The 144,179-nt window shown below is 44.6% G+C and overlaps 3 protein-coding genes across 4 annotated transcripts in view; 2 read left to right on the top strand and 1 right to left on the bottom strand.

Annotated features, from left to right (window-relative positions):
• samd10b (sterile alpha motif domain containing 10b) overlaps positions 1-6,085 on the bottom strand; it is a 138,510-nt gene extending 132,425 nt beyond the window's left edge. Inside the window, exon 1 of the mRNA XM_045693020.1 lies at positions 5,770-6,085. Within this exon, the coding sequence (XP_045548976.1) occupies positions 5,770-5,782 (13 nt within the window). The 5' untranslated portion in view covers positions 5,783-6,085. The remainder of the gene's footprint in view (positions 1-5,769) is intronic.
• A 29,573-nt stretch (positions 6,086-35,658) lies between these two features.
• prpf6 (PRP6 pre-mRNA processing factor 6 homolog (S. cerevisiae)) lies at positions 35,659-67,640 on the top strand. Its single transcript, XM_014134697.2, has 21 exons — positions 35,659-36,033; positions 36,779-36,941; positions 37,039-37,157; positions 37,279-37,357; positions 37,548-37,724; positions 46,995-47,132; positions 50,209-50,303; positions 50,401-50,557; positions 50,951-51,113; positions 55,820-55,938; positions 56,090-56,308; positions 57,333-57,455; positions 57,668-57,789; positions 58,429-58,567; positions 58,714-58,833; positions 61,625-61,801; positions 62,113-62,246; positions 62,350-62,441; positions 63,536-63,650; positions 66,709-66,835; positions 66,928-67,640. Exons 1-21 carry the CDS (start codon positions 35,744-35,746, stop codon positions 67,078-67,080), a joined length of 3,021 nt encoding a protein of 1,006 aa, XP_013990172.1. The 5' UTR covers positions 35,659-35,743; the 3' UTR covers positions 67,081-67,640.
• A 7,380-nt stretch (positions 67,641-75,020) lies between these two features.
• LOC106566581 (uncharacterized) lies at positions 75,021-78,017 on the top strand. Of its 2 annotated transcripts, XM_014134714.2 has the most exons (5): positions 75,043-75,500; positions 75,838-75,972; positions 76,310-76,366; positions 76,941-77,102; positions 77,279-78,017. In XM_014134714.2, exons 1-5 carry the CDS (start codon positions 75,498-75,500, stop codon positions 77,414-77,416), a joined length of 495 nt encoding a protein of 164 aa, XP_013990189.1. In that variant the 5' UTR covers positions 75,043-75,497; the 3' UTR covers positions 77,417-78,017. The 2 variants fall into 2 exon arrangements, with proteins under 2 accessions (XP_013990191.1, XP_013990189.1); XM_014134716.2 differs by lacking the exon at positions 76,310-76,366 and having other exon boundaries at positions 75,021-75,500.
• Positions 78,018-144,179: the final 66,162 nt, after the last annotated feature.

The raw sequence follows: 144,179 nt of genomic DNA, 5'->3' as shown, positions 1-144,179 counted from the left end.
GTCGCAGTGGTGGGTAGTATATGGGACTTCGGTGACAAAACGGATGGCACTGTGATATATTAGTGTAATGTATTTTCTTGCCTTTTGAAAATTAAAGATTCAGACTAGACAATACTCACTCAGTTTCAGGTTGGATGGTGTTTTCAGGTTTCTGTTTGTTTTCCAGAGCATTTGATGTATAGCTTGGGAATAATAGTCCAAAATCAGGTTGCAGGTTTGGAGTTTTGATTTGGAGTGAAGGTTATGTTGTAGAGGGTAGCATCCTGTATGTGTCCCTGCCACAAAATACAAGTTTATCTAACTCTAAATCTTTATATATACTGCTCAAAAAAATAAAGGGAACACTTAAACAACACAATCTAACTCCAAGTCAATCACACTTCTGTGAAATCAAACTGTCCAGTTAGGAAGCAACACTGATTGACAATAAATTTCACATGCTGTTGTGCAAATGAAATAGACAACAAGTGGAAATTATAGCCAATTAGCAAGACACCCCCAATAAAGGAGTGGTTCTGCAGGTGGTAGCCACAGACCACTTCTCAGTTCCTATGCTTCCTGGCTGATGTTTTGGTCATTTTTGAATGCTGGCGGTGCTTTCACTCTAGTGGTAACATGAGACGGAGTCTACAACCCACACAAGTGGCTCAGGTAGTGCAGCTCATCAAGGATGGCACATCAATGCGAGCTGTGGCAAGAAGGTTTGCTGTGTCTGTCAGCGTAGTGTTCAGAGCATGGAGGCGCTACCAGGAGACAGGCCAGTACATCAGGAGATGTGGAGGAGGCCGTAGGAGGGCAACAACCCAGCAGCAGGACCGCTACCTCCGCCTTTGTGCAAGGAGGAGCACTGCCAGAGCCCTGCAAAATGACCTCCAGCAGGCCACAAATGTGCATGTGTCTGCTCAAACGGTCAGAAACAGACTCCATGAGGGTGGTATGAGGGCCCGACGTCCACAGGTGGGGGTTGTGCTTACAGCCCAACACCGTGCAGAACGTTTGGCATTTGCCAGAGAACACCAAGATTGGCAAATTCGCCACTGGCGCCCTGTGCTCTTCACAGATTAAAGCAGGTTCACACTGAGCACATGGGACAGACGTGACAGTCTGGAGACGCCGTGGAGAACGTTCTGCTGTCTGCAACATCCTCCAGCATGAACGGTTTGGCGGTGGGTCAGTCATGGTGTGGGGTGGGATTTCTTTGGGGGGCCGCACAGCCCTCCATGTGCTCGCCAGAGGTAGCCTGACTGCCATTAGGTACCGAGATGAGATCCTCAGACCCCTTGTGAGACCATATGCTGGTGCGGTTGGCCCTGGGTTCCTTCTAATGCAAGACAATGCTAGACCTCATGTGGCTGGAGTGTGTCAGCAGTTCTTGCAAGAGGAAGGCATTGATGCTATGGACTGGCCCGCCCGTTCCCCAGACCTGAATCGAATTGAGCACATCTGGGACATCATGTCTCGCTCCATCCACCAACGCCACGTTGCACCACAGACTGTCCAGGAGTTGGCGGATGCTTTAGTCCAGGTCTGGGAGGAGATCCCTCAGGAGACCATCCGCCACCTCATCAGGAGCATGCCCAGGCATTGTAGGGAGGTCATACAGGCACGTGGAGGCCACACACACTACTGAGCCTCATTTTGACTTGTTTTAAGGACATTACATCAAAGTTGGATCAGCCTGTAGTGTGGTTTTCCACTTTAATTTTGAGTGTGACTCCAAATCCAGACCTCCATGGGTTGATAAATTGGATTTCCATTGATTATTTTTGTGTGATTTTGTTGTCAGCACATTCAACTATGTAAAGATAAAAGTATTTAATAAGATTATTTCATTCATTCAGATCTAGGATGTGTTATTTTAGTGTTCCCTTTATTTTTTTGAGCAGTGTATTTTTAAAACATGCTGAAACATCTGCTCATGACCTCTCTCTCTCTCTGTCCTCTGTCTCTACTAAAGGACACCAATAATAAGAAGAGACTTCCTTGAGCCAAGAAACACGAGCAATGGACATCAGACAGGTGGAAATCTTTCCTACCACAGCATTCTGCAGCGATACGCCATCCCATCTGGTTTGCGCTTAGTGGGACTATAATTTGTTTTTCAACAGGACAATGAACCAAAACACCCCCCCCCCCCCCCCCCAAAGGATTCCTGGTGTTACGGCTGGAAAATGCCAGTGCGCCAGCTTTTACATCATGAAAATGCAATTAATGTGCGTTTAACACTAGCACCACCTTACGCCAGCTGAAAATAGAACCCTATGTCTGGGAGGCTGTTTGAATAGATAAACCAGGCCCCCAGTGTCCGTTCTGGAGTGTGAAGTCATGAGCTCTGAGGGTTGGCTACTGCGTAGAAACCTAGCGGTGCCAAAAGCCCTGCTCTGCCCCAGAAAACCTATGTAAATTACGATAGCCAGAACAGCCAAATGTATTTATTTTTTTCTGGCCGTTTTGGCCTCTAAAATGTGTTTATTACGATCAAGTTCGACCCCCAGGGTGAATTCTTTTAAAGTTCGCTACAAATCTGGATATTTAATGAAATAGTGGTCCGTTCTAACTACTACATTTGTCGTCACACAGGACCACATGCTGACTAATCATGGCCCGACAGGCTACGAGGAGACGCTCTTTGCACGTGCACCTAAAGGGTTGTGGTGTGTCAGATGAGAGCACGCCTGTCAAGTGGAGATAAAGGGGATGACCAATGTCTATGGGGTTTCTAGTATTGACGCCGACGCCAAGTAGCAGCGTTGGGTTGACTCTTTCAGGCAGGATGAAAACAAGGACATCCTTTGCTAGTTCCTTTGCTAGTTACGGCCAATTTCACCATGATCCTTAGTGGTTTTTTTTGGTGCCATTCAGCCCCATTCAGCAATACGGCGTGCTTCAAAATCAAAAACTTCCAGCTTCATGCGTCATCGGGAATTTCCAAAGGAATATGTGGATGACATCAGTGCTATAACTATCTACAGGTTTTAATACCTATGAGATGAACACACACTTTCAGTCAGAGGCTAACAATACATGGGTTGGTTATTATAATAGCTAACTACTGAATGGCCACTGACTCTAGATCAAAACTACCAGCTCCGGTCAGAGAACTGTACAAGATTACAGTTGAACAACCAGTGTCAGTTGTAATAACTGTCAAATGAATCTCCTCTTTGACTGAATCGAAATGGAATTGACCACAACCCTGGACACAACCTCTCCAGGAGTGGGTCTTTCAGTCCACACACCCACAGACACAGATATGGAGGGAAGAGGTTGAGAGGAGTGTGTGTGTGTGTGTGTGTGTGTGTGTGTGTGTGTGTGTGTGTGTGTGTGTGTGTGTGTGTGTGTGTGTGTGTGTGTGTGTGTGTGTGTGTGTGCGCGTGTGAAAACACACACACACCCTCTTGCCTGCTGGGCTTACCCATGCCTGTTTGTGGTGTGAAATAGGGGAGAAGGGGGTTCTAAGCCCAGCCGTGCTGCTCTCTCTCTAATAAGGGCCTTCTTCATACACACCGTGTGCTGCTTTTCACACAGGGACAATCAGTTGGGAGAAATGTTCAATGGAGAAAATTGTGTCAAGATTTGTCCTCATTTGTATTGTTGCGCCTATGAGACGTGACGATACAATCCGATGTCTTTAGAGATTCAACCAGACATCTCACCAACCTGATAACTTCAACTCTCCTATGAGACGTGACGATACGGCCAGATGTCTTTAGAGATTCAACCAGACATCTCACCAACCTGATAACTTCAACTCTCCTATGAGACGTGACGATACGGCCAGATGTCTTTAGAGATTCAACCAGACATCTCACCAACCTGATAACTTCAACTCTCCTATGAGACGTGACGATACGGCCAGATGTCTTTAGAGATTCAACCAGACATCTCACCAACCTGATAACTTCAACTCTCCTATGAGACGTGACGATATGGCCAGATGTCTTTAGAGATTCAACCAGACATCTCACCAACCTGATAACTTCAACTCTCCTATGAGACGTGACGATACGGCCAGATGTCTTTAGAGATTCAACCAGACATCTCACCAACCTGATAACTTCAACTCTCCTATGAGACGTGACGATACGGCCAGATGTCTTTAGAGATTCAACCAGACATCTCACCAACCTGATAACTTCAACTCTCCTATGAGACGTGACGATATGGCCAGATGTCTTTGGAGATTCAACCATCTCTCAGGGCAGATATCAAATACATACACAAAAGGAAGACAACAGTGTTTAATTCAAATTCAGACATGGTAACTAGGTGAGCCTTCTCTGAGCAAATCAGTGGCACGGATCAATGAAGTGACTCCCAGAGACAACCAACAGACACTGTGGATACTGAGTCTGCAGGACGAGAGTTGCCAACCCCTGGTCTGGCAAAGCCTTCATATACCAAGACTACCCAAACTCATTAAAGATACAGTTGCACACACACAAACACACACACACACACACACACACACACACACACAGTAATGCAATCGTGCTAGGGTCAGCAGTGCAAAATTAATGATGCTTAAGTAAACTTCAGATTAATTATAGATAGGACAATATGTCTCTGTGCTGCAGCCTACCTCTACCTGCAGCCATGTTAATGAGGTGCTAACCTGCTCCAGCAGAGAAAGGGAGAGACTGACCTGACACTGCACTGGTCTGAAGGGAAGAAGGATCACTGACTAACTGATTATTCCTCTAATTACTCATTTAGCTAGTGGCTAGTATGATACTGTCCTACAGACAGTATAGTGAAGAGAGAAAAATCACAATCTCAACGTCTAATGTCGGCTAGAATTAAATCAAACCAAATGAAGAGTGCTAGATATGCTACTTATTTCAATGAATCCCAAAGAAACCTAAAGTTATAATCAAGTAATTATGTATTAGGATAGGCTATATGCTACCATTGGCTGTAAAATGAAGCAGAAAATATGCTGGCAAATTATTAACCAAAACTTTAGGAATGGAACAAATGAATTTATCCACTACGCAACCATCCCGTTTGAGGACCACTGTGAACAGTTCAACCGCTGCGAAATCCACTCTGCTTTCCTTTCAGAACCACAATGAAACCCGCCCGATGGACAAGGGTCATGCGCTTCTCATGAAGACGGATGGACGGACATGGAGTATCTTGAATGGGCTGTGGGCTAACGAATCAATTACTCAAACCATTAACAATGTGCTAAATAGAGAAATGCCACATCTCCTAAATACGAATCTGGATATGCTATTCCGGAACACCATGACAGCGATGTGAAGTTCACCCATGAAAACCCAATAGGACACAGTCAAGCTCCTTATGAAAGAGAACTTAATGGACTGAGGCTACTGACACAAACCTCACCAAGCAGACATACAGTGACCAACTACTGTTATACCAGTTCAAACTTCCTAGAAATGTTAACATGAGAAATCAGAACATTGCTCTGAGGGGAACTGTGAAATACAATGTATTACGTTATTTCTCCTGTATGGATGTTGACCTTTACGCAAAATTGACAAAGAACTGAGGATATCTCCCAAGTCCCCCAGTTTATTGACATCGTAATACCTCCACCCTAATAAACTGAGCAAACATGCTGTTATTGATGTTGAAAATATACCCCCCACAACCGATCTGTGAAAAAAAGAAGCCCTATTGATTTAACCTAACGCTTAATACAAAAATACACAGCCAATTACAAATATCATTATCTCTGTTTTATAAAAGGTAGACCAATGATTTAAATTAGTAGTTTCATGAATGAAACAGCGCTCTTACCGTCCACAGCCATAGTCGGTCTCAGTGTGTATCTATCTCTCCGTGGTTGCCTCAGTAATTGTCTCCCATTGCTTCTGTATCTGTCTGGCTAGCAGAGAGTATGTGCGTGAGAGACCGCACGATTTGGCAGTAGGCTACTGCGCGCGTTTGTGTGTGTAGCTGTGTGTGAGGACCGGTGAAGACTACACGGACAGATAGTCAGAGCACACCGTCTCATCACACCGTTTGTTTTCGGTAGTCCGCAGCCAACCGACTCCGTTGTTGTTAACTCCTCACCTTTTTCGTACATGACTGCGCCGAGAAACAAAAGGTCACCATTGAACACGCGCGTGTGCGCTGACATTGCGCACGCGCCCAGTCTAGGCTATGAGATGGTTTATGCAGGCTACAAGATGAAGCCTTAGATATTTTAATAATTTCTGTCAAATGAAACGTCCATTCAAATAGAAGAGAAAATATGTATCCATTGGGGTAAAGCCTAGAGTAGGCTAGACCATAATATTACACAACAGTATTTTATTAAACCCCCATATTCCTTTCGTGGGTAATCTTCCTCAATGGCTGCAATTACCAAGATAGCAATAGATAAAACAGTTATATAGCCTAGGCTATTGGGAGTTCATTAAAAATATATATATATTTAACGAGGCAAGTCAGTTAAGAATAAATTCTTATTTTACAATGACGGCCTACCCCTGCCAAACCGTACCTTATCCCGGACGACGCTGGGCCAATTGTGCGCCACCCTATGGGAAATTTGGTTAGATTCAAGAATAATCAAATGAATTGAACAAAGAAAATTCATTCCAGGCATTGTGTTGTTACAGTAAATAGATGGACCTAGTTGGACCTAGTTGTTCATCAACAGGATCCGTGTCCCCTGAACGAAAGAATCGGGATGAGAGGAGAGAAAAACATGAGTTGAGAACGCCGGATGGTCAAAGTAAGACCTGAAGCCCTCGCAGCTGCATTGACATTGGGAGACCTGCATTTCAACTACTTATCTAAATATAATAATAATAACAATAATAATAATAACAACAACAACAATAATATAATAATAACAATATATATTATATATATGCCAAGCACCATGCTTTACCAAATGAGCACCAGAAACCACTATCTTTGTCTCTGCATGACTAGAACGCTACTGGCAATCATTTCTGTTGGATGAAGAACAACAGGATACACTGCACTACAAAGGCCAAAGAAAGAAGAGAAAGAAAGTGGAGAAAGTGTCTGTTTAAATGTAATCTGTCAACTCAGTGTGCTAATTGAGGGTGTGGGTTTTCAGATGTAAGATGCCAGCTATGGAGGATTAGTGGTTTTTGTTGTACAGCACAGAGATCTAAGTTTTAAAGACTTCAAGGAATGTGAATGCCTGTAGAAGATAATCTCCTGGGTGAAGACAAACAACACAGGACAAGGTACTGGTTCTCCCATCAAGGCTTCATCACAATATATATGCCTAGAGTCGGTTCATGCACTGGTGTGTCAATCTAAGTAACATAATAAATAAATCCCAATTGAAATCCGTCATTTTAAGCTAGAGATATCTTTTTTTGTTGTTGCATTGGATGTGTCTCCATCCACTGCATCCTCTGATGTCGTACTTCCGCGTCTGCAGTGAAAGGTGGAAGAGCTAGATAGGTGTTTGTCAGACCACGAGACACCCCAGAAAATGGGTCTTCTCACGAAAACGTCTGTAGAGTCCGAATAGTTTGACCTACAAACTATTGACAACTCTATCGAAATGTGAGACTGTCACAAACACAATGGTATTCTCTGTTTTGCTCTTAGACCCCCACAAGTGTCACAGGACTAGTCTGGAGGTTATTGGTACCGGTTTAAAAAATGAATGGAAGTACGAGGGTACTGTTGTGCCTACCCAAAAAAGGGGTTAAGTATGTGTTACTCATTCCAGGGTTTTTCTTGATTTTTTACTATTTTGTACATTGCAGAATAATAGCGAAGACATACAAATATATATAAAAAAAAACACATGAAATCATGCAGTAACAAAAAAGGTGTTAACAAACGAAAATATACTTTAGATTTTAGATTCTTCAAAGTAGCCACCCTTTGCCTTGATGAAAGCTTTGCACACTCTTGGAATTCTCTCAACCAGCTTCATGAGGTAGTCACTTGGAATGCATTTCAATTAACAGGTGTACCTTGTTAAAAGTTAATTCGTGGAATTTACAGACACAGAGGAGACTGCGTGAATCAGGCCTTTATGGTTGACTTTCTGCAAAGAAACCATTACTAAAGAACACCAATAATAAGAAGAGACTTGCTTTGTTCAAGAAACACGAGCAATGGACATTAGACCGGTGGAAATCGGTCCTTTGGTCTGATGTGTCCAAATTTGAGATTTTTGGTTCCAACTGCCGTGTCTTTGTGAAATGCAGAATTGATGAATGTGTGGTTCCCACCATGAAGCATGGAGGAGGAGGTGTGATGGTGTGTGGGTGCTTTCCTGATGACACAGTCAGTGATTTATTTAAAATTCAAGGCACAATTAACCAGCATGGATATCACATCATTCTGCAGCGATATGCCATCCCATCTGGTTTGCACTTAGTGGGAGTATCATTTGTTTTTCAACAGGACAATGACCCAAAATACACCTCCAGGCTGTGTAAGTGCTTTTTGACCAATAAGGAGAGTGATGGAGTGCTGCATCAGATGACCTGGCCTCCACAATCACCCGACCTCAAACCAATTGAGATGGTTTGGGATGAGTTGGACCGCAGAGTGAAGGAAAAGCAGCCAACAAGTGCTCAGCATATGTGGGAACTCCTTCAAGCCTGTTGGAAAAACATTCATGAAGCTGATTGAGAGAATGCCAAGAGTGTGCAAAGTTGCCATCAAGGCAAAAGGTGGCTGCTTTGAAGAATCTCAAATATGAAATATATTTTGGTTTGTTTAACACTTTTTTGTTTATAGGACGAACACTTCAAAACCTTGTTTATTATGTCACGAACCGGCTCTTAGCCCATAATCAAAAGGGAGACAACACAGAGATAAAGGAATAACAAAACATTTGATATATTAATTAAAGTAAACTGTATATAATTAACAATGGTGTGTGTAGTCAGTAATCAGTAGTGTAAGTGAGTGGTTGTGTGTATAGATTGTGATAATGAGGGGTGTTGAGAGGTGCCAAAACAAACAAGCCACAAAATGCCACAACCAAAAACAACAGTGTGTCTGCGTGGAGAGAGTCTCCTCAATATATGGGGGAAAGGTGTATTTATCCTCGGGACACACCCAAGCCCAGGTGTGTCCCTTTTGGCTGACAACCCTCTCGGCTCCAGCGACATCCTATTAAGAAAAACAAGAGCAAAGAGAAAGAATTTGGCAGACAGAGTGGGAGGGTCGTTTTTGCCACCACTCATGCACTGGACTCGTGTGAACAAGAACACACATGAACGAACATGCATTACTGTAACGTGCACACACACACACACACACACACACACACACACACACACACACACACACACACACACACACACACACACACACACACACATACACACACACACACACTCACACTCACACTCACACACACACACACACACACACACACACACACACACACACACACACACACACTCACACTCACACTGGACCTGTTTCAAGAGGTGACAGCTAGTTTGGACATCCTGTCCTGTAAAGAGTTCAACCAATCTATCTTTAACGGTCCAGTAAATAATGAATCAGATGGAACATCATGTGCTGAGATCATCAGTGTCTGGTCCAAACTGTTATCCCAGTGTGTCTCTCCACAAGATGGTGAACTGCATACTGTAACTAGTAGCTTGTGAGCTAACTAACAGACGCCAGATTAAACTTTCATCATGTCATGTTCTATCATATGGCCGGCCATCGTCATGCCAACACATCTCTGCTCCGTTACCCTGACAATGTCAAACCCTACCAAGGGAGAGAGGGGGCTCACCCGCGGCGAGGACAGGCATAGTGAGGTTATTGATAAGACAGTTGTGTCTCTCTGCCAACGATGGTGGCAAGTAGCCTGGTCCCAGTTCTTTTTGTGCTTTAGCCAATTCCTCTGTTGTGCTTTTTTTCATACATATCTGGCGACCAGGCTAAGTGGAACGGTGAATTAGAGGAGAGGAGAGGAGAGGGGAGGAGGGTTGAGAAGAAGAGAGAGGAGAGAGAGGAGATACTTGTCTTGCCTGATCTCAGATTCAGGAAAGACTGTGTTTTCCTTAATTCCACACACAGAGCCCAAACCCTCTCCTTAAAGAGTTGTGTTCTCAGTCTCTATGTATTCAGGGAGTGCAGCGGAAGATGACAGAACACATTTGAGAAATATATTCCTATTCCCCACACTCTCCTACTGTGTGTGTGTGTGTGTGTGTGTGTGTGTGTGTGTGTGTGTGTGTGTGTGTGTGTGTGTGTGTGTGCGTGTACGTGCGTGTGTGTGTCATTCACATTCCACTCACACCCCGGTCCCAAGCCTTACTCTTATGCAAATTCTTAGGCTTAACAGGCGGCGAATTCGCTCTTTGCTCCACACACGCACGCACGCACACATGCACGCACACACACACCTACACACACCTACACACACACACACACACACACACACACACACACACACACACACACACACACACACACACACACACACACACACACACACACACACACACACACACACACACACACACACACACACACAATCTCTCTGTATCTGTCATGATTCATTTCAGTGGACAAAGCCGAGGCCTTTGTGCTCCCCCTACAGCGAAAGCTCTTCTCCTGCACGGTAAAGGCCTGTCTAGCCATGGAGAGAGAAGCCAAGGCATTCTGACAACACTACCTCTGATTCCTCTGATAACATGAAGAGTGACGCAATATTTCAGAGATAGTGTAGCAGGAATACCACATATCTCTCTCTGTAAGGTCGCAGTGATAATAAACAGTAACCCGTGCAGCAGAACAGAACAGTTCAAACACTAGATAAAGACTACAATAGATACGCACATATAGTGCAATCGCAAAGTATTCAAACCCCTTGACTTTTTCCACAATTTGTTACATTACAACCTTATTCTAAAATTTATTAAATCGTTTTTTCCCTCATCAATCTACGCACAATACCCCATGTTGACAAAGGAAACACCGGATTTTAGAAATGTTTGCCCCAAAATAAAAAATAAAAAATGAAATATCACATTTACATAAGTATTCTGACCCTTTACTCAGTACTTTGATAAAGCACCTTTGGCAGAGATTACAGTATTCTTGGATGGGGAGTGTTGCTGCACAGCTATTTTCTGGTCTTCCAGAGATGTTTGATTGGGTTCAAGTCCGGGCTCTGGCTGGACTCTGGCAGGACATTCAGAGACTTGTCCCGAGGCCACTCCTGCGTTGTCTTGGCTGTGTGCTTAGGGTTGCTGTCCTGTTGGAAGGTAAACCTTAGCCCCAGTCTGAGGTCCTGAGCACTCTAGAGCAGGTTTTCATCAAGGACGTCTCTGTACTTTGCTCTGTTCATCTTTCCCTTGATCCTGACTAGTCTCCCAGTCCCTGCAGCTGAAAAACATCTCCACAGCATGATACTGCCACCACCATGCTTCACCGTAAGGATGATGCCAGATTTCCTCCAGCTGTGACGCTTGGCATTCAGGCCAGAGAGTTCAATCTTGGTTTCATCAGACCAGAGAATCTTGTTTCTCATGGTATGAGAGTCTTTAGGTGTCTTTTGGCAAACTCCAAGTGGGCTGCCATGTGCCTTTTACTGAGGAGTGGCTTCCATCTGGCCCCTCTACCATAAAGTCCTGATTGGTGGAGTGCTGCAGAGATGGTTGTCCTTCTGGAAGGTTCTCCCATCTCCACAGAGGAACTCTGGAGCTCTGTCAGAGTGACCATCGGGTTATTGGTCCCCTGCCTGACCAAGGCCCATCTCCCCCGATTTCTCAGTTTGGCTCGGGCGGCCAGCACAAGGAAGAGTCTTGGTGGTTCCAAACTGCTTAGATTTAAGAATGATGAAGGCCACTGTGTTCTTGGGGACCTTCAATGCTGCAGACATTTTTTGGTACCCTTCCCAAGATCTGTGTCTCGACACAATCCTGTCTCGCTGTCACGACTTCCGCCGAAGTCGGTCCCTCTCCTGGTTCGGGCGGCGTTCGGCGGTCGACATCACCGGCCTTCTAGCCATCGCCGATCCACCTTTCATTTTCCATTGGTTTTGTCTTGTCTTCCCTCACACCTGGTTTCAATTCCATCAATTACATGTTGTGTATTTAACCCTCTGTTTCCCCCATGTCCTTGTCTGGAATTGTTTCTTGTAGTGATTGTGTACGTTATGCTGGTGGATACCGGGTTTTGTTTGACCCATTCATTGATTGTTCAGTTTACGGTGGTTTTAATGTTTATTAAACAACACCGTTGTAAATCAGTTTTCGCTCTCCTGCGCCCGACTTCTCTGCCACCAGTACGCACCCCGCTACACTCACAGCTCTACAGACAATTCCTTTGACCTTACGGCTTGGATGTTGCTCTGACATGCACTGTCAACTGTGTGCCTTTGCTAATCATGTCCAATCAATTGAATTTACCACAGGTGGACTTCAATCAAGTTGTAGAAACATCTCAAGGATGATCAATGGAAACAGGATGCACCTGAACTCAATTTCGAGTCTCATAGCAAACGGTCTCAATGCTTATGTAAATAAAATCTTTTCTGTTTCTTATTTTAAATATATGTGCAAAAATGTAGAAAAATCTGTTTTCGCTTTGTTGTTATGGGGTATTGTGTGTAGATTGATGAATATTTATTTTTATTCAATCAATTTATGGAATAAGGCTGTAACATAACAAAACATGGAAAAGGTCCATGGGCTTTAATACTTCCGAATGCACTGTATACTCTAAATACAATTTCATTGGATAATGCTGTTTCGTTGTTTTCGTCTGTTTTCTGTCTGTTTTCATGTTAATCTTATGGACACCAGAGCTAGCCATCCCATTCTGACATTCTGGTCTCTGTGATTCATTTCTGTTAAGTCCTCCAAGTCTCAATTCTCCCCATGACATCCAACAAAGATACGGCTGTAGATCAAATTCAAATCAAATTTATTTATATAGCCCTTCTTACATCAGCTGATATCTCAAAGTGCTGTACAGAAACCCAGCCTAAAACCCCAAACAGCAAGCAATGCAGGTGTAGAAGCACGGTGGCTAGGAAAAACTCCCTAGAAAGGCCAAAACCTAGGAAGAAACCTAGAGAGGAACCAGGCTATGAGGGGTGGCCAGTCCTCTTCTGGCTGTGCTGGGTGGAGATTATAACAGAACATGGCCAAGATGTTCAAATGTTCATAGATGACCAGCATGATCAAATAATAGTAATCACAGTGGTTGTCGAGGGTTTAACAGGTCAGCACGGCCAGGTGGACTGGGGACAGCAAGGAGTCATCATGCCAGGTAGTCCTGAGGCATGGTCCTAGGGCTCTGGTCCTCTAAGAGAGAGAAAGAAAGAAAGAAAGAAAGAAAGAAAGAAAGAGAGAAAGAGAGAATTAGAGGGAGCATAATTAAATTCACACAGGACACCGGATAAGACAGGAGAAATACTCCAGATATAACAGACTAACCCTACCCCCCCCCGACACATTAACAACTGCAGCATAAATGCTGGAGGCTGGGACAGGAGGGGTCAGGAGACACTGTGGCCCCATTTGATGATACCCCCAGACAGGGCCAAACAGGCAGGATATAACCCCACCCACATTGCCAAAGCACAGCCCCCACACCACTAGAGGGATATCTTCAACCACCAACTTACCATCCTGAGACAAGGCCGAGTATAGCCCACAAAGATCTCCGCCACGGCACAACCCAAGGGGGGGCGCCAACCCAGACAGGAAGACCACGTCAGTGACTCAACCCACTCAAGTGACGCACCCCTCCTAGGGACGGCATGGAAGAGCACCAATAAGCCAGTGACTCTGCCCCTGTAAAAGGGTTAGAGGCAGAGAATCACAGTGGAGAGAGGGGAACCGGCCAGGCAGAGACAGCAAGGGCGGATCGTTGCTCCAGTGCCTTTCCGTTCACCTTCACACTCCTGGGCCAGACTACACTCAATCATAGGACCTACTGAAGAGATGAGTCTTCAATAAAGACTTAAAGGTTGAGACCGAGTCTGCGTCTCTCACATGGGTAGGCAGACCATTCCATAAAAATGGAGCTCTATAGGAGAAAGCCCTGCCTCCAGCTGTTTGCTTATAAATTCTAGGGACAATTAGGAGGCCTGTGTCTTGTGACCGTAGCGCACGTGTAGGTATGTACGCACGTGTAGCCCATGTAATACTTTGTAGGTTAGCAGTAAAACCTTGAAATCAGCCCTTGCCTTAACAGGAAGCCAGTGTACATTTACATTTAAATTTATGTCATTTAGCAGACACTCTTATCCAGAGCGACTTACAAATTGGTGCATTCACCTTATGATATCCAATGGATCAACCACTTTACAATAGTACATCTATATCTTTTTTGTGGGGGGGGGGGGTTAGAAGGATTACTTTATCCTATCCCAGGTATTCCTTAAAGAGGTGGGGTTTCAGGTGTCTCCGGAAGGTGGTGATTGGCTCCGCTGTCCTGGCGTCGTGAGGGAGCTTGTTCCACCATTGGGGTGCCAGAGCAGCGAACAGTTTTGACTGTGCTGAGTGGGAGCTGTGCTTCCGCAGAGGTAGGGGGGCAGCAGGCCAGAGGTGGATGAACGCAGTGCCCTTGTTTGGGTGTAGGGACTGATCAGAGCCTGAAGGTACGGAGGTGCCGTTCCCCTCACAGCTCCGTAGGCAAGCACCATGGTCTTGTAGCAGATGCGAGCTTCAACTGGAAGCCAGTGGAGTGTGCGGAGTGACGTGAGAAAACTTGGGAAGATTGAACACCAGACGGGCTGCGGCGTTCTGGATGAGTTGTAGGGATTTAATGGCACAGCAGGGAGCCCAGCCAACAGCGAGTTGCAGTAATCCAGACAGGAGATGACAAGTGCCTGGATTAGTACCTGCGCCACTTCCTGTGTAAGGCAGGGTCGTACTCTGCGAATGTTGTAGAGCATGAACCTACAGGATCAGGTCACTGCCTTGATGTTAGCGGAGAACGACAGGGTGTTGTCCAGGGTCACACCAAGGCTCTTAGCACTCTGGGAGGAGGACACAATGGAGTTGTCAACCATGATGGTGAGATCATGGAACGGGCAGTCCTTCCCCGGGAAGAAGAGCAGCTCCATCTTGCCGAGGTTCAGCTTGAGGTGGTGATCCGTCATCCACACTGATATGTCTGCCAGACATGCAGTGATGTGATTCGCCACATGGTTATCAGAAGGGGGAAAGGAGAAGATTAATTGTGTGTCGTCTGTGTAGGAATGATAGGAGAGACCATTACATTTTTACATTTTAGTCATTTAGCAGACGCTCTTATCCAGAGTGACTTACAGTAGTGAATGCATACATTTCATTTTTCATTTCATACATGTTTTTTTTTTCGTACTTGCCCCCCCCGTGGGAATCGAACCCACAACCCTGGCGTTGCAAACACCATGCTCTACCAACTGAGCTACAGGGAAGGCTATATGAGGATATGACAGAGCCAAGTGACTTGGTGTATAGCGAGAATAGGAGAGGGCCTAGAACTGAGCCCTGGGGGACACCAGTGGTGAGAGCACGTGGTGCGGAGACGGATTCTCGCCACGCCACCTGGTAGGAGCGACCTGTCAGGTAGGACGCAATCCAAGAGTGAGCCGCGCTGGAGATGCTCAACTCGGAGAGGGTGGAGAGGAGGATCTGATGGTTCACAGTATCAAAGGCAGCAGATAGGTCTAGAAGGATGAGAGCAGAGGAGAGAGAGTTAGCTTTAGCAGTGTGGAGAGCCTCCGTGACACAGAGAAGAGCAGTCTCAGTTGAATGACCAGTCTTGAAACCTGACTGATTTGGATCGAGAAGGTCATTCTGAGAGAGATAGCAAGAGAGCTGGCCAAGGATGGCGCGCTCAAGAGTTTTGGAGAGAAAAGAAAGAAGGGATACTGGTCTGTAGTTGTTGACATCGGAGGGATCGAGTGTAGGTTTTTTGAGAAGGGGTGCAACTCTCGCTCTTTTGAAGACGGAAGGGATGTAGCCAGCGGTCAAGGATGAGTTAATGAGCGAGGTGAGGTAAGGGAGAACGTCTCCGGAGATGGTCTGGAGAAGAGAGGAGGGGATAGGGTCAAGCGGGCAGGTTGTTGGGCGGCCGGCCGTCACAAGTCGCAAGATTTCATCTGGAGAGAGAGGGGAGAAAGAGGTCAAAGCATAGGGTAGGGCAATGTGAGCAGGACCAGCGGTGTCGTTTGACTTAACAAACGAGGATCGGATGTCGTCAACCTTCTTTTCAAAATGATTGACGAAGTCATCTGCAGAGAGGGAGAGGGGGAGGAGGATTCAGGAGGGAGGAGAAGGTGGCAAAGAGCTTCCTAGGGTTAGAGGCAGATGCTTGGAATTTAGAGTGGTAGAAAGTTGCTTTAGCAGCAGATACAGAGGAAGAACATGTAGAGAGGAGGGAGTGAAAAGATGCCAGGTCCGCAGGGAGGCTAGTTTTTCTCCATTTCCGCTCGGCTGCCCAGAGCCCTGTTCTGTGAGATCGCAATGAGTCGTCAAGCCACGGAGCAGGAGGGGAGGACCAAGCCGGCCGGGAGGATAGGGGACATAAAGAGTCAAAGGATGCAGAAAGAGAGGAGAGGAGGGTTGAGGAGGCAGAATAAGGAGATTGGTTGGAGAAGGATTGAGCAGAGGGAAGAGATGATAGGATGGAAGAGGAGAGCATAGCGGGAGAGAGAGAGCGAAGGTTGCGACGGCGCAATACCATCTGAGTAGGGGCAGAGTGAGTAGTGTTGGAGGAGAGCGAGAGGGAAAAGGATACAAGGTAGGGGTCGGAGACTTGGAGGGGAGTTGCAGTGAGATTAGTAGAAGAACAGCAACTAGTAAAGATGAGGTCAAGCGTATTGCCTGCCTTGTGAATAGGGGGGGACGGTGAGAGGGTGAGGTTAAAAGAGGAGAGGAGTAGAAAGAAGGAGGCAGAGAGAAATGAGTCAAAGGTAGACGTAGGGAGGTTAAAGTCACCCAGAACTGTGAGGGGTGAGTCATCCTCAGGAAAGGAGCTTATCAAGGCGTCAAGCTCATTGATGAACTCTCCAAGGGAACCTGGAGGGCGATAAATGATAAGGAAGTTAACCTCCCTGGGCAAGGTGGGATTTAAAAATATTCCATTACCGTACTTCGAATCATGTCAAACGTTGTTTAAGCTTGAATGGGCTAGTGACTGTGACAGCATGGAGTTCAAAGGAGGAGATAGACAGATGGGTCAGGGGAGAAAGAGAGAATGTCCACTTGGGAGAGATGAGGATTCCAGTGCCACCACCCCGCTGACCAGATGCTCTCGGGGTATGCGAGAACACGTGGTCAGACGAGGAGAGAGCAGTATGAGTAGCAGTGTTTTCTGTGGTAATCCATGTTTCCGTCAGCGCCAAGAAGTCGAGGGACTGGAGGGTAGCATAGGCTGAGATGAACTCTGCCTTGTTGGCCGCAGACCGGCAGTTCCAGAAGCTGCCGGAGACCTGGGTCGTGCGCGCTGGGACCACCAGGTTAGAGTGGCAGCAGCCACGCGGTGTGAAGCGTTTGTATGGCCTGTGCAGAGGGGAGAGAACAGGGATAGACAGACACATAGTTGACAGGCTACAGAAGAGGCTACACTAATGCAAAGGAGATTGGAATGAAAATTAACTAAACAACAGGGGAAGCGAGGGAGCAGGGCCTCCCTCACTAACCTTTCACTGAAACACTCAGATCTAACTCTTCCAACTTCCACTTTAGAAATTATAATTGATGTAAACTACAGTGGTTCAATGTTTCAGGAATAGGCTCAAACTTAGTTTATTCAGCTAGATAACTTGGTACAGTATTCTTCTGTGAAACCCACCCAGTGCACCGTATCCTATGACACCGTAGCTAACTAGCATGCTAGCATCCAATAACACACGGTTAGCACCAATACTTGGTTACAACAAACTACCAATGGATCATACGTGTCCGTGTCTAGGTCCTTTCGTAACGCAGAACATTGGCTAGCTAACACAAAGTCAGTCCTGCTAGCTACACAAGTGGACTACACATCTCGAATGTTCAGAAAGTTAAGCTTAAATCTTATTGACTAAAATGATACAGTACTGCTAGCTGGTAACATTGGCCAGCTAGCAGTGGCTGCGTTGTTGACTTTGTTTGAAAATGTAGCTGGCTAGCTAACCTCGATAGTTTCTCTGTACTACACCTCTATCCTTGATACAAAGACAAAGACAACTATGATACAAAGACAACTATGTAGCTAGCTAACATTACACTAATCAAATCGTTCCGTTGTAATGTATTTAGTTAATACAGTACTGCTAGTTGGTAAAGTTGGCTAGCTAGCAGTGGCTGTGGTGTTGACTTTGTTTGGAAAACGGCGTTGCCGCGAATTAATATAGCTGGCTAGCTAACCTTGTTCGTTTCTCTAACTACACCCTTATCTTTGATACAAAGACAGCAAAGACAACTATGTAGCTAGCTAACATTACACTAATCAAATCGTTCCGTTGTGATGTATTAAGTTTCTACAGTACTGCTAGTGTAGGGAGGCTAGCACTATTCTACACATCTACAGTATAATTGAAACTGGGATGGGGAAACTAATCAGAGAGAGAGAGGGAGAGAGAAAATGAGAGAGCGAGAGAGAGAGAGAGAGAGAGAGAGAGAGAGAGAGAGAGAGAGAGAGAGAAAGAGAGGGATGGAGGGAGAGAGTGAGGGAGACAGATGGCAGACAACTGCAGTGTCTTGTTCATCCCTCTTTTAAAGTAGAAAATTATCTATTTCATTGTGTCCCGCTACTCCTCAGGGATGAAGTCTGCTTGCTCAGTACAGAAGGATGACATTTCTATCTTTCTATCTCTTTCACGGTCTCAGAATCTCTCCATCTTGCCAACTCTCACATCCTCAACCTCTCCCTCCCTTCCTCTCATTCTCCCTCCCTCTCATTCTCCCTCCCTGACATTCTCCCTCCCTCTCGCTATTTTTCCTCCTCTCTCCCTTTCGCCGCCTCTCTCTTATGCCCCTCTCTTCCTCCTTCTCTCTCCCGTCTGTCCAGTTAGGGCCAGTGTTGTGCCGTACCTGTCACAATTCATCAAAAGAAGGAAGTATTCTCCTCTTCACTCTCCACTTCTCCCCAGTGAGGAAAATAAGAATACAGACTCCATCTCAGCCAGATCCATCCCGTCAGAATAATTCTGGCCAGCACTGGGCTCCTGCAGACTGCTCAGTACAAGAGAACCACTTCCAGTCAATAAACTCACTTATCTGCTTGGTTGTCTCCCTGAATAAAAAGCAGAGGAGGAAAAATAAACTTAATCTGTGGAAGAAAATTAGCTTTGAAACTTAGAATCCATTATATAACCTTTATATAACCTTATATAAGTGTTACAAAGTCCAATGGTTGAATGTACTGAGGAGAGGCTGTGTAAATTATTACACATCTTACATTCCACCTCAGGTTAACAGTAAAGTATGTACAGTGTCATGATGTAGGAAGGTCATATTTATCCAAACAGTCAAGGTGACCTAGTACCCACAGAGACACAAAGAGAAAAAGAGAGAGAGACGGACAGAGAGAAGGAGAGAGAGACGGACAGAGAGGAGAGAGAGAGAAAGAGACGTGCTTGGAGTAAAGTCCTAGTGTAGGCAGGCACTGCAATTAGCAATATGAATGTTGTTCAATATTGACCCTTTTATATCCCTGTCATGTAAGATAACATATTGGCATTGAAAACAGAAGATCGATTACCCCTTTCTCCTCTGTCGTGTTTCAATGTCAAACAGACAAATTATTAGTGTGTCCTTACTGAAAGCTTTGTTATCTCACCAAGCTCAGTAGATCAATAAAGCTGCATTTCCCTGGCTATTTGTTACCTTAGTAGACTCTCCCTGACTATCCTAATTAGGAAGACGCTAACAGAAGAGAGAAGTGTTATGTCTTCCAAGGACACTGCTCTTTGTTTCAGAATTACACTCGCTAATCATTGCTAAATAAATCATTTATCCTCACAGGACCTCCTTTGTGTGTGTGTTTTCATGTGTGTGTGTGAGAGTGTGTGTGTGTGCACGTGTGCGTGTGAGCGTGCATGTGTGCATGAGTGCGTGTGTTTGTAATCTTTATGGAAAGGCAAGCACAGAGACCACGTTGAACTGAGAGACCATAATTGAGTTTAGCATGTGTGGATAAAATAAAAAAATGATGATGTCCATGGCCTATTTTGAGAGTTTTTCTTTCCTTGCACTGTTACGTCACTAACTTCAATCATTTATTTGTACATGAAATTAAATTGACAAAATGAGTTCACAATAAGGTTCACGCTGAAGCATGAAAACACACATCGAAGAAAGTATTAACTCTGTATATGTCTCTACAGTACATACTGTACCAATATGTTTATACAGTATGTTTGTGAATTCTTGTGTTTGAGTACAGATGTAGGATCTTAATTTGATCACCTTGTTTCAGGAGAACTTTCCCACAATGCAGGACCATTCTTACTTTTAGTGTATTTGAGGTTTAAAAAGGCTTCTGAAGTTTGTAATATCCACTTTGAAATGTCAGACTTGATTTTTCCTGATGAAAAATGTATCAACCCCTACAAAAATGACAATTAATTATACTCCACATTATAATTCATATTTCCTGATGCTGCAGGACTATTAAGACCCTACATCTGTATGTGGGTGTGCATTCATGTATGTACTTGTGAGGGTGCGTGTGTATATGTGTGTGTGCGTGCATGTGTGTGTTTGTGTGAACCATTTGTAATGCGGAACATTGCATTGACCGTTTCTCTCTCTCATGCCCTCTGCTTGTGTATAGACTATAGAGTGTACCGACAGCACTCTCAATCAATAAATCTTAAATTGAATACGTGATTGGTTTGAGACTGTGGCCATCTTTGTCCTTAACCTTCCACAGTGAGTCCCACTCACCACATTCACCCAACAACAGACACAGACTGCATCTCAAATGAAGCGAACCCTATTCCCTATCTAGTCTGACCAGGGCCCTATGTATCTGGAGCCCAAGACAGTCCATACTCCACCCACCTGGTAATAGGTTTTTACATTGTGATCTTCTCTGACCGTATGAAAAAGTTTCTAGTGCGGGTTTGATTGAATTGCACTCCTTAGTCCATTGTGACAGTAGAGAGGTCAGATTGTGTGATGAACCAGAGGACTGTGGGACTTTTCATTCCTGAACATACTGTACGTGTTGCTTGATAAATAGGTCAAAGGCACTCATGCACTGGACTCGTGTGAACAAGAACACACATGAACGAACATGCATTATTGTAACATGCAGACACACACTGTCACGCCCTGGCCATAGAGAGGGTTTTGTTCTCTATTTTGGTTAGGCCAGGGTGTGACTAGGGTGGGCATTCTATGTCCTTTTTTCTATGTTTTGTATTTCTTTGTTTTGGCCTGTTATGGCTCTCAATCAGGGACAGCTGTACATCGTTGTCACTGATTGGGAGCCATACTTAGGTAGCCTGTTTTCCTTTGGGTTTGGTGGGTAGTTTATTTCTGTTTAGTATATCTTACCTGACAGAACTGTTTGGCTGTTGTCTTTTGTTTCTCTGTTTATTGTGTTCTCAGTATAATAAATTAATGATGAGCACTAACCACGCTGCGCCTTGGTCTACTCCCTTCGACGGCCGTTACAGAACCACCCACCACAAACGGACCAAGCAGCATGGGAAGAAGGACTCCTGGACATGGGAGGATATCCTGGACGGAAAGGGATCCTACACATGGGAGGAGATCCTGGCTGGAAGGGATCGCCTCCCATAGGAACAGGTGGAGACAGCCAGGAGAGCGGATGCAGCAGGAGAGTGGAGCGAACGCTATGCTGGCACACGGCTGGCAAGGAAACCTGAGAGGCAGCCCCAGACATTTTTTTGGGGGGAGGGCACACGGGGAGTTGGGGTACGTCAGGCAATAGACCTGAGCTAACTCCTCGTGCTTATTATAAGGAGCGTTTGGCGTGGAGAGCACCGTGCTATGCGGAAGTGCCCATGGTCTCGCCCATCCGCACGCACAGTCCGGTGCGGTCGATACCAGCCCCCCGCAAATGCCGTGCTAGAGTGGGCATCCAGCCAGGGAGAAGTGCGCCGGCGCAGCACATCTGGCCACCAGTGCGTCTCCTAGGCCCAGGCTCTACGCCTGTTCTACGCACGGCAGCCATCATTCCTCAGCACAGCCCAGTTTGCCCTGTGTCAGCATTCTGCCCGTGCCGGGCTACAGTAACAACTCAGCAAGGACGGGTTGTGCAGGCTGTGCGCTCCAGACCTCCAGTGCGTCTTCAAGACCCAGTGTCTCCTGTGCCTGCTCCCAGAGCCAGGCCTCCCGCATGTCAGCCCAGCCTGGAGAGTCTTGTGCCTGCGCCCAGAGCCAGGCCTCCCGCATGTCTCCCCAGCCTGGTGAGTCCTGTGCCTGCTCCCAGAGCCAGGCCTCCCGCATGTCAGCCCAGCCTGGAGAGTCTTGTGCCTGCGCCCAGAGCCAGGCCTCCTGCATGCCTCCCCAGTCCGGAGCCGCCAGAGTCACCCGCCAGTCCGGAGCCGCCAGAGTCGCCCGCCAGTCCGGAGCCGCCAGAGTCGCCCGCCAGTCCGGCGCCTGTCCGGAGTCGCCCGCCAGTCCGGCGCCTGTCCGGAGTCGCCCGCCAGTCCGGCGCCTGTCCGGAGTCGCCCGCCAGTCCGGCGCCTGTCCGGAGTCGCCCGCCAGTCCGGCGCCTGTCCGGAGTCGCTCGCCAGTCCGGCGCCTGTCCGGAGTCGCCCGCCTGTCCGGCGCCTGTCCGGAGTCGCCCGCCTGTCCGGCGCCTGTCCGGAGTCGCCCGCCTGTCCGGCGCCTGTCTGGAGTCGCCCGCCAGTCCGGCGCCGCCAAAGTCGCCCACCTGTCCAGGGCCCGCTGCAAGGGTCCCCACTCCAGAGGCGCCACCTAAGTGGGCCAAGCCAAAGGTGGAGTGGGGTCCACGTCCCGCACCAGAGCCGCCGCCGTAAGTAAGGCCCACCCAGACCCTCCCCTTTAGAGTCAGGGTTTGCAGCCGGAGTCCGCACCTTTGGGGGGGGTACTGTCACGCCCTGGCCATAGAGAGGGTTTTGTTCTCTATTTTGGTTAGGCCAGGGTGTGACTAGGGTGGGCATTCTATGTCCTTTTTTCTATGTTTTGTATTTCTTTGTTTTGGCCTGTTATGGCTCTCAATCAGGGACAGTTGTACATCGTTGTCGCTGATTGGGAGCCATACTTAGGTAGCCTGTTTTCCTTTGGGTTTTGTGGGTGGTTTATTTCTGTTTAGTATATCTTACCAGACAGAACTGTTTGGCTGTCGTCTTTTGTTTCTCTGTTTATTGTGTTCTCAGTATAATATATTCATGATGAGCAATAACCACGCTGCGCCTTGGTCTACTCCCTTCGACAGCCGTTACACACACACACTAACACGCACGCACACACACACACATATTTACTCACACACACACACACTCACATACATACACTGTAATGCTGTCCGTTGTTATCATTCTTCATTTTTCTACACTATCATTTCCTACTATGTTTCGGAAACATTCAGCCAGATACTCCTGAAAATTATTGCAGGATTTGTTGTCATCTTTATTGAAATAAGTACAAATCAACATAATGCCTCATGAAGATTACCTAGAAGACCCACACTCCTCCTTGTCTGTGTTTACATATACTGCTTGATAAGTGTCAATCTCCTAACAGAAGATGCTTCTGGGTGATGACCTCACTGCTGTATGTTGCTAAATATAAAACATCACCCGGATAAGGTCCACTGATAATCAGTTTATGTGTGTGTGTGTGTGTGTGTGTGTGTGCCTTGTCTCGACTAAACTCTGCACCATCAAAACAACATCAGAGATCATCCCCTTGCCTAAACCTCTGTGTTTAGACGCTCAAGTCATTCCAGGTTAAAGGTTTACATAATCTATGAGACTACAAAGTACTGTCTCTCCCTCTCTCTCTTTTTCTCTCTCTGTATCTCTATCTCTCTCTCTCAATTCAATTCAAGTCAAGGAGATTTATTGGCATGGGAAACATGTTAACATTGCCAAAGCAAGTGAAGTAGATAATATACAGAAGTGAAATAAACAATAAAAATGAACAGTAAACATTACACTCACAGAAGTCTAAAAGAATAAAGTCATTGCAAATGTCATATCATGTAGTATATATACAGTGTTGAAACGATGTGCAAATAATTAAAGTACAAAAGGGAAAATAAATAAACATAAATATGGATTGTATTTACAATGGTGTTTGTTCTTCACTGGTTGCCCTTTTCTTGTGGCAACAGGTCACAAATCTTGCTGATGGCACACTGTGGTATTTCACCCAGTAGATATGGGAGTTTATCAAAATTGGGTTTGTTTTTGAATTCTTTGTGGATCTGTGTAATCTGAGGGAAATATGTGTCTCTAATATGGTCATACATTTGGCAGGAGGTTAGGAAGTGCAGCTCAGTTGCCACCTCATTTTGTGAGCAGTGCGCTCATATAACGGGAAGACAAAGTATGTGAACCCTTTAGAATTACCTGGATTTCTGCATAAATTGGTCATCAAATGTTATCTGATCTTCATCTAAGTCACAACAATAGACAAACACAGTTTTCTTAAACTAATAACACACAAACAACTATATGTTTTCATGTCTTTATTGAACACACCGTGTAAACATACACAGTGCAAGGTGGATAAAAGTATGTGAACCCTTAGATTTAATAACAGGTTGACCCTACTTTGGCAGCAATAACCTCAACCAAACATTTTCTGTAGTTTCTGTAGTTTCTGTAGTTTCTTCTCAGACCTGCACAACGGTTAGGAGGAATTTTGGACCATTCCTCTTTACAAAACTGTTTCAGTTCCACAACATTCTTGGGATGTCTGGTGTGAACTGCTCTCTGGAGGTCATGCTACAGCATCTCAATTGGGTTGAGATCAGGACTCTGACTGGGCCACTCCAGAAGGCATATTTTCTTCTGTTGAAGCCATTCTTTTGTTGGTATACTTCTGTGTTTTGGGTCGTTGTGCTGTTGCATCACCAAACTTCTGTTGCGCTTCAATTGGTGGACAGATAGCCTTACGTTCTCCTGAAAAATGTCTTGATACACTTGGGAATTCATTTTTTCGTTGATGATTGTAAGCTGTCCAGGCCCTGAGGCAGCAATGCAGCACCAAACCATGATGCTCCCTCCACCATACTTTACAGTTGGGATGAGGTTTTGATGTTGGTGTGCTGTGCCTTTTTTCTCCACATATAGTGTTGTGTGTTCCATTCAAACAACACAACTTTAGTTTCATCTGTCCACAGAATATTTTGCCAGTAGCGCTGTGAAACATTCAGGTGCTCTTTTGCGAACTTCAGATGTGCAGCATTGTTTGTGGACAGCAGTGGCTTCTTCCATGGTGTCCTCCCATGAACACCATTCTTGTTTAGTGTTTTACACATTGTAGACACGTCAACAGAGATGTTAGCCTCTTCCAGAGAGTTCTGTAAGTCTTTAGCTGACACTCTAGGATTCTTCTTAACCTCATTGAGCATTCTACACTGTGCACTTGCAGCCATCTTTGCAGGATGGCCACTGCTATGGAGAGTAGCAACAGCGCTGAACTTTCTCCATTTATAGACAATTTGTTTTACAATTTTGTAACCCTTTCCAGCATTATGCAAGGCAACAATTCTTCATCTTAGGTCTTTTGAGGCATGGTTGGTTTGAGGCATGGTTCACATCAGGAAATGCTTCTTGTGAATAGCAAACTTCCATTTTGTGAGTGTTTTTTATGGGGCAGTGCAGCTCTAACCAAAATCTCCAATCTCGACTCATTGATTCGACTCCAGGTTAGTTGACTCCTGACTCCAATTAGCTTTTGGTGAAGTCATTAGCCTAGGGGTTCACATACTTTTTCCAACCTACACTGTGAATGTTTAAGTGATGTATTCAATATAGACAAGAAAAATACAATAATGTGTGGTTTATTAGTTTAAACACACTGTGTTTGTCTATTGTTGTGACTTAGATGAAGATCAAATCAAATTGTATGTCAAATATATGCAGAAATCCAGGTAATTCGAAAGGGTTCGTATACTTTTTCTTGCCACTGTAGCCTGTCTTCTCTGAGAGACAGGTCTGCCTATGGCGGCCTTTGTCAATAGCAATGCTATGCTCACTGAGTCTGTACATAGTCAAAGCTTTCCTTAAATTTGGGTCAGTCACAGTGGTCAGGTATTCTGTGCTCTCTGTTTAGGGACAAATGGCATTCTAGTTTGTTCTGTTTTTTTGTTCATTCTTTCTAATGTGTCAAGTAATTATCTTTTTGTTTTCTCATGATTTGGTTGGGTCTAATTGTGTTGCTGTCCTGAGGCTCTGTAGGGTCTGTATGTGTTTGTGAACAGAGCCCCAGGACCAGTTTGCTTAGGGGACTCGTCTCCAGGTTCATCTCTCTGTAGGTGATGGCTTTGATATGGACGGTTTGGGAATCACTTCCTTTTAGTTTGCTGTAGAATTTAACGGCTCTTTTCTGGATTTTGATCATTAGCGGGTATCGGCCTAATTCTGCTCTGTGTGCATTATTTGGTGTTTTACGTTGTACACAGACGATATGTTGCAGAATTCTGCATGCATTTTCTCAATTTGGCGTTTGTCCATTTTGTGAATTCTTGGTTGGTGAGTGGGACCCCAGACCTCACAACCATAAAGGGTTGTGAGGTCTCTCTATCGATCTCCCTCATTCTATATCTGATTCAAGTATTTTTAGCCAGATCGTAATTGGAATGTCGAATTATATGTTTCTTTTGATGGCATAGAATGCACTTCTTGCCTTGTCGCTCTCTCTCTCTCTCTGTATCTCTCTCTCTCTGTCTCGCTGTCTCTATCTCTCTCTCTCTCTCTCTCTCCCTCTGTATCTCTCCCTCTCTGTCTCTCTTTCTCTGTCTCTCTGTCTCTCTCTATCTATCTCGCTCATTCTTTATCTTTTCTTCTCTCAAGGAAGTTTTGCTGCATTCAGAGGAAACGTTGCCAGCTGTTGCACGGCATTAGCAACACATCAAATCAAATCAAATGTTATTTGTCACATGCGCCGAATACAATGAGTGTAGACTTTACCGTGAAATGCTTGCTTACGAGCCCATCCCAGTGATAAAGAGTTAAAAATGAATAATAAAAATAAACATTTTAACACAAGAGGAATAAAATACACAAGAATGGAGCAAAATACAGCAAGTACCAGTACCAGATCAATGTGGAACTATATACAGGAAGTACCAGTACCAGATCAATGTGGAGCTATATACAGGGAGTACAAGTACCAGATCAATGTGGAACTATATACAGGAAGTACCAGTACCAGATCAATGTGGAGCTATATACAGGGAGTACCAGTATCAGATCAATGTGGAGCTATATACAGGAAGTACCAGTACCAGATCAATGTGGAGCTATATACAGGTAGTACCAGTACCAGATCAATGTGGAGCTATATACAGGAAGTACCAGTGCCGATCAATGTGGAGCTATATACAGGGAGTACAAGTCCCAGATGAATGTGGAGGTATATACAGGAAGTAACTGTACCAGATCAATGTGGAGCTATATACAGGGAGTACCAGTACCAGATCAATGTGGAGATATATACAGGAAGTACCAGTACCAGATCAATGTGGAGCTATATACAGGGAGTACCAGTACCAGATCAATGTGGAGCTATATACAGGGAGTACCAGTATCAGATCAATGTGGAGCTATATACAGGAAGTACCAGTACCAGATCAATGTGGAACTATATACAGGAAGTACCAGTACCAGATCAATGTGGAGCTATATACAGGAAGTACCAGTACCAGATCAATGTGGAACTATATACAGGAAGTACCAGTACCAGATCAATGTGGAGCAATATACAGGGAGTACCAGTACCAGATCAATGTGGAGCTATATACAGGGAGTACCAGTACCAGATCAATGTGGAGCTATACACAGGGAGTACCAGATCAATGTGGAGCTATATACAGGGAGTACCAGTACCAGATCAATGTGGAGCTATACACAGGGAGTATCAGATCAATGTGGAGCTATATACAGGGAGTACCAGTACCAGATCAATGTGGAACTATATACAGGAAGAACCAGTACCAGATCAATGTGGAGCTATATACAGAAAGTACCAGTACCAGATCAATGTGGAACTATATACAGGAAGTACCAGTACCAGATCAATGTGGAGCTATATACAGGAAGTACCAGTACCAGATCAATGTGGAGCAATATACAGGGAGTACCAGTACCAGATCAATGTGGAGCTATACACAGGGAGTACCAGTACCAGATCAATGTGGAGCTATATACAGGGAGTACCAGTACCAGATCATTGTGGAGCTATATACAGGGAGTACCAGCACCAGATCAATGTGGAACCATATACAGGGAGAACCAGTACCAGATCATTGTGGAACTATACACAGGGAGTACCAGTACCAGATCAATGTGGAGCTATATACAGGGAGTACCAGTGCCAGATCAATGTGGAGCTAAATACAGGGAGTACCAGTACCAGATCAATGTGGAGCTATATACAGGGAGTACCAGTACCAGATTAATGTGGAACTATATACAGGAAGTACCAGTACCAGATCAATGTGCAGAGGTACTATTTTATTTTACCTTTATTTACAAGGTATTTGAGGTAGATATTGGTTGTTTAGATTGATTATTTTTATTAGAACTGAGGTCGAACTGAGGTCGGGCGTTCGTATGCTTTAGTTTAACTTTACTCAGAAGTATGCTGGCATTACATACTTCACATGGCATACCCCTCCTGCTGTCTGGCTACGGTAAAACATGGAACTGGAATACTACAGTACCAATACACGGACTGTATTATGGCATAATGTTCACTTCATTACAGATATGTCCATAAAGGCAGGGTAAAGTGAATAGTCATCTGGATAGATAATAATAGGTAAAACATTTTTTTTTTAAAGCAGTATAGAAGCAGCATATGGGTGTTTATGTGTGTGTGTGTGTGTGTGTGCACGTGAGTGTATGTGGGTGCGTGTTGGTTTGCGTGTCTGTATGAAAAAAGGGTTCCAAAAGAGTTCTTCGGTTTTCCCAAAGGAGAACTCTTTTTGGTTACCGTTAGAACCATTTTTGTTCCAGGTAGAACTCTTTTGGGTTCCATGTAGAACCCTCAGCGGAAAGGGTTTTACATAGAACTCAAAAGGGTTTTACCTGGAACCAAAAAGGGTTCTTCAAAAGGTTCTCCATTGGTGACAGCAGAAGAACCGTTTAAGAATGTAGTGTATGTGAATGTGTGGGTATGTGAATGTGTGAATGTGTGGGTTTTGTATGAGAGTATCAGTGTAGTGTATGTGAGTGAGTGTGTATATGGTGTGCATACATAGTCTTGTGAGTGTGTATAGAGTTAGTGCAAGATAGTCTGGGGCAACATTGAATTAATTAACTATTTTGCGGTCTTATGACTATTTAGCAGTCTTATGGCTTGGGGATGAAGCTGTCTCGGAGCCTGTTAGTCCGAGAGCCAATGCTCTGGTACCGTTTGCCGGATGGTAGCAGAGTGAACAGTCTGTGGCTTGGTCGGCTGGAGACTTTGGCAATACTTTGGGCCTTCCTCTGACACTGCCTGATATAGAGGTCCTGGATGGCAGGGAGCTCGGCCCCAGTGATGTACTGGTCTGTCCGCACTACCCTCTGTAACGGTTTGCATTTTGCCATACCAAGCGATGATGCAGCCAGCCAAGATGCATTCGATGGTGCAACTGTAAAAAAAATTGAGGATTCAAGGGCCCATGTCAAATCCAAGGGCCCCCGCACATTGACTCGGTACCGGTACCCCCTGTATACAGCCTCCACATTGACTCTGTACCGGTACCCCCTGTATATAGCCTCCATATTGACTCGGTACCTGTACCCCCTGTATACAGCCTCCACATTGACTCTGTACCGGTACCCCCTGTATATAGCCTTCATATTGACTCGGTACCTGTACCCCCTGTATACAGCCTCCACATTGACTCGGTACCGGTACCCCCTGTATATAGCCTCCACATTGACTCTGTACCGGTACCCCCTGTATATAGCCTCCATATTGACTCGGTACCTGTACCCCCTGTATACAGCCTCCACATTGACTCTGTACCGGTACCCCCTGTATATAGCCTTCATATTGACTCGGTACCTGTACCCCCTGTATACAGCCTCCACATTGACTCTGTACCGGTACCCCCTGTATATAGCCTTCATATTGACTCGGTACCGGTACCCTCTGTATATAGACTCCACATTGACTCGGTACCGGTACCCCCTCTATATAGACTCCACATTGACTCGGTACCGGTACCCCCTGTATATAGCCTCCACATTTACTCTGTACCGGTACCCCCTGTATATAGCCTCCACATTGACTCGGTACCGGTACCACCTGTATATAGACTCCACGTTGACCCTGTACCGGTACCCCCTGTATATAGCCTCCACATTGACCCTGTACCGGTACCCCCTGTATATAGCCTCCACATTGACTCAGTACCGGTACCCCCTGTATATAGGCTCCACATTGACTCTGTACCGGTACCCCCTGTATATAGCCTCCACATTGACTCAGTACTGGTACCACCTGTATATAGCCTCCACATTGACTCGGTACCAGTACCCTCTGTATATAGCCTCCACATTGACTCTGTACCGGTACCCCCTGTATATAGCCTTCATATTGACTCGGTACCGGTACCCTCTGTATATAGACTCCACATTGACTCGGTACCGGTACCCCCTCTATACAGCCTCCACATTGACTCTGTACCGGTACCCCCTGTATATAGCCTCCATATTGACTCGGTACCTGTACCCCCTGTATACAGCCTCCACATTGACTCTGTACCGGTACCCCCTGTATATAGCCTTCATATTGACTCGGTACCTGTACCCCCTGTATACAGCCTCCACATTGACTCTGTACCGGTACCCCCTGTATATAGCCTTCATATTGACTCGGTACCGGTACCCTCTGTATATAGACTCCACATTGACTCGGTACCGGTACCCCCTCTATATAGACTCCACATTGACTCGGTACCGGTACCCCCTGTATATAGCCTCCACATTTACTCTGTACCGGTACCCCCTGTATATAGCCTCCACATTGACTCGGTACCGGTACCACCTGTATATAGACTCCACGTTGACCCTGTACCGGTACCCCCTGTATATAGCCTCCACATTGACCCTGTACCGGTACCCCCTGTATATAGCCTCCACATTGACTCAGTACCGGTACCCCCTGTATATAGGCTCCACATTGACTCTGTACCGGTACCCCTGTATATAGCCTCCACATTGACTCAGTACTGGTACCACCTGTATATAGCCTCCACATTGACTCGGTACCAGTACCCTCTGTATATAGCCTCCACATTGACTCTGTACCGGTACCCCCTGTATATAGCCTCCAAATTGACTCGGTACCGGTACCCCCTGTATATAGACTCCACGTTGACGCTGTACCGGTACCCCCTGTATATAGCCTCCACATTGACCCTGTACCGGTACCCCCTGTATATAGCCTCCACATTGACCCTGTACCGGTACCCCCTGTATATAGCATCCACATTGACTCGGTACCGGTAACCCCTGTATATAGCCTTCACATTTACTCTGTACCGGTACCCCCTGTATATAGCCTCCACATTGACTCAGTACCAGTACCCTCTGTATATAGCCTCCACATTGACTCTGTACCGGTACCCCCTGTATATAGCCTCCACATTGACTCGGCACCGGTACCCCCTGTATATAGCCTCCACATTGACTCAGTACCAGTACCCTCTGTATATAGCCTCCACATTGACTCGGCACCGGTACCCCCTGTATATAGCCTCCACATTGACTCGGCACCGGTACCCCCTGTATATAGCCTCCACATTGACTCGGCACCGGTACCCCCTGTATATGGCCTCGTTATTTATTGTGTTACTTTTTGATTGATTCGATTTTCTTCTTTTTAACTTTATTTTATTTCGTAAATATTTTATTAACTCTATTTCTTGAACTGCATTGTTGGTTAAGGACTTGTAAGTAAGCATTTCACCGTGCAAGTTGTATTTGGCGCATGTGACAAATAACATTTTATTTTATTTTATTATATTTGTAGGCTGTCTCATCGCTGTGGTGATCAGGCCGACCACCGTTGTGTCGTCAGCAAACTTGATGATGGTGTTGGAGTCCTGCGTGGCCACGCAGTCGTGGGTAAAGAAGGAGTACAGTCAGAGACTAACCCCTTTGGGGCCCCCGTGTTGATGGTCAGCAAGCAGGTGTTGTTGCTTACCCTCACCACCCAGGAAGTCGCAGAGGGAGGTGTTCAGTCCCAGGGTCCCCATCTTGGTGATGAGCTTGGAGGGGACTATTATGTTGAACTCTGAGCTGTAGTCTATGAACAGCATTCTCACACAGTTATCTCCCCTCCTGTCCAGGTGGGAGAGGGCAGTGTGAAGTGCAATTGAGATTACAGCATCTCTGGATCTGTTGGGATGGTATGTGAATTGGAGTGGGTCCAGAATGTCTGGGATGATGGTGTTGATGTGTGTCATGACCAGCCTTTCACTTAATAATTACAGATGTGAATGTTACAAGGCAATAGTCATTTAGTTCGAGTTCTTGGGAACCGGGACAATGGTGGTCAATTTGAAACATGTTGGGATTACAGACTGGGACAAGGAGAGATTGAAGATGTCCGTGAAGACACATGCCAGCTGGTCTAGTATATATTGCGAACGCATCCTGGTATTCCATCTGGCCAGGTGTCCTTGCGACTGTTAACCTGTGTGAGTGTTAAGACTGTGTGATCACTGAGATCACACAGTCATCTGGAACAAAGGGGCTTTCACGCAAGACTCAGTGTTGTATTCCTCGAAGCAAGCATAAAAGGCATTTAGTTCATTTGGAAGTTATGCATCACTGGGCATTTTATGACTAGGTTTCCCTCTGTAATCCATTATCGTCTGCAAGCCCTGCAACATGCGACAAGCGTCAGAGCCGTTGTAATAGGATTCCACCTTTCTCCTACACTGAGTGTACAAAACATTAGGAACACCTGCTCTTTCCATGACATAGACTGGCCAGGTGAATCCAGGTGAACTCTATGATCCCTTATTGATGTCACTTGTTAAATCCACTTCAATCAGTGCAGATGAAGGGGAGGAGCCAGGTTAAAGAAGGATTTTTAAGCCATGAGACAATTGAGACATGGATTGTGTATGTGTGCCATTCAGAGGGTGAACGGGCAAGACAAAAGATTTAAGTGCCTTTGAACGGGTATGGTAGCAGGTACCAGGCGCACCGGTTTGTGTCAAGAACTGCACCGCTGCTGGGTTTTTCATGCTGAACAGTTTCCTGTGTTTATCAAGAATGGTCCACCACCCAAACATTGTAGTCAACATGAGCCAGCATCCCTTTCGAACGCTTTCGACACGTTGAAGAGTCCGTGCCCCGGCAAATTGAGGCTGTTCTGAGGGCAAAAGGGGGTGCAACTCAATATTAGGATTAATATTTAATATTTTGTCCGGCCAGTGTATATTGTCATTTAGTATGTTTGATGTCTCATCGGAGGTCGTACGGGCTTTATTTTGTCCATGTCACTGTCTTGTTCCTTGTAAGCGGTAGCTTTACCATTTAGCCCAGTGTGAATATTGCCTGTAATCCATCAAAGGGAGACAACATCCATTATCTCTGCTGGCTACCAGGGCCACCGCCATGCTAGACTCTCTGTGTGTGTGTGTGTGTGCGTGCGTGCGTGCGTGCGTGCGTGTGTGTGTGCGTGTGTGTGTGACATGGTGTTCTCGTTTTCTCCTCCATGCATGTTTGTGTCTGTGCGTGTCAGCAGAGAGATGTAGCTTGTTTACCACAAATATCCTACAACACGATAGAAAAAATAAGATGATGGAAGTTCCAAAAATACCTTTTATTGTGACTCACTGCTCATCCACTGATTTCATCTGGCATTGACCCATATCTGCATCTGCCAAGGCTGACCTCAAACAAAGGTGATTGAATGCATTCAGAACAGTAACCAGGGGATTAGATGTGGACATGGGTTTGACATGCAGGGTTTTCTTGATAATTAACCTCAATCAGCATTACTGACGGGTGGTTTCCCTCTAATGACACGGACCTGGATCGCTGGATCACAGACAGACAGACAGACACAGACAGACAGACAGACAGATAGACAGACAGACAGACAGACAGACAGAGGAGCATATGAGGAGGAGAATATCTACTTCCAGTATTATACAACACTGTACGTTGGGGGATCCACATTGACTGCAAGGTTTTGGTCCAACCGAGTACTATCACACCTGATTCTAGTCAAGAACATGATGATCAGTTGAATCAGGTACGTTAATACTGGGCTGGAACAGTAGTCTACACACTCTGGGGATGATAGCGTTCTACTTTGGGGAAAAGTTAAACATATTCAGTTAGACAATCTATCATAATTTTGTATGAAGAATATACTATCAACTCAATATCAACTATCTCCGTACACATCGGCAATGGTTAACTGGGGCTCCCGGCTCTCAGCTCCTGGCTCCCGGCTTTCAGTAATGGGGCTCCCGAGTGGCACAGCGGTCTAAGGCACTGCATCTCAGTGCTAGAGGCGTACTACAGACACCCTGGTACGAATCCAGGCTGTATCACAACCGGCCATGATTGGGAGTACCAAAGGGCGGTGCACAATAGGCCCGGGTTTGGCTGGTTTAGGCTGTCATTGTAAATAGGAATTTGTTCTTAACTGACTTTTCTAGTTAAAACAAAGGTTAAATACAAAAATTAAACCAGGTCTGTGAAGTTTTGCGGCTCTTTGGATCTATAAAATGGTTCTGGGCTCTTGAATCCATACATCCTCTAATGCAGCTGACAGCCCATTTTCATCACAGAATCTTCTCCCAGAAGTGGAATAATGTCTGCCCTGGAGGCAAATTAAATGAAGAGAAATGAACATGCTGAGGCCTTGGCTGTAGATGGCTAAAGTTAAAGGTGATGGAATCAAATTGATGCATAGGCGGAGGTACTTCATCACAAGACAGACAGCACAGAAACGTCATATTAGGTTGTAATTACATTTATCGCAGTGAGCCCATCCTGTGATTGACAATGGACCGCCCAAGAAGGCTTTAGTGTCCATGTTAGACTGGTTTGATATATATTAGATAATGCATCTCTGTCAAAATGTATGCCAATTAATTTTAAAACACTGTTTAAAATGTGTCGGCCAATCAGCTGTGTTTTTAAATTGGTTCTCTCAAGAAATAGGACAGTGTCGACTTTCATTATGTCAATAATGGTGAAATGCAGACTCAAAATGACCTGGCTGTCAAACCAGATATGCTGAGGTAGCCTAATGAGCTTATGTTGATGAGGGCTAGCAGATTCACTCAACTATGTGCTGATCAAATACATGACCCGAAACCAATGCATATTTATTCCCTGTAGTTACAGGTAGACTTAATAAACCATTTAGACTACAAATTCCAGTTGCCATGTCTGGGATATGTGCAATGATTCTCCTAGCCTGCACATTTTCCTGTAGTCTGCTGCACTCTGCTGGTAGAGCCTGGCAGTAGTAGTTGTGGTGCGCCACAGGGGGCGCTGCTGCAGACCAATGCCATGATTGTAAAAGGAAGTGCGTATGTTATTATTTCCAAAAGTTCCAGTCTGCCGGGAGATCACACGAAGAAGATTATTCCGGAAGTGAACTCGTTCTTATTATACCTTAGTGAGTGAACCGCGTTGTCGGTATAACTAGCTACGATGGCTAGCAGAGATGGAAACTATAATAACAGAAATCAAAATGATGGTAGAGGCTCCAGGGGCGGTGGACAGAATTTCGGTAGAGGATCCGGTGGCCGCGGGCAGAATGATGGTAGAGGCTTTGGGGGCGGCGGGCAGAATTCTGGTAGAGGCTCTGGAGGTGGCCGGGGTGGCGGGCGTAATGCCGAGCCCCCGCCAATGCCCATGTCCTCGCCGCTCATGGGCAAGAAGAAAAAGCCCTTCCTTGGGATGGCTGCGCCGCTAGGCTATGTGCCTGGACTCGGCAGAGGGTAAGCAGGCATGATGTTAGTTAGCTTAGCCTCATAGCTAGCTAGCTACAGTAACTAAGCTACCTTTGACTGGAAAACAATCTTGAATTTGGCTGGCAATCAAGTACTTGTACCTAAATCTTGCTAATAGTGTTAAGATGCAATACGTCTAAAATTCCTTCCTTCTTGTTATTAAGTAACGTTAGTAACTACTTGTGCACCAATGCAATGTTTGGCTCGCTATCTACCTATGTAAACACTCCAGAACCAGACTGAAACAAAAACTACAGAGGCTGTTGTCTCCAGGAGCAGAAGATAGCCAGCAGATCCGACCAGCTTACTTACAACTGCAATAGGGTCAGACAGACTTCCATTGTAGTTTAAGACACAGCTGAGCCAACCCGAGATATGGCTCGGAAAATATCTCAATACAGGGATGAGAAATTAGTTATACTCTGAATTGCCCCATTATCCCAACTGAACTGTTACAACTGGTAGTTTTTTTTAGCAGTTGTTTAATCTTCTCAGTGTAACAGTTGGGATAATGGGACAATTTGATGAACATGACATTTCTCATCCCTGGATTGAGGTATGTTTTCCAAGCCATCTCTCACGCCAGCTCTGCTGTGTAATAATCTACACAGGAAGCCTGTCTGACCCTAGTGCAGCTGTAAGCAAGCGGGTCAGATCTGCTGGCTAGATTGAAGAATAATGTTCTAGTCTGTGGTTGAATCTCTCCATCTATCTCCACCTCTTCTGTCTCCAGAGCCACAGGTTTCACCACCCGGTCTGATATCGGTCCCGCTCGAGATGCCAACGACCCGGTGGATGACCGCCATGCTCCCCCGGGGCAGAGGACGGTGGGGGACAAGATGAAGAAGAACCAGGAAGACGACGAAGAGGATCTGAATGACACCAACTATGATGAGGTGCTTGTTTATACATGACACCCAAGAACAAGTTCAGGCAAAGCTCAGCTCAGCTCACAACGTATTGTAACATCTGCCTCTGTCCACTTTGTCTCAGTTTAACGGCTATGCTGGCAGTCTGTTCTCCAGTGGACCCTATGAGAAAGACGACGAGGAGGCAGACGCCATCTACGCAGCTCTGGACAAGAGGATGGACGAACGACGCAAGGAGAGGAGGTGAGAGAAGAGACTTCCATGTATTTATTAGTGTGGGTTACTGCTCTTGAGGGTGGGTGGGTGTGTGTGTGTGTGTTACTGCTCTGTTGTGTTAACCCAGTCTGTCCTGTGTGGTCCCCAGGGAGCTGAGGGAGAAGGATGAGATAGAGAAGTACCGTATGGAGCGCCCCAAGATCCAGCAGCAGTTCTCTGACCTCAAGGTTAGGCACTGTGTTCTCATGGCAACAGAGTCAACTCTCCTGTACTGTCTCCGAGCAGTCCTGCCTTTTAAATCTGCCAAAGACACATTTTCCGTCTCTTAATGGATAATGACATTGAAAGCAATACGTCTATTCTACTCTTCATTCTCTCTCCCTTTCTCTCTCTCTGGCTCTTGGTCTCTGTGTGTAGAGGAAGCTGTCAGGAATGTCAGATGAGGAGTGGCTGAGTATCCCGGAGGTTGGCGATGCCAGGAACAAGCGCCAGAGGAACCCGCGCTATGAGAAACTCACCCCTGTACCAGACAGCTTCTTCTCCAAACACTTGACCACAGGAGACAAGCACACCACTGTGGACCCACTGCAGGGGGTTAGTAACGTTACATGCACAGAAGCAGACACACACTCAAGCATACTCACCAACTTCTAAGGGTAATGCATCACCATACTCTCATACCACACTCTCTCTGTTTTGTCATATGTTGCAGTTTCATTATGTGCCTGTAGGAGTCAACTTCTGCCACTGAAACATTCTCCAAATCCTACCTAGGGCTGTTGGGGTGACTGTATTACTGCCACACCGGCAGTCATGAGTCATGACCGCAGTAAATTCCATGTGACTGTTGAGTTGCGGTAATCTTCTCATATGCACTCTTGACATGCTTCGGTAGTACCCAACTGGCTAACGATCATCGGGTCCTGATGGCCTGGTACTCAGGGCTCTATTGTCCCTCCATCAGGTCCTAATGGCCTGGTACTCAGGGCTCTATTTTCCCTCCATCAGGTCCTAATGGCCTGGTACTCAGGGCTCTATTGTCCCTCCACCAGGTCCTAATGGCCTGGTACTCAGGGCTCTATTGTCCCTCCATCAGGTCCTAATGGCCTGGTACTCAGGGCTCTATTGTCCCTCCATCAGGTCCTAATGGCCTGGTACTCAGGGCTCTATTGTCCCTCCGTCAGGTCCTAATGGCCTGGTGCTCAGGGCTCTATTGTCCCTCCATCAGGTCCTAATGACCTGGTGCTCAGGGCTCTATTGTCCCTCCATCAGGTCCTAATGGCCTGGTGCTCAGGGCTCTATTGTCCCTCCATCAGGTCCTAATGGCCTGGTGCTCAGGGCTCTATTGTCCCTCCATCAGGTCCTAATGGCCTGGTGCTCAAGGCTCTATTGTCCCTCCATCAGGTCCTAATGGCCTGGTGCTCAGGGCTCTATTGTCCCTCCATCAGGTCCTAATGGCCTGGTGCTCAGGGCTCTATTGTCCCTCCATCAGGTCCTAATGGCCTGGTGCTCAGGGCTCTATTGTCCCTCCATCAGGTCCTAATGGCCTGGTGCTCAGGGCTCTATTGTCCCTCCAGCAGGTCCTAATGGCCTGGTGCTCAGGGCTCTTGTCCCTCTAACCACTCTGACACCAACGTAAATGCTTTCTAAGGTGATGATTAATTCAAAACACCCATAGAGCTTATGCATGGTCTTATGTGTCCAAGCCCCCCCCACTACATTCAAATGATCGTGCCCTTATACAATATGTAGCCTTCCACATATTACACATGGCAAGAAAACATCAAACAAAACTGATTTAAGATGTCTTTGGTACATAATTGGTCTAGCCTTTGAGTGTGGACTGTATTATTATGCATACTGGATGGACTGGTTACCTTACACTCCAAAATGTCTATCCATGAGTCTGGGAGAGAAAGTATAGTCCTAGGCGATGCTGCTGGTTCATTGATTATGCAGGGCGGCTTACAGTTAGCCTACAATTAGGGAATTTGTATTTGAATAGCCTAGTAATAGGGCATTTTTTATATTTTCATAATTAAATGGTGACACATTACTTTTAGCTATACAGAATATCTCACCACCATGCGTTTCCATCTCCTCTCTCTCCCCTTGTATTCCTTTCTTGAGCGCGCAGACGGGCTCTCAACAGTTTAGTGAAATGTTTTGTTGTGAAAACATGTTACTATCGATGTTCCTGAACAGATTCCACTTAGTTTCCCAAATGAAGCACTTGCTAGCTGCAGGATCAGGGTTGGAGGGCCCATGGCATACAGAGTTTGGGTGGAATATCCCGTCTTTTCCCCCTGTCCGTTTGATAATGGGACATTCTAAATCGAAACAAATTTTACATATTAGTAAAGACTTGATTTTAATTGAGAATAGTCTTATGGGTGAAAATATGATCACTTGATGAGAGAACAGCTGTGCAGCCTGAGGCAAGAAACAGATCGCAAATCTTTTTTTGCTACTTTCTCAAATCATCAATAGCCTATAGTCTCTTCATGCAGCCCATATCTGTTCTGATTTGTAAGACATTCTAAGGTTTGTATCATTCACAACTAAGGTTGACAAATAACTAAATATAGCATATTTAGTTATTTCAAATGATCACTTTTACACTTACTATAAAATAATGGCACAGGACTTATAAGCATATCTTGCCAGCTAAATGAACAAGCCTACAGCCTATGACATGGAGCATAGCCATATAACTAACATACAGTATGCCAACTCATATTCTGTTCTTCTGAAATACATTTTCTTCATATCATAATGTTTCTTTAGAGCTGACTAAAATAAATCATGGATTTATTGTGAGGGTGTATATTGAGGGTTGGGTAGGTTACTTTACAAATATAATCCGTAACAGTTGTCTAAAATTGTAATCTGTAAAGTAACTTTTGGATTACCCAAACTCAGTAATGTAATCTGATTACATTCGTTTACCTTTAGATTACTTTCCCCTTAAGAGGCATTAGAAGAAGTCAAAAATGTATGTTACCAATTGAACGTCATCTATTGCAGGATAAATCAATGTTAAAGTTTACATTGCTGGCCATGTATGGATGTTTAATTTTACTTTATGGGTTGGTTATGTAGGCTTCTTCTAACCCATTGCTTTCTACTACATATAATAATACTATTAAATTATATCTTTACATTAAAAACCAAAGTGTATCGGAATTCCATATTTCCAAGTCCTATTCTTGAAGATCAAGGGGTATAACATTTATTGGACTGACTGGCCATATAGATTAGCCAAATTGTTTTACCTGCGCATGACCCCAAAACTAAGGACTTATTAGCCAGCCCTACTCCGTTGTTTATTATTTTGTTGTCACGGAGGACGGATTGGGGTCATTGATTCGAGTTGAAAAATAAATGCTGCGCTCATGGAATGGCATGCTTTGAGCACTACTGAAAAGTGCTATTTACATGTGGAAAAGAAATGCCATATGCTGCATTTGTTATAGGCCTATTGTTTACCTTTTTGTTGGGGACACTGATATCTTGATAATATGCCACTGTTTAAAGGGCAAATCCTATGCTCGCTTTGAGGCAAGCAACACTGAAGCATGCATGAGAGCACCAGCTGTTCTGGATGACTGTGTGATAACGCTCTAGGTAGCCCATGTGAACAAAACCTTTAAAGGGGTCAACATTCACAAAGCTGCTGGGCCAGACGGATTAACAGGACATGTACTCAAAGCATGTGCGGAAGCGAAGGTAACCTGTCTAAATGATTACCGCCCAGTGGCACTCAAGTTGGTAGACATGAAGTGCTTTGAAACGCTGGTCATGGCTCACATCAACAGCATCCTCCCGGACACCCTAGACCCACTCCAATTCCCATACCACCCCAACAGATCCACAGATGACGCAATCTCAATCGCACTCCACACTGCCCTTTCTTACCTGCACAAAAGGAACACCTATGTGAGAATGCTGTTCATTGACTCAGCTCAGCGTTCAACACCATAGTGCCCACAAAGCTCATCACTAAGCTAAGGACTCTGGGACTAAACACCACCCTCTGCAACTGGATCCTGGACTTCCTGACAGGCTGCCCCCAGGTGGTAAGCGTAGGCAACAACACGTCTGCCACGCTGATCCATAACACTGGGGCCCCTCAGGGGTGTGTACTTAGTCCCCTCATGTATTTCCTGTTTACCCACGACTGTGTGGCCAAACATGACTCCAACACCATCATTAAGTTTGCTGATGACACAGCAGTGGTAGGCCTGATCACTGACAGTGATGAGACGGCCTATAGGGAGGAGTTCAGAGAACTGGCAGTGTGGTGCCAGGACCACAACCTCTCCCTCAATGTGAGCAAGACAAAGGAGCTGATCATGGACTACAGGAAAAGGCGGGCCGAACAGGAGCCCTAGGACCATGCCTCAGGACTACCTGGCCTGATGACTCCTTGCTGTCCCCAGTCCACCTGGTCGTGCTGCTGCTCCAGTTTCAACTGTTCTGCCTGCGGCTATGGAACCCTGACCTGTTCATCGGATGTGCTACCTGTCCCAGACCTGCTGTTTTCAACTCTCTAGAGACAGCAGGAGCGGTAGAGATACTCTGAAGGATCGGCTATGAAAAGCCAGCTGACATTTACTCCTGAGGTGCTGACCTGTTGCACCCTCTACAACCACTGTGATTATTATTATTTGACCCTGCTGGTCATCTATGAACATTTGAACATCTTGGCCATGTTCTGTTATAATCTCTGGCCACCCCTCATAGCCTGGTTCCTCTCTAGGTTTCTTCCTAGGTTCTGGCCTTTCTAGGGAGATTTTCCTAGCCACCGTGCTTCTACACCTGCATTGCTTGCTGTTTGGGGTTTTAGGCTGGGTTTCTGTACAGCACTTTGTAACATCAGCTGATATAAGAAGGGCTTTATGAATACATTTGATTGATTGATTAACATCGACGGGGCTGTAGTGGAGTGGGTCGAGAGTTTCAAGTTCCTTGATGTCCACATCGCCAACTAACATACCAAGACAGTTGTGAAGAGGGCACGACAAAACCTTTTCCGCCTCAGGAGACCGAAAAGATTTGGCATGGGTCCCCAGATCCTCAAAAGGTTCTACAGCTGCACCATTGAAAGCATCCTGAAGGGTTACATCACCGCCTGGTATGGCAACTGTTCGGCATCTGACCGTAAGGCGCTACAGAGGGTAGTGTGAACGGCCCGGTACATCACTGGGGCCAAGCTTCCTGCCATCCAGGACCTATATAATAGGCTGTGTCAGAGGAAAGCCCATAAAATTGTCAGAGACTCCAGTCACCCAAGTTATAGACTGTTTTCTCTGCTACCGCACGGCAAGCGGTACCGGAGCGCCAAGTCTAGGACCAAAAGGCTCCTCAACAGCTTCAATTAATAAAATCGCCACCGGACAATTTACATTGTCCCCCCCACCACTTTGGAACACTGCTGCTACTCTCTGTTTATTATCTATGCATAGTCACTTCACCCCCCCTACATGTACAAATGACCTCAACTAACCTGTAGCCCCGCACACTGACTGTACTGGTGCCCCCTGTATATAGCCTCGTTATTCTTATTGTGTTACTTTTTATTATTACTTTTTATTTTAGTTTACTTGGTAAATATTTTCTTAACTCTTCTTGAACTGCGCTGTTGGTTAAGGGCTTATAAGTAAGCATTTCACGGTAAAGTCTACATGTGACAAATAAAGTTTGATTTGAAATCCACAGATGAAACAATAACAAAACGTTTGCCCTGCCTCTTCTTAGGTAAAAAGCTGAGGGATGGGCCTGTAGAAATGTAACCACTCTCAGATTAATAGACAGAGCTATGTATGCAAGGACTGACCATCCATGACATCACAATTTTATATATATATACTGCTCAAAAAAATAAAGGGAACACTAAAATAACACATCCTAGATCTGAATGAATGAAATAATCTTATTAAGTACTTTTATCTTTACATAGTTGAATGTGCTGACAACAAAATCACACAAAAGTAATCAATGGAAATCGAATTTATCAACCCATGGAGGTCATACAGGCCTCCACATGCCTGTATGACCTCCCTACAACACCTGGGCATGCTCCTGATGAGGTGGCGGATGGTCTCCTGAGGGATCTCCTCCCAGACCTGGACTAAAGCATCCGCCAACTCCTGGACAGTTTGTGGTGCAACGTAGCGTTGGTGGATGGAGCGAGACATGATGTCCCAGATGTGCTCAATTGGATTCAGGTCTGGGGAACGGGCGGGCCAGTCCATAGCATCAATGCCTTCCTCTTGCAGGAACTGCTGACACACTCCAGCCACATGAGGTCTAGCATTGTCTTGCATTAGGAGGAACCCAGGGCCAACCGCACCAGCATATGGTCTCACAAGGGGTCTGAGGATCTCATCTCGGTACCTAATGGCAGTCAGGCTACCTCTGGCGAGCACATGGAGGGCTGTGCGTCCCCCCAAAGAAATGCCACACCATGACTGACCCACCGCCAAACCGGTCATGCTGGAGGATGTTGCAGGCAGCAGAACGTTCTCCACAGCGTCTCCAGACTCTGTCACATGTGCTCAGTGTGAACCTGCTTTCATCTGTGAAGAGCACAGGGCGCCAGTGGCGAATTTGCCAATCTTGGTGTTCTCTGGCAAATGCCAAACGTCCTGCACGGTGTTGGGCTGTAAGCACAACCCCCACCTGTGGACGTCGGGCCCTCATACCACCCTCATGGAGTCTGTTTCTGACCGTTTGAGCAGACACATGCACATTTGTGGCCTGCTGGAGGTCATTTTGCAGGGCTCTGGCAGTGCTCCTCCTGCTCCTCCTTGCACAAAGGCGGAGGTAGCGGTCCTGCTGCTGGGTTGTTGCCCTCCTACGGCCTCCTCCACGTTTCCTGATGTACTGCCCTGTCTCCTGGTAGCGCCTCCATGCTCTGGACACTACGCTGACAGACACAGCAAACCTTCTTGCCACAGCTCGCATTGATGTGCCATCCTGGATGAGCTGCACTACCTGAGCCACTTGTGTGGGTTGTAGACTCCGTCTCATGCTACCACTAGAGTGAAAGCACCGGCAGTATTCAAAAGGGACCAAAACATCAGCCAGGAAGCATAGACCACTTCTCAGTTCCTGTGGTCACCACCTGCAGAACCACTCCTTTATTGGGGGTGTCTTGCTAATTGCCTATAATTTCCACCTGTTGTCGATTCCATTTGCACAACAGCATGTGAAATTTGTCAATCAGTGTTGCTTCCTAAGTGGACAGTTTGATTTCACAGAAGTGTGATTGACTTGGAGTTACATTGTTTAAGTGTTCCCTTTTATTTTTTTGAGCAGTGTGTATATATAAGTCCCAAAATTGATGTAGCAACTACAGATAGACTTAAAAGGGTCAATCAAAAGTGTGCAAGTTTGAGCATGTCCATAAGGCTTATGGACTTTTTATCAGCATGAATTAGATTGAGCAATAAAAGCCCCACACTTATTCCATAGGCTGGGATCCGCACTATGCAGCTCTTGCAGAAGGGCATTTTTCACTGGCTGTCCACTGGTTTAAAAAACAATGGTTGATAGGCAGCTTAAATTTCTTGAATTCAACCATTATTGGGTTCGAAAACACATTTAGATTTGTGAACATTCATCCACAACAACCACAATCCGTGAGGTGCAAATAGCTAAATGCGAGAGCAGCAGTGTGAATCACAGAGGCTTTCAACACTATCACTGCATTTTTATCGGCAGACTCAACACCCTTGGTTTCTCAAATGACTGCCTCGCCTGGTTCACCAACGACTTCTCAGATGGAGTTCAGTGTGTCAAATCGGAGGGCCTGTTGTCCGGACCTCTGGCAGTCTCTATGGGGGTGCCACAGGGTTCAATTCTCCGGCCGACTCTCTTCTCTGTATACAATCAATGATGTCGCTCTTGCTGCTGGTGAGTCTCTGATCCACCTCTACGCAGACGACATCATTCTGTATATTTCTGGCCCTTTAGAGCACTGTGTTAACTAACCTCCAGATGAGTTTCAATGCCATACAACTCTCCTTCCGTGGCCTTCAACTGCTCTTACATGCTAGTAAAACTAAATGCATGCTCTTCAACCGATCGCTGCCCGCACCCGCCCGCCTGACTAGCATCACTACTCTGGACAGTTCTGACTTAGAATATGTGGACAACTACAAATACCTAGGTGTCTGGTTAGACTGCAAACTCTCCTTCCAGACTCACATTAAGCATCTCTAATCCCAAATTAAATTTAGAATCGGCTTCCTATTTCGCAACAAAGCCTCTCACTCATGCTGCTAAACATACCTTCGTAAAACTGACTATCCTGCCGATCCTTGACTTCGGCGATGTCATTTACAAAATCGCCTCCAACACTCTACTCAGCAAATTAGATGAAGTCTATCACAGTGCCATCTGTTTTGTCACCAAAGCCCCATATACTACCCACCACTGTGACCTGTATGCTCTCGTTGGCTGGCCCTCGCTTCATATTCCTCTCCAAACCCACTGGCTCCAGGTTATCTAAAAGTTTTTGCTTGGTAATGCCCCGCTTTATCTCAGCTCACTGGTCACCATAGTAACACCCACCCGTAGCACGTGCTCCAGCAGGTATATTTCACTGGTCATCCCCCAAAGCCAACTCCTCTTTTGGCCGCCTTTCCTTTCAGTTCTCAGCTGCCAATGACTGGAACGAATTGCAAAAATCACTGGAGACTTATCTCCCTCACTAACTTTAAGCATCAGCTGTCAGAGCAGCTTACCGATTACTGCACCGGTACATAGCCCATCTGTAAATAGCCCACCCAACTACCTCATCCCCATATTGTTATTTATTTTTGCTCTTTTGCACCCAGTATCTCTACTTGCACGTCTATCACTCCAGTGTTAATGCTAAATTGTAATTATTTCGCCCCTATGGCCATTTTATTGCCTTACCTCCCTAATCTTACTACATTTGCACACACTGTACATACATTTTTCTATTGTGTTATTGACTACGTTTGTTTATTCCATGTGTAACTCTGTGTTGTTTGTGTCGCACTGCTTTGCTTTATCTTGGCCAGGTCGCAGTTGTAAATGAGAACTTGTTCTCAACTGGCCTACCTGGTTAAATAAAGGTGGGAAAAAAAATCTATGCGCTATGTAGATATCAATAAAAAGTGATATCCATATCGCCGTAGACTACACCACTACTGTCATCCTTACCTCCAAGTGTTTATTCAAGTTGGATAATCTTTGGATGCTGACAGTAGTCGCACCATTGGAAGACATAGCTTGGACTGTAGCCTACAAAAACCTATTCCTGCTCTTTTCCCGCGATCCATCAAACACATTTGGTGTGTCATCATAGTGGTCTCTGACTTCTGGTCAGACTCGCTCAGGTGGAACAAATTTAAATTTGATCCTTTTTTCAATGCTGATTTGAATGTCATTGAGAAAACAGAAGTGTCAAAGATTTTTTTCCCCACAAACTTCCTTTCTGAATTTAAAAGTAATCCTCAAAATAATCATCTGTTTTTTCTAAAATATCTGTAATCTGATTACAATAAAACATTCTGCTGGTAAAGTAACAGATTACAGTTACCGTTTTTGTAATCCCTTACTTGTAACCCAGTGTAAATTAAATGATTAGACTATTTTACATGTAGAGGTTCCAAAGGCGCGCATCAGAGGCTTGTATGCATGGAGGCCTGGAGATGCGAAACTTGTTTGTTAATTAACGGTCAACAATTACCTGGCAGTCTTCTGCATAACAATAGCCAGCTGACAAAATGTCATGACTGCCACAGCCCTAATCCTACCCATGCCAAAAAGTATTTCTAGTCTACTGGTTCTCATCCAGACACTTATTTGTGTTGGTTCCGTCTCCAGTTGAACCTCCCCGGTGGTCTGGAAAGCCCGTACCCTGGGGGGATGACCCCTGGCCTGATGACCCCTGGGACAGGAGAGCTGGACATGAGGAAAATCGGCCAGGCCAGGAACACACTGATGGACATGAGGCTCAGCCAGGTAATGCACCACTTTAGTCCTACTGACTTAGTCCTACTGACTTAAAAGCTTGTGTCTAGTTTGACTGTTATTCCCCAACCTACATGTGCTCCAAAAGTATTAGGACAGTTATTATAATACTTTTTCTCTTTGTCTCTGTACTCCAGCACTGTGGATTTGAAATGATACAATGATTATGAGGTTAAAGTGCAGACTGTCAGCTTTCATTTTAGGGTGTTTTCATCTTTATCAGGTTTCAGGTAGCCTAGTGGTTTAGAGCGTTGGGCCAGTAACCGGAAGGTCGCTGGTTCGAATACCTGAGCAGACTAGGTGTAAAATCAGTCTGTGCCCTTGAGGAAGATGCTTAACTCTAATTGCTCCTGTAAGTCTCTCTGGATAAGAGCTTCTGGTAAATGACTAAAATGTTAATGTGAAATATCATGTGAACATAGTACAAAAGTATTGGGTCAAATTCAAATGCGTAGTAAAAGTTTTTAGTATTTGGTGCCATTTTCCTAGCACGCAATGATTATAAAATTGGATGCATTTGCTGTTTGTTTTGGTTGTGTTTGAGATGATTTTGTGCCTAATAGAAATCAATGGTAAATAATGTATCATACCCCACCAAAAATTCTACCCTCCCATGTTATTGTAATAGGGAGAGGTTAACATGTTTTGAGGGTATGATATAAAATTCTACCCTCCCATGTTATTGTAATAGGGAGAGGTTAACATGTTTTGGGGGTATGATATAAAATTCTACCTTCCCATGTTATTGTAATGGTGAGTGGTTAACATGTTTTGGGGGTATGATATTTGTGCATCTAACATTCTCACTGATCATTATTCATGATTCATTCAGGACTACCTGTAATCATGGTAACATCCACATTAATGTAGAAGTGTTAAGAAGCATATTATAATTTTATTTACAATAAATGACTCCAAAATGTCACAATACATTATTTGCTATACATTTCTATTGTACACAATCATCTGAAACACAAACAGCAAATGCATCCAACAAATGTGTAGGAATATGGGACCAAATACAAAAATGTTAACTTCTTTAATACACATATCAGTGAATTTGTCAGAATACTTTTGATCCCACAAAATGGGGGGGGTATTTATTTATTTAACCTTTATTTAACTAGGCAAGTCAGTTAAGAACATATTCTTATTTACAATGATGGCCTAGGAACAGTGGGTTAACCTCTCTTGGGCAGGTGGAACGCTACCGTCCCACTCACGGTTCACACTATTCAACAGCCAGTGAAAAATCAGAGCGCCAAATTCAAAACCATAAAATGTCATAATTCAAAGTTCTCAAACATATGACTATTTTACACCATTTTAAAGGTACACGTCTCCTTAATGTAACCACATTGTCCGATTTCAAAAAGGCTTTACGGCGAAAGCATAAAGTTAGATTATGTTAGGACAGTTCCAACACAAGAAAAAGCACACAGCCATTTTCCTAGCAAGGACAGGCATCACAAAAACCAGAAAACCAGCTAAAATTATGCACTAACCTTTGATGATCTTCATCAGATGACACTCCTAGGACATCATGTTACACAATACATGCATTTTTTTGTTCGATCAAGTTCATATTTATATCCATAAACCCCATTTTACATTGGCGCGTGATGTTCAGAAAATATTTTGCCTCCAATACTGGCGGTGAATCAGCACAACAATTTACAAAAATACTCATCATAAACGTTGATAAAATATTAAACTGTTATTCAAAGAATTATAGATGAACATCTCCTTTATGCAAACGCTGTGACAGATTTCAAAAAAGCTTCACGAGGAAAGCACACTTTGCAATAATCTGAGTACTGCGCTCAGAAAAATACACTACACAATACAGATACCTGCCATTTTGGAGTCATCTAAAATCATAAATAGCATTAGAAATATTCACTTACCTTTGATGATCTTCATCAGAAGGCACTTCCAGGAATCCCAGGTCCACAATAAATGTTGTTTTGTTCGATAAAGTCCATAATTTATGTCCAAATAACTCCTTGTTGTTAGCGCGTTCAGTTAGCTACTCCAAGTGTAGGAAGCGCGCGGAAAATGTCACGACGAAAAGTAAAAAAAAGTTATATTTACGTTCGTTCAAACATGTCAAACGTTGTATAGCATCAATCTTTAGGGCCTTTTTCACTTAGAACTTCAATAATATTCCAACCGGACAATTGCAATGTCTTGAAAAACGTTTTGGAACACAGCTAACTCTCGCGTGAAAGCGCGCCAATGACCGCCAGTACTTTACTGAGTCAACAACTTCCAACTTCCTCTGTTCGCTCTCTGTTCATCATAGACGCCTCATCATAAACAACTTTTGACATCTAGTGGAAGCCTTAGGAAGTGCAAAATGAACCCTAAGTCACTGTGTGTTCGATAGGCAATGACTTGAAAGGACTACAAGCGCCAGAATTCCCACTTCCTGGTTAGATTTTTCTCAGGTTTTTGCCTGCCATATGAGTTCTGTTATACTCACAGACATCATTCAAACAGTTTTAGAAACTTCAGTGTGTTTTCTATCCAAATCTACTAATAATATGCATATTCTAGTTCCTGGGCCCGAGTAGTAGGCCGTTTAATTTGGGTACGTTTTTCATCCGGCCGTGAAAATACTGCCCCCTACCCTAGAGAAGTTAACTGCCTTGTTCAGGGGCAGAATGACAGATGTTTATCTTGTCAGCTCGGGGATTCGATCTAGCAAGCTTTCGGTTACTGACCCAACGCTCTAACCACTAGGCTACCTGCCGCCCCAAAACTATGTACATAAAGTGCTGTAATTTCTAAACGGTTCACCCGATATGGATGAAAATACCCTGAAATTAAAGCTGACAGTCTGCACTAACCTCATATTCATTGTATCATTTCAAATCTAATGTGCTGGAGTACAGAGCCAAAACAACAAAAAATGTGTCTCTGTCCCAATTAGTTTTTTGAGCTCACTGTATATGTTATGGAAGGGACTGGTCAGATGGTATCGAAAGTCTCCAGTAAGCATGTGATCCCCAGTATAACTTCCTGTTTTGTATATCTGTGCTGATCTCCAACTCTCTCCTCTCAGGTGTCTGACTCTGTGAGTGGACAGACGGTGGTGGACCCTAAAGGTTATCTCACTGACCTAAACTCTATGATCCCCACGCATGGAGGAGACATCAGGTGAGTGGCCCAGAGAATAAACTTAGCTACGAACACACATTTGTTGCTGATCTATATTTTTGGCTGTATTGTTGACTGTCTTCTTGTGAATGTGCAGTGACATTAAGAAGGCCCGTCTGCTGCTGAAGTCAGTGAGGGAGACCAACCCCCACCACCCACCTGCCTGGATTGCTTCGGCCAGGCTGGAGGAGGTCACAGGGAAACTACAGGTGGCCCGGAACCTCATCATGAAGGGCACTGAGATGTGTCCCAAGGTAACATATACAAACTGTAAAGTATCTTTTCAAAGTACACTTCTTGCTTCCCATGATGCTTATCTGTATATTTGTGTGCTCACTTTTTAGGTTTTAAATGAGGTATTCCATTTCTCCACCAGTCAGTGTCTGTGCTGGCCTGCTTAGAGTTCCAGACATTAAAAATGGTCTGGCCTAATTACCCTGTATTAGATGATAGATAGGTCTAGTCTAGAGGTGTCTCTGGCTGTAATCTGCACATTACTGCAGACTAATGATAGTGCTCCAAAACTTCACCTCATTGGTGATAATGATTGATGGATGTGACTGCTAGTCTACAGCCTGGTGACTCAGCCAAGGCAGTGGTGAAACCAGGCAATGTGTGTGAGATGAATGGGTATGTTTTGTCCCCAGAGTGAGGATGTGTGGCTGGAGGCCGCCAGGCTGCAGCCAGGGGACACTGCCAAGGCAGTGGTGGCCCAGGCGGTGCGTCACCTCCCCGGGTCTGTCCGCATCTACATCAGAGCAGCCGAGCTGGAGACTGACGTCAGGGCCAAGAAACGCGTCCTCAGGAAGGGTGAGATGTTTGTGTCCTGTCAAAGCTACAATGGTGCAAACCAGTTCTTGTTGAGACCTGTAAAGCCTTGTTCACATTGACAGTTTGAAGTGACTCAAATCTAGTTTTTTTGCATATCCAATTTGAATCTGTTATTTTTCTTGGAGTCTGAACAGCCAATGGTAGGCATTGTTGTCACCTTAGATTTCTACCTAACTTTTGAATGATAGGAAGTTATCTGCCTACACCACTGCGCCACACCCGTCATTACTATGACAATTAGTGTAGTATTGTCAGCAGATGACTTCTGCTTGAACACACACACATCCGATTTGTTCACTTGTAACCTGTTCTCTGGACAGTAGAGCCCGACCGATTTATCGGTTCACCAATATTATTGGCCGATATTTCGTTGTTTAATCCATTGAAAAGGACCAATATAAGATGCAAAGAAAACGCTCGTCATAAAAGCTGTTCTTGAAAGAAATTGACTTTTTGTACATTTCGTTATTTGTCCCTCATGGCTTTAAGCCTATCTTGCCTTGGCACGCTACAGTAAGACTGGACACTACCAATCGGGCCAACGCATCCACACCAGTCTGAGAGGAGAGTGAACTAACTCTTAGTCTTATTGCTTCTACCGTGAGTGCTGAGTGGATAGAAGCTTGCCAGCTCAATAAAATGCGCACAGGCCGTTTACTGTTACGTAAAGTGTCATGGTAGGGTGTCGTGACAAACAATGGATGCAATGCCCAAATGTAAAGTAAGTGCTGTGCTAAGTTCAAAGTTGTGGTAATGTTATAGCTTTTTAGTGAAGCCAGAGAAATCTGTTGTGTTATATTTGCTCTTTAGTAAGGGTATTCCTCAAGCTCTATCATTCAAATGTTTTCAGAGACACAAAAAAACATGTCACTGTCACTTGGTAGGGACTGGTCCTAATTCACATTTTGCCAATCGCCATTTCCATGACGAGTGCAAGGTATCCAGCTAACTAGCTGTGTGAGAGGACTTGACGATGTCCACTGAGGGATGGTGCTATCAGGGATCCTTGGGATGTCCCTACTCTAAACCCCAACCACAGATAGAACAATGAGCAAGATATTTCACCGGATGTATAAATGTGAAGCATCTGGTTGGCCTTTCCACGCACTACCAAATATGGTGATGAGAGGAAACCCAGTGGCTGGCAGTCGGAGAAGATGGAGCAAGATGAATTTTTGCCAATATTTTGCTAATTTTGTCATCGATTAAACATTTGGTCTCAATGCAGTTTCTGTTTCCAAAACTAGAATCTGTTACAAAAAGAGTACCGTAATTTCCGGACTATTAAGCGCACCTGAATATAAGTCGCACCCACTGAATTTAAAATAATATATTATTTTGAACATAAATAAGCCGCACATGTCTATAAGCCGCAGGTGCCTACCGGTACATTGAAACAAATTAACTTTACACAGGCTTTAACGAAACACGGCTTGTAACAAAAATAAATAGGCTTTAACGAAACACGGCTTGTAACAAAAAAAAAATGAGCTAGTTGTCTTTTTAGTTGTCTTTTTGCACTGAGTCAATTCCTCACGCTGCTGTTGCCAACGTCTTATCATCGACTCATTAAGACCAAGCTCCCGTGCAGCAGCTCTATTTCCTTTTCCAACAGCCAGATCAATCACCTTCGACTTGAAAGCTGCATCATATGCATTTCTGCTTGTCTTTGCCATGATGAGGGTGACAAAATGACTACCGTAATCAGAATGATGGGAAGTTTGAGAGCGCTCGATTTAATCTAAACAGTAAACAAAAAAGTTGTTTGACCTTAACCCGTTCTGCAATTTCATTGGTCTAATGAAAGCTTCATGCCGCCAAAAAACTGAGCACGTCACAGAATGTTTAAAAAAAATAAATAAATAATTGAAAGCGGGAAAAATCCATATATTAGCCGCATCATTGTTTAAGCCGCGAGGTTCAAATCCTGGGACAAAAGTTGCGGCTTATAGTCCGGAATTTACGGTAGACTAAGTTTGTAGACTTTGCCAAAGTAAAAAAAAAAAAAATGCATTCTTTAGGAGTGCAAGGGCGAATTGCGTTATTGCACACGCGCACTTCACCGGGTAGTGTTCCCTAACAGAAATATCCAAATACATGATACAATGCGGCAATACGACCTCGATTGCTCAGTTTAGCTGAGCGGCCGGCTCTAGGAAGAGTCTTGGTGGTTCCAAACTTCTTCCATTTAAGAATGATTGAGGCCACTGTGTTCTTAGGGACGTTCAATGCTGCAGATTTTTTTGGGTACCTTTCCCCAGATCTGTGCCTCGACACAATCCTGTCTCGGAGTTCTACGGTAAATTCCTTCGACATCATGGCTCTGTTATGCACTGACGGGTGTGCGCCTTTCCAAATCATGTCCGATAAATTGAATTTACCACTGTTGGGCTCCAGTCAAGTTGTAGAAACGTCGCAAGGGTGATCAATGGAAACAGGATGCACCTGAGCTCAATTTCAAGTCTCATAACAAAGGGTCTGAATACTTATGTAAATAAGGTATTTCTGTTTAAAAAAATATATATATTTGCTAAAAATTCAAAGAAATCTGTGTTCACTTTGTCTTTATGGGGTATTGTGTGTAGATTGATGAGTGTGTAGATTGTGTGTAGATTGATGAAGAAATCTATTTTAGAATGAGGCTGTAACGTAACAAAGTGGAAAAAGTCAAGGGGTCTGAATACTTTCCAAATGCACTGTATATCAGAAATCTGTGAATATTTCCATTCTAAAATTGGAATTGGATCCAAAAATCCCATATCGGCCGGGCTCTATTGGTCACTCAGTATTTAAAAACAGATTTGAAAAACAAAACTGATGTAATCATTAAGGCCTGCAGTGTGAACAAGGCTTAATTTTGAGCTTGGACTAGTGATGGAAGGAAAGGAAAGACTGAGAGAAGAGGGAAATAAAAATTCAACAGGCCATGGCTCCGTTTGAACCCAACCTTGAACCTTGTTTCTTATCCCAATTGACACATCTAGTCATGACACACCCTCTATTTACACTCTGTCATGGTGAGAGCACTGCTCTATTACACACATTGCTGTTCCCAGCAGCATACTTCTTTGAGAGACTGGATGTTTTGCTTCCTTTGAAAGTGTTCAGCCCCTTCATATCTGGGCTGCTCATGTCTGTATTTCACCATAGAAATAAAAAACCCTTATCTATTTATCCATCACAGTGTGCCTAGAAGATTGAGGCAATATGTTGATATTAAAATGATAATTGCCGTGATTACACTATGAAATGTTTTTGCAGAAATGTTTGTGTTTTAGGGTTGGACAATATCCAGATTTTCATATCGTCACGTCGTCGGGATTTACGGTATTAGTACACAAGGGGGCACTAAAAATGCAACAAAAGAAACATTGGGCGTCTATTACCAAATTAGAACAGGTAATGGCGTATAGTGGCTGCTAGCTAAATATGCTAACGAGCACAAATGAAAATAAACTAATTGCGAAGACGGGCAATCCAGCTCATAGTTATTCATGTATACGTTCTAGCTACCGAACATCATTTTGCGAGTTTGAAGTTTGGACATTTCTAAGTAAATGTTAATAAGAGAAAGCCGTTTTGACAGGCTTGTCTGAAGGAAGAAGGGCTCCGGAGCAGCAGGTGTACACGCTGTGTCTGTGGAATCGCTCGTAGAAGCCTCAGGAGCCGACAACGGAGGGGAGAAAAAACACAAGGAAATGGAGATGGCAGCAGTTACATCTGTGCAGATAATTCATCCAAAGAGCTTTGACTTCTCAAACACGTCAGAAAGCTAACATTATATGATGCCAAGTCTCCTTATTAATTCAGCCACTTCACTAACTACCAAGTGAAACCAAATGCACACCTGGACTCTTTCTCCCATTGTGCTATTTACAAAGAAACACGTGACTAGCTCAACTGTTCTGGGGAACTAAGGTGGTTCATAATGTAAAATCGTGACAGACCAAATGAAGAACTCAATCTGCTTCATCTCCTAACATTTTGCACTAGTTGACTACAGGTATTTACTTAAGTAACTACAAAAATTACAGTTTGTTGAAAAATGAAGGCTGTAACTTAACAGAAATCCCATGTGGGATCGCCGTATTTGAAAATGAGGGGGGAAGAACATAATCTGTAGTTAGGTTTCCATCCAACTGGCAACAAATTTTCATGCGAATCTTAAAAAATCTGCACAAAGAAAATGTTTATTTTCCCACCAGTGGTGTTTCCACCAAACGGACTTGTTGCAGATAAAAGTCACGTTATGACAATGCACACAAAATGTACTTTTTCACTTAAGTTTTCATGTACCAAATAAAAATCGAATGTTCAATGTGTATCCGTCGCATTTTCAACTACCGGTAGTTTTGTCACCAAAACTGTTGCGTCAAATGGCCTTTGTGCCTCCTCCGGTCATACCATGGGCTTTCACCACCCTGTGAAGTTTCCTGAGTCGCAGTGGGAGGACCAAATGCACCATGTCATCCCATGACTCCCAACTTTACTTCCATACGATGGTTATTATATCAATATTTGCACATAAAGGTATTGCCACTGCCATTTCACGCATAATTAATTTTACAGACAAAAAGATCCCACCATGTTGAATGAACAAACGATCAGTCATTTATACAATTCGTTCACGGACCAAAAAAGTTTGGGAACCCCAGGTGTAACTCCTCTCTCTGTGTGTCCCACAGCGCTGGAGAATGTGTCTAAGTCAGTTCGTCTGTGGAAAACTGCTGTGGAACTGGAGGAGCCAGAGGATGCCAGGATCATGCTGAGCAGAGCTGTGGAGTGCTGTCCCACTAGCGTGGAGGTACACACATTGATATTGTGCAGTGTTCTCATAAGGACCGAGTCTCATACAACTCTACCTTCTGCATTCTGACCCTGACTGCTCATCCCAAAATATCAACTTTTCTTTTGCACCCCCTTCCCTCACCTTCTTGCCCCCTCTACCTCTGTAGTTGTGGCTGGCACTGGCGCGGTTGGAGACCTATGAGAATGCCAGGCGTGTCCTGAACAAGGCCCGTGAGAACATCCCTACGGACCGTCACATCTGGATCACCGCCGCCAAGCTGGAGGAGGCCAATGGGAACACGCAAATGGTGGAGAAGATCGTTGACAGAGCCATCACATCACTCGGGGCCAATGGGGTCGAGATCAACAGAGAACAGTGGATACAGGTGAGAAGGAGAAAGTGTGTGAGAATTTAGAGCAGGAATCACCAGTGTGCTGCAAAGCACAAAGTGATGTGAACCACTTCCAGCTCCTGTTATTTTCCTGAATAAACAACAGTCTCCTGCAGCCATTATCCAAAAGCCTTCCGCTTCACCCCAGCATTTTCAAAACGTCTAATGTTGACAAGTCCCTTCACCCTTTACTCAAATCATGCCTGTGTTGCCCTTGACTCCACTCTGTAAAAGGATACTATAGTCACTTCCTCTCTTCAGAGGTGCTGGCATGCCAGAGTCATTTGGAACAACTGTCTCGTCCATCTTATTTAATCACTGCAGCACAAAACAAGTGGAGCACTCAAACACTTTGCACGGTGTGTGTGTGTCACTTCCTGCAGGTAGGTGACTGATGTCTTTCTGACCTCTGTGCATTTCACCTCTGTTCAACTTGCTCTTATTGTTGTGCAACCAAGCGTTGGATTGCAATTATCTGTCGGATTTATTTCTTTGTTTTCTTTTTCCTTGTTTTTACTATTTTCTTGGCTCTAAAGTGAAGTGGTCCATCAACAGTTCTCTGGAACAGGCATGGGAGGTATATTGGAGTACACAAGGATAATATTAAGCATATGGGTTTGGCACTGCAGAGCCAGATCAAACACTGGCTTGATTCAACTCAAAAGAAAGAGATCATGTCATGTTTTTTCCCCAGTACAGTTTTGAAGCCCTAGCCGCCCATAAATCCATCTATAAATGGTTGAGGATCCCTGGTTGTTTTTTTTTAAAGGACGTGGGGACGTTTTCACATAAATCACTCTGTAGTTGCTCCAGCATTCCACTGGCTTGCCTGTGGTTCTCTCTCGCTCTCTCTCCTCCCTCCTGTCCTTCCTTTCAACTCCCCCTCTCCCTTTCAAACTTTTCTCCCGATTCTTCTTCTCTTCCCTCCCTCGTCTTTTCATTTTCCCTCCTGTCCGTACCCCTCTCTGTCCTGTCCTCGCTCAACCCATTCTTTCTGCCTCTCCCCCCTCCTCTCCAGGATGCAGAGGAATGTGATAAAGCTGGCAGCGTGGCAACGTGCCAGGCGGTGATCCGGGCGGTTATTGGCATCGGCATTGAGGAGGAGGACTGTAAACACACCTGGATGGAGGATGCCGAGAGTGTAAGCATGATGACCTTTCACCCATTCCTTATCATCTAATATCACAATCCCCCTGGATCTATTATCGCGATCCCCCTGGATCTAATATCGCGATCCCCCTGGATCTAATATCGCGATCCCCCTGGATCTAATATCGAGATACTCAGTTTATATTAGACACATATGGCATGTCCATTGTTTGATACATTATCTCTAATGACTTTTTATTTCAGTGTGTGTCCCATGGGGCTCTGGAGTGTGCCCGTGCCATCTATGCCCACGCCCTGCAGATGTTCCCTAGCAAGAAGAGTGTGTGGCTCCGCGCTGCCTACTTCGAGAAGAACCACGGCACCAGGTGTGTGTTGAATTGAATGCCTGTACCTATTGATTGTAATTGTTTCTAAGTAGATATCGTCACTGTGGCACGTTGTCATTGGCAAATGATTCAATAGAAGCCAGTCAATTTCATTAGTTGCTTTGCATTCATTTAATGTATGTAAAATAGTAATTATTTATATAAGGAATCAACGAGGGGCTATGCGTTCTCTGGAAAATAATGAGGGACGTGGAACGCATTAGCGAAGTGGAACTAATCTTCCACGGTGTTGCAATATTTTCCAGAGAACGCATAGAGCCTCAAGTTGATTATCCAATTTATACCATGGCAGTAATTTAACAAATTTACTGCTAGAAATGTGTTCATTTGCAGGGAGAAATGTGTTTAACATCCACTGAAGTAGCTAGCAAGGTTACTAGATAACGACAATAGTTGCCTTGGTAACAAACAGACTTGCTAGCTTAGCTAACCAAACCCATACGGTTAGTTATGATCAATCACGATTTCAAAGCATGCCTGTCCTCACACTTTCTCACCATTACTTATTCAATCTCTCTTTCCTTTCTCCTCCCTCTGTCTTTACCCACATCTCTCTCCCTTTCTATCTCTCCATGATGCACCCTTTTACTTCACTGTCCACTATCCACCCCCCCTCAGGGAGTCTCTGGAGGCGCTGCTGCAGAGGGCAGTGGCTCACTGTCCCAAGGCTGAGGTGCTATGGCTGATGGGGGCCAAGTCTAAGTGGCTGGCTGAGGACGTGCCTGCTGCCCGCAGCATCCTGGCTCTGGCCTTCCAGGTGAGAGAGGAACAATGAGCTTGCTAGCTGGAGTAAACATGCTTATTCCAACAGTATCTTTCTTTATAACAACAGGGTACACAGCAGAGTGCAAACCAACATTTGGTGGAAGTAAAACACCCTTCCTCCTATCTGTCTGTGTCCAGGCTAACCCTAACAGTGAGGAGATCTGGCTGGCTGCTGTGAAGTTGGAGTCTGAGAATAATGAATATGAGAGAGCACGTCGACTACTGGCCAAGGCCCGCAGCAGTGCTCCTACTGCCAGGGTGAGTGTGTGTGTGTGTGTGTGTGTGGGGGGGGGGATGAAATTGGCCTTTTTTCGTTAGTCATTATGTATCTTATTCATCCAACACAACTATTATACGCGCCCAGCATACAGAGCCTATTTTGAGTGGGATTTCTCCTGATGGAGGAAAACATGCACTTTTATATAAGCCTGTTCATTGCGCAACAATTCTAAATGCAATCGCATGTTAAACCATTTGGTGCACTGTGTGCCAGGTAAGATTCTCATTATGTGCCTTTTCATGGAGCAGTTTCATTTCAATAATAACTTTTTAGTTTCTATGCGTGCTTAGATGTTTTTCACTGACAGCCGCAGCTCAGTAATCATCTAGGCCTATTGCCACTCGCACCGCAGGCTTCCCAAATAGACATAGGCCTACAAGCTTGTAATTTGAAACGATCAACAGTAATTCTTTTTAAAGAAACTAATGATCCTCGATTCCTCTGGCCAAGTCATGCTTTCTGGTGAAGTTTTTTCAATATTTTATTTTATGTATAATGTATAGGAGTAATTATATACATTTGGCACATTTATTTCCATTTACTTCTCTATTGGACCCACCACTATGTCATTTCTCTCCTGTTCTGTTGGACCCACCACTATGTCATTTCTCTCCTGTTCTATTAAACCCACCACTATGCCATTTCTCTCCTGTTCTATTGAACCCACCACTATGTAATTTCTCTCCTGTTCTATTGGACCCACCACTATGTCATTTCTCTCCTGTTCTATTGGACCCACCACTCTGTCATTTCTCTCCTGTTCTGTTGGACCCACCACTATGTCATTTCTCTCCTGTTCTATTGGACCCACCACTATGTCATTTCTCTCCTGTTCTGTTGGACCCACCACTATGTCATTTCTCTCCTGTTCTATTGGACCCACCACTATGTCATTTCTCTCCTGTTCTGTTGGACCCACCACTATGTCATTTCTCTCCTGTTCTGTTGGACCCACCACTATGTCATTTCTCTCCTGTTCTATTGGACCCACCACTATGTCATTTCTCTCCTGTTCTATTGAACCCACCACTATGTCATTTCTCTCCTGTTCTATTAAACCCACCACTATGTCATTTCTCTCCTGTTCTATTAAACCCACCACTATGTCATTTCTCTCCTGTTCTATTAGACCCACCACTATGTCATTTCTCTCCTGTTCTATTGGACCCACCACTATGTCATTTCTCTCCTGTTCTATTGGACCCACCACTATGTCATTTCTCTCCTGTTCTATTGGACCCACCACTATGTCATTTCTCTCCTGTTCTATTGGTTTTCATATCAATTTTCTTTAATTGTCCACAAGCCAAAGGCACAATCCTAGTCATATTAGCAACCCATCGTAGTTGTTGCATCTTTCGATTCCTCCTCTTTCTATATATTTTTTTAACAGATTTTCATCTCTGTCACACTGCTATCAGGTGCACTGGTTAGAATGCCATCTTCCCAGCGAATTGCATTTTGACAAATGTTTGAAAATTATGTTTTGTCTCCTTCATTACATGAGTTCCGCGGTCTGTTAAGATCTATTACCATAATCTAAAAGTGATTTCTGTCATGGCCGGTGAATTAAAATCTTCCCGGTCATGTTGTCCGGCGCCGCATTTTCCTAACGGAAACCCTGGGTTGTGTATGGGTAGGAATGAGCGGATGTGTGATAGAGGATATATAATATGATGCTTGAGTCTGGTTCACGTGTGAGCCTCGACCGGAACTTTAGTTGAGGAGGAGGGACAGAGGACAATATCCTGCTGCTCCACTGTACAGATGTCAAGTCTTAATTCGACCAGTTTCTCACCGCAGGAAAATAATCCTGCAGCTACAAGACACGTGGATTATAATTAATGGACATTTTTGTAGGGGTTAATACATTTTTTGTTAGGGAAAATCAAGTCGGGCAATTTAAGTGGAAATTACAAACTTTTGAAATTACACTACAAGTTTATATTTCCTGTGGCGCAAGACAATTCTCTGGGAAAACAAGTGTGATCAAATTTAGCCATAACCTTTAACTGTTAGCCTCAGCCAAGACTACTATGGATACAAAGAGCTGAATTAGAGCGAGTCCTACAGTCATCCATCTTCCAGTTTGCACAACCTCAACATCAGTGTCGGGTGAAAGAGAACGAAAGCCCCAGGGGGATATTTCCAAACTCATTTGTCTTGTCAGAATGGCCCAGTGGGTATATAGATAACATAGTGTACACACACACACACACACACACACACACACACACACACACGCACACAGTTTCCTCAGTCATTTACTATCAGGGGAAATGTGAATCTGGAAGCTGCTGGCTGTGCTAGGTGTGTAGGGGTTGCTTCTCGGTCAGGTAGAACAGCAGCAATTGGTGAGATGGACCTGACCTCAGACTTGGGAGGAAGTATTATGTGACGGTAATGGTGTGTTATCCATGCATCCATGCCCAGGCTTGCTAGATTCACAACTGGATGGGAAACTGCCAATGTGCTGTCTGTCTCCAGGAGATCATAGCATTGCCTTGCCAGATAAAGTAACAATGTGGTGTTGTTGAAGGTAGAAACACCCAGGCTAGGCTTCAGGATGTTGCACCTGGCAGCATTAACATGATATTAGTTACATTTCAAATGGTTCTCTGATGTCTTGCCACCAAAAATGTATTTGTTCAATGCTATTTCTTCTGCAAGATTTTATTCAGAATGGAATGTTGCTGAGAGTAAGAGTGTTCTAATGTAATGACTAAGATGAAAAATGTATTCACAGAGTGTGTGTTTGTCCCATTGCAGGTGTTTATGAAGTCAGTAAAGCTGGAGTGGGTTTTGGGGAACATCGAAGCGGCCCACGAGCTGTGTACCGAGGCTCTTAAACACTACGAGGACTTCCCCAAGCTCTGGATGATGAGGGGACAGATAGAGGAGCAGTCTGAGCACAACGAGAAGGCCAGGGAGGCCTACAACCAGGGGGTGAGGAATGGGAGAGAGGGAGAGAGAAGGCCAAGGAGGCCTATAACCAGGGGGTGAGAGAGGTGGAAGGGAGATTGGACGTGAAAACAGGAGCGGGCATTCTGGATGATGAGAGATATCTGAATACATTCATATAGCTAGAGAGACAGTAGGCTATCTGAAGTTCAATGTTGCCCAGTTATTGATCCGGTCTTAAAACAGATGTGTTTAACACTGATTCATCTTAACACTCTGTGTGTGTGTGTGTGTGTGTGTGTGTGTGTGTGTGTGTGTGTGTGTGTGTGTGTGTGTGTGTGTGTGTGTGTGTGCAGCTGAAGAAGTGTCCCCACTCCATGTCCCTGTGGCTGCTGCTGTCTCGTCTGGAGGAGAGGGTTGGCCAGCTGACCAGGGCCAGATCCATTCTGGAGAAATCACGCCTCAAGAACCCACAGAGCCCAGACCTATGGTGAGATATACAGACGCATTACGCTACACACACACACACACACACTCTTAAACACACAAACTGGTTGATGCATACACAGTACCTTGTGTGTATGTGTTGTCAGGTTGGAGTCGGTGAGATTGGAGTTCAGGGCAGGGCTGAAGAACATCGCCAACACACTGATGGCTAAAGCCCTACAAGAGTGCCCCAACTCAGGTAAGACAGTCAGTCACAATGTGTGTGTGATGGAAAGCAATTCTCAGTCTTTTTAGTCTGCTAGATCCAGGTGGTGATTGTCCCAGTTAGCTAGGTCTCACTGTCTGAGAATATGAGATGTATTTACTCACCTAAACCAGGTTTCCATCTAACATTTTTATGCGAGTAAAGTACACGTCGGATAGATAATATCATGACAGACCTGATGGAAACAGCAAATGTGTCGGGAAACTTTCCAAATGTCGACAAAACAATACTCTAGACAAGGTGGGATCTTTTTGTGAAATGGCGGCGGAAATGCCTTTATGCGCAAATATGGATATAATAACCATTTTGACGTGAACTTGGAGTCACGTGATGTTATGGTGTGTGGTCTTTCCACTCCGTTTCGTCTGGAAAACATACACTTTATTAGACTACAGATGAAATAAGTTACGATGAACTTCACAGGGTGGTGAAAGTGCAAGATGAGCTTGATGATCCTTTCCAATCCATTTTGAGGGTCTTTTTCTGGTGACGTGATGATCGATGCTTGACTGCCGTTTTGACAAAACAAAATAATAATGATCTCATCATGTAGTATGCTGTATCTTCGAGCTGCTGGGCACATTTGCTATTTAACGCAACAATATTTTTTTTACAAACCCATCAGTAGAGTTGAAAATGCGATGGAAACCCATTTACATTAGATTTATTTATTCAGTATATAGGAATTGAACTGCACAAGTAATTTGTATGTGCATTACGTCCTCATGCACAGCCTTTTATCCGCAACAAGTCAATTTGATGATGTAAACATCTCCAGTGAGAAATGTTGTATTTATGTGGATTTTAGAATATTCGCATGAAAACCTGTCGCCAACTGGTTGGAAACCTAGCTAGTGAAGTGTAAATAAAACCGAATTCGAATGTATTTACTCAGTTGACATGGTTTAGTCCTCAGACATCAGAAGGTTAAAGTTGTTTGTGTTTTAACTATGTCTATTTTAAGTATGTCTATATTTAGTCATGATCATCAGTTCAACATAAAACAGTTCAGGGTGGAGAAAATACTCTTACATATTCTATTTACATATATCTCTGTCTTTCTGTAGGTATCCTGTGGGCTGAGGCAGTGTTTCTGGAGGCACGGCCCCAGAGGAAGACTAAGAGTGTTGATGCTCTGAAGAAGTGTGAACACGACCCCCACGTCCTGCTAGCCGTGGCCAAGTACGACACACACTACCAAACTACAGAACATTAATCTGTCACTCTTTCTCTCACAAACTCCCCCCACCCCTCCTCTTATCTTCTCTATGACCACCTTCCACTTTGTACTGTCTCAGTAGGACAAACTCTCCCTCGCTCTGCTTTCATTCCTTCAGTAGGTTCAACTCTCCCTCTGCTCTCGAAACTGCAATGTTCTTTGATTTTCTGAAACATGGCTCTCGGACAAGACACCCCCCATGACTATCCAACTCAATGGATTCTCCATTCACCAGGCGGACAGGACAGTGGAGTCAGGGGAAATCAAGGGGGGGAGGGGTTTGCCTCTAACTCCAGCACGATGGAAGTGTCCACCCACTGTTCACCCGTCTTGGAATTCCTGATGGTCAAATGCTGACCCTTCTATCTCCTGAGGGAGTTTTCAGCTGTTGTCGTGAATGTTGTATACATTTCACCTCGGGATAAGAAAAATAACAAGCCGGCCCTTAACGAACTGTACAAGGCTGTAAACCAGCAAGGAAACCTATATCCAGAGGGTGCTTTTCTGGTTGTCGGCGATATTAATTCCTATCACGAAAACACGTGATGCCCAACTTCCATCAACACATCTCCAACGACACTAGGGGTGATAAAGTCCTAGACCACTATTATTCTACCCACAAGCAAGCATGTAAGGCCCTTCCTCATCCGCCATTCGACAAATCAGATCATGACTCCGTTCTCCTGCTTCCTGTTTACAAGCAGAAACTCAAACAGGAAGTACCCGTGACACGCTCAGTTAAGAAATGGTCACCAGAATCAAAGATTATGCTACAGGTCTGCTTTGCTAGTACTGATTGGAATATGTTTAGAGACTCCACCGACAACATTGACGACCTAACCACCTCCGGCACACTTCTTCATTAGAAAATGTATCGGCGACGTTGCCCCACGGTGAGGGTTCGCTGCTTCCCAATCAAAAGCCCTGGATTAACACTGAGATTGGTGCTAAACTAAAGGCCAAGGCTACCACACACAGCGCTATCGTAGACAACCCTGAGGCTACGGCCAAGGACCGGAACGACTAAGAAGTCCCGCTATGCCCTCCTCAGTCATCAAACGAGCCAAAGGACTATCATACTACACAGGCTCCGCCGCCCGCCGCATGTGACAGGGGCTACAGGCCATTACGGATTGCAAAGGATGACCTCACCGTGATCTGCCCAACGATGCCTTTCTACCAGACTAACTCAATGCATTTTATGCACGCTTTGACAACAACAACATTGTGTCGGGTGTGAGGGCCGTCACCAACCCAGAGGATTGGGTGATCTCGCACATTGACTACCGCCCTGTAGCACTCACTTCTGTAATCATGAAGTGCTTTGAGAGGCTGGTTACGGCACACGTTAACTCAACCATCCCAGAGACCCTAGACACACTCCAATTTGCATACCACCCCAACAGATCTATATATGACACAATCTACATTTCTCTCCACACTGCCCTAACCCACCTAGATAAGAGGAAAACGCATGTGAGTATTCTGTTCATTGACTAAAGCTCAGCGTTCAACACCATTGTCCCCTCCAAGCTCGTCACCAAGCTTAGGACTCTGGGTCTGAACGCCTCCCTCTGCAACTGGTTCCTGGACTTCCTGATGGGCCGAGCCCAGGTGGTGAGGGGAGGCAACATCACCTCTGCCAAGCTGACCCTCAACACAGGGGCCCCACATGGGTGTGTGCTTAGTCCCCTCCTGTACTCCCTGTTCACCCACGACTGCATGGCCAGGCACGACTCCAACACCATCATCAAGTTTGCTGACGACATGACGGTGGTAGGCCTGATCACCGGTGACGATGAGTCAGCCTACAGGGAGGAGCTCAGTAACCTGGCAGTGTGGTGCCAGAACAACAACCTCTCCCTCAACGTCAGTAAGACCAAGGAGCTGATTGGCTACAACGGGAAAGGCTGTAGGAGGTTGAAATAGTTTGGCATGGGCCCTCGTATCCTCAAATTTCTACAGCTGTACTATTGAGAGTATTTTAAGTGGCTGCATCAATGCCTGGTGTGCCAATCGCACCGCCCTCGATCGCATGGCGCTACAGAGGGTGGTGCGGACAGCTCAGTACGTCACTGGGGCCGAGATCCATGACATCTATATCAGGCTGTGTGTTAGAAATATCCTGAAAGTTGTTAGACTCCAACCACCCAAGCCGTAGACTATCCTCTATGCTTCCACACGGCAAGTGGTACCGGTGCAGTGTTCAAAGCTGTCATCAAGACAATGGGAGGCTACTTTGAAGAATCTCAAATATAAAATATATTTTCATTTGTTTAACACTTCGTTTTGGTTACTGCATGATTCAATATGTGTTATTTCATAGTTTTGATGTCTTCACTATTATTCTACACTTGAATTAGTAGGTGTGTCCAAACTCTTGACTGGTACTGTACATATTGACTGCCATCACTCCAGTATCCCAGCACATTGTAAATATGGTATTGGAACTGACCCTGTATATAGTATGCTTGCTTGCTTACTTATTGTGTTCTTCATGTTTTTTTTCTAGTATTACGTTGTTATTAATTATTGCATTGTTGGGTTTTGAGTTTGCAAGAAAGACTTGTGCATGTGACATTACAACTTGAAACTTAAAACTTTCATTCCTTCAGTAGGTTCAACTCTCCCTCGCTCTGCTTTCATTCCTTCAGTAGGTTCAACTCTCCCTCGCTCTGCTTTCATTCCTTCAGTAGGTTCAACTCTCCCTCGCTCTGCTTTCATTCCTTCAGTAGGTTCAACTCTCCCTCGCTCTGCTTTCATTCCTTCAGTAGGTTCAACTCTCCCTCGCTCTGCTTTCATTCCTTCAGTAGGTTCAACTCTCCCTCGCTCTGCTTTCATTCCTTCAGTAGGTTCAACTCTCCCTCGCTCTGCTTTCATTCCTTCAGTAGGTTAAACTCTCCCTCGCTCTCTCTTGCTTTCACTCTGTCAACATATTAGTCGTAATCTGGCAGTAACCAGCTCGTGTGTGTGTGTGTGTGTGTGTGTGTGTGTGTGTGTGTGTGTGTGTGTGTTTTGCAGGCTGTTCTGGAGCGAGCGTAAGATCACTAAGGCCAGAGAGTGGTTCCTGAGGACAGTGAAGATTGAGCCAGACCTGGGAGACGCCTGGGCCCTCTTCTACAAGTTTGAGATGCAACACGGCACTGAGGTCTGTGTGTGAATGAGCTTGTATGTGTGTGGGAGGCTCTGTGTTGTTCTATGGTGTCTCACATCCTCTCTCTCTCTCTGTGTCCCCTATAGGAACAGCAGGAAGAGGTGCGTAAGCGTTGTGAGAACGCTGAGCCGCGTCACGGGGAGCTGTGGTGTGCCGAGTCCAAACATGTCCTCTACTGGCAGAAGAAGATAGGAGAGATCCTCACACAGGTCGCCTCCAAGATAAAAAACACCTTCTAAAGTTGGACAGGCAGACACTGTGTGTGTTATGGATCTGTTTCTATGGCTCCATGCCCCTCTGTCCATTAACCAGTGACACACACCTCAAGTTCTCTCCTTTCAAAGTCTGTGGTAGGGAGTAACAGCATAATTGCAGTCTTTCGGACACACACTTGCCTGGGCTGAGGAGTGGACTATGGTTCACTATTAGTACAGAATATTTGCATATTTACAGTGTTATACAATGTATGCAGAGTTTTTTTTAAAGCACATTGCTGTTGGGAAAATGAAAACAGGATATTTTATTGAACTTCATTTTTTATGGAATTGTGAAATATAATGTCCTTCAATTGAATCTGCAAGGGTATTCTTGGAGCAGACGAAGTTACCTGATACCAGCTCTGTAAAGAAGTTAATGCGACCATTAATTTGACCATGGTATTGTTTTTTTACTCCTCTAATTTGCTTGATCGAGATATACACCGTAAATAGTTAGTTATGATTTACTGCTTGTGTATGTCTTACAACTGTTTAAAACCGCTCCGGAGGATTCCTCAATAAACAACAAACTGAGAAAACAAGCATCTTCCAAGATCTGTTTGTGGCATGACAATGATGGTGAGATGAGTCAGCTCAAAGATCACATACAGGTAACTGCCAAAGTAAAGGAAATCAAATCACATTTTTTGTCACATGCTTCATAAACAACCGGTGTAGACTAACAATGAAATGCTTACTTACGGGTCCTTTTCCAACAGTGCAAAGTTAATTTAAGAGTCTATTGACGCACCTGTGCGTCAATCTAAGTAACATTTAAAAAATCGCCATCAAAATCCATTAGTTTAAACTAGAGATATAAGTTTTTGCATGTGTTGTCTCAATCCACAGCATCCGAGTGTCAGCCTTTTACATCTGCAGTGGAATGTGGCCGAGCTACAGCAGTGTTTGTCAGACCACTAGACGTCCCAAAAATTGGTATTCTCACACAAACGTTTGGCTTATAAACTATTATGACCCCTCTGGAAAGAGGAGACACCCATGAACACAATGGCGTTCTCTGTTTTAGTCTACGACCCCCACAAGTGTCACAGGACTCGTGTGAAGGGAACCCATACAAACCACGAAGTATGGAGGTAGTTTTGTGGCAACAAAAGTAAGTGGTTAAATGTGTCATATTTCCTGAACTTTCTTATCTCCTAGATATGACACTCTTCAAACTCGTATTCCTTATGATACATTTTTGGCTGTCTTTTGCCATTTCTCAATGTGTTATTCAATATTTTATTTACAGTTATTTTGATACCTAAAGGGGTCCTAAACTTCAAAATCAAATAGCTAAATGATCCATGGTATGGCCATCTTAAAACAATTCCATGTGTTACCTTAGTAACTGCATCCCTCCAATATAAACATCCACATAAAGTCTGTAAATAGGGCGTTGGGACACCACGAGCCAGAACAGCTTCAATGCCCCTTGGCATAGATTCTACAACTGTCTGGAACTCTATTGGAGGGATGCGACACTATTCTTCCAAGAGAAATGATCCAGGCAAACACCTCCCTCAGACCACTTGGAGAACATAAAGCCCTCCCAAGTCACTTTATACACACAAGATCTCTGCTAAACATAGAATCAAATGGTGGTCCATCTCTCTGGGACCTCCAGTAACTTCAGAACAAAGTTGACAACAAATAGAAAATTGCCATTGTCTTTGAAATTGATACAAACAAGCGACATACCGAGATGACTGCATCAATCTAATTAACATAATACAAACATCCCCATCAAAATCCATCTGTTGAAGCTAGAGATATGTTTTTTGTATGGACTGCGTCTCAATCTACCGCGTTTGCCTATGTCGGCCTTTCGCATCTGCGGTGGAAAGTGGTAGAGCTACAGTAGTAATGTTTGTCAGAGAACGAGACGAAGACCTCTGTAGCGTCCCAACGGTTTGGGCTACAAACTAATATGACCCCAAACGGAAGGGGAGACTCTCACAAACACAATGATATTCTCCGTTTTACTCTATGATCCCACAAGTGTTACAGGACTCATACGAAGGTAACCCCGTACCGGTTAAAATATTTTATGGAAGTTCTGTGCCAACAAAAAAAGGGGTTAAATGTGTGTTTAAAAAATGTTTACTGACCTTTCTTATATCTCCTATAAGACAGACACTTCAAACACGTATGATTTCTTTTTTGACTGTCTGTTTTGACATTACTGAATAGAATCCTCCCAAAGGTTTAGACAGTTTAAAATATAAACAGTAGGCTCTAGGCCTATTTCAATCATATTGAAATACATTTCAAGTTCAATCAATCAAGTTCTATTTATCTACTTGTAGGCTACTGTCTGTCATTTGTCTCAATATATGGTTTGGAGATGACACAGCCTAATACAGACAGAAGCATGTCTGTTCTACGAAATATATTCACAAATATTTTCTTTTCTCTGTTACGCTGTGTGCACTGAAGTGACATGCATGATTGCTGCTGTCACTATGATGTTCAGATGAAGGGAATTAAATAGTCTATAATGTGCATCATTGCAGCTCTCAACAGCGGTGTGTAGCCTACTGTCGCTTCTGGCAAAGTCATTCAGAGCGTATACTTCATCACTCAGGATGGAACTTTCCAGTGCTACTATTTTTGCCATGTAATGTTGTTAGTATAACAAAATCAGACAACCCCACAGTAGAATAGTTTACCTATTTACCTATATGGCTTGTGGTTGTGTGTTTTATGCGAGATCAATATTCCTCTCAAGGCACATTCAAGTTGCTAGAGTCATAGAAGGGAAACGTATTCTGACCCTGCAGTCAAAGTCAACCACCCAAATGTAAAATGTATGCACACATGACTAAGTCCCTTTTGTCTGCTAAATGGCATTGAATTAGAGTTTGATGCCTCTGGAATTTATACACTGATTTGAGTAGGTGACGTTATGGAGATTGTGCTCCTATTAGAGAGACGGTGAGGGAGACAGTTCCTCAGTTTAGGGTTCTGTAATGTTGATTAAAGATTAACAATGTTTGCAATTCTGTGCCATGTCACTCAGCTGTGAATATCCAATTAACTCTCCATTTATCCATACAAGATGTGGTCTTACAGTTCTGGTATTCACCCACATTGATGAATCCATCTGGTTAGAATGTCGTGGCAGACATTTAGGCAGCTATGTAAGAAAGCCTGTCTCTTTAATAACTCAGTGACGTTGTCACATCTATCACAAGCAGGCAGAGTGTTTAGTTCATTACCAAGTGCAGCTCGCCACCTACAAATCTCAGTTTTGGACATTATTTACTTTCTGACCAATTTAAAGTTTGTTCTAGGTGACAGGTTCTTCTGCATCATCATCAAGGATGGCTGGGAGCTGCACCAGCTGGGCCACTGGTTGTAAGTAAGTCCGACACTTGACCTGGATAGCAGCAGTCCTAATACGTCCATCAGGTAAGTATGAGTTATCTTCCCAACAGGCCATGCAATGAAGCGTCTTAGAGACATCAGGAAGGCATTGGCATCCAGGCTCTCCTGGAGGTCCAGGTGGGTGCAGCGGCTGGTCATGCATTTGTAGACGATGCCCCATCTCATTTCGCTGCGACGTCCAATTTTTATGTTGAATAGTCCGAAATAATCCACTTCGGGAGAGTAGAAGGATGGCTTGTACAGATGCAGATGAGCAGGAGGTAGGTCTGCCATCTTTGGAACGTCAGGTTTGATGCGCCATCTTTGGGATTGCAAACAGGTGTGCTGAAGCTTCCGGATAGTTTCCCTTACCCGCAGAATTTAATATCTACGACCCTGTTCCGCCAGGACCCACTCTGAGCCGGGATGGAGGAGAGTCTAGTTGAAATCTTGAATCAGTCACTTGATCAGCGGATGATGTGGATCCAAGGCGATGGGGTGCATAGCATCCATCTCCAGGTGCTCTTCTCTTCGCAATCTACCGCCAACTCCAAGGAGTCCTGAATCCTTATCATACTCAGGAGACAAGGGACCCAGACGACTGTTAGAAGGAATAGACTGGTTTGACATGACGGCCTTGACCTCTTCACGAAATAATTCCATCTGAGCTTGCTTCAGGAGGAGGTTCTCTGCGGCTATGTAGTCTGCTGCTGGGTGAACTGGAGAGTGGATCGTCCTCCCTGTGTAGGGATCTAGTTGTTAGGAGCTGAAGACTGGAACTGACTGATACATGTCCACAGAAGGCTGATTTCTTCAATTCGCTGTCATCAGGTTCCGGGTCAGCAGAAGGCATTGAAGGCCACTGATCTTCTGAGTGCTGGAGGAACTCAGGGCCTTGGTGCATCAATGTGGTTGGGCCAGCTCTTTCAAGGTATTGCCCCAAGTGATGTCATCTGCAGTGTTGTTCGCGGTATCTACATGCCTCCAGTTGACTACATCTGTAAGGTTCTAAATCTCTGCAACACAAGTTCCTATGAAGACCTTGTATCTACAAGATTCTGACTTGAGCCAATGAAGGACTGTAGTTGAATCGGACCAGAGGATGACTTGTCCGATGGGCAGGGTGAGTTCTGCCTCGAGGACACTGGCCAGCTGAGCCCCAGTGAGTGCAGCACTCAGGTCCAAGCGTGGCATCGACAGCTGCTTCTTTGGTGCAAAGCGAGACCTGGCCAGAATGAAGGAAATGTGCATCTGCTTCTGGTCATCCACAGTCTGCATGTAGGCAACAGAGCCATATGCTCTCTATGATGCATCACAGAATATGTGGAGGTCTCTGGTTGACTTTGGATTGTCAGCATATGGTGGTGCGTAAGTTCTGGTGAGTTCCATCTGGACAAGGTCAGGAATCTCTTGTTCCCAGAAAAGCCATCTGTCCAGCAGGCTCTGAAGCTGAATGGGCTCGTCCCAAACTATCCTTTCTTTCAACTGGTCCTGGGCAAGTACCTTGGCTCGGGTTGTGAAAGGCACGATGTAGCCTAGTGGGTGGTATTGACGGGCAAGTATGCTGTAGATATTCCTCATTGTAGGTTTGGAGAGCTACACAATGTGGTGCTTATATCTCAAGGAGTCTCTGAGGCAGTTCCAACGTTGCCAAAGGGGTTGGTTCCTGGAGGTCTGTGCTACTTTGGGAAAGCCACAGTTCACTGCTTTCCGATCTAGCCTCGGGCAGTAGGTGCTCGACGACAGCCTATGGTATGGAGCAACTGCCGCAGTACATCAACAAGGTTTCTTGCTTCATTGGCAGAGGGGATGTCACCACTTACAGCTACGGCATGTTGACAGAATCTGAGGAGGACAGGGATGGTCCCAAGGTTGGTCCAGGGAGGAGAAGGTCATTGAGTGACTGTCCTTTATGCTGGAACGAACAGTTAAACACAATCCTATCCTTTCCATTGTGATTCACAATATGGTGGGGTATAAACCAGGACTCAGTAGATTGTTCAGCTACCTCAGGTGGCACCAGTGACACGAAGCTACCGTCTGAAGATTCTTGATCTCCTGGCAGTACACCTCTGCGCGTTTTGGGTCTCTGGTGAGTATGTGGAAAGCTTCTCGTCGAGCATCTCATTCCAAAATCATGGGCATTAATATGGAGCTGGTCCCGCCTTTGCTGCTATAGCAGCCTCCACTCTTCTGGGAAGGCTTTCGACTAGATGTTGGAACATTGCTGTGGGGACTTGCTTCCATTCAGCCACCTGAGCATTTGTGAGGTCGGGCACTGATGTTGGATGATTAGGCCTGGCTCACAGTCGGCATTCTAATTTATCCCAAAGGTGCTTGATTGGGTTGAGGTCAGGGTTCTGTGCAGGCCATTCAAGTTCTTCCACACCGATCTCGACAAACCATTTCTGTATGGACCTCCCTTTGAGCACAGGGGCAGTGTCATGCTGAAACAGGAAAGGGCCTTCCCCAATCTATTGCCACAAAGTTGGAAGCACAGAATCGTCTAAAATGTCATTATATGCTGTAGCGTTAATATTTCCCTTCACTGGAACTAAGGGGCCTAGCCCGAACCATGAAAAACCGCCCCAGACCATTATTCCTCCTCCACCAAACGTTATAGTTGGCACTGTACATTGGGGCAGATAGCGTCCTCCTGGCATCCACCAAACCCAGATACATCTGTTGGACTGCCAGATGCTAAAGCATGATTCATCACTCCAGAGAACGTTTCCACTGCTCCAGAGTCCAATGGTGGCGAGCTTTACACCACTCCAGCCAATGCTTGGCTTTGCGCATGGTGATTTTAGGCTCGGCCATTTTAGGCTCGGCCATGGAAACCCATTTCATGAAGCTCCCGACGAACAGCTCTTGTGCTGACGTTGCTTCCAGAGGTAGTTTGGAACTCGATAGTGAGTGCTGCAACCGAGGACAGACAATTTTTACGTGCTACGTGCTTCAGCACTCGGTGGTCCTATTCTGTGATCTTATGTGGCCTACCACTTCACGGCTGAGCCGTTGGTGCTCCTAGACATTTCCACTCCACAATAACAGCACTTACAGTTGACCGGGGTGGCTCTAGCAGGGCTGAAATTTGATGTACTGACTTGTTGGAAAGGTGGCATCCTATGATGGTACCACGTTGAAAGTCAAATAGCTCTTCAGCAAGGCCATTCTTCCGCCAATGTTTGTCTATGGAGATTTAGCTGTGTGCTCGATTTTATACACCCGTCAGCAATGGGTGTGGCTGAAATAGCCGAATCCACTAATTCGAAGGGGTGTCGACATACTTTTGTATATATTGTAGCCTTCCCTGTGGCTCAGTTGGTAGAGCATGGTGTGTGCAACGCCAGGGTTGTGGGTTCGATTCCCACGGGGGGCCAGTACAAAAAAAAAAAAAAATGCATGAAATGAAAAATGAAATGTATGTATTCACTACTGTAAGTCACTCTGGATAAGAGCGTCTGCTAAATGACTAAAATGTAAAATGTAAAAATGTAATATATAGTGCCTTCTTTTTACTCCAAATGAAAATGTGGATTAAAAAAATCCTAAGAATATCTCTTTAAAATTACATTTTTGTGAGAATCACCCAAAAAACACTAAGTAGCCTGTTTGTGTGCATCCGGGCTCTGGATGTAAGCACAATGAGAGATGAAGTGGACAGTGTGTCTAGACACTGATATAAGACCAGTTTGGCATTTCACCCATAATGTTCTGGGTTGGGATTTGCTGATTCCATCTGTGCCTAAAGTAAACGTTCCAGTACTGACTGGACATAAACATTCTTTAATCCAACCATACATCAAAGCAGCCCTCCCAACCAGACTGACTCAGTACCCATCATGGACTTTACCAAGTACCACAACCTTTTAGACAACCTGGTTGCCTCCACCAAGTGAATCAAGTGGATCTTCCAGCAAGACTATAACCCCAAGCACACATCAAATCCACAAAGAAATGGTTAATTCACCACAAAATCAACATTTTGCAAGGCCATCTCAGTCTCCAGACTTGAGTCCCATTTAAAAACCTGTGGTTTGAATAGAATGTTTCAGTCCATAAGCACAGACGAAGGATATCAATGATCTGGAAACATTCTGTATAGAGGAATGGTCTTAGATCCCTCCCATGTGTTCTCCATTCTCATCAAGCATTTTAGAAAAATACTCGTATCATTATCCTCGAGCTTGCAAGGTGAGGGTACTTTTAAAAATATTTTTTTTTCTTACTTGTTAAACAAAATCTCTTTCTCTGATTAATTGTGTTAGTATAAAATAACAATTTGTCCGTTTTTTAGCATACAATATAGCTCAGTACTTGTATTATTTATTTATTGTATTTTTGCTAATATTTATCAAGGGATCAAATCATTTGGGACCCCACTGTATATATAATAATAATATATGCCATTTAGTAGACGCTTTTTTTTGCATCAATTTCACATTCCTTTGTATATAGACTTCAATGTAACAGTTTGAATGCAACGGTTAGTAATGGAACAGTTTGAAAGCAACAGTTTCAGCATTATTCTACTATTACGCACGACAGTTTGCCCAAACTATTTTGAGGTCTCCAAAGTGTACATAACCTAGCCCCCGATTGGGGCGCATCTAACCTAAACCTGTCCACGTTGCTCCCCTGCACCTATAATCTCTCCAACTCCAACGAAACCGAAAGAAACCAAAAAAGTGATTGATTGATCGTGGAAATTGTCCTCGACTTGATGGGACTGGAGTTTGCTGAAATCCTAAGCCCACCGCTAGTAACCCATGACAGAGAGGGAAACTAGAGACGCCAATATGATTTCGGCGATGTTGGGTAACCACTGAACTTCGGGAAAATCACTGCACATCCTGGGTCCGCTTGCCAACGCGTTGAGCCATGAAAGCGTTTTTAAACACCCAAATAGGCTACTAACCTTTTGGATACAATGTACACAGCCCGATCACGAATAACTCCCGCAGCTCCTGCTGGCTCCCGAGGACACGGATTTGCTTGTCTGAAGATCATCCTATAGAAAATGATAAATGGTAGGTGGCCATTCCCTTCTGACATGTGATGCATACTTGTGTAACGATGGGTGCTGTCCTAGATCAATGGAAAGCACACTTGGAGATGGGGTCCATTCATGTAGATAAAACCAACTGTTATAGTGTTTTTTCTCTGTTCTGAACTGTTGCATGTTGAATAGTTTGATCATGATTAAATATAGACATATACTTACAGTTTACGGACTCCGTCGTGCGCCCAAGAATAACCGCATTGCGCGCAGGACGCATTCCATATTAAATCTACAAATAATTAATGTGAATTAAAACAAGCTGACTGGCAGGTATGTGTTAACTCACACACTACTTGATTTTTCAGTATGTGAACGGGCCTGTGCTCCGTAGCGTCGTGGTGTTTCTGCTGTTGGGTGTCTCCTACAGTAAGCGCAGGTGCAACTACACGGATATACTCAGCACGTACAGAGAACTAATCTTCGTTGAACTTCAGAATTTGGTATGTGGGCCTTCAGATCGTTGAAAGTGTGTTACTGTTGTTCACAAGATAAAAATGGCTTTATCTCAAACATAACTATTAGTTGTGCCTTTATTAATTTATTCTACCTGTTATATTGACTCTGGAAAATGGCAGATGCAAAATTCACACTTCAGAAAAACGTATTCCATAAGTCTGGCACTAGCTTGAGCCTACACAAATATTATGCAGGGCAAGTCTGTACAGTGGAATACATGTTTTTGACTGCCTTCACTGGTTTGCGTTATGAATGTTATATCCTTTAAAAAAAAGTATATCCTTTTATTGTCTAACAGACATGTATGCTTTCTTGGAACAGAATCTGACAGGCACTTTTGACACACCCAAAGAGAGGGACCATTGTCCCTCAGGAAAGGTAGTGTGTGTGTGTGTGTGTGTGTGTGTGTGTGTGTGTGTGTGTGTGTGTGTGTGTGTGTTTGGTTTTACTATCCTTAGGAGTCCTTACAAGGATAATAAAACAATGACCATTGTCATTTCACAGGTCCCCACAAGGAAAAATTATATTTTAGGCTTAAGTTAGTTTTAGATTTGGGGTTATGGTTAAGGTTAGGGTTAGTTTAAGGGTTAGGAAAAATAGGATGTTGAATGCAAATCAATTGTTTGCTCACTACAAGGATAGTAAAACAAATGTGTGTGTGTTTGTTAGTGTGTTTGTTTGTGTGTCAGTTTCAGCACCATGGACAGGGGATGTAGCTAATATGCCCCTCTGTGAAAACAATTACCCCTTGCCTTATACTCCAATTACAACTTTGTTTGTTTGTTTGTTTGAGTGACTGATTGAATGAATGATTGATTGCTTGAATGTATGAAATAAAAATGCGAATTGCAGATGACAACACAATCATTATACAAAATGTATCTCCAACGTGAATCTCTTATTTGACACTATGCCTAATAATGCACTGTTTTCCCATGCTTCATTATGGCAGCTGCAGCACGTGTTGCGCTCCATCCATGGTATGACGGAGCAGTTCCTGTGCCAGGGCTGGGACCAGGGACACGGGCGGGGCAGCAGACAGCAGAGGGGCATGAAGAAGCCAGTGGAGATGATGGCAGTGCTGATCAGACAGAACTGCAGGCACACTGACCTGGTGAGGCTGCTTTAAAGACAGGGCTAGGTTTCACTATGGTTCTGGTGAATGCTTTTTGTCACTTACGATTCATTTTTTAATAATGATAGTAAACGTGTATAAATGATGTATATCAGTCAACGCCGATGTAATGAGATGAGACGGATCCTCAATGTTTTGCCTTTGCTTTCTTTAAGGTGAGGAGACAGAAGAGAACAGCGCCGTGTGTGACTGCCCAGAGGACGAAGGGAAAGAATAGGACGAGGATGAGACTCATCAGGGCACTGATAAACTGTTGGCAGAAGCTGCAGAGTTTGTACACACCCACAAAATAATTTGAAAAAAAAGTTATATTTTTATCAAAATTGTTTGAAAAAAGCATTTATGGATTGTGTTTGGTTCTTATTTGGTAGAGTAGAATGACAGTTTGTATGTCAGGAATGGCCCTCTGTTTATGACCTTTTACTTCTTGTCTGTACAGTCCCACATGTATAAGCTATAGGTCACCATAGATCAGGGATGGGCCACTTTGATGTGGGCCGGGGCCACAAAGAAAACAAACTGATCATGCTTACTATAAGTTTAGATAGCTAGCCGCTAGACTAACTTGCCAATCTAAAAATGTTTTAAAGACTTGGGCTAATTAAGTGACTGCTGATGCACAACCACATGTCGAAATTGCACCTTGTGTAATCTATTATTCTAACTCTTATCAGTAAGTTGAGACCCGACTGAGTTGCCCCATTAATTATGGTTGTTAGAGGATGGTTTTACAATGCAGTGAAAATATTTACTTGTAATACCTTGGTGCACACACATTTTATAACTCTTAGCTATCTCACAATCCAGATATTGTTTTTGTGAAACCGATAGATACATTTGCTGTTCTATGAAATGTATTCAAGATGCCCACTGATAAAGGTTTCATAAACTGCACCATTGGTTGTTTATTCCTGTAATGATCAAAACATGGGCCATTACTAGATACCTATTGTTTAGTTCTCTTGTTATAAGAAATTGTTATCAAAATGGACAAAAACAAGAAACTTCCCAAGTTGCATAACTTCCAGAACGTTTCTCATTCTAGGTTTTTGTTTCTGTGGGGAAAGATATTCCACATGCACAGTCATGTTAATATGAACTCTGTAGCACTGTTAGTGCTATCCTGGATCCTTGGGACGTCCATACCATAAACTTTTATTTAATTTTTTTATTTATTTATTTCACCTTTATTTAACTAGGTAGGGAAGTTGAGAACAAGTTCTCATTTACAACTGCAACCTGGCCAAGATAAAGCAAAGCAGTTTGACACATATAACAACACAGAGTTACACATGGAGTAAAACAAACATACAGTAGAAAAATAAGTCTATATACAATGTGAGCAAATGAGGTGACATAAGGGCAATAAATAGGCCATGGTGGTGAAGTAAATACAATATAGCAATTAAAACACTGGAATGGTAGATTTGACAGTAGATGAGTGTGCTAAGTAGAAATACTGGGGTGCAAAGGAGCAAAATAAATAAATAAATAAATACAGTAGGGGAAGTGGTAGTTGTTTGGGCTATTTATAGATGGGCTACGTACAGGTGCAGTGATCTGTGAGCTGCTCTGACAGCTGGTGCTTAAAGCTAGTGAGGGAAATAAGTGTTTCCAGTTTCAGAGATTTTTGTAGTTCGTTCCAGTCATTGGCAGCAGAGAACTGGAAGGAGAGGCGGCCAAAGGAGGAATTGGCTGCTGGCTGCTGGCTGCTGGAGGGAGTAGTCGTGCTGTACTTCGCTCCGCGGGTAATATTACTTTTCATTACATTACATTATAACGGAATGATTTGATTAGTGTAATGTTAGCTAGCTAGCTACATAGTGGTCTACATAGTTGTCTTTGCATCAAGGATAAAGGTGTAGCTAAAGGTGTAGGTGTAGCTTTGAGAAACTAACAAGGTTAGCTAGCCAGCTGTACTCGTTCGTTCGCGCCGTTTTCTAAACGGCGTCAACACCACAACACCACAGCCACTGCTAGCTAGCCAACTTTACCAACTAGCAGTACTGTAGAAACTAAATACATTACAACGGAACGATTTGATTAGTGTAATGTTAGCTAGCTACATAGTTGTCTATGTATCAAAGATAAAAGATAAAGGTAAACGCAGCCACTGCTAGCTAGCCAACTCTAGCAGCTAGCAGTACTGTATCATTTTTAGTCAATAAGATTTTTGCAATGTAAGCTTAACTTTCTGAACTTTCGAGTCGTGCATTCCACTTGTGTAGCTAGCAGGACTGACTTTGTGTTAGCTAGCCAACGTTTAATTACTTCTGCGTTATGAAAGGAACTAGACACGGACACGAATGATCCATTGGTAGTTTGTTGTAACCAAGTATTGGTGCTAAACGTGTGTTATTGGATGCTAGCATGCTAGTTAGCTACGGCGTCATAGGACACGGTGCACTGGGTGGGTTTCACGGAAGAATACTGTACCAAGTTATCTAGCTGAATAAACTAAGTTTGGGCCTGTTCCTGGAAACATTGAACCACTGTAGTTTACATCAATTATAATTTTTAAAGTGGAAGTTGGAAGAGTTAGATCTGAGTGTTTCAGTGAAAGGTTAGTGAGGGAGGCCCTGCTCTCTCGCTTCCCCAGTTGTTTAGTTAATTTTCATTCTCCTGTAGCCTGTCAACTATGTGTCTGTCTATCCCTGTTCTCTCCCCTCTGCACAGGCCACACAAACGCTTCACACCGCATGGCTGCTGCCACTCTAACCTGGTGGTCCCAGCGCGCACGACGCACGTGGAATTCCAGGTCTCCGGCAGCCTCTGGAACTGCCGGTCTGCGGCCAACAAGGCAGAGTTCATCTCAGCCTATGCTACCCTCCAGTCCCTCAACTTCTTGGCGCTGACGGAAACATGGATTACCACAGAAAACACTGCTACTCCTACTGCTCTCTCCTTGTCTGACCACGTGTTCTCGCATACCCCGAGAGCATCTGGTCAGCGGGGTGGTGGCACTGGAATCCTCATCTCTCCCAAGTGGACATTCTCTCTTTCCTCCTTGACCCATCTGTCTATCTCCTCCTTTGAATTCCATGCTGTCACAGTCACTAGCCCATTCAAGCTTAACATCCTTATCATTTTTCGCCCTCCAGGTTCCCTTGGAGAGTTCATCAATGAGCTTGACGCCTTGATAAGTTCCTTTCCTGAGGATGGCTCACCCCTCACAGTTCTGGGTGACTTTAACCTCCCTAAGTCTACCTTTGACTCATTTCTCTCTGCCTCCTTCTTTCCACTCCTCTCCTCTTTTGACCTCACCCTCTCACCGTCCCTCCCTACTCACAAGGCAGGCAATACGCTTGACCTCATCTTTACTAGATGCTGTTCTTCTACTAATCTCACTGCAACTCCCCTCCAAGTCTCCGACCACTACCTTGTATCCTTTTCCCTCTCGCTCTCCTCCAACACTACTCACTCTGCCCCTACTCAGATGGTATTGCGCCGTCGCAACCTTCGCTCTCTCTCTCCTGCTACTCTCTCCTCTTCCATCCTATCATCTCTTCCCTCTGCTCAACCCTTCTCCAACCAATCTCCTGATTCTGCCTCCTCAACCCTCCTCTCCTCCCTTTTTGCATCCTTTGACTCTTTATTTCCCCTATCCTCCCGGCCGGCTCGGTCCTCCCCTCCCCTCCTGCTCCGTGGCTTGACGCCTCATTGCGAGCTCACAGAACAGGGCTCCGGGCAGCCGAGCGGAAATGGAGGAAAACTAGCCTCCCTGCGGACCTGGCATCTTTTCACTCCCTCCTCTCCACATTTTCTTCCTCTGTCTCTGCTGCTAAAGCCACTTTCTACCACTCTAAATTCCAAGCATCTGCCTCTAACCCTAGGAAGCTCTTTGACACCTTCTCCTCCCTCCTGAATCCTCCTCCCCCTCCCCCCATCCTCCCTCTCTGCGGATGACTTTGTCAACCATTTTGAAAAGAAGGTTGACGACATCCGATCCTCGTTTGTTAAGTCAAACGACACCGCTGGTCCTGCTCACATTGCCCTACCCTATGCTTTGACCTCTTTCTCCCCTCTCTCTCCAGATGAAATCTTCCGACTTGTGATGGCCGGCCGCCCAACAACCTGCCCGCTTGACCCTATCCCCTCCTCTCTTCTCCAGACCATCTCCGGAGACCTTCTCCCTTACCTCACCTCGCTCATCAACTCATCCTTGACCGCTGGCTACGTCCCTTCCGTCTTCAAGAGAGCGAGAGTTGCACCCCTTCTGAAAAAACCTACACTCGATCCCTCCGATGTCAACAACTACAGACCAGTATCCCTTCTTTCTTTTCTCTCCAAAACTCTTGAACGTGCCGTCCTTGGCCAGCTCTCTTGCTATCTCTCTCAGAATTACCTTCTTGATCCTAATCAGTCAGGTTTCAAGACTGGGCATTCAACTGAGACTGCTCTTCTCTGTGTCACGGAGGCTCTCCGCACTGCTAAAGCTAACTCTCTCTCCTCTGCTCTCATCCTTCTAGACCTATCTGCTGCCTTTGATACTGTGAACCATCAGATCCTCCTCTCCACCCTCTCCGAGCTGGGCATCTCCGCCGCGGCCCATGCTTGGATTGCGTCCTACCTGACAGGTCGCTCCTACCAGGTGGCGTGGCGAGAATCTGTCTCCGCACCACGTGCTCTCACCACTGGTGTCCCCCAGGGCTCTGTTCTAGGCCCTCTCCTATTCTCGCTATACACCAAGTCACTTGGCTCTGTCATATCCTCACATGGTCTCTCATATCATTGCTATGCAGATGACACACAATTAATCTTCTCCTTTCCCCCTTCTGACAACCAGGTGGCGAATCGCATCTCTGCATGTCTGGCAGACATATCAGTGTGGATGACGGATCACCACCTCAAGCTGAACCTCGGCAAGATGGAGCTGCTCTTCCTCCCGGGGAAGGACTGCCCGTTCCATGATCTCGCCATCACGGTTGACAACTCCCTTGTGTCCTCCTCCCAGAGTGCTAAGAGCCTCGGCGTGACCCTGGACAACACCCTGTCGTTCTCCACTAACATCAAGGCGGTGACCCAATCCTGTAGGTTCATGCTCTACAACATTCGTAGAGTACGACCCTGCCTCACACAGGAAGCGGCGCAGGTCCTAATCCAGGCACTTGTCATCTCCTGTCTGGATTACTGCAACTCGCTGTTGGCTGGGCTCCCGGCCTGTGCCATTAAACCCCTACAACTCATCCAGAACGCCGCAGCCCGTCTGGTGTTCAACCTTCCCAAGTTCTCTCACGTCACCCCGCTCCTCCGCTCTCTCCACTGGCTTCCAGTTGAAGCTCGCATCCGCTACAAGACCATGGTGCTTGCCTTCGGAGCTGTGAGGGGAACGGCACCTCCGTACCTTCAGGCTCTGATCAGGCCCTACACCCAAACAAGGGCACTGCGTTCATCCACCTCTGGCCTGCTCGCCTCCCTACCTCTGAGGAAGCACAGTTCCTGCTCAGCCCAGTCAAAACTGTTCGCTGCTCTGGTACCCCAATGGTGGAACAAGCTCCCTCACGACGCCAGGACATCCGGAGTCAATCACCACCTTCCGGAGACACCTGAAACCCCACCTCTTTAAGGAATACCTGGGATAGGATAAAGTAATCCTTCTAACCCCCCCCCCCCTTAAAAGATTTAGATGCACTATTGTAAAGTGGTTGTTCCACTGGATATTATAAGGTGTAATTTGTAAGTCGCTCTGGATAAGAGCGTCTGCTAAATGACTTAAATGTAAATGTAAATTCTCTCTACTATTATTCTGACATTTCACATTCTTAAAATAAAGTGCTGATCCTAACTGACCTAAGACAGGGAATTTATACCTTGATTAAATGTCAGGAATTGTGAAAAACTGAGTTTAAATATATTTGGCTAAGGTGTCTGTAAACTTCTGACTTCAACTGTACATATCAAATTCAATTGTTTTTGTCACATCTGCTGAATACAACACTGTAGACCTTCACTGTAGACCTCACAGTGAAATGCTTACTTACGAGCCCCTAACCAACAATGCAGTTTAAAAAAATACAGATAAGAATAAGAAATAAAAGTAACACGTAATTAAGAGCAGCAGTAAAGTATCAATAGCGAGACTATATACAGGGGGCTACCGGTACAGAGTCAATGTGCTGGGGCACCGGTTAGTTGAGGTAATATGTACATGTAGGTAGAGTTATTAAAGTGACTATGCATAGACGATAACAACAGAGAGTAGCAGCGGTGTAAAAGAGGGTGGGGGGGCAATTCAAATAGTCTGGGTAGCCATTTGATTAGGTGTTCAGGAGTCTTATGGCTTTGGTTTAGAAGCTGTTTAGAAGCCTCTTGGACCTAGACTTGGCTCTCCGGTACCGCTTGCCATGCGGTAGCAGAGGGAACAGTCTATGACTAGGGTGTCTGGAGTCTTTCACAATTTTTAGGGCCTTCCTCTGACACCGCCTGGTGTAGAGGTCCTGAAAGGCAGGAAGCTTGGCCCCAGTGATGTACTGGGCTGTTCGCACTACCCTCTGTAGTGCCTTGCAGTCGGAGGCCAAGCAGTTGCCATACCAGGCAGTGATGCAACCAGTCAGGATGCTCTCGATGGTGCAGCTGTAGAACCTTTTGAGGATCTGAGGACCCATGCGAAATCTTTTCAGTCTCCTGAGGGGGAATAGGCATTGTCGTGCCCTCTTCACGACTGTCTTGGTGTGATTGGACCATGTTAGTTTGTTGGTGATGTGGACACCAAGGAACTTGAATCTCTCAACCTGCTCCACTGCAGCCCCGTCGATGAGAATGGGGGCATGCTCAGTTCTCTTTTTCCTGTAGTCCACAATCATCTCCTTTGTCTTGATCACGTTGAGGGAGAGGTTGTTGTCCTGGCACCACACGGCCAGTTCTCTGACCTCCTCCCTATAGGCTGTCTTGTCGGTGATCAGGCCTACCACTGTTGTGTCATCGGCAAACTTTATGGTGGTGTTGGAGTTGTGCCTGGCCATGCAGTCATGAGTGAACAGGGAGTACAGGAGGGGACTGAGCACACACCCCTGAGGGGCCCCTGTGTGAGGATCAGCATGGCGGATGTGTTGCTACCTGCCCTTTCCACCTGGGGGCGGCCCGTTAGGAAGTCCAGGATCCAGTTGCAGAGGGAGGTGTTTAGTCTCTAGGTCCTTAGTTTAGTGATGAGCTTTGAGGACACTGTGGTGTTGAACGCTGAGCTGTAGTCAATGAATAGCATTCTCACATAGGTATTCCTTTTGTCCAGGTGGGAAAGGGCAGTGTGGAGTGCAATAGAGATTGCATCATCTGTGGATCTGTTGGGGTGGTATACAAATTGGAGTGGGTCTCGGGTTTCTGGGATAATGGTGTTGATCTGAGCCATGACCAGCCTTTCGAAGCACTTCATGGGTAAAACAGTATGTAAACATTATTAAAGTGACCAGTTTTCCATTATTAAAGTGACCCGTGTTCCATGTCTATGTAGATAGTGCAGCAGCCGTTAAGATCCCGGGTTGAGTAACTGGATGGTAGCCAGCTAGTGACAGTGACTAAGTTCAGGGCAGGGTACTGGGCGGAAGCCGGCTAGTGATGGCTATTTAACAGTCTGATGGCCTTGAGATTTCACAACTATCCGTAAAGTGGGTCTAATATAGCATGCAGTAACATTACCATTCACTGTAACCTTGTGTAACTGGTCATTCTCTTTGATTAAACACAACTTTAAATCCATGTGTGCTTTTTGGTTACTCTGTTCTGTAAATGTTACTTACAGATTATGTCCACTAGATGGCGGTAACATATCTTCACTGTAGATCTGTTACTTTGGCTAGAGATCAATCTGGAGGAAAACATGTTGGTCTCTGATATTAATAAAACCATTGCATATTCTAGAATGAGGATGTCAGTTCTACCGTCAAAATACATTTCCACTATCGATTTGTGACACCAGTGCATCGCTGTTCAAAAGGTGCCGTATGGTACATGTTTCTGTTATACCAGCCTCCTCAACACTGTTCAAAATGTGTTTCAGGTTTGCTCTATGAGAGGAAAGATCCGCCAGCAAGACATTGTCTTGGAGATGCTGCCACTGCCTTTTTGTGTGTTTGCATTCACAGCTGAGAATAGATCTGTCCCTCCAGGATTCTATGATTGCATGTTGTTGTTGCAAAATCAGCAATTCCCCGCTTATTATACGAGTGCTTGCAAATTTCCGCATAAAACAGTCAAATGATCGCCATTTTGTCGCATGGTTCAAAAAAGACACACATCAACAAACTTTTTCCCTCGTCAATGCATTTTCCCAACAAATTGGACAAAATCATTGCATATTGCCATGCAACATTTCAGAATTGCCGCAGCAGAATCAAACATTTTTACCCGCAAATATCACCAAGAAATTCCTCTTAATCTTGAAGGGACTGAATAAATGACCAACACTTTTCACATTGAGGAAGAATCAGAAACTCCCCACTGTTTAGAGTTGGCAGGGGGTGGTATGTGTGTGTGTGTGTGTGTGTGTGTGTGTCCCTCCCTTTAGTCTGTGCCTTTAGTCTACTTTGTCAAGTGGTAGTTAAAGTGAGACAGTGATGCAGTGAGCTCCATTGTGAGAGTGGTCAAAGCCATCCTAAAAACATTTGGGAGTTGATGGAGCTGATTTCACGATGTTCATGAGGCCTGAAATTGTGTGTGTGCGTGCATTTTCTTGCGGATGTGTAAAGAATACCCTCTCATTGACTCTGAGGGGTTGGGAACAGGCCTTATGTTTGCCTGTTGATCCATCCAGTTCATCCATTCAACAATTTGTCTTTTATTCCTTCACTTCTGGCAGGTTTCTGTCCCTTAGCTCCAGTGATTCCCTTTGATGAGGCCCTGCTCTGTGAAACAGTCTGTGGAACCAATCAGAAGCTGGAAAGAGGAGAGCCTCCTAATGTAATTACCTCAGCCAATGGTATCTCTACTATTGATGATGATTCACCTATAATTCTAATTCTATGGAAATGTATTCCTCAGTCTCAGGCTTCGCTTGTTATGCTACATAGAATGTTTTTTATTATTATTATAATTTTTTTTAGCATATAAAGACATTCTGGAACTCATTTCCCACCTATCTGATGAATGTTCTGAACTGGTGGTCCATCAGATGACCAAAGTCCTGCTCTGTGTTTTGAGTGTCATGTATAGAGAGGAGGCTAGACTGGTATGGGCTTTCAGTGAGGAATAGAGAAGAGGTCTTCATTAAGGAGTTGAAAATGCATTGAAACTCAAGTGAACTCAGTTGTTCCTACACTATGTAATTGGTCAGTGGTGGTCCATTCCCAAGCCTGCAGAACAGGACCATACACATGGACCATGGTCCGTCACTCTCCCTCAGGGCGAGACACGTGTCAGCTGACCACTGGGGTTTCAACATCTATGGCTGGAATGAATAACTGGCTAATTACTACCACATTTCCTCCACAGAAATGGAAGGAATCTCAGCCAGACATACAAATACATAGGAATCAGTGGAGGCTGGTGGGAGAAACTATTGGAGGATGGGCTCATTGTAATAGTTGGAATGGAATTAATGGAGTGGTATAAAATACCAAACATATGGAAATCACATTTGACTCTGTTCCATTAATTCCATTCCAGCCATAACATGAGTCCGTCCTCCAATAGCTCCTCCCACCAGCCTCCGCTGTTAGGAATATATTGGTGTAGGACCTAAAGCTTTAAAGCTAGAATCCTTAGTTGCTACAACATGTTTTGACTTAATGAATTAATGATATATACCCAATGATTCTTGAAGAATATAACTTATAAATGCCTCATGAGCTTAGTTCAACCCTCGTACCCCATAAGAACCCAAAATGGAATCTTGTTTTACTCCAATGTTTGTAAACAATGTAAATGTATTCGAACACTAAAAATGGTCTCATATCCTCAAAAAATGGATAAAACTATACTTTTGATATCATGGATGGTCAGTCCTTGTATCCGTAGCTCTGTCTATGCATTTGAGAGCTTTTTACCAAAACAGAGGTGGGGTGCCGCTTTGTTATTGTTTAAATTCATGACAACTTTAATGGATATGCTATTTCATATGTTTAACAGACATGTGAACACCCTACTGTGGATGTGTTAGGGAATTTGACATCAGGAGTACAGCTCCTCAACATGCTCTCCAATTAGTTAGGATTTTCAGTCAGACGGACCATCACTGTGTCCCATTTCATTCCAATACCCCCACCCATTATAAAACTATTCTAATTGAGTCCGGAATTGCAACCATTTCCTTTTAATATCCCTGATTTGTTTCATTTGGGGAGCCCAGCCTGTGCTGCCTGTCACATACACACAGACACAGAAAACACACACAGGGTCTAGCGAGCAGGATGCGGAGGATGACTGTGTCGAACCTCAACATACCCTCCCAGGCCCTGTTAGTCAGTCAATGTGGGTTTTTTACTCCATTAGATGTGGAATGGTCATTTCCATGGAGCTCACAGGTTGGTCAGGCTGCCAGTAAAAACACTGATCTCTCTGTCTCTCACTGTGCCCCCTCAGCAGAGCAGGAGCTAATGTGGTGTGTGTGTGTGTGTGTGTGTGTGTGTGTGTGTGTGTGTGATGAGAGAGAGAGAGTTATGGGTCAATCTGCATAGCCATATTTCTCAGGTTTCATGGAAGAATTGGCATTGTCTCTCTTTCTCACATTGACAGTCAATCTGTTTAAATCCATCACCACTTTGTGGTAAAGCGAGGTTCATAATTGTAATGAATAGCTTGTCAGAGTGTGGGCTTTAGTAATTGACCATGTCCCCATGATTACATGTGCGATGGACTGGTATTAACCTAGTGGTTAAGAATGTTGGGCCAGTAACCGAAATGTCACTGGTTCAAATCCACGAGCCAGCTTGAGCAAGGAACTTAACACTGATTGCTCCTCTAAGTTGCTCAGGATAAGTGCATCAACTAAAATGTGAATGTTTAAAGCAAATTGGCATCATTTATGTTTATAAAAAATGTGATTCACAGTATAGTTATTACTTAAAGGAAGAGATATGCATCTGTAGGTCCAGGTTGCAGGCCTGACTGTTTTCTATGCTGAGTATTCCCAACCCAGACAGTCTTTCCTGCGACATTGTGCATTACATGTCCATTGTGCTGCACACAATTTAAGCGTAGTCTTAAATGATGCATGCCAATATATACCAGAGATAATGGACTGTTAATGTTACCAGCAACGTACCAGGCTGCATACTACTGCTGGCTTGCCTCTGTAGCTAAGCAGGGTGGGTACTGGATGAGAAACCAGATGCTGCTGGAAGTGGTGTTGGAGGGCAAGTAGGAGACACTCTTTCCTCTGGTCCCACAAAAATATCCCAAGGCAGTGATTGGGGACATTTCCCTGTATAGGGTGGTGTATTTTGTCTTGGATGTTAAACAGGTGTCCTAACTCTCTGGGGTCACTTAAGATCCCATGGCACTTATCGTAAGAGTAAGGTAATAAACCCTGGTGAACTGTCTAAATTCCCAATCTGGCCCTCATATACCATCATGGCCACCTAGTCATCCCCAGCTTCCAACTGGCTCATTTCCCCTCTCCCTTGTAACTATTCCCCAGGTTGTTACTGTAAATGAAAATGTGTTCCCAGTAAATTTAGCTGGTAAAATACGTTTATTTTTTATTTTTATTGCAACCACACAACTCAAATGCCAGTTCACCAGTTGATCTATAAATTCAACATTTTTTTCAAGCCCTCATCTGTTTGCATCTGCCAATTTGTTGGCTGTCCAGAATCCAGACGACCTGTCCCAGAGTTTCCTATACAGTTCATCTCTTTCCGTAACGTGTTGAGACCGTGGCAATTAAGGAGAACAAGAGGCTCAATTAAAGATGTTTCAGAACTGCTGTACTTTAAGCACCACTCCCCTCTGCACAGTTTCACTGATGTTGCTATAGCAATCAAGCTATTTTTACCATCCCTGTAACTGTCGCTTCTGTGGAGAGATCGTTTTGTAAACTAAAACTCATAATGAACTACAAGAAGAAGCATTAGACTCTCGGCCTGAAATATGCTTTGAACACCTGAGTAAGCTCCAGTCATTGCACTGATGCTGTCGTAATGAACACGATGGGAGACAGAGAGCTGGTTTCAAGCGCAGGGCGCAGCAGGTGTTTATTGCAAAGGACCACAGGAGGAAGCAGGTAGCTGGGTCCAGGGGCAGGCAGAAGGTCATACACAAGGGGTCCAAAAGGGCAACAGTACAGGAAGGGAAAAGGCTTGTAACGTAGTCCGGGAGATCAGGCAATAGGTGGATAACAGGAAATCCGAAAGGTTAAAGTACAGGCAGGGAATAGGCAAAAGGCGTCGTTAGTGAGGCAGACAAAAACTATCATACACGGGAGGAGTAAATCACGGGAAAAACAGCTCTGAAAGACGTGTGTCACAAAACAAACAATACCTCACAGTGTTGGGGTGCAAAGAACTGAACTAAATAGAATTCAGGTGATTGGGATCTGGAGAGTGAGCTGCGTTCAGGGGATCTAGGAGTTTGAGAGTGTGAGCTGGAAAGTGGGCTGGAAAGTGAGCTGCTTTCAGGGGATCTACGTGTTTGAGGGTGTGAGTTGAAAGCAGACGTTACACCCGTTGTAGCCTACTCCACGGCATTTATTCACTGATATCCTCTTATACTTTCAATCAGTTGAAAAGCGCAGCATCATATGAGGCAAAATGCATCATACCATCTGTATTTCTATATATTGAAAGCTATATATCTTGAAAACATGTTTTCTGGCATGCAAAACATTTTGGGACTACACTGTATAAACAATGGGCTAATGATACAAATACCAAAATATTGTTTTCCTTTAACTGCTGAGTGGGTGGGGGACAGAAGAAAGGGGAGTGCAGTCTGGTAGCCATGACTCTAGTTGATGGACTGCATTCGATAGGTCTATAGAGCTCATTCCCAGGACCATATCTGAATTGTGAATTCACATGTCATTTTATGACTTTTTCTTCTCGTTTAAACTATAGAAAAATTGCAGTTTAAACATTAAGCGCTATATGGACCACTTTGGTTCTGAAACCAGATGTGTGTTTATAAACCTTCACCAATGTATATTTTCTCTGATGGAGAATGGTAAACAGCTCAGTCCGTCCTTCATGTAATGCACAGTCAATCAGTGTTAAGTGTTAACTACACTGTAAATATTATATGATTGACGCCATGTGAATGTGCAGTGAAGAATTGTGTGTATGTGCAGTAGGGATGTGACAAATGTAAAACCTTTCTTCATGTTTAAACTGCAAAGTTTAGTTTTTTTTACAACAACAAAAAAATCATAAAGTTACATGTGAATTCATAATGCAGACATGGTCCTGCTAATGACCTCTAGAAGGCAATGCAGTTAATTCCATCTACTACAGGCTACCAGACAGCGTTCACCTTACTGCTGTCCCCCACCCACTTTCCAACAATGGTAGTTCATGCCATTTTTAGATTCTCTGCTGTGTGCCTCTCCTCCGTGTTCTCAGTGGTCAGTACATGGGACTTCATGTCCCACTTCTCATCAATGTGATGGCTCACTGCAGTGATGTATGACAGTGTTTTCATATACGTCCAATAATCTGTTGTTAATTCCACGTATGGGGTGTTTAAAAGCTCTTGCTTTGTACTTACAGAGCAATTATTGAACAATTTCTCCATCCGGACCATCACAGTTTTTCGACATTGCATCTTGCAGCCTGGTTCTAGATGTGCCATATGGGTATTGAAGCAGACATCCTCTACCATTGACAATGTCTGCATAACAACTGGAATCATTTCTGGAATCAGCGCTGTGATTTTCTCATTGAGTCCCTTATTGTCTTCTGTTGGGTCTCACAGTTAGGGGATTTGTTTCTAAAACTTAACGATCCCAATGTTGTTTAAACGTTCACACCCCTGATGTGCAGTGAGAGTCAGTGAAGGATATGACCATGTGTGTAACTGTAGATTGTGTGTGTTCAAAACCCTCTGGTTTTACCTGGTTATTCCTTTCCCCCCTCAGAAGTTTTAAGTGTGTTCATGAGGCAGGCACGTGCACTCTCCCAAGGAGTGTTTGAGTGTGTGTGTATGTGTGCGAGTGTGTCTGTGTGTGAGGAACAATGCTTGAGAGAGCGTGTGTGTGTGTTTGAAGCTCAGAGTGTGTTAGTTACTATGCTCAGAAGAGAGCTATGCGTGTGAACAATGTGTTGTGTTATAGTAATCTGCAGAAGTAATTGATGGCAAGAGCTGAAAACAAGGCCATGGCCCTTTGAAGCCTGGTCAACAGCCGACGTGTGTGTGTGTGTGTGTGTGTGTGTGTGTGTGTGTGTGTGTGTGTGTGTGTGTGTGTGTGTGTGTGTGTGTGTGTGTGTGTGTGTGTGTGTGTGTGTGTGTGTGTGTGTGTGTGTGTGTGTGTGTGTGTGTGTGAGAGAGAGAGAGATACTTGGTATGAAAGCCTGCTGTATTGGCCTGCTAACTTTAATGAAGTGACGCTTCAACAACTACTACCTAAGTGAACCTACTGAAGTGGTCAAAACATTGCTAGTTATGAATGAAACCTCTATGAGCATCTTACAAGGTGCAGTTATTTTACTTTCTTTTCATATTTGTCATGACACAAGGCGAGACCCAGATGTAGACACAGGAGGCAGATGGTTGGAGTCTTAAAATGTTTATTAATCCAAAAAGGTAGGCAAGAGAATGATCGTGGACAGGCAAAAGGTCAAAACCAGATCAGAGTCCAGGAGGTACAGAGCGGCAGACAGGCTCGTGGTCAAGGCAGGCAGAATGGTCAGGCAGGCGGGTACAAAGTCCAGAAACTCCTTGAGTTTAGCCATGAGATTCTAACTCTTGGGATGGAGGCTGACTAGGGACATACAGTACCAGCCAAAAGTTTGGATACACCTACTCATTCAAGGGTTTTTCTTTATTTTTACTATTTTATACTTTATAGAATAATAGTAAAGACTTCAATACTATGAAATAATACATATCGAATCATGCAGTAACCAAAAAAGCTTTAAACAAATCAAAATATATTTTATATTTTATATTTGAGATACAAAGTAGCCACCCTTTGCCTTGATGACAGCTTTGCACACTCTTGGCATTCCCTCAACCAGCTTCATGAGGTACTCACCTGGAATGCATTTCAATTAACAGGTGTTTCTTGTTAAAAGTTAATTTGTGGAATTTCATTCCTTATTAATGCGTTTGAGCCAATCAGTTGTGTTGTGACAAGGTAGGGATGTTATACAGAAGATGGCCCTATTTGGTAAAAGATCAAGTCCATATCATGGAAAGAACAGCTCAAATAAGCAAAGAGAAACGACAGTCCATCATTACTTTAAGACATGAAGGTCAGTCAATCTGGAACATTTCAACCACTTTGAACGTTTCTTCAAGTGTAGTCGCAAGACCCATCAAGCGCGATGATGAAGCTGCCTCTCATAAGGACCGCCACAGGAAAGGAAGACCCAGAGTTACCTCTGCTGCAGAGGAAAAGTTAATCAGAGTTACCAGCCTCAGAAATTGCAGCCCAAATATATGTAGATGTCTGACACACGCACAGGCACACACACGAACACACACACACTGTCACTGCCTTCGTGTTTGTGTGTGTGTTTGCATTCACAGCTAAGAATAGATGACCAACACTTTTCATACTGAGGACTCAGAGATGCCCCATTGTTTAGTGTTGGCAAGGGGTGGTGTGTGTGTGTGTGTCTCCCTCCCTTTAGTCTGTGCCTTTAGTCTCTTTTGTCAAGTGGTAGTTAATGTGAGACAGTGATGCAGTGAGCTCCATTGTGAGAGTGGTCAAAGCCATCCTAACAACATTTGGGGGTTGATGGAGCTGACTTCACAACATTCATGAGGGCTGAAATTGTGTGTGTGCGTGCACGTGCGTGTGTGTTCTTGCACATGTGTAAAGAATACCCTCTCATTGACTCTGAGGGGTTGGGAACAGGCCTTATGTTTGCCTGTTGATCCATCCAGTTCATCCATTCAACAATTTGTCTTTTATTCCTTCACTTCTGGCAGGTTTCTGTCCCTTAGCTCCAGTGATTCCCTTTGATGAGGCCCTGCTCTGTGAAACAGTCTGTGGAACCAATCAGAAGCTGGAAAGAGGAGAGCCTCCTAATGTAATTACCTCAGCCAATGGTAGCTCTACTATTGATGATGATTCACCTATAATTCTATGGAAATGTATTCCTCAGTCTCAGGCTTCGCTTGTTATGCTCCATAGAATGTTTTTTATTATTATTATAATTTTTTTTAGCATATAAAGACATTCTGGAACTCATTTCCCACCTATCTGATGAATGTTCTGAACTGGTGGTCCATCAGATGACCAAAGTCCTGCTCTGTGTTTTGAGTGTCATGTATAGAGAGGAGGCTAGACTGGTATGGGCTTTCAGTGAGGAATAGAGAAGAGGTCTTCATTAAGGAGTTGAAAATGCATTGAAACTCAAGTGAACTCAGTTGTTCCTACACTATGTAATTGGTCAGTGGTGGTCCATTCCCAAGCCTGCAGAACAGGACCATACACATGGACCATGGTCCGTCACTCTCCCTCAGGGCGAGACACGTGTCAGCTGACCACTGGGGTTTCAACATCTATGGCTGGAATGAATAACTGACTAATTACTACCACATTACCTCCACAGAAATGGAAGGAATCTCAGCCAGACATACAAATACATAGGAATCAGTGGAGGCTGGTGGGAGAAACTATTGGAGGATGGGCTCATTGTAATAGTTGGAATTGAATTAATGGATTGGTATCAAACACCAAACGTATGAAAATCACGTTTGATTATATTGCAGCTTTTACAATGAGTCAGTCCTCCAATAGCTCCTCCCACCAGCCTCCACTGAAAGGAATACACTACATGGACAAACGTAGGTGGACACCCCTTCAAATTAGTGGATGTGTCTCTTTCAGCCACACTCGTTGCTGACAGGTGTATAAAATCGCGCACACAGCCATGCAATCTCCATTGACAAACCTTGGCAGCAGAATGACCCATAATGAAGAGCTCAGTGACTTTCAACTTGGCACCATCACAGGGTGTCACAATTCCATCAAGTCAGTTTGTCAAATTTCTGCCCTGCTAGAGCTGCCCAGTAAACTGTAAGGGATGTTATTGTGAAGCAGAAACATCTAGAAGCAAAAACGGCTCAGCCGCAAAGTGGTAGGCCACACAAGCTCACAGAACGGGACCGGCGAATGCTGAAACACGTATCGCGAATAAAATATTCTGTCCTCAGATGCAACACTTACTACTGAGTTCCAATCTGCTTCTGGAAGCAAAGTCAGCACAAGAACTGCGTCGGGAGCTTCCTGAAATGGATTTCCATGGCCGAGCAGCCGCACACAAGCCTAAGATTACCTTGCACAATGCCAAGCGTCAGCTGGAGCAGTGGAAACACATTCTCTGGAGTGATGAATCACGCTTCACCATCTGGCAGTTACACAGACTAATCTGGGTTTGACGGATGCCAGGAGAATGCTACCTGCCCCAGAGGGCCAACTATAACATTTGGTGGAGGAGGAATACTGGTCTAGGGGCGGTTTTTCATGGTTCGGGCTAGGCCCCTTAGTTCCAGTGAAGGGAAATCTTAACGCTACACCATACAATGAAATTCTAGACAATTCCGTGTTTCCAACTTTGTGGCAACAGTTTGGGGAAGGCCCTTTCCTGTTTTAGCATGACAATGCCCCTGTGCACAAAAAGAGGTCCATACAGAAATGTTTTTTCCAGATCGGTGTGGAAGAACTTGACTGGCCTGCACAGAGCCCTGACCTCAATCCCATCGAAGCCCTTTGGGATGAATTGGAATGCCGACTGCGAGCCAGTCCTAATTGCCCAACATCAGTGCCCGACCTCACTAATGCTCTTGTGGCTGAATGGAAGCAAGTCCCTGCAGCAATGTTCCAACATCTAGTTGAAAGACTTCCCAGAAGAGTGGAGGCTGTTGTAGCAGCAAAGGGGGGACAAACTCCATATTAATGCCCATGATTTTGGAATGAGATGTTCGACGAGCAGGTGTCCACATACTTTTTGTCCTGTAGTGTATATTGGTGACGTTGCTACATACATTTTTTGACTTATAAATTAATTATATATACCCATTGATTCTTGAAGAATATATCTTGGAAATGCCTCATGGTCTTAGTTCAACTGTCTTACCACATCAGAACTGAAAATGTAAGCTTGTTGTACTCCAATGTTAGTAAACAATGTAAATGTACCCAAACATTATATATCCTCAAAACATGGTTAAAACTATAATGTTGATATCATGGATGGTCATTCCTTATATCCATAGCTCTGTCTATGAATTTGAGAGTGGTTATATTCCTCCAGGCTTACCCCTCAGCTTTTTACCAAAACAGATGTGGGGTGACCGTTTTGTTATTGTTTAAATTAACGACTCTTGTTTTAATGGTTAAACTATTTCAGATCTTTATCAGACGTGTCAACACCCTACTGTGGACGGGCATTTGACTTCAGGAGTACAGCTACTCGCCAAGCTCTCCAATCACACTGAAAAAATATATAAAGACGACATGTACAGGTTTGGTTTCATGAGCTGAAACAAAATATCCTGGATCTTTTTCATACGCACAAAAAGCTTATTTCTCTCAAATTTTGTTCACAAATTAGTTTACATCCCTGTTAGTAAGCATTTCTCTTTTGCCAAGATAATCCATCCACCTGGCAGGTGTGGTATATCAAGAAGCTGATAAAACAGCATGATCCTTACACAGGTGCACCTTGTGCTGGGTGACAATAAAAGGCCACTCTATAATGTGCAGTTTTGTTACACAACACAATGCCACAAGTTTAAAGGGAGTGTGGAATTGACAGGTTGACTGCAGGAATGTCCACCAGAGAATTGAATGTTCATTTCTCGTCCATAAGCCGCCTCCAATAATTTGGGTTATCATCTTTCCAAGGGCTTCGACTGCACTGCCACGCGCAACTTTTTCTCAGCTGGCACAATTTGATTGGCTGCTGTCTAATTCAAACTGTAATCCGTTAAATGAAGAGTTGATGCGCTGCACACTTTTTTTAATAGCATAATTTTTTATATTTGGGCTTGGGGAGGGTATCAAGTCAGTTCGAGTCAAAAGGCTCAAGTCCAAGTTAAGTTACGAGTCATTGGTGTTAAAGTCAAAATCGAGTTGCAAGTCATCATATTTGTGACTGGATTCTGACTCGAGTCCAAGTCATGTGACTCGAGTTCACACCTCTGGGTATCTGTGACCATCAGATGCATATCTGTATTCCGAGTAATGTGAAATCAATAGATAAGGCCCTAATGAATTTATTTCAATTGACTGATTTCCTTATATGAACTGTAACTCAGTAAAATCTTTTAAATTGTTGCAAGTTGCATTTATATTTTTGTTCGGTGTTGTTTGGAGTTCCAGTCAGACGGACCATCACTGTGTCCGATTCCAACAACCCCCCAGCCCTTGTAAAAGCATCCTGCTTGGGTCAGGAATTGCAACTATTTTCCTTTTAATATCCCTGATATGTTTCATTTGCACACACACACACACACACACACACACACACACACACACACACACACACACGCATGCATGCAGGCACACATACAGTCGTGGCCAAAAGTTTTGAGAATGTGAAAATTTATATTTGTGTCAGTCTGCTGCCTCAGTTTGTATGATGGCAATGTGCATATACTCACTCTGAAATCTTCATCCCTAACTACAACGTTTTCAGACAAGATAGAACGACCAAAGGGGGCGGTGTTGCAATCTACTGCAGAGATAGCCTGCAGAGCTCTGTCCTGCTATCCAGGTCTGTACCCAAACAATTTGAACTTCTACTTTTAAAAATCCACCTCTCCAAAAACAAGTCTCTCACCGTTGCCGCCTGCTATAGACCCCCCTCGGCCCCTAGCTGTGCTCTGGACACCATATGTGAACTGATTGCCCCCCATCTATCTTCAGAGCTCGTGCTACTAGGTGACCTAAACTGGGACATGCTTAACACCCCAGCCATCCTACAATCCAAGCTTGATGCCCTCAATCTCACACAAATTATTAATGAACCCACCAGGTACAACCCCAAAGCCGCAAACACTGGCACCCTCATAGATATCATCCTAACCAACATGCCCTCTAAATACACCTCTGCTGTTTTCAACCAAGATCACTGCCTCATTGCCTGCATCCGTAATGGGTCAGCGGTCAAACGACCTCCACTTATCACTGTCAAACGCTCCCTGAAACATTTCAACGAGCAAGCCTTTCTAATCGACCTGGCCCTGGTATCCTGGAAGGATATTGACCTCATCCCTTCAGTAGAGGATGCCTGGTTATTTTTTTTAAATGCCTTCCTCACCATCTTAAATAAGCATGCCCCTTTCAAGAAATTTAGAACCAGGAACAGATATAGTCCTTGGTTCTCCCCAGACCTGACTGCCCTTAACCAACACAAAAATATCCTGTGGCGTTCTGCATTAGCATCGAACTGCCCCCGCGATATGCAACTTTTCAGAGAAGTTAGAAACCAATACACACAGGCAGTTAGAAACGCCAAGGCTAGCTTTTTCAAACAGAAATTTGCTTCCTGCAACTCAAACTCTAAAAAGTTCTGGGACACTGTAAAGTCCATGGAGAATAAGAACACCTCCTCCCAACTGCCCACTGCACTGAGGATATGAAACTCTGTCACCATCGATAAGCCCACTATAATTGAGAATTTCAATAAGCATTTTTCTACGGCTGGCCATGCTTTCCACCTAACTACCCCTACTGCATTCAACAGCACTGCACCCCCCACAGCTACTCGCCCAAGCCTCCCCATTTCTCCTTCTCCCAAATCCATTCAGCTGATGTTCTGAAAGAGCTGCAAAATCTGGACCCCTACAAATCAGCTGGGCTTGACAATCTGGACCCTTTCTTTCTAAAATTGTCTGCCAAAATTATTGCAACCCCTATTACTAGCCTGTTCAACCTCTCTTTCGTGTCGTCTGAGATTCCCATAGATTGGAAAGCAGCTGCTGTCATCCCCCTCTTCAAAGGAGGTGACACTCTTGACCCAAATTGCTACAGACCTATATCCATCCTACCCTGCCTTTCTAAGGTCTTCGAAAGCCAAGTCAACAAACAGATTACCGACCATTTCGAATCCCACCGCGCCCTCTCCGCTATGCTATCTGGTTTCAGAGCTGGTCATGGGTGCATCTCAGCCACGCTCAAGGTCCTAAACGACATCGTAACCGCCATCGATAAGAAACAATACTGTGCTGCCGTATTCATTGACCTGGCCAAAGCTTTTGACTCTGTTAATCACCACATCCTCATCGGCAGACTCAGTAGCCTTGGTTTCTCAAACGATTGCGTCGCCTGGTTCACCAACTAATTCTCTGATAGAGTTCAGTGTGTCAAATCGGAGGGCCTGCTGTCCGGACCTCTGGCAGTCTCTATGGGGGTACCACAGGGTTCAATTCTTGGGCCAACTCTTTTCTCTGTATACATCAATGATGTCGCTCTTGCTGCTGTTGAATCTCTGATCCACCTCTACGCAGACGACACCATTCTGTATACTTCTGGCCCTTCTTTGGACACTGTGTTAACAACCCTCCAGACGAGCTTCAATGCCATACAACTCTCCTTCCGTGGTCTCCAACTGCTCCTAAATACAAGTAAAACTAAATGCATGCTCTTCAACCGATCGCTGCCTGCACCTGCCCGCCTGTCCAGCATCACTTCTCTGGACGGTTCTGACTTAGAATTTGTGGACAACTACAAATACCTAGGTGTCTGGTTAGACTGTAAACTCTCCTTCCAGACTCACATCAATCATCTCCAATCCAAAGTTAAATCTAGACTTGGCTTCCTATTTCGCAACAAAGCATCCTTCACTCATGCTGCCAAACACCCTCGTAAAACTGACCATCCTACCAATCCTCGACTTCGGCGATGTCATTTACAAAATAGCCTCCAATACCCTACTCAGACTGCATCCAGCTTGTTATCACAGTGCCATCCGTTTTGTCACCAAAGCCCCATATACTACCCACCACTGCGACCTGTACGCTCTCGTTGGCTGGCCTTCGCTTCATAATCATCGCCAAACACATTGGCTCCAGGTCATCTACAAGACCCTGCTAGGTAAAGTCCCCCCTTATCTCCGCTCACTGGTCACCATAGCAGCACCCACCTGTAGCACGCGCTCCACCAGGTATATCTCTCTGGTCACCCCTAAAGCCAACTCCTCCTTTGGTCGTCTCTCATTCCAGTTCTCTGCTGCCAATGACTGGAACGAACTACAAAAATCTCTGAAACTGGAAACACTTATCTCCCTCACTAGCTTTAAGCACCAGCTATCAGAGCAGCTCCCAGATCACTGCACCTGTACATAGCCCATCTATAATTTAGACCAAACTACTACCTCTTCCCCTACTGTATTTATTTATTTATTTATTTATTATTTTGCTCCTTTGCACCATATTATTTATATTTTAACTTTGAACTTTCTTCAAATTATAAATCTACCATTCCAGTGTTTTACTTGCTATACTTTATTTACTTTGCCACCATGGCCTTTTTTGCCTTTACCTCCCTTATCTCACATCATTTGCTCACATTGTATATAGTCTTATTTTTGTCTACTGTATCATTGATTGTATGTTGTTTTACTCCATGTGTAACTCTGTGTTTTTGTATGTTGTCGAACTGCTTTGCTTTATCTTGGCCAGGTCGCAATTGTAAATGAGAACTTGTTCTCAACTTGCCTACCTGGTTAAATAAAGGTGAAATAAATAAATAAATATACTCCAGAATGTTATGAAGAGGGATCATATGAATTGCAATTAACTGCAAAGTCACTCTTTGCCATGCAAATGAACTGAATCCCCCAAATTTCCATTGCATTTCAGCCCTGCCACAGAAGGACCAGCTGACATCATGTCAGTGATTCTCTCGTTAACACAGGTGTGAGTGTTGACGAGGACAAGGCTGGAAATTACTCTGTCATGCTGATTGAGTTCGAATAACAGACTGGAAGCTTCAAAAGGAGGGTAGTGCTTGGAATCATTGTTCTTCCTCTGTCAATCATGGTTACCTGCAAGGAAACACGTGCCGTCATCATTGCTTTGCACAAAAGGGCTTCACAGGCAAGGATATTGCTGCCAGTAAGATTGCAAGCGCCAGGACCGTCTCCTAAAATTGATTCAGCTGCGGGATCGGGGCACCACCAGTACAGAGCTTGCTCAGGAATGGCAGCACAGTAAGCACAGTAAGGCAAAGACTTTTGGAGGATGGCCTGGTGTCAAGAAGGGCAGCAAAGAAGCCACTTCTCTCCAGGAAAAACATCAGGGACAGACTGATATTCTGCAAAAGGTACAGGGATTGGACTGCTGAGGACTGGGGTAAAGTCATTTTCTCTGATGAATCCCCTTTCCGATTGTTTGGGGCATCCAGAAAAAAGCTTTTCCGGAGAAGACAAGGTGAGCACTACCATCAGTCCTGTGTCATGCCAACAGTAAAGCATCCTGAGACCATTCATGTGAGGGAGTTGCTTCTCAGCCAAGGGAGTGGGCTCACTCAAAAGTTTGCCTAAGAACACAGCCATGAATAAAGAATGGTACCAACACATCCTCAGAGAGCAACTTCTCCCAATCATCCAGGAACAGTTTGGTGACGAGCAATGCCTTTTCCAGCATGATGGAGCACCTTGCCATAAGGCAAAAGTGATAACTAAATGGCTCGGGGAACAAAACATCGATATTTTGGGTCCATGGCCAGGAAACTCCCCAGACCTTAATCTTATTGAGTACTTGTGGTCAATCCTCAAGAGGCGGGTATACAAACAAAAACCCACAAATTCTGACAGCATGCCAGGGCGGATTGCAGAGGTCTTGAAAAAGAAGGGTCAACACTGCAAATATTGACTCTTTACATCAACTTCATGTAATTGTCAATAAAAGCCTTTGACACTTATGAAATGCTTGTAATTATACTTCAGTATTCCATAGTAACATCTGACAAAAATATCTAAAGACACTGAAGCAGCAAACTTTGTGGAAATTAAAATTTGTGTCATTCTCAAAACTTTTGGCCATGACTGTACACACACACACACACACACACACACACACACACACACACACACACACACACACACACACACACACACACACACACACAGGGTCTAGCGAGCAGGGTGCAGAGGATGACTGTGTGGAACCTCAACATACCCTCCCAGGCCCTGTTAGTCAGTCAATGTGGGTTTTTTACTCCATTAGATGTGGAATGGTCATTTCCATGGAGCTCACAGGTTGGTCAGGCTGCCAGTAAAAACACTGATCTCTCTGTCTCTCACTGTGCCCCCTCAGCAGAGCAGGAGCTAATGCAGTGAGGGAGTGTGTGTGTGTGTGTGTGTGTGTGTGTGTGTGTGTGTGTGTGTGTGTGTGTGTGTGTGAGTGTGTTCGTGTGCGTATGTGTTTGCGTACGTGAGTGTGTGTGCGCACAAGTCTGTGTGTGAATGAGAGAGAGAGTTATGGGTCAATCTGCATAGCCATATTTCTCAGGTTTCATGGAAGAATTGGCATTGTCTCTCTTTCTCACATTGACAGTCAATCTGTTTAAATCCATCACCACTTTGTGGTAAAGCGAGGTACATAATTGTAATGAATGGCTTGTCAGAGTGTGGGCTTTTAGCAATTGACCATGTCCCCATGATTACATGTGGGAAGGATTGGTATGGGATATGTGTGTTTGTGTGTGTGTGTGTTGCCTATAGGACTAGCTGCTTACTAGCTGCTTACTAGCTGCTATATGGACCACTTTGGTTCTGAAGCCAAATGTGTGTTTATAAACCTTCACTAAGGTTTTTTTTCTCGGACTGTGAATTCTAAACGGCTCGGTCCAGTTCTTCATGTAATACACAGTCAATCAGCGTTAACTACACTGTAAATATTATAGGAAATTGAGTTACGCCATGTGAATGTGCAGTCAAGAATCGTGTGTATGTGCAGTGAGAGTCAGTGAAAGATATGACCATGTGTGTAACTATAGATTGTATGTGTGTATGTGGTAGTCAAGCCTTTACCAATATGAGCCCACTGGGGCAGTCCCAGCACTCTCCCACGCGGCTCAGGCTGCCCCTCTATCTCCCTCCCTCTCATACAGTCCTGGTCCCCGAGGGTCAGTTGTGGAGCCCCCTCACTGTGTTTTTTCCTGGTTATTCCTTCACCCCCTCTGAAGTTTAAAGTGTGTTGATGACCGAGCTGGACTTCCTCTCCGCTCACTCTGGGCTCCACAGCCACGGAGGCTTCACATGTCTGTCTCCATGACCCAAACGTGAGGCAGGCACGTGCACTCTCCCAAGGAGTGTTTGAGTGTGTGTGTATGTGTGCGAGTGTGTCTGTGTGTGAGGAACAATGCTTGAGAGAGCGTGTGTGTGTGTTTGAAGCTCAGAGTGTGTTAGTTACTATGCTCAGAAGAGAGCTATGCGTGTGAACAATGTGTTGTGTTATAGTAATCTGCAGAAGTAATTGATGGCAAGAGCTGAAAACAAGGCCATGGCCCTTTGAAGCCTGGTCAACAGCCGACATGTGTGTCTCTTTGTGTGTGTGTGTGTGTGTGTGTGTGAGAGAGAGAGAGAGATACTTGGTATGAAAGCCTGCTGTATTGGCCTGCTAACTTTAATGAAGTGACGCTTCAACAACTACTACCTAAGTGAACCTACTGAAGTGGTCAAAACATTGCTAGTTATGAATGAAACCTCTATGAGCATCTTACAAGGTGCAGTTATTTTCCTTTCTTTTCATATTTGTCATGACACAAGGCGAGACCCAGATGCAGACACAGGAGGCAGATGGTTGGAGTCTTAAAATGTTTATTGATCCAAAAGGGTAGGCAAGAGAATGGTCGTGGACAGGCAAAAGGTCAAAACCAAAAGGTCAAAACCACACCTGGAGGGGGTGAGACAATCACAGGAACAGGTGAAACAGATCAGGGCGTGACAATATTGTAATGTAATCTACACCCTGCAGCTGTAGGCAAGGATAAGGGTGCAAGAAATCATATCGTTGAGTTTGGCAATGAGATTCTGACTCTTGGGATGGAGGCTGACTAGGGACACACAGTACCAACACACACACACACACATGGTGACAGAGGAGGTACTATTCTCGGGTGCCAGAAGGAATGTCTGAGTTTTCTCACTAAAAACAGACAGTGTTACATTTGTCTGACACAGGGCTCAAAACAGCCTCTCTCAACATATCACCACCTCCATTTCAATAATGGACGATTAGAGGTTGCATTTTATATAGTACTTTTTAAACACTAAATTGAAACATCTTTCTAACCACAACAATTGGATTTCCTTGTGACCCACCATGTAACCAACACCAAAGCTTCTTGTCAAGACACAGTTTTAAGCCACACACTTCCTGATCCTGCACCATCTCCACTTCTACTCTACCTGAGGCCTCTCGTCCTCTCTCCTCTCCTCCTCCCTCCCCTCCTGCCATCTTTCCTCTGTGGATGTGTCATTTCCTCCTGCTGTGTGAAGTGTGGAGCAGCAGGGAACTTTCATTGATCTCACTGCTGAGTTTGTCTGCCATGCTCGCCTTCTCCTGTGGATCATGTAGTTTTGGATATCCCACTTGGCACAAACTTCATTTCAATGTCTAGTTTTGATTTAGCTTTGGTTGAGTTGTCATCTAATGTGAATTCAATGTGAAATAATAATAATAACAAAAAAAGTTGGGTGAAAAAAAACACAAAATTCCCTTTCGTTGATGACTTTTTGGAAATCCAATCAGTTGTCCACCTTGATTCAATGTAAGTCATCACATAGAATTTTTGTTGTTGAAATCATGTGGAAACAACGTTGATTCAACCAGTTGTTGCCCAGTGGTATACTACTGTAACTATCTTTCTCAGGTTTCTGTCTTTCTCACTGTTTGTAAGAGGTTTTGTTTTTCACTCTCTCCCTTTCTCGTTGTTTCACCCTCCCTGGCTAACCATATCCCTACCGGCTAGTCAGAGGCGAGCTTTGTGTGTCTCTGTGTGTGTGTGTGTGTGTGTGTGTGTGTGTGTGTGTGTGTGTAGCCTTTGGCATGCGGTGCTACTCCCTGGCAGACCCTATCACAGCAGAGAGGATCTGAGCCCTGGAATACATCCTCCCTCCCTGCATCCCCCCATTTCTCTCTATCCGTTTTATGAAAGAATGTCTTTAAAAAGTAAACAATAAAACGGCCCAGCTTGCTGTGGGCGGGGCTGAGCCCAGATCTTCATGGCCTCTCTGTTTTCTTAGTGTCTGTGTGTTGGAGTGAGCGCTATGAAGTGAAAGCTGACCTCTCCCAGCAGTTCTTGGCCCTGGCGACATCCCTGTCAAAGGCTCAGGGAGGGAGAGGAAAGGCAAAAGGGAAAGTCAGAGCTCAATATGACTTTCAGCTGTGTATATGGGGATGGCTATACAGTCAGCAGCAGCCATGTTTCTTATTCTTTATTACTGAGAGTTAGGCTATCCACCCAAAAACCTCCCTGCTCACTTCTGGGGAGAGGGAGAGAATGGTATTTTTCCAATGACTTGAACAGCCATTTAACAGCCTTTTGGAGGAGGCAAAATGGACCATACCATCCTCAGGAGTTTAGGGGAGGTGAATAAATGGACCATACCATCCTCAGGCGTTTAGCGGAGGTGGATAAATGGAGGGTACCATCCTCAGGAGTTAATGGGAGGAGGATAAATGGACCGTACCATCCTCAGGAATTTAGGGGAGGAGGATAAATGGACCATACCATCCTCAGGAGTTAATTGTCATTGGGGGTGGCAGGTAGCCTAGCGGTTAAGAGCGTTGAGCCAGTAACCGAAAAGTTACTGGTTCGAATCCCTGAGCTGACTAGATGAAAAATCTGCTAGTCTGCCCTTGAGCAAGGCACTTAACCCTAATTGCTCCTGTAAGTCGCTCTGGGTAAGAGCGTCTGTAAAATCTTAAGTAGAGGGGGATAAATGGACCATACCATCCTCGGGAATTTAGGGGAGGAGGATAAATGGAGAGTACCATCCTCAGCAGGAGGTTAGGAGCAATGAGGCAGTACCTGGTTTGGGCACAGGCAGTATTGGAGTGATCACACATTCGAAAGTCCCAGTGGTCTGTGCCTATGTATTTTTTTAGAGAGTATGGGTCATCTGGGTAAATTGTAATCCATATATTTGTATAGTCTACTGAGCAGCATTTCAAATCACTCTCTCTCTTTGTCTTCCCCAGCAGGTGTGTGAAGTGCTAGCCCGTTAATCACAGTCTACGTCTCATGGTACAGTAGGACCTGTGATTCATTCACAGACCTTATAAAAGTCCAGAAAAATCTATTTTCTTCTCTTTTCTTCCCTCAAGTATAACAGTAGATCTTTCTCCCCACTCCTCTTTCTCTTCCCCCACCTCTGTTCTTTTCTCTTTCTCTCACTGTCTTTCTCTCTCTGTCTTTCACTCCCCCCTCCCCCTCTCCCTCTATCACCCTCTCCTATTTCTGTGGTCTAGTGCCCGGACAGATTTTACAGACAGGTTTCTGGAGGGGGAACCAGGTTTCATGGGACAGACAGCCAGGACAGTGGGGCCCAGGATGGCTGGTTGGAGGACTGGATTGGGCTGGTGGGATAACAGGCTCTCTGTCTTCCCTTTATCCCCCCACCCTCATCTCTCTCTCTCCCTGGCCAGACCCCCACCCTCCTCTCTCTCTCTCTCCCTGGCCAGATCCTCACCCTCCTCACCCTCCTCTATCTCCCTTTATCCCCCACCCTCCTCTCTCTCTCTCTCTCCCTGGCCAGATCCCCACCCTCCTCTCTCTCTCTCCCTGGCCAGACCCCCACCCTCCTCTCTCTCTCTCCCTGGCCAGACCCCCCACCCTCCTCTCTCTCTCTCCCTGGCCAGATCCCCACCCTCCTCTCTCTCTCTCTCCCTGGCCAGACCCCCCACCCTCCTCTCTCTCTCTCCCTGGCCAGACCCCCACCCTCCTCTCTCTCTCCCTTTATCCCCCCACCCTCCTCTCTCTCTCCCTGGCCAGACCCCCACCCTCCTCTCTCTCTCTCCCTTTATCCCCCCACCCTCCTCTCTCTCTCTCTCCCTGGCCAGACCCCCAGCCTCCTCTCTCTCTCCCTTTATCCCCCCACCCTCCTCTCTCTCTCTCCCTGGCCAGACCCCCCACCCTCCTCTCTCTCTCTCTCCCTGGCCAGACCCCCACCCTCCTCTCTCTCTCTCTCCCTGGCCAGACCCCCACCCTCCTCTCTCTCTCTCCCTGGCCAGACCCCCACCCTCCTCTCTCTCTCTCCCTGGCCAGACCCCCCACCCTCCTCTCTCTCTCCCTGGCCAGACCCCCACCCTCCTCTCTCTCTCTCTCCCTGGCCAGACCCCCCACCCTCCTCTCTGTCTCTCCCTGGTCAGACCCCCACCCTCCTCTCTCTCCCTGGCCAGACCCCCACTCTCACCTCAGTTATTCAGCTCTAATCTGAGCAGTGTCTCGTGCTGCTGTCACCACTGCAACTAAAATAGTTTAATTTGACAAGTCTCTGTCAGTGTGTGTGTGTGTGTGTGTGTGTGTGTGTGTGTGTGTGTGTGTGTGTGTGTGTGTGTGTGTGTGTGTGTGTGTGTGTGTGTGTGTGTGTGTGTCTGTCAAAGTTTGCATGTGTCTCTTTTTGTGGGAGTGTGTGTGTGTGTGTCTCTGTGTACTGTGTGTCTCTGTGTACTGTGTGTCTCTGTCAGTGTGTACGTCAGGGACAGGCATACTGGAGCAAGGTGGCCACGAGCTTGACCTATGGGAGACCTTTCATACCAATGGTAAACCACGGGCAATAAACACAGCCCTGATATACACACAATACAGGGCATGATCCGGCCAAATGGTTATAGATATGGCTGAGGACTGAGACATGGCCAGCGGTTTGAGATGGGGCCTAATGGTTATAAATACAGCTGAGGACTTAAGATATGGCCAGAGGTTTGAGATGGGGCCAAATGGTTGGATTTATGGCCAATTTGTTATAGATATGACCAAGAGTTTGAGATCATGCCAAAGGCTTTTAGATTTAGCAACCCAAGCACCTTCAACTCAACCAAGGCAATACAGACAAACGCTTGCACACACACACACACACACACACACACACACACACACACACACACACACACACACACACACACACACACACACACACACACACACACACACAATGTAATACTCCCTCTAAGGAGTAGGCAAGGCCCTAACAGTGGGAGTGGGCTGGGTGGTCCCCTATGGCTATTTTCACTGGCGTCACTATTTAATGTAAACAAGAATGAAATATGCAGATAATTGGTATTGTTTTTATCTGAAAAAGGTTTGTTTAATTTGTATCACAATACGAATGGGACTGTAGATTTGAAGGAAACCTATGGGCAAAATAGTGATGACACCTTTGAGATGAACTTAGAAAAGCATCTGCCATATTGCTTAATCCTATACACGATCAGTATGCAAACACTGAAGTTGTAGGGGCTAGGGAAGGGGGCTAAGGGTTGTTGCTGTTTACATACTCTGTTCTCTTTTGTTGCTCTCACACGTGAGTGGCACGCATGACATTTATCATAGTGATGTCACACAAAGCGATGTTACGTAATAGGAAGCCCATGTGAGAAGGGTTTTACTGGACGGGTCTCAGATGGACTCACCCAAAAGATTTACTGTCTTTGTTGTTTACCCAGAAGGAGCATTACTCAGATGATTCAATCATTATGGACCGACTCACAATCCAAGAAACTGCCCTCTCTCTCTCTCCCTTTCTCCTTCTTCGTCCTCCTCCTCCTCTTCTTGGCTCTGTCTCCTGTCTGTTTGGTGTGTGTTGATATGCACCTTCGTTTAGTCCTGACCCAGGTTACCTGGGAAGTAAACACACACTGGGCCCTGCTCCATCCTCTCATTACTGCTGAACTTCGGCTCTGTAATGAAAGTAATCCCCACTGTCCAGAACAGACTGCTGGGTAGAAGACTAGCCCATAGACTGCTGTGAAGAAGACTAGTCCGTAGACTGCTGTGTAGAAGACTAGTCTGTAGACTGCTGCGAAGAAGACTAGTCCGTAGACTGCTGTGTAGAAGACTAGTCCGTAGACTGCTGTGTAGAAGACTAGCCCGTAGACTGCTGTGTAGAAGACTAGTCCATAGACTGCTGTGTAGAAGACTAGTCCATAGACTGCTGTGTAGAAGACTAGTCCATAGACTGCTGTGTAGAAGACTAGCCCATAGACTGCTGTGTAGAAGACTAGCCCATAGACTGCTGTGTAGAAGACTAGTCCATAGACTGCTGTGTAGAAGACTACCCCATAGACTTCTGTGTAGAAGACTAGCCCATAGACTGCTATGTAGAAGACTAGCCCATAGACTGCTGTGTAGAAGACTAGCCCATAGACTGCTGTGTAGAAGACTAGTCCATAGACTGCTGTGTAGAAGACTAGCCCATAGACTGCTGTGTAGAAGACTAGCACATAGGCTGCTGTGTAGAAGACTAGCCCATAGAGTGCTGTGTAGAAGACTAGTCCATAGACTGCTGTGTAGAAGACTAGTCCATAGACTGCTGTGTGGAAGACTAGCCCATAGACTGCTGTGTAGAAGACTAGCCCATAGACTGCTGTATAGAAGACTAGCCCATAGACTGCTGTGTAGAAGACTAGTCCATAGACTGCTGTGTAGAAGACTAGCCCATTGACTGCTGTGTAGAAGACTAGTCCATAGATTACTGTGTAGAAGACTAGCCCATTTTAGATCAATAGTTCCCAAACTGTGGGTCGGCAGAGGAAGTGCGGGGGTGTAAAGCTGCACATTTTTCTCTCCGCCAACAAGAGGGGTGTGAACACTGTATGTCATGAAAACTGCTGGTGCCCATAGAAATACACTATATATACAAAAGTATGTGGACACCCTTTCAAAATGAATGGATTTGGCTATTTCAGCCACCCCAGTTGCTGACAGGTGTATAACATCGAGCACACACCCATGCAATCTCCATAGACAAACATTGGCAGTAGAATGGCCTTGCTGAAGAGCTCAGTGACTTTTATCTTTGCACTGTCATAGGATGCCCCCTTTCTAGCATGTCAGTTTGTGAAATCTTTGCCCTGCTAGAGCTGCCCCGATCAACTGCAAGTGTTGTTATTGTGAAGTGGAAACGTCTAGGAGCAACAACGGCTCAGCCGCGGAGTGGTAGGCCACACAAGCTCACAGAACGGGATCGCCTAGTCCTGAAGCGCATGGCGCGTAAAAACATCTGTCTTCGGTTGCAACACTCACTACTGAGTTCTAAACTGCCTCTGGAAGCAATGTCAGCACAATAACTGTTCGTCGGAAGCTTCATGAAATGGGTTTCCATGCTCGAGCAGCTACACACAAGCCAATGCTGGAAGGGGGGCCTGAGTGAACAAGTTTGGGAACCCCTGCTTTAGATAATGGGCTTTGTGCTGAACCGCTGCATTTTAAACATCAAGCCAGTGCATTGGGTTACCATTCAGGATGCATGATTGTGTGTGTGTGTGTGTGTGTGTGTGTGTGTGTGTGTGTGTGTGTGTGTGTGTGTGTGTGTGTGTGTGTGTGTGTGTGTGTGTGTGTGTGTGTGTGTGTGTGTGTGTGTGTGTGTGTGTGTGTGCACGCCTTTGTGCGTATATGTGTCTGTTTTGTCGGTCGGGGATAAGTCAAAATCTGTCACGGCAAATCACTTGACTGCATTTTATATCCGGTTCTAATAATTTCTGAAGGGAAGACGTTGTGTCCAATCTAAGCAGTGCATCTGAAAGCTCCATTGGTCAGACAGACAGCTGGGTATCTCCGAAAATGTCCTGGGGACACTATATGTTGGAGCTGCCGTTGATGGAGAGCGAAGATCTGCCCTGTACCATAATGATACTCTGCTCTCACAGCTTTCCGTCTGCAGCTCTTCCTGCACACACAGCACCGAGCTCGCCAGACACCGTGGGTAGACAAACAAAGACAGGCTGCTCGGATGGAAGCGTGCAGAGTAGTGTGGTTTTATTGGATGCTCAGTGCACTGGGAAAATTACACTGGATGTTTTGATTCTATCCATCAGATTGATGCCCCAATCTGTGCTGGTGTAGTTTCAGCCAGAGATGGAGCCTAGTCTACAGTGGATTTGCAGTGAGGCAAACTCAGTTTGAGGTGTAGAAGTTGAATGGGCCGTGCGCCATCCCAGGTAGCACATTTGGTTCCTTGGAAGTGGTGGGAACGTATGTTTTTGGTTTCACATTGGTTGTGGGAACGAAGCTATACATTTCCTGACCAGTATTGACCAGTAGTGTTGCCTGTTCTGGAAACGTTTATTTTTAGGTTGCAGGGAGGTTCTTTGAATGTTTTGCATAGGTTCCTTGAACGTTTTCAAGGGAGGTTTCATTAATGCTGTGAGAATGGAAATTCTAGGTTATTTTGAGGTTTTTGAATGACTTCCTTAAAACTTTCACTGAAGTGATTTGCGCGGAAAGGTGAAGCATCAGTCCATGTGTACAAGTTTTGTGCTCTTGTATGAAGCAATCACTCCCGCATTGCTGACCAAAATGAGCTTTAACCAGGCTAGTAACTCACTAACTAGCGCTGAATATCAGTAAATGTGCACACGGCTACAGGAGGCTCTGCTCTCTGGTCTTAAATGCACATATAGGTAGACTACTCTCAGTCAGGGGGATGGAAGAACCGCTCATGCCTGTCAAATAGAACAAGGCTCCTCAGCCTACAACAAAATCACCAAATCAGTCTTGAAGTTAGATTTGATTTTTTTGCATTGAAAGCGAATGTTATTATTCTGGCAATTCTGTGTGGGACTGCTCCAAGAGCTGCTCAGCATACGCACGCAGTTTAGAGGGAACATTGCTGAAATGGTATTTACTGCCTGTGAGAGAGACAGGCTTCTGTGCTAATGCCGAGAGAGAGGAAACAAGGATTATTCTCCTCTCCCATAAAAGCAAGGGAGGAGAAATGGACAAACGCATGCCTTTGATATCCACCCAAATGGCTAAATGCTTGGCTTTGAAACCCCACTGACAGTGACACAAACTATTTACAGGCTCTTATCAAAAGAAAGATGGCACACCATGCAGATGAATCTATCACTTCATATTGTACTCTTATCTTTATTTATCTCTCTCTCTCACTCTCTTTCTCCCTCTCTCTCTTTTTCCTGTGTTCTACGATGTTTCCTAGTGTGGACAGTAGATGGACAAACATATGCACCACACACAAACACCACACACACACACCTGAGCCTGTCTGGGGTATTTGAGAAGTGGAATTTTAATAGAGTGGAAAGTAAATACATTTTTTATTATAGCCTGCAGATTCAGGATAAGGCTACTTTTCTGACCCACAGTCATTCTTGTGCCCTCGCTCATTATCTGTCTCTCTGCTATACTTTTATTCTCTCACTTCTGCCCTCCATCATTCTGACTCTGTTTAATTCATTGAAATGTCTTTGTTTCACCTGCTTTCCCTCTTCCCCCCTCTGTCGTTCTATATTCTCCTATTTCTTCCCCCATAATTTTTTTTCTCCCCTGGCAGACCCATAAAAGCCATGGAATATTTGTCAAATTAGTGATCGTCACACCCTCCCAATTTAGAGACCAGCTTTTCAAACGCTCGAGAAACAACTCTATCTCTACGTGTGTGTGTACGTGCATGCATGTGTGCATGTGCACGTGTCTCTCTGTGTTGTTAGGGGGGTCACAGGGGTGGAGACAGAAAAGTAATTTCTCAAAAACAGGCATACATACCCTTTGAATCAAATAAAAAACATATATTCGTTGCATACACATATTTAGCAGATGTTATTTGTCACATACACATATTTAGCAGATGTTATTGCTCACATACACATATTTAGCAGATGTTATTGGTCACATACACATATTTAGCAGATGATATTGCAGCTGTAGCGAAATGCTTGTGTTCCTAGCTCCAATAGCGCAGTAATATCTAACAATACACACCAATATAAAAGCAAATAAATGGAATTAAGAAATATAGAAGTATTAGGATGAGCAATGTCGGAGTCCGGAGTATGTGTATGTGTGTGTATACGGTGCCTTCGGTATTGTATTCAGACCCCTTGACTTTTTCCACATTTTCTTACGTTACAGTCTACACACAATACCCCACAATGACAAAGCAAAAACAGGTTTTTAGACATTTTTGCTAATTTATAAAAATAAAATAAAAAAGTATTCTGACCCTTTACTCAGTACTTTGTTGAAGCACCTTTGGCAGCGATTACAGAATCGATTGTTCTTAGGTATGATGCTACAAGCTTGGCACACCTGTATATGGGATGTTTCTCCCATTCTTCTCTGCAGATCCTCTCAGGCTCTGTCAGGTTGGATGGGGAGCAATGCTGCACAGGTATTTTCATCTCTCCAGAGATGTTCGATTGGGTTCAAGTCCGGGCTCTGGTTGGGCCACTCAAGGACATTCAGAGACTTGTCCCGAAGCCACTCCTGCGTTGTCTTGGCTGTGTGCTTAGGGTCGTTGTTCTGTTGGAAGATGAACCTTCGCCCCAGTCTGAGGACCTGAGCACTCCGGAGCAGGTTTTCATCAAGGATCTTTCTGTTCTTTGCTCCGTTCATCTTTGCCTCGATCCTGACTGGTCTACCAGTCCCTACCGCTGAAAACAACCCCACAGGATGATGCTGCCACCACCATGCTTCACCATAGGAATGGTGCCAGGTTTCCTCCAGACATGACATTTGCATTCAGGCCAAAGAGTTCAATCTTGGTTTCATCAGACCAGAGAATCTTGTTTCTCATGGTTTGAGAGTCTTTAGGTGCCTTTTGGCAAACTCCAAGCGGGCTGTCATGTGACTTTTACTGAAGAGTGGCTTCCGTCTGGCCCCTCTACCATAAAGTCCTGATTGGTGGAGTGCTGCAGAGATGGTTGTCCTTCTGGAAGGTTGTCCCATCTCCAAAGAGGAACTCTAGAGCTCTGTCAGAGTGACCATCAGGTTCTTGGTCACGTCCTTGACCAAGGCCCTTCTCCCCCGAATGCTCAGTTTGGCAGGGTTGCCAGCTCTAGGAAGAGTCTTGGGAGTTCCAAACTTCTTCCATTTTAGAATGATGAAGGCCACTGTGTTATTGGGGACCATCTATGCTGCAGAAATACTTTTGTACCCTTCCCAAAATCTGTGCCTCGACACAATGCTGTCTACGGACAATTCCTTCGACCTCATGGCTTGGTTTTTGCTCTGACGTGCACTGTCAATTGAATTTACCACAGGTGGACTCCAATCAGGTTGTAGAAACATCTCAAAGATGATCAATGGAAACAAGATGCACCTGAGCACAATTTAGAATCTCATAGCATAGGGTCTGAATTCTTATACAGTATTTCTGTTTTTCTTTTTAATACATTTGCTAAAATTTCTAAAACCTGTTTTTGCTTTGGCCAGCTAGTGGTGACCATTTAATAGTCTAATGGCCTTGAGATAGAATCCATCAATCAATCAAATGTATTTATCAATGTAACGGCTGTTGCAAGGAGTACACCAAGGCGCAGCATGGTGAGTGCTCATCATAATATTTTAATAGAACACTTTCAACAAAACAAGAAAATGAACGACAGCCAAACAGTTCTGTCAGGTTAGCAACACTAAACAGAAATTAACCACCCACAAAACCCAAAGGAAAACAGGCTGCCTAAGTATGGCTCCCAATCAGAGACAACGATATACAGCTGTCCCTGATTGAGAACCATACCCGGCCAAAACAAAGAAAAACAAAACATAGAAAAAAGGACATAGAATGCCCACCCTAGTCACACCCTGGCCTACCCAAAATAGAGAACAAAACCCTCTCTATGGCCAGGGCGTGACAATCAAGCCCTTTTTACATCAGCCGATGTCACAAAGTGCTATACAGAAACCCAGTCTAAAACCCCAAACAGCAAGCAATGCAGATGTAGAAGCACAGTGGCTAGGAAAAACTCCCTAGAAAGGCAGGAACCTAGGAAGAAACCTAGAGAGGAACCAGGCTCTGAGGGGTAGTCAGTCCTCTTCTGGCTGTGCCGGGTTGAGATTATAACAGTACACGGCCAAGATTTTCAAAAGAAGATATAAGCTTTCAGTCTCTCTGTCCCAGCTTTGATGCACCTGTACGGACATCACATTCTGTATGGTAGCAGGGTGAACAGGATGTGGCTTGGGTGGCTGAGGTCCTTGATGAACTTTTTGGCCTTCCTATGATACCGGGTGCTATAGATGTCCTGGAGGGCCCCCGGTGATGCTCTGGGCAGACAACTCCTGACACCCAGAAGCTTTTGAGAGATTCAGGAAAAAGAAAAGAGGGTCAGGGAATTCCAAATAGGTCAGAGTAGAAATCCCAATATTCCATGCCCTAGTTCCACACGTGCTAGGATGGCACATGTTGCATCGTCGCTATGTCAGACATCCCTCATGTCTTGCCATTTACTTAACTGAGATGTGTAATGTTTTCAGCGGGCTGAGCTAGCTGAGGTTGATCAGAGTAAATTCTTACGGTTGCTGCTTTGTTTTCATTCTTTATTAAAAGAAAACATCTCTGGGGCAGACCCAGTAACTCTCCCCAAAGCCTGCTCTTATTGAAACAACCTCTCACTCCCTGTCAAACCATCATACGTGTGTCCGTGAGTGTGTGTCCGTGTGTGAGTGTGTGTTCGTGTGTCTGTGTGTGTGTGTGTCTGTGTGTGTAAGTGTGTCTGTGTGTGTGTTTGCGCGTATGCATATTCTCCAAACCACAGTCTTCTCTACACCCCAGATCACTGCTCTCCATGCCAATATCTCATACCACTTAGGAGCCTGTGATTTTCTCTAGAATCAGAGTGATAGCCATAGTGGATCCTTGAGAAAACTCCTCACTCTTTCCACATGCCCTTTCCCATCTCTGGAAAGAGACACAGTAAGCTGTACATCTAATGGTCTGTCTTCCCAATCATGGGCTACTAATGTAACTGTCTGTGGCTCACTGACAGACAGATGCTAATCATCCTGCTGCTCTGTGAACAGACTGGAACACACACAGCTCTGAGACACACAGAGAGTTGCCAGATGGTCCCTGTTTCACAGCTCATAGTCAGTCCACTGCCATTCAGACATAGTGTCAGGCCTCTCAATCTAGTATCCACAGCCATTTACACAAGCTTCCCAAATTTGTGTATAGAGAAACTGTCGGAACGCAAAGGGGACGTGTGTGTGTGTGTGTGTGTGTGTGTGTGTTTTTGTGTGTGTGTGTGTGTGTGTGTGTGTGCGTGCGCGTGTGTGTGTGCGTGCGCATGTGTGTGTGATTATTGGTCACAAGTGTAAATCAAGCAGGCATGAGCAGAACCTTGAAACCATTGTGTCAAAATCACAGTTTGCATTTCCTTACTGTGGTATATAATTGTGTGGGGGGGAAAGATTTTGGAACGGACCGGCACCTCAAAACTTACGTAGGGAGTAATAAACATCTGGTTATAAGCTCTAAGTGTGTGCGTGTGTCCAAGAGCTCATCAGTGAACCAAACCTCTTTCCAGATTCTTCAGCAGAGATGTGTGTTTAACTGGGAACAGAAATCATGGAGTAGAAACCTCGTCAGATTTGGACAGAGTAAAGTCATACTACATTTCTCTGGTATAGAGCTAGAAGGAAGATAGGAAACAGGGATGGGTAGTTAGCACATCCTAGGAGGACAGATAGACTGTGGTGAAGGAGCTATGGACAAAAGGGTGGCTGGTTTGGGGATAGGGAAAGGGGCTACGGCAATGGTTTTCCATGCTATTCAACTCCCAAGGCCTTTCCTATATTGGTAAACCACCGGCCAGATCGCTCAAGATTGACTTCGAAAATGGACGTCTGTCCATGTCCTGAGGAAGTCAGGAAATGCCTTCAAAATGTTGCCACTTGCCACTTGGGGCAACATAGAGCACTATTACAATCAAGTAGACTTGGGTTTTGCTAGGGTGTTCTGGACAGGGGTGGCGGATGGGCGTAATCCCATACGGAGCAGGAGGAACAACCCAGGGTGTCAAAAACACTTTGAAATTTGACATTTGGAGCAACTTCTACATTTGTAGTAATGTGGATTAATGTCAGAATCTGAAGTGAAATTGGCAAAACAGTGAGATCTTTTTGAAGCCACAGGGCTATGGCTATCACTGACTGTAAGTAAGAGAGAATTTGTGTGTGTGTGTGTGTGTGTGTGTGTGTGTGTGTGTGTGTGTGTGTGTGTGTGTGTGTGTGTGTGTGTGTGTGTGTGTGTGTGTGTGTTACTGTTTTCCAAAGTGCCTCAATTCCCACCCCGGATCACATGAAATCCAGGATTGGTTTCGGTCCGCTCCGGCCCTGGGAACTCATGTCTTTATTAATCTGAGATTTGTTTTAACAGCACCACTTTATATGAGGGATTATCCTGCTAGACAGAGTAAATCCACACACGCACGGACACACACACACACACACACCTGTCCTACTCCTCACCACATAGGCGAAATCAGAGACCCCTTTCTCTCACTTCGAAACCCCTCCATTCAATCTTTTCAATACTGACGTATTTCCACTGATCCATCTCATATGTACAGTCAATACAGTCCTGGGATGACACTTCTGTTTCCCTACGGAAGTGACTGAGATACGCCATGGAAAACTGATTGTGCGTGTGAGTGTGTGAGTGTATCGGAGTGTGTTTGTGAGAGATGTGTGTGTACGTACATGTGTTTGTGAGAGAGAGTGTTCTGCCAGCGTATGCAACTGACTTACCTAGTTACCTACATCGTTTTCAGTAGAGACGGTAACGCTAATGCTATGTCTGTGTAGATGTGCAACGAGTGGTGTACTGCCCGTAGGTCATTGGCTCCAGTGTTAGCCAGAGCGGCAGCTGTTGTGTGTTGGTATGTGACCTACATTGTGTCATCAGTACACTGACAGGGACTGACAGGGGCACGACGAGTCGGACAGACTTAAGGGGATAGAGGTCACTTTGTCTTGCCTAACTTGTGTGTTTGTGTGTGAATACTTCTGTGTGAATACCTCAGTCTGTCTATGTGAAGACAGCTCACTGGGAACTCATCTGGAAATGCCTCTGGGAAACCTGGTTGAGAAAAAGTATCTGGTATCTGGCATCGTCTGCATTCTGGGAGCTAACACATGTCTTCAAGTCTCAGGCAAGGTTATTATTTATCACGCACATCTTCTTGACTTCCCTCAACGCCATCATGTGCTAGAGGTACAGTATTTGACCACTCTGATGTGGTTCAAATGATTAGAGTGAGTGCCCCTCAGCCTAGAGAAAAGCTTCATCCTGGAGAGAAACACTCAGATGTGCAGCTACACTGCCCCGGGGTCCCTCAGCTGACGTGTGTGTGTGTGTGTGTGTGTGTGTGTGTGTGTGTGTGTCCAAGAGCTCATCAGTGAACAAAACGTCTATATCAGAGACGTTTAATGTCATTATTGTTATTATTGTTGATGTTATTATCTGTCTCACTTTGCTTAAGCATCAGTCACCTTGCCAATCATGCTAATGAATCTGAGAAAGAGCAAGAGCATGAGTGTCCCAGCAGATGCTCCCCTGACCTGTCCCTGCTACAGTTGACCCCATGAACCCTTCCAACCCCAGGCCATCCTCCTCCAGCTTCAAATACTGTAATTCCAGTGTGGGGTTTCACTTGTTGGATTCCCCCCCCTCTAACCTTCCCCACACCCGCTCCAAAAAACTGAAACCAGGGAAAGCAAACACCACTGCCCTAGGTTGGAGTGCCCCATATACTATCAAGATAATGACTTTATTATCATTGTGGGACCTCTAGAAACATACTACTCCACCCTCCATGGCTCCCCCCAGCCCACCCTCCATGGCTCCCCCCAGCCCACCCTCCATGGCACCCCCAGCCCACCCTCCATGGCTCCCCCAGCCCACCTTCCATGGCACCCCCAGCCCACCCTCCATGGCTCCCCCAGCCCACCCTCCATGGCTCCCCCAGCCCACCCTCCATGGCACCCCAGCCCACCCTCCATGGCTCCCCCAGCCCACCCTCCATGGCTCCCCTAGCCCACCCACCATGGCTCCCCTAGCCCACCCTCCATGGCACCCCCAGCCCACCCTCCATGCCTCCCCTAGCCCACCCTCCATGCCTCCCCTAGCCCACCCTCCATGGCACCCCTAGCCCACCCTCCATGGCACCCCCAGCCCACCCTCCATGGCTCCCCCCAGCCCACCCTCCATGGCTCCCCCAGCCCACCTTCCATGGCACCCCCTAGCCCACCCTCCATGGCTCCCCCAGCCCACCCTCCATGGTTCCCCTAGCCCACCCTCCATGGCTCCCCCTAGCCCACCCTCTATGGCTCCCCCAGCCCATGCTCCCCCCAGCCCACCCTCCATGGCTCCCCCCAGCTCACCCTCCATGGCTCCCCCCAGCCCACCCTCCATGGCTCCCTTAGCCCACCCTCCATGGCACCCCCAGCCCACCCTCCATGGCTCCCCCAGCCCACCCTCCATGGCTCCCCCCTAGCCCACCCTCCATGGTTCCCCTAGCCCACCCTCCATGGCTCCCCCTAGCCCACCCTCCATGACTCCCCCCAGCCCACCCTCCATGGCTCCCCCCAGCCCACCCTCCATGGCTCCCCCCTAGCCCACCCTCCATGGTTCCCCTAGCCCACCCTCCATGGCTCCCCCAGCCCACCCTCCATGGCACCCCCAGCCCACCCTCCATGGCTCCCCCAGCCCACCCTCCATGGCTCCCCTAGCCCACCCTCCATGGCTCCCCCAGCCCACCCTCCATGGCTCCCCTAGCCCACCCTCCATGGCACCCCCAGCCCACCCTCCATGCCTCCCCTAGCCCACCCTCCATGGCACCCCCAGCCCACCCTCCATGGCACCCCCCAGCCCACCCTCCATGGCTCCCCCAGCCCACCTTCCATGGCACCCCCCAGCCCACCTTCCATGGCACCCCCAGCCCACCCTCCATGGCTCCCCCCAGCCCACCCTCCATGGCTCCCCCAGCCCACCCTCCATGGCTCCCCTAGCCCACCCTCCATGGCTCCCCCCAGCCCACCCTCCATGGCACCCCCCAGCCCACCCTCCATGGCACCCCCAGCCCACCCTCCATGGCTACCCCCAGCCCACCCTCCATGGCTCCCCCCAGCCCACCCTCCATGGCTCCCCCCTAGCCCACCCTCCATGGCACCCCCAGCCCACCCTCCATGGCTCCCCCCAGCCCACCCTCACCTGACCCCAGGGTGGGGGCTGTGAAATACCCCTGATCCAGGCACAGGCAGCAGAAATTGGGTGGATGGACACATAAATGGATGGATGGACACATAAATAGAAAGTGATATCCAGTGGAAAGAGTAAGGGGGGAAGAGAGCAAACAAGAGAGTGAGACAGACCAAAGTGTGCACTTGTTTAATCTGAACCCCCAACTTCCTGGCGTTAATCCTTGGGAAGAAGAGTCTGGCATCCTCTTGCCACGTGATTAGCTTAAACAATAAGAGCCAAGTGGTCAATATGTTACAGCTGAATCAAGAGGCGAAGAAGACAGCTTGTCTGTCGAAACGTTGGATATTAGGTTATTAAATTATTGCATCTGAGCTCCTAGAGTATGCGGCTCTCCTTTAATTTTACAGCTGAATCGCCCAGAACTCATCTAACAAGGCAACAAGTGGCTCAGTGAAGCGCAGGCATTTGGGGAATGATATGCCTTCTTTGATGTTTTAATGAAAGGCATTCTCTCTCTCTCCAATTCTTTCCCTTCTAGACCTCCTCTCCTGTTGTTTGATGCTCTGACCGCCGTATGCACTGAGGCTGATGAGAGCTATCGAGTTACTGTAATAATGGCAAATTATTCAACACAACAGCAGTAAATGGACTGTGAATGAGTGACTAAAGATGAGAGCTGGTTCTCTGTATATTTATCCCTCTCCATCCTCATCGACCTTCTCTACTTCCTCCCTAATGCACCTTCTCTTCCTCTACATCCATCTATCATCTTCTCCTGCCTTCTACCCCTCCCTCCTTTCCTCACCTCTTCTGTCCCTCTACACTCTCCACTCCCATACTAAGTTATTCCCTCGGTCAGCCATAGTAAAGGCAGAGCCAGTCTTAGTGGGCCTCCATCATAATTGTATACACAGAGCAAACCTTCATCAGGCTCCAGTGATTGTTGGGTCTGTTTACTGACTCTGGAGGTGATTGATAACAGCTTCCACATTGTTTACTGTGTGGGACGGACTGCTGGCATCCACAAGCAGTGTGTAGAAATCTCCAGGCCTCTTCAGACAGCCTGCTCCCTGTGGTTACATAAGGCCACATGTGCAGGACCATGTCCTCATCCCCTGACCAAAGTCTAGCTGACTGGACTGCTGCCTCCTTCCTTCCTTCCTTCCCTCCCTCCCTACCCCTGGGAATAACTGAACTAAATGCACTCAATTCAATTCCGATGTTTCTCATTTGCTCTCTCTCTCTCTCTCTCTCAGCAGCTCAGCATTGTTCCGTTTCTACAAACGTCTACATTTAGAAGGTTAAGGTTTTCGATAGGGTTAACATCAACATTCTGAATGGTGAAGGTAAGGGTTAAGGTTTGGGACTCATTCTGAATGGTGAAGGTAAGGGTTAAGGTTTGGGACTCATTCTGAATGGTGAAGGTAAGGGTTAAGGTTTGGGACTCATTCTGAATGGTGAAGGTAAGGGTTAAGGTTTGGGACTCATTCTGAATGGTTAAGGTAAGGGTTAAGGTTTGGGACTCATTCTGAATGGTGAAGGTAATGGTTAAGGTTTGTTTACAAACAAGTGTCCACCACTGGGATCCACAGAGTAATAGGATTACTCATCCACCACCCCGTCCACAACGACCTAGCAAAACCCAAGCCTACTTGATGGTAATAGTGCTCACTGTTGCCCCTAGTGGGCGGTTTTGAAGGCATTTCCCGACGTGCTCAGGACACGGATAGATGTCCAAATTTCGAAGTCACCGCTTAAGAGATCTAGTTAGAGAAGCATACACCTCACAAGGACATAAAAAAAAGTTCAGTTATTTTTTTCATAGCTTTCTTCATGGCTCTCCATCCGGTTTGTCCTGAAGTGAGGAAAACAGGCAGCACCAGATCTTTGTTCGACCCCTCGCCTGGAGATATCCTTATCATTCTCTCTCTCTGGCTTGATACTCATTTTGTTTTAAGGAGGAAACAGACAAGAGTTTAAGGTCAGTTTTGTGTTTACACCAGCTAATGATTAAGATAGGATTTAGAGAGTAACCTGATCCTAGATCTGTGCCCAAAGGCAACAACTACTCAAACTAAATAACAAGGAACATAACAGGGGATGTTCAGTGTTAGAGCTCCAGCAGCTGGACAGTGCCAGCGTGCAGAGGGAGCGTGTCACGCCCAGCCAGGGCCACCTTTCTCTGGCAAAACGAGCGTGCCTGTTCCCCCTCTGGCTGTTTGTCTGGATGGAGTGTCACCAGCTCCACATGCTGTGTGATCTCACACAGTCTCACACGGTCTACTGTGTCCTCACCTGACGTGACCACCAGAATCTTCTAATGATGTGTTTACACAGGCAGTCCAATTCTGACCTTTTTTTCTTGGTTTTTGACTAATCAGATAAGCTCTGAAAAAGAGCTGATGTGAAAAGTTCTGATGTGATTGGTCAAAAGACCAATTAGTGGAAAAAATATCAGAATTGGGCTGCCTGTGTAAACGCAGCCTTATTGTGATACCATATGATCATGCGCTTGATGTAACTGTGTGAGAAGAATGTTGTATGTCTTTATTCCCAGTGCTGTGTAATCTCAATAAAATGATATTGTCAAGAAAGTCCAATACGAAGCAGTAGTCTGCTATTTATAACTTTAATGAAAACAGTTGTGCCAGAGGAAAGAGAGAAAGTGTTGTAGAGAAAGAGGAACAAAAAAGGAGAGAGGGGGCGGAAAAGAAAGTAGACCAGAGGCCCAGTTCTTCCATAAACAATAAAGCTAAGAGATCTGTAGATATGAATGTACATAGATTAGACCAGGCCAGAGAACCCTTTCCCCTAATACCACAGCACGCACTTATACAACTGCACTTATTGTGGTACAAGGGACGATGCAGGAAATGTTGACTGGATGAAGTCAATCAGTCTGGGGCCCTGTAGACTGAATCATTTAGGAAGTCATGGGGTTTAGGTCGTACCATTCACTCAACAAGGGGGTGTCAGGAGAGCCCTAGCCCTCATTACCTTTGATTGGAGGGGGAGAAACGATTGCCATTCCCCCATCAATTAAATGCAAGTCCAGTGGAGGCTGGTGACTTGAAAAATTGAGGAGGATGGGTAAAGGCTTGGACCGCACGGAGACGTCAAAGCGTCTTTAAAAAGACAAATTATTTTAACCTAAAGCATTTAATATAGACATTTAGAGTACAATATTATGGGGAATGGGATTGAGAGAGCTACTTACACAGCGTTGGGAAGGGATCACAGCAGTGATTGAATGAGTGTATGAGGCATGAGTTGAGGTGTTCAGAGGCTTCAGTGCAGGACAGGCTCATCATGAACGGATGGTGTTGGAGAAGAGCTCAACTCTTCTACTGGGGGCAGGACAGGATTTTACTGGGAAGACAAAAAACAATAACACAACACACTACACAGTTAGACAAAAAAGCTAAGAATGAGTTAGTTCAAACAAGGAGTACAATTACTGATGTGTAATAATGCGATTGTGTTTGTAATTTCCTCTACATAGAAAATTGACCGGTCTACTCACAGTGCTTGGAGAGGAAACATTCAATGTGGCAGTGGATGAGAGGGCACATGAGACGTGGCTTCAGTTCAGTGGTAGTGGAGTGGTCATCACCTCTTAAATCAGGGAACAGGAGGGGCACTCACTTAGCTGTAAATACAAATAACAGATAAATTCCACTGCAGCTGCGCCAGCGTGGGTTTTGTCAACAAGCTTCTACATGGAGTTAAACTCAGACATTTCAGAATTCACAAAGCCAAACACAGACTGCGCATCTCGCCCACTTGACACATCAAAGTACATCTGAGAAATGTTCCTGGATAAAGCCCTGACTGTTCACATACCTGATGACAACTGTGAGCAGACTGGTAGCACCATAGGTCCCAGAGTGGTGGGGACATTTTCTATGGGCTATGATGGGACCAGTTTTTCTAATCCGGTCACATGGTTTTAAAAACTTCTGGGGAAAAAAGGATGAAAACCCTGTCAAACAGCAGCAACCTTAGACTTAGAATAGACTAACAGGGTGTTTCCTCTACCCAGACACAGAGACAACAACTGATGGACAATAGAACTCACAGGGCTGAGCTTTTTATGCATGCTTGCATAGTGCAGGCCTATGCAACTGTAGTCCTAATTAAACATTTACTCACAGTCTAAGTCATCACTATTATGTCGATTGATTCATTCCAGTTAGTCATTTGGGATTGAAAAGGTCTATTTGAATATAAACCACATTTGATCACATTCACATTTTCTCCTGACACACAAATGGACTATAAATACAAAACGTTACCAATTACTTACCCTGACCAGATGGACCAGCATAGGCTGTATGCAGCTGCTCTTATTAGTAACCTACAGTTGACAGACTGAAAAATAGTATTGTTTTCATCCCATATAACATGTCAGATTTCTAATGTTTAGGTGTAGCCTAGGCTGCTGCAACATTTATGTAAAGAGTTTTTGCTTGTGTCTGCCTGGAGTGATGTGTTAATACCGGAGGAAAGTGGAAATGTGCTACGTCAACCTCTCTTTTTAATCTCACGTTTAATGGATGACGCAAAGGAAGCGATTAAATCATTCTGAATTGATTTTGACATCCCAGAGAAGACAACAGAAACTTCCATATGCTCAGCAAGTAAAGCATCATAATGTGCAATTACCTCTACAAGCTCCTTGTACAGTAGTTGCCCTTGTTAGTTGAACTTTCCCTCTCGTCGTGCCCCTAAGTAAAAGCCAACTCTTGCCGATAATCTGCATGTGACCCTGTTCTTCTTACCTTCTCATTGTGTTGTGCAGTTTGAATACGCAGATGTTTGTCCATTACATGATCGATGCAGCTTTTTCCAGGAAGATTGAATCTGATATGGGCAATAAAGGGCTTCTTCAACAAAAAAATCCACTACATTGTTGTTTGCATTAGCTAGCCATTCTGGAGGAGAAAACTGCACCCTGGTAGCTAGCTACTTGCTACTAAAGTTAGCAAGAAAAATGTAAATAAATTGCACTAACGCGACACAAATATAGTTCTAAAACCAAGAAAACAATATATAATCTAATCTACCTCTTCTGCAGTTTGAAGAAACTAATTTGAATTGAATAATATCCCCAAAATTCTCAACTATCACTCTTCACTCTCATTCTCTATCCAAAATGTCACCAACTCACCAAGATTATTAACACATAGAACCCCCATAATGCTCTGTGGCACAACCCCAACACACCACACTAGGTTCGTTCTCTAATCCTAAACCTATTTTTGGAAAGACAACATGTCAGTACATATTGCAAAAGCTTTTATTGGTTGGAGGACGTCATCCGGAAGTGGTCATAATTACCATGTAGGTCTATGGAAGGGGGTAAGGCCCGCGAGGCTCCTAGGTTTTGTATTGAAGTCAACGAACTGTAGCCAGAGGAGGACGGGAAATAGCTGTCCTCTAGCTAAACCATGGTGCTAGCCTGGAGTGTGTTGTTGAGACTACTGTAGACCTTTATTGCAAAACAGTGTGTTTTAATCAGATATTTTGTTACGTGAATATATTTAGTAACGTTTTATCTAAAAAAGGTATCTTTTGAATGTTTCATTATTTATTCACTGAGTAGAATGGTCCTCCCTCTTCCTCCTCTGAGGAGCCTCGACTGATGGAGTTCATCTGTAAGTGGTTATACTGTAAAGCCTGGCTCTCAGATGGATTTTAGCTTATTCAATTATTATTTTTTATAGAAAATGTGCACAATTAGGGTTTCCAGAATGTTGCATTCCGTGCTGAGGGATTTAGTGCCATTCTGTGTGTGTGTGTGCACGCGCGTGTTTGTGTGTATGTGAGTGAGTGAGCGAGTGAGTGAGAGAGAGAGAGCTCTATAGAAACCAAGCTCACAGTAGAGAAATTGGCTTGTCTAACAACACAGCACGCTTTTCAGCAGTGATTATGTTGCTTGCCATGGTTTATTTTCACATCTATCACCCTGCACTTTGTTTCTGCCCTGAAGGATTGTTATCTGTACATGACACTGTTTAGTTCATTGGGTTTAGGGAAGCAATAACATCATATCAATAGGATAACGAAGCACCCTGGACCTCAGTGGATGGTGGATGTGGAGTGAAAGGGAAGGTTTAATGTTCAGGGCTTGTGATATGTTTACTTGAGTGTGAGAAAGAGAAAACATTGAGAGAGGGGGAGCAGAAGGAGAAAGAAGGTGAGAGAGGGAGCAGAAGGGAGAGAGAGAGTGAGAGAGAGAGGGGGGGAGAGAGGGAGAGAGAATGAGAAAGAAAGATAAAGTAGATAAAAGGAAATGTTTACTGGAGTGAGCATTGTGGGGTCCAGGATAAGCCCATCTTTCATTTGGACATGGGTGGAAGTGTATGTACTGTACTGTAGCTGAATTTTTGCCTAGCAGGGATGGTTATTGGTTATTATGGTTATTATGTTGCTTTTTGTGTTTCACCCCACTTTGTCGGAAACAGAACCATACAATGAACTTTGTTGTAGGAAAGAAAACCAGCACACCGCTTAACCCTCTCAAAGGGATATTTTTTCACAAACAAGATCAATTACAGTACCAGGCAAAGGTTTGGACACCACTACTCATTCAATGGTTTTTCTGTATTTTCTACATTTTAGAATAATAGCGAAGACATCAACACTATGAAATAACACATATGTAATCATTTAGTAGCCACAATTTGCCTTGATGACAGCTTTGCACACTCTTGGCATTCTCTCAACCACCTGGAATGCATTTCAATTAACAGGTGTGCCTTCTTAAAAGTTCATTTGTGGAATTTCTTTCCTTCTTAATGCGTTTGAGCCAATCAATTGTGTTGTGACAAGGTAGGGGTAGTATACAGAAGATAGCCCTATTTGGTAAAAGACCAAGTTCATATTATGGCAAGAACAGCTCAAATAAGCAAAGAGAAACGAGTCTTATTACTTTAAGACATGAAGGTCAGTCAATCTGGAACATTTCAAGAACTTTGAAAGTTTCTTCAAGTGCAGTCGCAAAAACCATCAAGCGCTATGAAGAATCTGGCTCTCATGAGGAGCACCACAGGAAAGGAAGACCCTGAGTTACCTCTGCTGCAGAGGATACGTTTATTAGAGTTACCAGCCTCAGAAATTGCATCCCAAATAATTGCAGTTACAGACACATCTAAACATCAACTGTTCAGAGGAGACTGCGTTAATCAGGCCTTCATGGTCGAATTGCTGCAAAGAAACCACTACTAAAGGACACCAATCATAAGAAGAGACTTGCTTGGGCCTGATTAGTCAACATTTTAGATTTTTGGTTCCAACCACAGTGTCTTTGTGAGGCAGAGTACAGTAGGTGAGTGGATGATCTCTGCATGTGTGGTTCCCACAGTGAAGCATGGAGGAGGAGGTGTAGGGGTGCTTTGCTGATGACACTGTCAGTGATTTATTTAGAATTCAAGGCACACTTAAACAGCATGGCTACTACAGCATTCTACAGCAATATGCCATCCCATCTGCTTTGTGTTTAGTGTGATTATCATTTGTTTTTCAACAGGACAATGACCCAACACACATCCAGGCATTGTAAGGGCTATTTAACCAAGTGATGGAGTGCTGCATCAGATGACCTATCATCCACAATCACCCAACCTCAACCCACTTGAGATGGTTTGGGATGAGTTGGACCGCAGAGTGAAGGAAAAGCAGCCAACAAGTGCTCAGCATATGTGGGAACTCCTTCAAGACTGTTGGAAAAGCATTCCAGGTGAAGCTGTTTGAGAGAATGCCAAGAGTGTGCAAAGCTGTCATCAAGGCAAAGGGTGACTACTTTGAAGAATCTCAAACCATATATATTTCCCCTATTGTACATCATCCTAAATTGTTTAATTTATACATGCACAACTAATAATGTGGCTTATAGTGTTTCTAGTGTAGTCTGTAGTTTTTAGCTCAGTGTTCACTGTGTACATAGTGTATGTGGACTGTGTAGATTCTGCATCTAAATATCCCTATATTCTGTTCATCATCTCTGTGTATTCTGTTAAATGTTGCAGCACCATTTCACAGAGTCAAATTCCTGTACATGCATAATGTGTTTGGTGAATAAAGGTGATTCTGATGGTTTAGCATGTTGAATGAAAACGATATCACTAGCCTAATATGTGTTCTTCTCCCATCTCTCTCTGTTACACTGTAATACATAACTCTCACGCATGTTTGTAGATCGCCTGGTACTGTAATGGTTTACTTGTTATGTGTGAGCTCTAAGAGCACAGTGGTCACAGATGCTTACCCTTTCCAAGCAAAGTATGGGGTTTAAGACTGCATTGGCTTGCATTGATGGAATTCAGAATGTTTAGAATTCCTGGACGGCCTCCAGGACAGATGGTTTTCAATGTCACATCACCTAATCAGATCCATGCAACAATAATAGAATCCAATGTTCTTGTGACTGACGTAAACTCCACCCCCGGGGAGGGTTAGGACTCTTGCTGTAGACATTTCCATTTGATGTTTTGGTATAAATTAAAACAATGGCACTTTTATTTTCTTCCTTTCCTCTTGGTCTTCATCTGGGAATGTTAATTGGGGGGTGGAAAGAATGTCGCAGCATGTAGGGGTCACTAAGCCATCTTGGGCAATGGAGCACATAAACACAGAACGAGCCTGTACACACGCACATGCACACACACAGACTTGCCCCCCTCCTTACAGCAAGTTGGGATTAGACCACCATACGGCAGCCATATTGCCTGAGAAATACAGGAGATAGAAACCTGCTGCTCTTGTTGTCTGTTAATGGAGTGTTTGGCTTGTAGCCTCTCTCTCTGAGGAGGAGTTAAGTGGAAGTCACCAGAGCGGTTCTCATTTCCATGCCCTGACCTAGCTCTTTCATGTGGATCCAGCAGGCTTTATGCAATAGCCTGGCCTGCCCGGCCCTTACATCACACTGCTGGGTCCCTGGAAGGAGGAACTGGTCTCACATAGACTCACTGACCTGTCTCGTCTTCCATGACCACCACTGACAGTACGGGGTCTGTGACCAGGTTGTTGTTGTTGTTTGAGCTGAGAGCCGTTGAGTTGGTGTCTCAGGCCTGACATCATTATTAGGCCTTTCAGTTAGTTCCCTGTTTACCCCTGGATTGCCCCAGTAAACACCCAGCTGGGTCAACATGGCTCTGTCTGTATGCATGTGAGTCAAACACTACAAGGTAAACATCACATCACTATCTCCTAGTGGCTGAACTATTGATGGACTGTGGTCTTGGGAAATGAACATATGATGTCCCATACTGCTTGGGGAGCCGGAACATAATTACAAATCATTTATAGACTAAAAATTGACCGCAACAAGCCAAAACAGATATAATATTTGACTAAAACTTAATATTTTCAAATCTTGTTTACATATGTATATGATCATGTGTCTCTCTATTTTGCGTGGGAATACTTGGGAACAGATTTCCAAAATTAAAATCAATTGGAGCTGATTTCCTGGTGTTTTTAGTAAAATGAAAATTCCTTTTTTTATTATTTTTTTTATACATTTATTTTGGTCAGAAAACTTGGGAGGGGGCAAATAAAACAACCCACGGGCCAAATGTGGCCGCTAGTTGGGGAACCCTGCTCTCGAACCTCATGTAGAACTTCCTTACATACTGTATCTCCAGTTCCACCAAGCGTCAGATATTTGACCCCACCTCATAATGACCTCTGTCTTGTGATTGGTCCTTTCAATACACCGACTGAAGGTGAATGTCACTCACTCCTCCTTTTAAATTAACCAATGATAAATCTGTCTCCTTAACCTTAACCCCTCTGGGCCTAACTAGACCTTGTTTTCTGTTACTTTCACTTGTCTGTCTTACTCCACACCTAGACACACACCGGCTGTAGACACCTCATTTCTCATTGTTAAATGGACAGTGAGCGCTCTCCCTTCTGAGAGATGGAGATTTACGACATGTGAGTCGTTTTATAAGTCCTCCATTATGTAAAGTTAGAGAGCACTGTGGCAATCATAACTCCACACACACTGACAGGCCCTCTCCCACAGACAACAATCCCATCCAACATAACACATACACTGAGTGTACAAAACATTAGGAACACCTTTCTAATATTGGGTTGCACCCCCTTTTGCCCTCAAAACAGCTTCAATTATTCAGGGCATGGACTCTACAAGTTGTCGAAAGCATTCCACAGGGACGCTGGCCCATGTTGACTCCAATGCTTCCCACAGCTGTGTCAAGTTGATCGGATGTCCTTTGGGTGGTGGACCATTCTTGATACACACAGGAAACTGTTGATCATGAAAAACTCAGCAGCGTTGCAGTTCTTGACACACTCAAACCAGTGTGCCTGGGACCTACTACCATAACCCGTTCAAAGGCACTTGCATATTTTGTCTTGCCAGTTCACACTCTGAATGGCACACATACACAATCAATGTCTTCATTGTCTCAAGGCTTAAATTCCTTCAACCCGTCTCTTCCCCTTCATCTACACTGATTGAAGTGGATTTAACAAGTGACATCAATAAGGGATCATAGCTTTCACCTGGATTCACCTGGTCAGTCTATGTCATGGAAAGAGCAGGTGTTCCACACACACACACACACACACACACACACACACACACACACACACACACACACACACACACACACACACACACACACACACACACACACACACACACACACACACACACACACACACACACAGAGGCAAAGTTCAGAGCTGTTCCTGGTCACACAGGACGATCTTGGATATACCTGTCTGGATAATTAGATGAGAGAGGCCACACAGGGCTGGGGCAACTAGGTCATTATTAGGCTAGTCTTGTGGGGTATATCGAAGTGTGGAAGCTGCCATGACATGATCTACAAAAACGACATCAAAGTATCTCCTTCATTTGGCAACATTTACACATTTCCAAGGAGATCCTTGGGCTACTTTTTTGAGTTTGTTTCAGAGAGCAAGAGGGACTTCACATGAGGGAGAGAGGAGGAAGAAATGGAGGTTCAGAAGGAGCGACCAGACTTGGATCAAACAGGAGGGAAAGATCGAGGGAATAAAGAAAATGTAGAAATAGTGGAAGAAAACGCAGAAATATGTGGAGTTCACTCTCTCTCAACATGAAGGAATCATTCCAGAATTCCAAGCCCCCAGACTTCCAGCTGCAAGGTTGGGACCTGCCTGGGAACAGTGATCAGGTCATCTGGAAATGACAGGAAGGTGTGAAGTGGACATGCTGGTAGGAAGAGGCAGAAGGAAAAGTGATCAGTCTTTACAGTTTAAATGGTATGGAAGGAGATTCAGTGAACTGAATGACTGCTGTGCTTTATATCTCTCCCTACGTGGCTCTTAGAAAAATATGAGTACACTAAAAATGAAAAGTACTGTATTAGAATACTGAAGGTATCTTTTTCTCATATCGTTCCTCATATCTTTCTCATGTTTTTCTCTCCTTTGATCTCTCTATACTATACTGCTGTCCCTCTTTCGAAAACGAATTCTACTCCAACCATCTCCTCTCCTTCATCCTCATCTGTCTCTCCTTGTCTCTCTCTCTCTCTCTCCTCCCTCAAGTGTTCTCTCATGTCACACATGTTCTCTGATAATTAGCCGGGGTTGTGTGATGTTGACCTCCTATTGGGTGGCCGTCTGATTGACAGCCCCCCAGACACAGGCTGGATTCATAGGCAGCATAAACACTCAAAGCCATATTTGTAGCTTTGCTTTGTCATTGTCGTTAGTCACTTAAAAACCCTGCTGTTATTCTGTTGTTTATCCTTCTGTCAATGACTCATCCAATATGACATATTTCTGATTTCATGGTCCACATACAGAAATGAATGCACAAATGCACACACACAAGCACACACACACACACATACGTGCACCTACACACGCACACACAGTCTTGTATAACTAACCTTGTGGGGGGACACAATTCAGTCCCATTCAAAACCTAACCCCAAAACCTAACCTTAACCCTAACCCTACAGTACAGTAGCTCCTAACCCTAAAACTAATCCTAGCTCCTAACCCTAATTCCTTGTGTAGCAAGGAATTTTTGTTTGTTTACTATTCTTGTGGGGACTTGTGGGGACCCCTAACACACACACACAAATGCCACTTTTGAATTCTGAGTAGTTCCTCATGTGTTGCAGCTACAATAACAAAAGGGTGGGTCAGAAACATTGGTGTTATGTATCTGTGGGCCACAAGAAGCTAGGAAAGGCTAATAATGGGTTGGGGGTGGGGGGTGGCTGAAGTCAGACAACAGTTTGGGAACCACACTGTTTGTGAGGCCTGAGGGGGTCACCACAAAAACAAACCCAGCAGCGTTTTTGTTGCTCATTAGGGATATGGCTAATAGTACAATTGTTCTTGTGTTGTCATCCTCCCAGTGAGGGCCTGTTCTCTCACATGTTATTGATCAGGAAGAAGCTTCGCTGGCAACATGCTCATGGATGAGAGAGTCTGGGACCTATCAAGTCGATTTTCATGGGAGTAGATAAAATCGTATTGTGTTGCATAATAAGTGCGTTATCTATTGTATGATAGTACTGGGCGATTAACCGAAATTTAGTTTTTCCATTTTTTAAACAACTAATTGTCTGACGTCGGTTCAATTATTTGAATTTCATTTTGTTCGTAGTAGGGAGTTGTAGTTTCCAACAGGCCAATGTTCTACATAGTTTATGGCAGAAAATGTGAAAAGGAATTACAATGGCCATAATCCATTGAGCGGCTACTTGTGCGGTCTGTTTCTTTTACGACTGCTATGCAACAGACAGAAGAAAGCACCATCAAGAGGTGATCGATAGAGAGCAGTTGATTCGTGAGGTATTGGTATTCAGCAGTCATAAAAGTATACCTTATTTACTTTGTAGAACTACTAAAATATTGATTTTGTCAACCAGAACTGGCAGCAGCTTTATAGAGATAAGATGATGACTTGGAATGAAATAGTAAAGTTATCAAATGAAACAAATGGAATATATACAACAACTGAAATATTTAATTGAAATAAAGTTACGACCATCATGGGAGTTGTATTAATTGTTTTAAACCACTAATCGCTCAGTACTATTGTCGCCAAACACAGTCTCCAACACAGTATCCCAGAGAGAGTTTATCTTTAGAATGCAGTCTATGAAGTGTATCTGTGCCCCATAACACCTATACCTCAGATATGGAAGCCCTATCTGACTGAAGGGATTCGGTATGTTGACCAGACTTGAATCGGAGACAAACGCAATGGGAGAAATTAAGTCGGAAACACCAATCTTACAGTATATTCATGGTTTAGAGTGTTTATTGTAAAAGGTGCACAGAGAGGCTTGGACACGTAAATGTGATGGCTGTGTCAGAGTTCAAACATGACAATTGCTAGGTTGCTGGCAGGCCAGTGTGAATATTGGATTACACTGATAAAAAAACACACTGAACAATTAAACTGTGTAATGCTGATAGGTGGTTCCATGAGGGCCATTAAACAAGAAAGGTAGGTAGGTGTGTGTGTGTGTGTGTGTGTGTGTGTGTGTGTGTGTGTGTGTGTGTGTGTGTGTGTGTGTGTGTGTGTGTGTGTGTGTGTGTGTGTATGTGTGTGTGTGTGTGTGTGTGTGTGTGTGTCTGGACAGAGTGAGCGTGGACAGAGTGTGCGTCTTGTCCTCTTGTGCTCTTGCCCTTGCTGTTACCATACATCAGGGTGGATCCTGGTTGCTGGCTGGGACCATAAGCATTGTTCTCCTCACAGACACAAAGAGCCAAGATCAGATGTTCATGCTGCCCACACCCTTGCCCTCTTAAGGGAAACTAACAGACTAGCCAAAATGATTTCATTTCTAAAACACAAAGACCCAATGATGCCCCTGAAGCGTTGTATAGCAACATATCTCAACGATGAGCTCATATGTTTTCCAGAACAGGAGTAGTTGTGGAACTCATCCCAACCACTCTCTGGCATGGCAGGTGTGTCTGATCTCCAGTTGTCAGGAATGCCAGAGGGCTTGGGATTCAGCAACATTTGCTCTGTAGATCTGAGATGTTTTTCCAAATGCTTCTCACTTGTTATCCTCTCGTCCGACAAGGCCAAGTGTGAGAGGATTACAGGCCATGCCAACATGTCCAAATATCCCCGTCACCGCTGCTAGCATCAGGTGTCAGGCCTTGTTACTCTCAGTGCCCTCCCCCCTGCATACCCCTGTCCCCCTGCATTAAGCTCCAAATCTAGCCCCAGGCTTCTCGGGCCTAGGTCAGCCCACACCTGGATGAACCTGTCAAAAGAGGTACAGGGACTAGAGGAGACCAGGGTAATAATGTTGTTGAAGGCTGTTAGGGACCTTTTTTCTTTGCTTCCAGGCTTCCTTAGTTTCCTTCAGCCTCATTGAAAAGAGTAGAAAGCTATAACGAATAGAGTAGAGGCCTGGAGGTGATTCAATGTTCATTTACCTTTATTAACCAATCCCTTAAAATGATATGAAAGGACAACATGTAAGGCAGCCAATAAAACATACTGGAACGTGGCCCCTGCCTGATCAACAGAAATCCCTGATTGCTTATAAGAGATTCAATAGAGAAATAGTTTGAGACACATGCAATGTTTTGAGGTTGTGAATGCTGGTCTCAGTGAGGGCGGGGCAGTCTTGTTTTATGTTGTATTCACACTAAGCTTGTGCATACCACAGTCAGACATGGGGAAATGATTAGGACATAGCTAAGGATTTTATTGCACTTGTGGTGTGTGTACAAATATATTCTCTTTACCACTCCTGAATACACATACACAGACCCAAATCCTCAGACATTGTTGTAAATGCACGCAAACACGTGCCTGCAAACGCACACACCGACACGTACACACTGACACGCACACATACTGTATATTAAAGTGTCTCACCCTCTCTCTCTCAGTGTGGGATAATGTTTAACTGGTGGTGGAAAGCAGGCTTTCTTTTTAAGACTGATCCTCAAAGCTTCAGTGTTTCTCCTGCACCTTGCAGCACCTTTAGGCACAGACTTTGGTCAAATCCTAACATTCTCCATTGAGAGGTATAACAATCTGACCTGAGATCAGTTGAATCTGTAGGGGAAACCTCTTCCTACCATCATCTTGCCCGGTTTCTTAAAAAGAGTTCCTGATCTGTCTGGCGCTCTGGACTGATCGTGTCCACAGATCTCCCGCTCCAAAGCTCTGATGGGCTCCAGCTGCCGGCTCTCCTGAGCCCAATGCATCCCAGATGGACCAGAGCTGGCTGCACAGGCACACAGCTGTGCTGGGAGAGAGAGGGAGATGAGAGGAAGGAGGTGGTGGAGAGAGTGAGCAGGAGTGTGAGAGAGAGGGAGGGGAAACAAAGGAGAGAAAGGGAGAATGAGAGAGGGGGATAGGATTGAGAAAGGGGTAGAGAGAGAGAGGGGACAGAAGGGGAGAAGAAGAGAGGGAGGGAGAAGGGTCTGGTAGACTTTGACTGAGCTAGAGAAAAATAGGGGGTGTTCTGTGTTAAATTGATAGAGGTTAATGCAGGTTAAATGGAGAATGAGTTCACTTTACAGCGTAGTGCTGTAAATGGTGCTGCAAAGCCAGTTGTGAGAGCAGTACTACAGCCATCTACTCAATGACCAGAGAAACAGGGAACGGGGACTCAAGGAAGAGTGGACCCTTTAAGCGGCTAATGGGGATCCTAATGAATACCAAATACCAATGCCAAACAAGACAGAAACCTGGATATTCTGCCAGATACAGTATCAGTTTGAAGTAGCAACATGCATGATTCATAGAAAGTTTCTCACTCAATCAGTCACATTTGATATGGTGTAGTCATGTGTGTGTGTGTGTGTGTATGCGAGCGTGCGTGCAGCATATAGAAGCACTAAGTAAATAAATATCTATCATCAGCCACTGAGTTATGTGATAAGCATCTGTAATGGATACCTAGCTAGCACATAATGTTCTGAGAACCATATGTTTCTTAGAGCTTGGTGAGAGCGTGGTTGTCCTATGGTTATTTTGCATACAACCTTCCCACAACGTTCTGGGAATGGTGCAGGATAGTCGCTTGACTTTCGAACATTCTCAGCACATTTAAGGAACTTGACAAAATAACTTCATTTTCTTGGTATTTCATTACTTTAACGGAACGTTTCCTGATAGTTCAAACATGGTTACATTTAATAATTTTTGGGGTAATGTTCTAGGAACGTTCTCCAATAGTTCAGAGAATGCTAAGAAACAACGTTCTTCTGTGGGAATTGTAATGCTTCAGCATAACGTTTTTTTGGAAGGTTTCCTAAAGGTTAAATAAATAAAAGTAAATTCCTCAATGTTCTATTTAAAAAAAATATATAAGGTCGACGTCCCCATAAAAATCAGTCAGTTTAAGCTAGAGATGTCTGGATGCATCTCAATCTACCACATCCTCCTATGTCACACTTCTGCATCTGCGGTGAAAGGTGTTTGCCAGACCATGAGACATCCCAAAAATTGGTCTTCTCACAAAATCGTCTGTAGTGTCGGAATGGCCTACAAACTATAATGACCCCTCTATGGAAGGAGGAGGCTCACGAACACAATGGTGTTCTCCGTTTTGCTCTACAACCCCCACAAGCATCTTGGGACTCTTCTGAAGTCTGTCGAACAGTTTGGGCTACACACTAATATGACCCCTCTGTGGAAAGTTTAGTCTCTTACAATCACGTATGTTGTTTTGCTCTAGGATGCCCACAAGCCTCACATGACTAGTCTGAAGGTATCTGGGTACCTAGAATGTTTATGGAAGTACTGTTTTTTTGGTGACACTGTTAAGTGCCAAAAATAAAGGGTTAAAACATGTAAAACAGACGTGAATTTTTTTTTTCCTGATCTTTCTTATACCTCTCGGATATAGGACAGACACTTTAGAACAAACATATAGAATGCATTCGGAAAGCGTTCAGACCTCTTGACTTTTTCGACATTTTGTTACGTTACAGCCTTATTCTAAAATTGATTAAATCGTTTTTTCCCCACATCAATCTACACACACTACCCCATAATGACAAAGCAAAAACAGGTTTTGAGATACAAAAATCTGAAATATTACATTTACATAAGTATTCAGACCCTTTACTCAGTATTTTGTTGAACCACCTTTGGCAGCGATTACAGCTTCGAGTCTTCTTGGGTATGACGCTACAAGCTTGGCACACCTATATATGGGGAGTTTCTCCCATTCTTCTCTGTAGATCCTCTCAAGCTCTGTCAGGTTGGATGGGGAATGTTGCTGCACAGCTATTTTCAGGTCTCTCCAGAGATGTTCGATCAGGTTCAAATCCGGGCTCTGGCTGGGCCACTCAAGGACATTCAGACACTCCCAAAGCCACTCCTGAGTTGGCTTGGCTGTGTACTTAGGGTTGTTGTCCTGTTGGAAGGTGGACCTTTGCCCCAGTCAGGTCCTGAGTGCTCTGGTTCCAAACATCTTCCATTTATGAATGATTGAGGCCACTGTGTTCTTGGGGACCTTCATTGCTGCAGACATTTTTTGATACCCTTCCCCAGATCTGTGCCTCGACACAATCCTGTCTTGGAGCTCTACGCACAATTCCTTCAACCTCATGGCTTGGTTTTTGCTCTGACATTCACTGTCAAATCATGTCATGTCAAATCAATTGAATTTACAACAGGTGGACTCAATCTCAAAGATGACCAATGGAAACATGATGCACTTGAGCTCAACTTCGAGTCTCATAGCAAAGGGTCTGAATACTTATGTAAATTAGCCTGTTTTCACTTTGTCATAATGGGGTATTGTGTGTAGATTGATGAGGGAAAAAAAATATTTAATCCATTTTAGAATAAGGCTGTAACGTAACAAAATGTGGAAAAGTCAAGGGGTCTGAATACTTTCCGAATGCACCGTGCATTCAGTTCTCAGTGTTAACAAAACTCTCTATCCTCTATCTTGTTAAGTGTGTTCAGGTGTGTTGACCACACCCACTAATGAACCTTACCTGAATTTAATGAGTGGTTGTTTCCTTTAAATGGGGTCTGTTTCAGTAGGCTAGAATTAACAGCTTTTCATGAGTTAAAAAACATGGCTGCTCCGTCCTCGTGGAGCAGTGAACTAAATCCATGGATGGAGAACAGAAGATGATAGGTTCAAATCTCACTGATGCTGTGTCATAATAAACAAAGAAATGTGGTTGCATGATTAATGCCTAAGCAAATTAATTTCTGTGGTGGAATTCAAAACAATTAAACTGCGCTAACAGTGTTCTTGAAACATTCAGTGAATGTATAACCTATCATTTCCATTCTCAGAACATTAATGAACCTCCCAGGAAAACATTCAGGGAACCACAGAAACATTTTGTCAGAACCTTCCTGCAACCTAAAAATATATGTTCCCAGAGCAGGAGAAACGTCCGTTCTGAGAATGTTTAAAAACTTTACATTTTACCTGTCAGGAAACGTATGGCTTCGTTCCCAGAACCAATGTTAAACCAAAAACCTACATTCCCACAACTTCCAAAGAAGCCAATGTGCTAGCTGGGTATTGCCTAATGTAATTCACTTAGCAAAGCTGCTACACAGAGTTATTTTAGACATTCGATTTCCTTGTACTTGGACACAACATACAATCCTAAAAAATACAAACACACACTCAGTCCTTTGGAAGTCTGTATTTCCAATCTGCCACTCCCATCTCTCCCCTGTGCCCTGTTCCACACACACGCACGCACGCACGCACGCACGCACACACACACACACACACACACACACACACACACACACACACACACACACACACACACACACACACACACACACACACACACACACACACACACACACACGTTGCCTGGCATATAGGAAAGCGGTTTTAGCGGTTTGACCATTGACGTTTAATTAGCTTTTATTGCTATTGTCTCTACAGCGAACAAAGGACCAGCAAGCCAAGAGCTCCTCGCTGCCAGAGTTCTGACACACCGGCGTTGCCTTGCTATCCAGCCCAGCTTCTCCTCTGTGTCATGTAAAACTCCTTACCCACACGTGCTGTTCAACGTGCCTCAGCAAGCATTATTCTCTGTCTCCAATACTGTAGTCTCTGTCTCCAATATTGTGGCCTTTAAGTCTGCAGCTGTCTTCAATTGTCCTTGCTAATCTCCATTTATAGTCAGTGAAAATGAAAGTTAAATAACATGCGTTAAGCCTAAAGGCATTAGCTCTGGAAGCTAAAATGAACCCTCAAGTCTCGGGCAAGCCTACTGAGTTGAAGCCTGTACCTCTGCTACATAAATGTAACAGACTTCACCAATAACAGTCACCAAAAACTGTCTTCATCAGACATGATCTCAGATACTACATACACTGGTTGCACAATGAGTAAGATTACAGCTATTGCTAGTCTAAAACAGTCCTATGAACTTGAATGTTCCCCATTTAATCCTTAAGAGTCTATTGACGCACACCTGCGTTAATTTAAGTTACATTATAAAAATATCCCCATCAAAATATGTCAGTTTAAGCTAGAAATATCTATGTTTTTTGCATGGGCTGTCACGGGATCAGTCTGAAGGTAACCCATACAAATGGATGGAAGTATAGAGCTAGTTTTGTGCCAACAGAATTAAGGGGTAAAATATGTGTTCCAAATTTTTTTTCCTGAGCTTTCTTATATCTCCTAGATATGAGACACTTCAAAATCTTATTCCTTATGAATTTTTTTTTACTATCTTTTTTGCCATTTCTGAATGTGTTATCCAAAGTCTTTCTATTGGATATAGTAGTAAAGGCCAAAATCCAAATTGTATCAAATAATATATATATATATATATATATATATATATATATATATATATATATATATATATATATATATATATATATATAGTACCAGTCAAAAGTTTGGACACACCTACTCATTCAAGGGTTTTTCTTTATTTTTTACTATTTTCTACATTGTAGAATAATAGTGAAGATATCAAAACTATGAAATAACACATATGGAATCAGGTACTATCCAAGAAAGTGTTAAACAAATCAAAATATAAAAAAAGTAGCCACCCTTTGCCTTGATGACAGCTTTGCACACTCTTGGCAGTCTCTCAACCAGCTTCACCTGGAATGCTTTTCCAACAGTCTTGAAGGAGTCTCCCCCCTCATCATCTCTGTATCTGTGCCATTTGACATCCACGTCATGGTATTATGCAATTATTTTCATGTCTTCTTTGGTTATTACCAGTACAGGCTTCATAAAGGCCTCATTACCGTACCACACTCAAATAGTACACTCATTTAGTCTCTCTCTCTCTCTAAGTGTTCTCGTGGGGGTTTCTGCAAATCACTGTGTTACAGCTTGGCATATTTCACTCATTGACTAATATGTTCAGGCATTGAAACAATGTTGTTACTCACATAAGTGGATTCTTGCTTTTAGAACACAAAAGCAGCATTTAAGAATAAAACATTATGACAGGGATGCTTGTCAAAAAAACACAAGCATTTAGGATTGATGGAAATTAAACAACTAAACATTTTATTTCCAAACTGTCATAATTTTTTTGGGACAGATTATTTTTCAGAAACATTACAATATTTCCCTCTAATATATTCATTAGACCCGTGAGCTATTTGTTATTGTCATTGAAAATAGATCCTGGCACGTGAGGAGAGTCTTATCTGCTCTCTAAACAACCCAACAAAAGACCAGATGCACAGTTGACATCCTACCAACATCCTATAATTGAACAGTGATTTTCTCAATGATAGGCAGAGACACGCAAGTCATTTATAGGTTATTCAACATTAGTTTCTTTACCACGGACATTCGTGCGGTTGAGTCCCATTTTGTGATAACATGGACTTTATGGGCTAGGAGTCCTGCTAGCGGGACACCTGTCGACAACTTCCGGTGAAATTGGAGGGCGCGCAAATCAAATAAATAATCATAAAAATTATGGATATTAAACATTTAGGTACATACAAGTGTCTTATATCGATTAAAAGCTTAAATTCTTGTGTTGAGGACAGACGTTCCGCTAGCGGAACGCCTCGCCAATATCCAATGGAAGAACGTGGCGTGAAATACGAAAACCTCAAAAATGCAATAATTTCAATTTTTCAAACATACGACTATTTTACACCATTTTAAAGACAAGACTCTCGATAATCTAACCACATTGTCCGATTTCAAAAAGGCTTTACAGCGAAAGCAAAACATTAGATTATGTTAGGAGAGTACATAGCCAAAAACAATCACACAGCCATTTTCCAAGCAAGCATATATGTCACATAAACCCCAAACACAGCTAAATGAAGCACTAACCTTTGATGATCTTCATCAGATGACACTCCTAGGACATTATGTTATACAATACATGCATGTTTTGTTCAATCAAGTTCATATTTATATCCAAAAACAGCTTTTTACATTGGCATGTGATGTTCAGAACATGCATTCCCACCAAAAACTTCCGGTGAATTTACTAAATTACTCATCATAAACGTTAACAAAATACATAACAATTATTTTAAGAATTATAGATACAGAACTCCTTTATGCAATCGCTAAGTCAGATTTTAAAATAGCTTTTCGGCGAAAGCACATTTTCCAATATTCTGAGTACATAGCTCAGCCATCACGGCTAGCTATTTTGACACCCGCCAAGTTCGGGGCTCACTAAACTCAGAATTACTATTAGAAAAATGGTATTACCTTTGCTGTTCTTCGTCAGAATGCACTCCCAGGACTGCTACTTCCACAAGAAATGTTGTTTTTGTTCCAAATAATCCATAGTTATGTCCAAATACCTCCGTTTTGTTCGTGCGTTCAGGTCACTATCCAAAGGGTGACGCGCGAGCGCATTTCAAGACAAAAAAATTCAAAATGTTCCTTTACCGTACTTAGAAGCATGTCAAACGCTGTTTAAAATCAATTTTTATGGTATTTTTCTCGTAAAATAGATATAATATTCCAACCAGACAATAGTGTATTCATTCAAAGAGGAAAATAAAAAACAGCATGTTCGCGGGACCCCGCATATCCAATCTCTTTGTCACCAGGCAGACCACTGACAAACTGAGCTACTATACTCTGCCCAGAGACAGGAGATGCCTCAATCCGCTTTCTGAAGGCTTTAGAGAGCCAATGGAAGCCTTAGAAAGTGCTATGTAACCCCACAGATACTGTAGTTTCGAAAGGGACTAGAAAGAAGAACTACAAATTCTCAAACAGGCCACTTCCTGCTTGGAATCTTCTCAGGTTTTTGCCTGGCATATGAGTTCTGTTATACTCACAGACACCATTCAAACAGTTTTAGAAACTTCAGAGTGTTTTCTATCCAAATCTACTAATAATATCCACATTCTCGCTTCTGGGAAAGAGTAGTAACCAGATTAAATCGGGTACGTTTTTTTCATCCGGCCGTGAAAATACTGACCCCTATCCCAAACAGGTTAATCTATCTGCACTGTCCGATTTACAATAGGCTTTACAGCAAAAGCATGCCAAGCGATTGTTTGAGGACGGCGCCCCACATCAACATATCTTTCCACCGGCACAGGCTTCATAAAAATACAAATAGCGATTACATTTTCACTTACTTTTTGAAAATGTTCCTCTGATTTGCAATCCAAAGGGCCCCATCTACAACATGAAGTGTTGTTTTGTTAGATAAAACCCTTCTTTGTATCCCGAAAAGTCTGTTTAGTTGGCGCCATCGATTTGAGTAATCCAGTCATTCAACATGCAGAGAAAGGAATCCAAAAAGCTACCGCTAAAGTTGTTAAAACAAGTCAAAATACATTTCTATTTAATCCTCAGGTACCCTAAAATGTAATTAAACAATAATATTTCATACGGAAAGAAGTATGTTCAATAGGAAAACAATATTAGCAGGTGCGCGTCCTCTTTGTCACACATGCACAGACTGATTTCCAACTCCGAATCCCAGTACTAAAACTCATAATTCTTCCTCGTTTGGGAAGAAACAAGCCTGAAACCTGGAACAAAGACTGTTGACATCTAGTGGAAGCCATAGGAATTGCAATCTGAGAGCTGGATTTGGATATGCCCCTATACTTTCCGTTGTAAGAGCATGGTTTCTAAAAAATATATATATATATATATATATATATATACTGCTCAAAAAAATAAAGGGAACACTTAAACAACACATCCTAGATCTGAATGAAAGAAATAATCTTATTAAATACTTTTTTCTTTACATAGTTGAATGTGCTGACAACAAAATCACACAAAAATAATCAATGGAAATCCAATTTATCAACCCATGGAGGTCTGGATTTGGAGTCACACTCAAAATTATAGTGGAAAACCACACTACAGGCTGATCCAACTTTGATGTAATGTCCTTAAAATAAGTCAAAATGAGGCTCAGTAGTGTGTGTGGCCTCCACGTGCCTGTATGACCTCCCTACAATGCCTGGGCATGCTCCTGATGAGGTGGCGGATGGTCGCCTGAGGGATCTCCTCCCAGACCTGGACTAAAGCATCCGCCAACTCCTGGACAGTCTGTGGTGCAACGTGGCGTTGGTGGATGGAGCGAGACATGATGTCCCAGATGTGCTCAATTGGATTCAGGTCTGGGGAACGGGCGGGCCAGTCCATAGTATCAATGCCTTCCTCTTGCAGGAACTGCTGACACACTCCAGCCACATGAGGTCTGGCATTGTCTTGCATTAGGAGGAACCCAGGGCCAACCGCACCAGCATATGGTCTCACAAGGGGTCTGAGGATCTCATCTCGGTACCTAATGGCAGTCAGGCTACCTCTGGCGAGCACATGGAGGGCTGTGCGGCCCCCCAAAGAAATGCCACCCCACACCATGACTGACCCACCACCAAACCGGTCATGCTGGAGGATGTTGCAGAACGTTCTCCACGGCGTCTCCAGACTCTGTCACGTCTGTCACATGTGCTCAGTGTGAACCTGCTTTCATCTGTGAAGAGCACAGGGCGCCAGTGGCGAATTTGCCAATCTTGGTGTTCTCTGGCAAATGCCAAACGTCCTGCACGGTGTTGGCCTGTAAGCATAACCCCCACCTGTGGACGTCGGGCCCTCATACCACCCACATGGAGTCTGTTTCTGACCGTTTGAGCAGACACATGCACATTTGTGGCCTGCTGGAGGTCATTTTGCAGGGCTCTGGCAGTGCTCCTCCTGCTCCTCCTTGCACAAAGGCGGAGGTAGCGGTCCTGCTGCTGGGTTGTTGCCCTCCTACAACCTCCTCCACGTCTCCTGAGACTGGCCTGTCTCCTGGTAGCGCCTCCATGCTCTGGACACTACGCTGACAGACACAGCAAACCTTCTTGCCACAGCTCGCATTGATGTGCCATCCTGGATGAGCTGCACTACCTGAGCCACTTGTGTGGGTTGTAGACTCCGTCTCATGCTACCACTAGAGTGAAAGCACCGCCAGCATTCAAAAGTGACCAAAACATCAGCCAGGAAGCATAGGAACTGAGAAGTGGTCTGTGGTCCCCACCTGCAGAACCACTCCTTTATTGGGGGTGTCTTGCTAATTGCCTATAATTTCCACCTGTTGTCTATTCCATTTGCACAACAGCATGTAAAATGTATTGTCAATCAGTGTTGCTTCCTAAGTGGACAGTTTGATTTCACAGACGTGTGATTGACCTGGAGTTACATTGTGTTGTTTAAGTGTTCCCTTTATTTTTTTTAGCGGTGTATAAGAAAAAAAAAATATGGTTGGTTTTTCTTTGGATTTTCTCCTACCATATCTATTGTGATATAGTCTCAAACATTATTTTAACATTTCTACAAACTTCAAAGTGTTTTCTATCCAATGGTACCAATTATATGCATATCCTGGCTTCTGGGCCTGAGTA

Source organism: Salmo salar, chromosome ssa13, assembly GCF_905237065.1.
Source record: "Salmo salar chromosome ssa13, Ssal_v3.1, whole genome shotgun sequence".
Classification (NCBI taxonomy): Eukaryota; Metazoa; Chordata; class Actinopteri; order Salmoniformes; family Salmonidae; genus Salmo; species Salmo salar.
This window is presented reverse-complemented; position numbering and strand designations above follow the sequence as displayed.

What these genes read in the sequence shown, in the direction of transcription:
- LOC106566581 (XM_014134714.2), top strand. An exon ending in ACCATTGTCCCTCAGGAAAG is followed by an intron (nt 76,367 to 76,940) that starts GTAGTGTGTGTG and finishes TCATTATGGCAG; the next exon opens with CTGCAGCACGTGTTGCGCTC. An exon ending in ACTGCAGGCACACTGACCTG is followed by an intron (nt 77,103 to 77,278) that starts GTGAGGCTGCTT and finishes GCTTTCTTTAAG; the next exon opens with GTGAGGAGACAGAAGAGAAC.
- prpf6 (XM_014134697.2), top strand. Translation starts at nt 35,744, where the DNA reads ATGGCTAGCAGAGATGGAAACTATAATAACAGAAATCAAAATGATGGT. An exon ending in GAACGACGCAAGGAGAGGAG is followed by an intron (nt 37,158 to 37,278) that starts GTGAGAGAAGAG and finishes TGTGGTCCCCAG; the next exon opens with GGAGCTGAGGGAGAAGGATG. An exon ending in ACAGAGAACAGTGGATACAG is followed by an intron (nt 56,309 to 57,332) that starts GTGAGAAGGAGA and finishes CCTCCTCTCCAG; the next exon opens with GATGCAGAGGAATGTGATAA.